A 138877-nucleotide genomic window follows, 5' to 3' on the forward strand; every position below is an offset into this window, starting at 1 on the left:
CAATATATTTTAAAGAACATATGAACAATTAACTCAGAATTTTGGATAAGTCTCATTTTCCTGCATGTAGACTCTATGTTTTCTCAAAACGTAATATCTTTTAAAATAGTAACAGTAGAAAAAGCAGTTTCCACTCGAAGAGAAAACACCCATTCAGCAAGAATGTACGGACCATGACCACTGGGGTGCTGGGGAAGTAGTAACAGATTTGTGAGTCGTTAGTGTCAATGTTTAATTCTCTCCCTCATCGTTTTAGTTCCAACTCTGGCTCAAGACTTCCAGCCTGAGATGGCTAACTCACTCTCTGCGTCACTTTGACCAAAGTGCTTTCCTTGACAGAACTGTGGATGATAAATAAATGGAAACTAATTTCATCACGAATTTGAATGCATATTTTGCCTACTGCCCCTTGGTCACCAATTTAGGAAAGAAGGAACAAGACCCGTTTTTAAAATGACAAGTGTGTTTTAAATGGCCGGGAGTCACCAAGCGTGGTGGCTGGTCTTTAGCAAAGCCTCCCCACCTGGAAACACATGTGCTAGGACTCACAGTGGAGATGACACCGTGTGATATCCTTGCCATTTTGGCCTGGGGCTTTTGGAAAACCAATTCTGGGAAAACCCAAGTGCCAAGGAGAACTGCTCTGAGACCATCAGGCTGTGAGGAGCCCGAGCTAACCACTGACACAGGCCACCTGAAGAAACACATGCCTTATTTGTTCCCAGATCCATCCCTATTCAGCCTCCATGGCCCAGGCACCAGACCTGTGAGTGAAGAAGCTCTCAGTGACTTTTGTTCCAATGACCAGACTGCCACCGCGTGGCACGGGACCAGCAAGGATGCCCCCCTGCTGAGTCCAGTCAGCTCCCAGGCCCTGGAGAAATGGGAATGAGTTGTTGTTTTAAGCCACTAGGACCTGGGGTTTGCTCTGCTACAGGAGATGACCTAGACACCAAGAAAGAAACAACCACAAACAGCTTTTATGAGTCCAATGGTCTCTCCCCAGTTTCTACTTTCATGGTTTTCCTACAAAATCTTGAGTCAGCCAGGAATCATTTTGGTGGTACACAAAGGAAGAAAGCATTATACTCATCAAAAGAAAAATATTTAGCCCTGGCTGGCATAGCTCAGTGAATTGAGCACGGGCCCCTAGCAACTGCACATTGATGTTTCTCTCTCTCTCTCTCTTTCTCCTCCACTTCCCTCTCTAAAAATAAATAAATAAAATCTTTTAAAAAAAGAAAGAAAAATATTTAAATTAACCGATATTATAAACATGAAAGCAAAGGTTGATTTTGGGTTCCCTTCCTGTGGAAACTAAATGGCTGTGAGGTGGATAAAATAACCTTCAAACAATTGAGGCCTGAGAACCTTGTTTAATTATGTCTCCCCCACCACATACCTCTACCTCTTACAGAAACTTACAACAAAATTCTTAATGGCAAGGAAGACCTGTCACTTAAGAAAGGTGAAGGATTGCAACAATCCTCTTACAGTGAAGGACAGATCTTCAAAACCACTGTAATAGGGACCACTGCTGTTGGAAAGTCACACAAGTGATGAGTGCAGAAGTAGGGGGAGCCCCCCTCTTTGTAGTCTAACCCCTGAAATGACGTCCATCTGAGGTAAAATGCCAGGGGGTTTTAAAGGGGTCAACTCCTGATTCAGCCACATCACCCTGTTCATGCAAAAGCAAGACACAGGTGAACGTATGCCTCTGGGTGCGATGGCGATCCACTCACACTGTCGGCACTGAAGTCCGGTCATTCTTCTCTAAACTGGATCAATGTGGGCACAAGTCAAAATGGCCTAGTCCCTCCAGTTACAGGAGAAGTCGAAGAAGTTAGTAGACCCAACCATACTTACTTGTAGTAAGATTTTCCTTCTTTCGTTCCCAGAATATCTGCATCATGCCACTGCCTGATAATATAAAGCAAATTTCCTAGTATTACGTGGGTGACGCACAGGATCAAAAGGAAAATCGAATGACTAGTTGGCCCGATAGTCCAGTGCTGGGAACACATGAAGGCCAAAAAGTCTTGGTCTGAATCTCTTCTTTCATTCAAGCCATCCGGGCTATCCCCACCCCCAGCCACCTGATGCTGGTAACCGGCCTGCACTTCCAGCCTAGGAATACTGACTGTAAGATTCGCCTGCAGTCCACTGCAGATGAAAGGGCTTTCTACTGAGTCCTCACGACTGCAGCACTGTTGTTCCGTTCTGTGTTCTCCCGTTACGTTTTGGAGCTGCAGTGCTGGAGATGGGGACAAAAAGAGAACAAGCAGTTCAGGCAACACTTCCACCTGTAGGGCTGCGCTGCTTGCAAGCAGCATTTCTGGAACAGAGGATTTCCATGAGCAACTCAATCAACATACAGACTCACAGCACTTTTTAAATGTCTTTTATTGGTTGTACATCTTTTAATGAGACGAACACCCCATTTCTTTGAAGGACACCTTGCTCCTGAATAATCCTGTTCCTCGTCCTAGCTCTGAAAGTCACAGAGAGCACTTTGACAGAAAGAGGCGGTTGGGTGTCTTTTGCCATTGTCACCGTCTTCTCACTCTTCAAATTGTTGTCTGAGTCCGTTCACAGACTGACGCCACACCGAACACAACACACACAGTGCAAAGTTCTATACACACACACACACACACACACACACACACACACACACACCCAGAGACCCGTTGCCGTGTCTGGGCCTGTCCCTTCCTCCTCAGCAGCCGTGGGAAACTGAAGAATATACTGAGACGGGGACCCAGGTGTCAGCTCCTCCTCCACAGAGGAGTGTGAGTCTGACTCAATCCCTCAGTTCCATTCTCCTGGCCAGGTGGTCAGAGCAGGGCCAGGGCAGCCCCCAGAGGAGCCGTGTAACAATCCCTTAGTGCAACTAACATCTCAGCCATTTCCTGTGTCAAAAGCACAGATTCAAAGAACTGTTTCGTGGCACATCCTTGATTTCTCCTATGCTCTTAGATCAGAAAAGAGGAAGGAAATGATAAAGTTATGCTTCGTACAAGATGCCTTGATTGGAAATCTCATCACAGAATAATCTACAAAAGGCAAAATTACCCCCACCTTTGGCAATCATTATAATCCCTTGGTTAGTGACTGTTAACTCCTTGTTTATGAACAGATGAATTTCTCAAGAATAAGGATGTAGGACAGGTAGCCTCTCCCAACGTTAAAAACAAACATGGTTTCTTTAAAGCCACATGATCCCTCCATTCAGTATATTTCAGGTAACTCTATAAAAATTTAACCTACATCAATACAAAAACTTGCATCTACCCCAAGTCCCGGGCATTAGCTATTTCACTGGTTTCAAAATTTTGAGATAACATTAATAATTATAATAAGCAGTAGTTCAAAAGAAAAACAACAAAAAATGTATACAACCTTGATAAGGGGAGAGCTAGGCTAACATGAAAATGCATGGAACCCCCAAAGCCAACACAGCAAGGACAATAAAGGCACGCTTGCCCACGCACATAAAAAAGGCATTTTTAAATACAACCCTGCAGCTCAACTGAAGTTATCAGTTTATAGACATAAGTTCCCTTTCCCCATACAATGTTAAGAAATGTTCTCTCCTTAAGAAAGTTGTCCCACCCATTTCCATATAGGAAAGCACATAGTTAAGTAAACCCCACCCCCACCCCGTCCACCCCCTTGCCAGTTCCCTCTTTGCCTCGGCAGCTCCCAAGCAACAAGTTCCCAGGGCCAGCACAGAAATTTACCAGTCACCGCAAAGGCATGGACACACTCTACCCACATCCTTCAGAGGTCTCTACTTGATGAACTTCTAATGAATTCCAGGCTCTACAGTTCACTCATAAAGAAACGATATTGCAATCCACGAAAAAGAGATGAATTCCTCCAGGGAAAGCGAGCAGCGAGCTCCACCTGGCAGGAGAGAGGAGGGTTGCGGGTCGATGACGGAATCCACATGGTGGCCGTTCTTTCATTTCCAAGCTCTCCAGAGACACGGTGTTGGAGCTGGGTTTCGAAGGACAGGGGTGCCCAACCCTCGCATCCCCTTCCAGAATGTCTCAGGTACCAGGAAAAGATAGCAGAGCCTCCTCACTAGCATATGGAATTACTTCCTTCTAGCGTCCAGGGCTTTAAACACCAGGCGTGTTTCCACCTGCCCAACAGCTGTCTTTACAATCAACATGACTTCAAAGCAAATTTGCAGTGCAGCATAGGAAAACAATCAGTCATATATACAAATACAAGAAATGTCTATCATGCAATTCACACAGCATAAGGGAAAAAGTGGGTTCTTTTTTTCCTTACAAAGACCCGAGTAATAAATGGAAGCAACATTTTCAGAAATAAAACTGAAACACAAGGGAATCTAGGGAAACCCGCCTAGTTCACTAAAATTCATGTAAAGTTCAATTCCATAAAGAAATCATACTGAGCATCTCATCGAGATTTTCACAAACTATACAGAAAAATGTCCATGTACTGAAATTAAAAATTTGAACTACATCCTTAACACCTCTTTCAGCTCTAATTGACCCAATGTGATTATTGCGTAGATCGGAAAATATGCTCCAATTAATTGTGGGAGTTAATTACACACAGAAAACATTTTTCCTCTGAAACTATCTGTTCTTTTTATGAAACATCATTCCAGTTCATGTAGAAAATCACACCACTCAAAAAATAAATTTGAGACTGCAGAGTACGTCAAACACCAGAGTATTATGACAGATAAATTGTCTGATTTTTCTTAATTGAACCTCCTTGGGTGACTTACATAGAGATTGGCTGGGAACTCTCCAGACTGTTGCCAAATGGGACTTTCTGACACATATAGTGTCCTGAGACGGCTGGTGTGAACCCCAGCTGTGAAGTGTGGTCTGGTGGCAAACAGGCCACTATCAGAATTCAGCGCAGACTCTAGACATTTGTGTAGAAGGCACTGGGCAGGAATCTGCTGAGGTCCAAACACTCCCTTGTGCTCAGTTCATGACAGATACACCCTTGCCGTTCTCAGCTTCCAAAGGCTGCTCCAGGTTCCCATGACCTGTAAGCTTTGCAAATCCCAGCCACAGGAATTCTGTTAGCTGGGGTCTCAGACCCTACCCTTCCGTGTGCCACAACTGTCCAAAGCATTTTACTTTTTCCTGCATATCAATGAACAAAAATGACAATTCCCGCCTCTGCAAACAAATTTAGAAATGGAGCCCAGCCACGCCATCCCTGTCACTGACATTGGTTATTCTCACTCACTTTCGAAAAATAACCAATTTAAGGTTCTATAGGCATGGCCGTCCCATACTGATTTTTGCATTTTATTTCAAACGATGTGGGCTTAAACATGAAAAGAAATGGCCCTCTCTTCTTGCCCTTCCTTCTCCCAACTCTCTCAGCATACTCCCGGCAGCAAAAGCCAAGGACTCACAGGCATGCTTGGTCACAAAATTTCCCAGATGCTTGGGCTTTTTGGGGTCCTCAAGTTGTCACTTAAAGTTCCCAAGCCTTGAAGAGCCACAGATTCCCAGTTAAAGGGAAAAATATTGGTAGCCACAAAGTCCTTAACCTTGCTTTGTGTTTCTACTTAGGATATGCTGCTTGGAGGTTGATGGGGGTTTCAGATGGGCACAGCTGACCATCACACTCTTCCCTTCCCTTCACGACAAGGTGGCCCTGGGGGGCACTGCTGAAGAGGGCCCAGAAACCACTTCCCTGTTCTTGACTCCTAATTCCCCAAGTACTGAGCATGCGCTAGGACCGACAACCTGAGATCAGAAGAAAAGAAGAAAACAATGACTTCTCCACACAACTCACTACTTCTGAAAGTCCCAGCTAGCTTTGGGTGTTGTTTAAAACTATACCTTCTAGCTCTTCTAGTGAAGACCTGCAGTGTATTTCTATGAACATTCCTAGCTCCCTGCGTTGTGGGAAAAGTAGGCGCACCAGGACACCTTGGGTATCTGCCTTTCTTACAGCCACCAGAACTAAAGACTGACTGGCTCAGTTCTCGATTTGTCTTTCTTTAGCCAGAAGGTAGCTGATGGATGGGCTGTATACTCTCAAAGTATGGTATCACCCATCTAATTCTTTATCTTTTTTCTGAGTGCTATATTTTAAAATGGTGACTCTGTAGAATCAATAACACCAGGGAAATACAGGGAAATTTTCTGATATCCTATGGCCACTCTCTGAATCTTCTTAAAGTTCCTTATTTTTAGAGGAAGTTGTAAATAAAGGTTTGGCTTTCTGATGTTTTTTTTTCTTCTTCCCCCTAAGGAGATTGTCTCTGTAGCAATACTGAAGATAAGTTAAGGAGCATATACCTGTCTTCCAACTTCTTTTATCAGTTTGCTCATTCACGGGTTTCCTAGTTCACCGCTGTTCCCCACATTTATCTTTTCTCCCAGCCCCAAAACATGACTTCACATCACGGTTCAGCTTTACACTCCAAAACTCAATGATAATCCCTAAGGCAGTGGCCCGACTTTCTTTGCTGAAATAGCTTGCAGACTCCAATACAAACACTGGTAGTGTCCAAAATGATGTTAACTACTCATTTCTGGCCACAACAGAATATGACTTAAGAGAAAAAGTACTCAACCCAGCTGCTCTTCTTTAAAGACCAAAGGGAAGTTTTATTATAAGGTCAATATTTTGAATGAGGGTTTGGCTAAAAGTTCTCTTAGATATCCTTTACATTTTCAAGACTTGGGGACAGTAGAATCCATGTAGGCACACCATGCAAAATTGTTGATTCTGAGTTTCGATAAACGAAAATAGTTGGGTCGGTTCCTTCCCACATAAGTGTTAAGTCAGCCCAGGTCATATGTGATGGGGAGAGGAATAACAAGAAAATGAAATCAGGGAAAACATAAAAGATTGTGATGGCCTGGCTGAGGCCACAGACTCTGGGGATAACTTAGGAAGTTCTGTTTCCTATATTAAGGCACAAGTAAGAGCTTAGACTTCCCCGTGCTTTCCCTGAAGTCCATTTCCAAGTCATAAGAGCAATCAGCCTCCTTACTTGAAAGAGACCCTGAATCCCAGGAATGCAAAAGCACAACCTGGGGAAAACCTGGGCATGCCAAGATTCACTGCCCACTGTCTGCAGCTGCCCATACTGACGGTAAGAGAGAAATACAATGCCAATCTCCCCAAATCTGTTATCTCCCCAGAATAAAGGGTTCAGTGTCCTAGCTCAAGTGACATTACAAGTGATACCAATTTGACAGTCCCAGGGACATAGGCGGGATATTTTTAAATTCTATTAAGTTGTGTTACAAGGAGATAATGGTTTCTTTTTAACAAAAATATCCCCACCACAAAGTCCTTGACCTTGCTTTGTGTTTCTACTTAGGCCCAACGTTGTTTAAAGAAATTTTGCTTATGAAAGGAGTTTGGATCAGATACTGAAAGACTAAACCCCCGCCTAAGTCTTGATTCCAAATGACCTTCTCAAAAAACCTTCAATGGCAGATTATATTTGCATAGCTGTAAACAGTAACTCTCTAAACCTCAGAAAAATGACATCTCTGCAGACACCAGGAACAGGTGGTGAGTGATGTGTCTGGTGGCAGCGTGCTCCCCCCAGAGAGTAACTTCCGTTTGAAGGCTCTGGAATGCAGGTTTTGTTTCCCTGGGTGAGAGAAACCTTCAGGTAAAGTGCCAGATCAAATACTTCAATGTCCTTTCTTAAAGAGTTCCTGAGTGTAGTCTGTGTTTGTCTGATGACGCAGCAGGGGAAACGTGCTTCTGAACACGAAAGAGACTCTAGCTGGAAGTGAGATGTGTTACACTGTTCTGGAAGAAAACGGATACAGCTTCGGCTGGCTGGCTGTCCTCCGCAGAGCATTCTGCACAGAAAGAAGGGGTGTGGACAGAACTGTAGACAGAAGGCAAAGCCAATCACACAGTGGCTGTGGTTCCGCCGGGAAGAGAGAGTTCTCACGAGAGGCTACAGAGCCCCGAAATTCAACCAGGGCTGGAAACCCAAGAAAATCACATCAGAAAGGAGGCATTTTGCATAGACTTCTTAAAATAGAAACTAATGAGTTAAAAAAGGATTAAGGCAAAGCAGCCTCATCTTTTCAAGTCCAGGGTAAGGCCAAGGTCTGCTGTCACAGGGAGAGATTGGAGCTCTAAGTCCACAGAGAACAAACCTTTTTTCTTCCTTTCTGAAAAGATGGCAAAATAGATGAGAAGGATGAATTGGAAGAGTTTTGAGAATTTTACCTGCCTTCTGCCTCTGACGTAAGTATGGCCTCCCAAAGTCTCAATCCTGACACAGCTCAGGGAACGGAAAACCAAATGGCCATCATCCAGGGCCATGATTCTCCTCACATGTGACCACACCGCAGAGAGAAACACAAGGCAAAGCCAAGAGATGAGGATGCAGTTGAGGTCTAAGAAAGGTGTGTCTTTCATTTCCAAGTTGAAATAAGTTATGTTGGGTACTTATAAAAAAACAAGTAAAAAGTAGGTACTCAATTTAATCTAAAGAAAACTGTCCTATTGGCTTCCACAGCAAGGAATGGATGCTTACCTGAGGAAATCAAGAGGCAATTTTCATGGGACTGAACAGTTTCCATCCTTTACAAATTTTTTCCTGTGTCCATCTTTTTAATCTGCCTCAGCAGCTGCTGAGCTACACACTAAATGGAAGAACTTGACACACATTAATTAAGAGTTTTGTATTGGACGGCCTAGGACAGACATTGGCAAACCACGGCCTGGGGGCCAAGTCTAGCCCATTGCCTGATTCTCTAAATAAAGTTTTATTGGAACACAGCCCTAACCTCATTCACTGACATACTTATGTGTGCTTTCACACCTCCTAGCTGCAACAGAGACTAGACGGGACACAAAGCTGAAAATACTTACTATCTGTCCCTTTTCAGAAAATGTTTGCCAACCCTGGTCTAGGATGTCCCGGTCCACATTCTGCAGAGCAGAGGTTCCTGATCTTATGGGGTCTTCACACAGTACTCTACTTCCTTCTGCCTCCACAAAAAATGTTTGCAAAAGTTCCATGTACAATGTGCATGTTCCTAGGGAAAAGGTCCCAGCAGTCACCAGATTCCCAAAGGAATCCAGAGCACCCTAATTAAAGCCCAAGAAAACTGAAAGGTGTCTTTAGCTATTAGCACACTGGACAGTGCTCACACACAAACATACACACACACACCCCCCTAATGAGAGGAATGCGGACCCTCAGAATAAAGTATCTTTTTTTCTCTCCTCTCAGGTTTGGTAGCTTCCTCTTTCTAGACTTACTCTGGCATTTTTCCATCTGACTATGCAAATTGTCAGTGGTCTAATTGAAAATTATACCTTCTACTTGTTAATTCAATAAAAATTGAAGATTCCTTTAAGCCGGCAAATCTCCCTTTAAGCTTTCAGTCATGGATAGACATTAAGAAGGCAACATCCCCAGCACAACAAAGCTTTCGTTCATTTTACGAGATCTGACCACCAGCTCCAACAAATTTATGACTATGCTATTCCCATCTTCAAGGCCGCCAAAAAAAAAAATTGGATCGGAAATCAGAACCGGGAACCCACTGTGCTTTCATGCAGGAGATGAAGTGTTTTGTTAGACACTTTTGAGAGAAACTGAGTAGTTTCTGAGCAGAGCTGACGAAGCCCCTTGGTCAACGAAAGCATTCTTACTGTTCAACTATGAACACGTCAGTCCCTCCTTGCCTCCTTTGTGATTCTACTCCAAACATATGAAATCAATTGCACTTGGACACACCAAGGGCCCCTTTAGTCTCAGTGCCAGTCTCCTCTCATGCTGGAGGTGACGAGTATTTCATTGTCTAGATCACGACACACGGCATGGCAGGAGTGATGAAAAGCAAAGGAGGGCAGGACCTCAATTATAAAGCTAATCAACCAGAGGCAAGCAAGACAATCGTGATGGAGAAACACCAAGAGGGAAGTGATAGAGAAGACTGAGTAGCCAGGAATTCCACTTTGTCACCAACCATGGACAGTGCAAACATCAGCAGCGCACACATCGATGGTCCCCAAACTGTGTGCTGAGACACTCTGAAGCAAGGAGCGAGCTCACGGGGGCACCACCAGAGAGGGTAAACTTTTAAAGGAAACACAGCAACACCTTTAGGACATTGTGCAAACTGCCACTTAAGTTGTTGGAACCTAGTTACCCAATAGGTGGAATTACTTAATATTTATTTTGGCGTAGGGCACCATGAGAAAAATTCCTAAGACAACCATCGGGATACCACAAAGAGAAAGTTTGGGAATCCCTGGCATATACTTTTTTTTTTTTTTGGTGAGGCTTAGAGGACAGACAAGAATAGTGAAATACAAACAATATCGGGCCCTATCCACACCTACTCATTTTCCATTTCAGGCAGCTTAATGGAGAAAGAGGCTGCTATTTAACCACTTCTTCCTGACGACAGCAGTGTGACTAAACAGTCTTTAGAACAATGGAACCATCCCTCCATATCATGGCTAAGAGATGGGTATGAAATCAGAGACAACCTAACTATATTTTATCATCAAATATATACATTAGGTGAGTTCTTTTTCCCTCAAAGTCTGGGAAGCGCTACACTTATTCCAGAAAGGCTGACATTACTTAAATGCAAATGTACACTTTGGGGGGAAATGTACTTTTGAAGTTCTCTTCAGGGCCCATGACGTGGTCTCTTAAAAAGATGCGGTAATGGCAAAACTTCAGCTGTGAGGGTGGGTTTGAGTTCTAGAAATTGCCAAACACAACTTTGTGTTAAGTGTTGATCATAAAAGTCAGCTAAAGCAAAGAAGAAAATACCTGGTAAGGATTTTTGTAAAGCAAATGAACAATTAAGGAGTCATTATAAAATGGTTATGCGTGTTACCCGTGTGGGTGAGGAAATGATTTCTGAAGCCCTTCCCGAAGGAGAGGGAAGGGGCAAAACTGTTTTAGCAGCATTCTTTACGTAAATAGACCGTCTGCACGGTGGCTGCCCCAAAGGACGATACTCAAAGGTGCAAACACATATAAGGCAATTGTCTTAAAGTCACTCACATTACTTTTTTGGCACACCTTGGCAATCAACAAAGATATATATAGAGATGATAGTTTTATAAACATAAAGCCAATTTATAATATGAACAATTATATGATACCAAATCAAATACATTTGGAAAAAAGGGCATAATCTCTTTTGTAGAGGTATTCTGACAGGTCCGCACTTCTCTCTCATTCTCTTTCTCTCTCTCTTTATATATACACACACACATGCACACACATATTTATGTACACACATATATATTTACCTATATATGTATGTATATCATATTTATAGATATGCGTGTGTGTATATATACAGCTGTACATATACATTTATATACATATATATGTATATATGTATGTACAGTAGACTCTCAACTTAGATATAGTTTATGCATCTCTATATTTATTTTAATATTAGTTGTTTATAACTTATAACACAGTTCTCAAAAAGCACATTCTAAACTTTAGACTTGTAAGGCTATCAAGTCATTCTACTCTGGTACGTGAGATACTTAATCATCATGCAGTACATCATGCCCCTGGGGAAAAGGCGTCCCAAAGTCCACATCAGTATTGCAGGAGCACACCTTTGCTAACAGTGGCAAAGACGTCCCCACTGGTAAGGACAGGGGAAGAAGTGGGGGCTCCTGTTCCTCTCTGTAGCCACTCTCTGCAAATGTTCAAGACAAATTTTAAGTCAACTCTCTTTTTACAAAGTACTACACCAGTGTTCTCAATCCTGGTGCACCTCGGAATCACATGAGTGGCTTATAAAAAATACCAACTCCCAGGCCCCACCCAGGGCCCAATGGAATCCAAATCTCGGGGACCCTGATATTGATGGTGTTCCAAGCTCCCAGCTATTCCAATGCTCCCCAGGGTTGAGAACCACTGACGAACGTCTCTACCCCACTACGATTATTCTGGAAGCTCAGGCCTTGGGCTTACCGAATGGAGATGTGCACACATGAGAAACACACTTGGTTAAGAACATTTCCAAGTAGAAACCACACTGAATAACAGTTAAGAGTAATCTGACCCAGACCAGAAAGATGTTTTGCTTTACATATTTCACAAAGCTGTAATGGAATGACCTCAGATTTGTTTCTACTACTTTCTTTTTTCATAAGATGGATAAATAAAGCAAAAAATACAGTTGTGATTTTTTTTTTTCTTTTCTGACTTGGAGGGAAACTTGCAGATGTAGGAAGATGGGTCAGAAAGTGAATCGTCATGACCATTAAGATAACACTCCTTTTCTGGCTGGAAAAAGATGAGAACAGAGGTAGTAGCTTCAGAGCAGATGAAACGGATGTTGAATCAAACAGGTATCTCTTGCAACTGAATATGAAAGACGTTCATGGAAATGCCATAGCCTCTTTGGGCAACTGCTGTGAGCTAGAGGTCAAGAACAAAGAGAAAATGCTAACAGAGAAAAATATAGTCGCACTTCAAAATCTAATAGGGGAAGAATGGGAGCACTGGGGGAGCAATCCTCTCTCCATATTTGTGAACTTGAGGCGAGGAAAGAAACAGAGTGTGTCCTCTTCTTCCTTGTTTTATCAAAATCTTCTGCCCCTGTACTGCCAAGAGTAGCCTTGATGTTCCAAAAGCAGTGTTTCCAGGTTAGAATCGGTAGTATTTTCTCTGTGGATCACTTCACCCCTTGACCTTCCAGGAACCTAAAGCCCAGATCAGAGAACCCATTGGTATATTTGTCCACGAGGAAGAGTTCTTGTTCCTTGCTTACTCAGCCTGCTTGGAATGCACAGTGGAGCTAGCCTCCTGCTGTGGAACAAGCTACTGCATGCTACTGAGGAAAGATGTGGCCTCGATTCAACTCGTGAAACTTTGGCAGTCTGTTCCTAGGAATAATTCACCCCTTCCCATTATCTCCTCATCTCATCAAGGGACAATGAACTGCCTTTAATTTTCCTCCATGGCAGCCCTTCCATTAATAGTAAGGCTTCGTCATTGAACAAGAAAACAAACAAACAAACAAACAAGGTAAAAGAGTACATTAACCACATGGCAATCCTTGGGATTTGCACATTGTAGGAGGGGCAACAGCAGAAGGAACAAATTCTCTGTGTGGTTTGATGTGACGCTCCCCCCTCGGGACTGAGAAATATCCTCCTTACTAAATATGGATGTTCACAGAAGCCACTTGGCAGAATGTGTGACTTAACACACACACACACACACACACACACACATAAGACAGAAAGAGGTGATAGGAACATCACATCACGAATCCCACTCCATTAATACTATACCACAAATGTCAAGAGAACCAAATTTGTGACTCTTTGAGCTATGATAAAAGTGAGTTTTGTTTTCCAAAGTCAGGAAAAGAGTCTGACCAGGATACCTTGCCACTTCACCTAGAATATGTGGTTATTACCCAGGACTGAGCAGAAATTTGAGAACATGCGGCAGCCGCAACAGCTGAAACAGATATTTCACAAGAAGAGCTGCTTGTTGATACTTTTATAATACTCTTAAAGATGCATATTAAATAATTTCCTCTGGACCACAGACACAGTTGAACTTAAAAAATAAAAGCCCTATAAATATTGCCAAACCAACCTTGTCTTTTGTATCTCCCTCCCTGCATAAAATGGGATCTTTTCAACCAAGCGCTTAAACATAAATATTAAAATAATAAGTTGGACAGACTACAAATCTACTTACAATTTCGTCACTACTGTAGCACCTTTTTTCCAGGGCCAATGCATTCATTTTGTAAAGAACAAGAGAAGTCTGAGAAGCTTAAGGACTCATATGACACATCATTAAATATTTAATCACCTTTTTAAGTCCTAAGCCTTTCTATTTCATCCAGCCAGAAGTTCATTCTATACTATAGATTTCAAGGCCCCTTTTGGAGGGGAAAAAAAACAAAAAGAAAATGGGGAGAAAAAAAGCCTTCTGAGAGGCAGGGTTAAATTATCTCAAAGATGAGTTTCTATTGGCGCTTTAGTGAACTTGCTTCACCCCGTAAACCCACCAATCCACAGGAGGGTCCACTGATTGAGTCCATTGCTTTTAGTCTCCAATAATCAGTTTTACAAAAGATGCCACATCTGTTGCTTTGGATTCATGTAGGGTGAAAAATGGATGTTGCTGGGGAAGAAAAGAAAAATACATGGTATTAATATTTGTGACTAACAACATAAGAGATTAACTAATTAACAGATCTGTTTGGTAAACACAGTAAGTACACCTATCAGGGTTTAACTGGACTCTTCCTACCCCGTCCCCAATCAAGTACTCATCTGGTGATACAAACATTTGAAAGACATCTCCCCTTAGTTGCCACTCTCCCATTTCGGTGTGTTCCCACTATAGCGTATCTATAGCTTAAAAATATAGATGTAATTAGGCTGCATAGATCCCATCTATGGTAAAATACAAGGGTTAGCCAAGACAGTCCCAACTCCCATTTACACATAACCCTGTTCCTAAAAAGTAATTTTACACTGATATAGTAGTACAATAATTAGAAATGTCATAGATGTATGCACAGTCATTTCTCAGGCAACGGGCAGTAGAGTGAAAAACCAATCTGGTGGAACAGTAAACAGGCAAGGCATTGCCTGCTCTTGACACAGGAGAGCGAGTCTGGACTGAAAGAGCGAACAAAGCCACTTTCTAAGCCACGTCTACAGCCATGAGTTACACGTATGTCTCTCCTGAGGAAGAGATGATGCTTCTGAAAAGTAGTGTAGACTGCCAAACTCTAGGTATGTGTGCAGCAGATCCAACTCAGAGATTAAAGATTGGAAAGCAAGAGAAATGGTCTATATTCACACAGGTCAGATTAAGTAAACTGCACAAAAACAATAAGTCCAGCACTGTGCCGGGGGAACGGGTGTGGTATGACACGAGAACCTGTGCATTCCAAAACAGTTTCAAAGGAAACAAAGCCATCTTCTGTGCACCAGAACCATCCTCCCTGAATGGCTCCATTTCATTGCAGTTGGTGCCCAGCTGTCACACTGGGACTTTCCACCTCTAACTAGAAGGAGATACATCAGCTCATGATCTACGGTTCTTGGAGGGGAAACAGAACCAACCACCCAAATCAGCAAGGATGATCCCTTCAGGTAGACCGGGTGCTAGGCATCACTCCCCACTGTCCCTGCCGCTCCCCCCGCCACCCGTGGCCACCTTCCTGACTGTCTGGTGGCATCAGTTTCAATGACTGGTAGAGCAGCTAAATATGAGCATTTCTGCATGCAGACCAGTATGTAGATGACTCACTCTGTTTCCCTGACTGGGGATTTTAGTTTATAACCTTCATGTTGCCTAGCTGTAGGTTTTCTAATTATATTTGTTTTAAACCTGACAGCGGAGGGCTGGATGAGTCAGCTCTGTGGGGAACTGAATGCCCACCCATGCAAGTTTTAGGAAACAATGCAAATGGGAAAGGAACAAAACAATAAAACCCCAAAGAAGGTAGAAGGTCACTGCTAAGTATCAGGACACAGAAAATGGAAAGAGGTTTTCTGTTTTTGCCTATCTGAAGATAAAGGTTGGGTGCTGGCTCCGAGCCTCACACCCACTATATTAACTGAAGCTCTTGATGTTGGGTCCTTGGTCGTGAGCTCTCTGGATAAATAAATACAGCATTACTTTTGATTACTAACCACTTACACAGCACACTTACCAAGTGCTTTACCATCATGCTTATTAGCTTTCCCACATCCTCTTGACATTTGGCGATCTTTTAATGTACTTAAAAGCCTTTGACTATCAAAACAGGACATGTTAAACCTCAGATTACCTCAAGGTCTGTGTGCCAGGCCCGCCAGCCCCATATTGCCTCTGGTTCTGCTGGTGGCTTTGAGCTCAGTGGATGTAGCCCAAGTCTGTGAATGAATTCAATAACCTGACCTGACATCTTAGAAAAACAATTCTCAGACGTCTCTCAGTTTATTCTCAGGCTGGGAAAATGCTGTGAGAGCCAGAGGGCAGAGAGAGGGGAAGCGGCAGGCATGTCAGAATGGAAAGTGACTCGCCTTCTTGTGTGGGTTTGGAGGCTGCAAAAGGTTAGGGGGAACCCAGGCCCTTCTATAAGCAGTGCACTAAGAATAGCAAGGACAGCAACCAGGAGATGAGCAAATTAGGTACCATGAAATCATCTCCAGGCTGGGTTTCTCAAAAAAAAAAAAAAAAAAAAAAAAGGAGCCAGGTACAGGAAGGAAGGACTTTACCAGTGGTTGTGCCTGGAGAAAACATGGAAATCCATGAACAAACTGCCAGGAGCATCGGGGCACGATACAGTCACCGGTGCTCCCCATATCCTAGGTACAGGATACCTGCTAGCTTATCCCCTCAGGACGACGGTTTTCTGTGGGGTCAGTCATCAGCTTTAACACTGTGATTCGATCAAGAACGTCCCAGGATATGTGGAGAACATAATCACCTCACCAGGCAATCACCTGCGTTGCCTGGTTATCATTTCTGGTGATTATCATCAGGGACGGGGGTCAACTCTAGCCCACTTCCTATTTTTCCAAATAAAGTTTTATTGGTACATGGCCACACCCATTTGTTTACATACTGAATATGGCTACTCTCACAGTCAAACAACACAAGGGAGCAATAATGACAGCCCACAATGCCCAAAACACTTACTATCTAACCCTTTACAGAAAAAGCTGGTCTGTAGTCTAGAAGAACAAATCCTCCAAGGGGAGTTTGGGGGAACAAGCAAATGACATGATATGAAAGCAAATACACCCACACAATCCAAGTTAGAAAGAAAAACATTTGAGATTTCTATAAGAGGTACATGTCTGGGTTGGGGCCTTAATTACAGTGTCTTTCACCTGAGAAAAGGATTTTTGTTTTCTTTTCTACCTCTTCACCAACTCCTACAATCTAAACAATGGCCTTTCAGCATGCGTTTTCCCAGTGCTGAAGTCAAAGAGTTTGGACTCAGATTTTCCACTTAAAAACCTCAATTCCAAAGAAAAGCAGGGAGCAGTTATGGCCTTAAAAGGCAAGTCAAGTTCCAGTACCACAAAGACTAATGCCCTAAAAGGAAAGGGCTGCCCACATGACCTTACCACATTAATACGTAGGCCACAAAAGACCACAGCGTTAGAATACACCGGAAAGATAGAATTCAACATTCGTTGCCGGTGTATATTAAGCTAGAATTTGGCATTTTTTTCTCAAGTGTGTTCCACTGAAACCTCTGATAAGAAGCCACTTGGAAGGAAAAATAAAGGTTTGCATTTTGCAGTCAGAATTATATAGGAAATGTTCCACAGGACCGCACAGGGATTACTCACATCTATCGTACTTTATGTGAAATTAATGTTTAAATGCTCTGGGGGTTGCATATGCATACTGAAAAGAGGACTCCAGGACTAAACAGACCCGTCTTTGGCTGGCTATGAAAAACCCAACTGGGAGAAAATATTCCACCCAAACACGTAGTGTGCTAAGATTTTCTCAAGCATTGTTCACCTTTTCTCCCTCAACTGTGGGTCTTAGTTTAATAAACGTAGTAGAACACTGAGTCGCTGGAGCTGCCTTTTGAAAGGGGACAATGGAGGCCCTCAGAGCCACCCACCTCTTTTCAAACTCTTCCCAGAGTTCCTTTTCAGTCACCCAACTGGAGAACAGTCTGGACTGAAATCAAAGCTTAACCCCCAGGACTGAAAACCCATGAGTTTGGCTGTGGCCATCACCTACTGCTGAATCGGCTCTCTAGAACTCTTCTGGGCTTGACACCTCCAAACTACACTTTTTCCCTTTGTTTCCGGCTTTACTGAGCTATACCTGACATATAACATTGTGTAAGTTTAAGGTGTACATTGTGATGATGTCATACACCTATTTTGGCAAAATAGCACGATAAGGTTAGGGAACACATCATTCACCTCACATAGTTACCATTCTTTTTTGTGTGTGTGGTGAAAACATTTAATATTTATTCTTTGTCAGCTTTCAAGTATACAGTGCAGTACTGTTAACTAGAGTCAGCACACTGCACATCATATTCCCAGAACTTCTTCATCTTATGCCTGGAAGACGGTACCCTAGGATGACCACCACCCATTTCCCCCACCCTCCACCCGGGCAACCACAATCTACCGTCTATTTCCATGAGTTCTATCTAGTGTTTTAGATTCCACATAAGTGAGATCATACAGAATTTATTTTTGTTTTTTCCTGTCTGGCTTATTTCACTTAGCATAATGCCCCCAAGCTTCATTCACACTTTGGCAAAAGGCAGAATTTCTTTCTTTTGTGGCTGAATACTATTCCCTTGTGTGTATATATATCACACTTTCTTCACCTATTTGTCCACCAAAAGACACTTAGATTATTTCCATGCCCTGGTTATTGCAAACGATGCTGCAATGAACATGGGACTGAGATAGGGATTTCATTCCCTTCAAATATATACCCGGACAGGGAATTGCTAGATCATACGGTAGTTCTAATTTTGATTTCTTTAAAGAACCTCCACACTGTTTTCCACAGTGGCTGCACCAATTCACATTCTCACCAACAGTACAGAAGGGTTCCCTCTTCTCCACATCCCTGCTCACACTTGCTATCTCTTGTCTTTTTGATAAAAGCCATTCTGACAGGTGTGAGATAATATCTCAAGGTGGTTTTCATTTGCATTTCACTCTTGATTAGTAATGGCGAGAACCTTCTCATGTACTTATTGGCAAAAAATCAACAAGTGGGACTAGATCAAACTAAAACGCTTCTGCACAGCAAAAGAAACAATCAACAAAATGAAATGGCAGTTTACAGAATGGGAGAAAATATTTGCAAACCATATATCTGATAGGAAATTAATATCTAAAATATATAAAGAACTTATACAACTAGATAGCAAAAAAAAAAGTCTGATTTAAAAATAGGCAAAGGAACTGAAGAGACTTTTTTTGCCAAAGAAGGTGTACAAATGGCCAACAAGCTATACCTTTTCCAACTCAGAGCCACCTCACCCGACCATTTGTTAAGAGATATCAGGACCCTGTACTGCTATCACCTGCCCTGAGTTGGTCTACAGCCGAGCATGGCTCGTGGGTGAGGGGAGAGGAGCCAGCATTCAATGCCTGCTGAGTAACTGTGCTCCAGTAAGAAACACTGTCACTGCTGTTCTCATCACTTCTGAAGTTGCACATGAACAGAACCCTTCCATCCTCTGCTAAAACTAAAACCTTGATAATTGTATCAGATATAGGGAGGGGTTGACACAAGCTAATAAATACTGTAAATTTTACATTTCAAAAAAAGGTGTTTCTCCCATATTCAACCATATACTGCGATAAGATTTATCAATTTAGGTCTCTGAAAAAATCATTTGGCCTTTGCCAGTATGGCTTAGGTGGTTGGAGTATTGTCCCATAAACAAAACCATTATGGGTTCGATTCCGGGTCAGGGCACATACTCAGGTTGTGGGTTCCATCCTTGGTCCAGGCATGTACAAGAGGCAACCAATTGATGTTTCTCTCTCACATTCCTCTCTCTCTCTCTCTCTCTCTCTCTCTCTCTCTCTCTCTCTCTCTCTCTCTCTCTCTCCCCCTCAAATGCAATGAAAAAAATGTCCTCGGGTGAAGATTAAAAAAAAAAAAAAGAATCCCTTATCAATAACTAGCTTACAAATGTAGGTACCACAACTTAAATGAAAGTATTTTAAAACAACAAACCTAAATTCTTATTTTCACTCTTTTCTCATAGGTTATTCAAATGGTAAACTGTGAATGCCGAAGTTATATAATTCAAATTATGAAGGCTTTGTCTTTTTTCCACTAAAGTATAAACCAGAAGGAAAAAACAGAGAGATTCTTTCCTCCCTAAACACCCACCGAAAAGAAGTTCATCCAAGTAATCCTAAATATTTTATCAAAAACTGATCCCTCACACAGCACTTAAATTTCCCTCATTATTAAAATCTGTTAAATCATGCTTTCCTTTATTATATATTAGTCATTTGTGACTGTGTATATTTCAAGTTTGAAAATACAAATTTTATAGACCTAATTTGGTCTATGACATTGTTTATCAGCATGGAAAAAGTGCTCACACCGGTAACCTGTCCCCGTTGATAGTCAAGAAGGACTCGGGATGGATGAAGGATGCAACTCTTTTTCCCCTCAGCTCACTTGCAGTTACCGCCGTCTCAGTGAGTGAGTCAGCTCTTCCAATATGGTTGCCCGATCCTAGTTCAGGTCTTAGTCACTTTATCTTTACTAGCTGCTAGTTTGGACACGTTTACACTGCCAACAATACTCACCATAAGCTCTGGATATGTTGGCCGTTCTTTGGAATTCTTCTTCAAGCTTAAAGAAAAAAAATAAATCACATTAAATCTAGAAACCATCTGTATTATCACAAGACTAGCATTTCAGAACTAGTAGGAAACTAAACATAACCAGCCTTAAAAGTGTACCGAAAACATAGATCTTCTATCCTGACTTTCTCCTGTTACGCTTATAAATTGTGGTTTAAATCACTCTGGGTGCACCTTAAGGGAAAAAATAGGTATGTGTGTCTTCATGTGTAAGCGTGCTCACTTTCCTTTGATACTTTACCAGTGCCCTATACACTAGCTTTCCCAATCTACAGCCACCATATTTCAAAAACCATACCTACTCTCCTTCAAAACAATGTTCACTCCACCCCCCTTGGTCAGTGTTTCTTACATTACATTTGTTATCACTTCACTATCTTCGGTAGGTTGTTTCCCTTGCTTCTGACACCCCTGAATGTACAATTTGCTTTTATACAGTCTTCACCAAACCTGCCTGAGATAGAAGCCATGCAGACAATGCAGTGTCTAAGGTGGCCCTACTTGCTGCGGGCCTCGTTGTGTTCTCTGGAAGGGAAAGCGCACCCAGCCTCTGACTTAGCAAGTACGCTTCTTAGAAAGACTCTGTGGTCACGCACTCTTGTCAGGTGGCTCTCATGGATTCGGCTGTCTACATACACAGACACTGTAAGAACATTTGACACTGCAGACAATGGTAATAAAATGGAAATCTGAAGAAACCCATTCCTCCACCCACCCTGTATCCATCCCCAGCCTTAAAATGGAAAAAAAAAAAAAAGAAGTGGTTTATTTGGAGTTGGAACCCCAGGTTACAGAGTGGAGACAAGGATGGTTTTCAAAACCGTGATTTGCAAGGCAACCTACAGACTGCCCTGCCCACTGGGTCACAAGTCAGACACAGATGGAAAGGCACTTTGCCTGGTGGCGATGGAGGCAAATGGGACTGATTATTAGGCTGATGGGATCTGTGTGAATGGATCGTTTGGAGCAGATGAGACCTGGTCTGTGGGACATGACCCAACAATGAGGGCGGTGGGAGCCAGGTACAGAACCACAAAAGAGTGAAGTAGTCGAGACGCTTTGAGAAACTGTGGTTTAAAATAAATCAAAATGAAGAAAAGAGGAAGCTTTTGAACCAAAACAACTGAAAGCAGCCTACCAGTTTACTGCAGGCAATTCTGTGGGTAGAAGCCAGGGGACCTGAGACAGGGCACAGGTAGATGTGAGCAGAGAAGTTTCAATCTGGAACTGAGGACAGATCTAGAACCTAGTGACCTCAGTGATCAGAAAACCTATGGGAGAAAGTTTCGTCTCAACTGAGGACAACAATAAGAGGGAGTGAGAAAGAAGAATTATCAACTGTCAAAGCGGTTGACATGGGAAGGTGCGCCTGAGTGAAATGAATGGTACCTCGTCTCTCCCCCTGATGACTCCACATGTCCCTATACCCTGGGATTCCACAGGGCCCTCCTGGTGGTCCTCGGCTATAGGGCACTTTGCCCTGGAGGGGGTATTTAGGAATGTCTGGAAGCATTTTGGTTGGCATGGCTGGTGGGGGAGGAGGGTGGTCCTGGCGTCTACGGGCAGAGGCCAGGAATGTTGCTAAACATCCTATGACACACAGGACAGTTTCTCATGACAAAGAGGGGTCCATCCCCAGATGTCGCTAGTGCCAAGGTTGTGAAACCCGGGGCCACGTGCACTGGGTGTCCGTCCTCATTGCCACCTTCTATCCCCTTCTCTGGAATGAATTTCACTTAGAACGGCAATTCCAACCTTTCTCATCTCATGCCACACATACACTAATCACTAAAGTTCTACGACACACCAAAAAATTTACTTTTTGCTGATCTGAGAAAAAAATAGGTATAATTTTGATTCATTCATACCAGCCTATTGTTGCATGGGCTGTTGTCATTTTCTTATTTGCCAATCTAAGGGAAAAGAGGTCAGCACCCCTGACTACACAGTCAGGTGTTCGATGTTTCAAAACTTTCCGTGGCACATGGGTTGAAAATTGCTGACTTAGAAGTACCTCCAGCTGGTTTGTCTGTCATTTGGGCACATTCTCACCCCTCCCTCCCCCACCCCTGAAAGCAAAAGTTCTTCCTTCTAAATCCAAGAGCCACTTCACCAAGAAAGAAACACAGAAGCAGAAATGTGACCTCAGGAGGTCGCTGACTTGCACACAGAGACCCTAGCAAAAAAACCAGACAGGCTAATATATAAAAGCCCTACATCTCCAGCTGCTGTTCAGAAGCAAATAAAAAACCAGAATGTCTTCTCCATAATCCGAACAATTTGCCTTGCTAAAATCAAGAATGAGAAACACGAATTCAACATTACATCCACACGCAATAGCCAAGTGGTTAGGCAGACGGAACACAGAGTCGGGCGACAGCCCCTCCCTCCACACCGACTCTGAAACACTCGCCTTGAGGACCACACCCCATGGGAACGAGAGTTGGGAAGAGGGGCTTGTTTCTCAATGTTCAAAACAATGGCCGCTTTCGTCCACCAGAGATCTTTGTGAAGCTGCTGAATTCTAACCTTCTATTTAGTAGATAATGAAATCATCACCTCTTTTCTCTTCAGGTAGGAGAACTTGAAACTTCCATTTTTTTAAGGAGAGGTCATTTTAAGTCATGATGTCTTTTTACTTCTGGAAGAGTTTATGAAAATTTCTCTAGTATGTTTCTTTAAATCTGTATAAAGAAAATGTGGGGAAAGTCCCCCAAGTTTATCTGGCATAATGTGATAAGAATTCCTGAAATCTCAGAGACTGTTAACCAGTAGGCTCATTCTTGATATACAGTCCCTGATTAGAAAGCTCAAGATTTAACATGGCTGTGTGGATGGAAAAAATACTTACAGAGCCAACCAAGGCTGTTTATTAAATTAACATAACAGATAGAACCCATTCCCTCTATATTTTAAACTGAGAACACTTCAAAACATGGCCTAAGAATAGCAAGACACTCAGTATAAGGTTAGGGGAAAAGGCAAACTTTCCATGTTTAATAGGAAGTGCTTGAAATTCAGTATAAAATAACAACTATGGAGTTCAAAGCAACACTGATTTCTTTTTGGAGTGGAGTCAGACTTTTGAATTTTCAAGTGGCTTGTCATTGTCAAGCGTGCAATTAGCTAACAGCCCTAATTCCTCTTCCAAACGCCACAACACACGCTCCTGACCGTGGCCGACACTAAAACACAGCTTCGTGCTGTCTTGTGAATTGCTAGCTTGGAGTTTGTGCTGACCAGAGGATTTCTGCCTGTTTGAATTCCCCACCCCCTCCCATCGTTTCCAAGAAGGCTATGTGGTATATCCACAGAATAAAAACACACTTCGCCTCTCAAGCCATACCTATGTCATACGCTAAATACATATCCAGTGCCTCTTTTTTGCTGTCTTTCCTGAACAAGCTGGGAACTATATTGGCCCATGTCTGTTTTATCCTAGTTCCTCTGAGTCAGACGGGATCAATGTCTGGATGGGCCCCCAACACACACCGCCATGCCAGCGGGCTGGTCAGCCGGGCCCTGAGCCTCTTCAGTCGGCCTCAAGGGAGAGCGAGAAGGAAATCCAGCTATTCTGGCATTCAGGAGTTGGTTTCCAGTGACTGCCTTCAGTCCCCGAGCCTGTGAACCTACAGGAAGAGGTGATGGTAAAAACTGTAGGCCTGTAAAGATACTGTCTTGAGAAACTCATTTGTGGAGCCTTCTGCAGGACTAGAAGGTATAGCTTTTCTATCAGACCTCTCTACGACAAAACCCCAGACTCAGTGTACCTGGTCAGCACGACTCATCCCAGGAGCTCATTAAAAACGCTACGATAAGAAAGCCTTGGGTGGGGAAAAAAGAGGAAGAACAAACCATTCAGTTGTCCCTATTTCAAAATCAGTACACAAAGGAAGCGTTTGGAAGCTCTCACTGCGTTTTTGCTCTTCAAGTTCATAAGGAAGAAATGCCTGAACTTTTTCTTTTCTCCACCCCTCCCCTCAAGATAATGTTTCTCTGATGTTATTACAAAAGAAATTGGTATCAGCTGGATCTCTGGGCTCTAGAGCCAACTTAGGATGTGATGGGGGTGGCCTGTGAGTGCTTGCTCCTCTACCCACAGACCACAAGCAGCGACCAGAGGAGAGCGGTGACCAAGCTGATTCCCTGGGTGGGGGTGTACAGCAGAGGTCCCCAGCCTCGGGGCCGCACACCGGTACCGGTCTGGGCCTGTTGGAAATCATCCTGAAACCACGCCCCCAACCCCAGCCCATGGGAAAATTAGCTTCCACAAAACCGGTCCCTGGTGCCAAAGAGGTTGGGGACCGCTGGTGTAGAGTATTTAGTACCATCGTCATGTCAGCGAAAGCTTAGTGGGGACGTCTCCCATCCTCCCATCAAAGACCACAAATACTCGGACGGACTCCCTAGGCTATGAGTGATGCACCCTTTCTCTTCTAGCTCTGCATGTAGCTCAGAGACAGATGTAGACGTTAAAGACGTAGGTGTATTCACCTTGAAATTTGAAATTAAATCTTTCACTTTCTAAATCGGTAGCTCCCTTTCCCCACTTATGACAAAGAGTTGGGGCTTTTTGAGATGTCTGGAAGGATCATAGCCTGACTAGATCATAAAAATACCAAAAAAAAATGCATGGAGATCACTCAAAAAAGGGGTTCTTCCATGAAGCTGTGTCTCAGAAATACAGTTTTCTACCGAGAAAAATGGAGAAACAGCCATAAAAGGGAGTTCCACTCAGAGGCTATGCCCTTCTCTTCATCATGAAATAGAAGAGGTTTTCTTAGGTTGTTATCATTTTTCCATTCTTTCCACCCAGCTCCAGATCAAACTTTAAAACTAGCATAAATAAAACAAGTGGAATAATTAGACAGCCACTGGGGAAAGTATGCATCTGTGTGCTAATATGTATGAAAAATAAAATGCTTCCACAAAGATCTAAGCCATTCATAAAATCTTTTTTAAAAAAAATCAGCACCATTTTTGGAAGCATCTGATCATGTTTCCAACTTGGCTCAAAATGGTGGTCATACTAAGGACATATCAAAGACACTCTATCGGTGAATGATAGGCAAAAAGCTGCTGACCTGGCATGTGAAATAGGAGAGCCTGTACTCTTAAAATATCTGACCGAGCATAAGTAAGAACACGTGTAAAATTCTCCCTCTAATTTGCTATTCCCATACCAGCAAATTGAGTCTGCTTTTACACAACTGATATTCTTAAACACCAGATCCTTCAGCACCAAAAGTCTGAAGAAGACTGTATTCTCTGACAACTTCAGTGCTAGTGATTTCAAGTTCTCTCTCTCTCTCCCTCTCTTCCTCTCTCTCTCTCTCTCAGTAAATCCCATAAGCAACCCAGACGAGCTGACTTGAGTGTCAGTAAAATGAAACAGAATTAACAGTGTTAGCAGGATTGATGGTTCCAGGAAAGCTGGAAAATGTCTATGGCTCATAAGTTTTAAATTTACAAGCTATAGTAGCTGGGACTAAAACTGAGAGAAAAAGAGAAATGGAGGCCTCAGAGGGGCAGTCACGAAGACCATGAGTGTTCTGGGTGGCCGGGGTGGGGGCAGGATGGAGTGGGCAGGCACAGGGTGGACACAATATAAAGAACAACAATACACATATCTTGGATTTCCACATCCGGGTTCATACATTAAAAATGGCGAGCACTTGCCCTGGCTGGCATAGCTCAGTGAATTGAGCGCGGGCTGCGAACCAAAGTGTCGCAGGTTCGGTTCCCAGTCAGGGTACATGCCTGGGTTGCAGGCCATGACCCCCAGCAACCGCACACTGATGTTTCTCTCTCTCTCTCTCTCTTTCTCCCTCCCTTCTCGCTCTAAAAATAAATAAATAAAATCTTAAAAAAATTTTTTTTAAAAATGGCGAGCACTTCTTTTTCAAGGTTTTCATTTTTAAAATATCTGTAAAAAGCTTTAGCACTCTGATTCTTTAAGGAAAATTCTAAGTTAGAAAAAGAAATACTTTGCTAAAAAAATGTAATTGGATGCTTTTTTAACAATAAATTGAAGAAGAAAAGCAGCTCCTGGACACAAGCATTGGGTCCGCAGGTCTAAATTTGGGGCTCTTGACCCAGCTGTGCAGTAGGATGACTGGAGGACACTTGGAAAACACCACTGTTCAGACCAGTGAAACCAGGATCTCCCAGGAGAGGGAGGCCAGGTGAAGTGGACCATACACAGGAAAGCTCTCTCTCGGTTTATACGTGAGCAGGCAGAGCTGAGAACCATTGAGTTAAACTGGTGATTCACCAAAGGCAGGTCAGCTTTCCAGAGCTTTTCGCACCAGCCTTGTTCTTACCAAAGTTTTCTGAAGTACCCAGAATCTTGGGGAAAGGGCACAAGCGGGACAAGGGTTACACAAAGGATAGTTTGAAAAGACTTCTCTAGTTAAGACCCTTACCGCCCCTCTTGAGAACCGTTGGTCTGAACTCTCAGAAATGACCCATCCTTTTTCCTACATGACTTCTGGATACGAAAAGGAAAAATTTTTGATTCCAGAAGGCAAAATCACGAGCCCATCTCAACCTGACAGGGGCGCCCCATAGCTGGCACACACCCAAGAAAGCAGACAGGAAGACACACTGGCAGCCCAGAGGGTGTATGCATTAAGAGGATCCACCATCGTAATGTAAGGGATCCTAAAGCCTTTAGTGCTAGAGCCCAGGGCTCCAGCCCCTCTCTGGCATTCAGCCAAAACACAAACAATGGTAGGCCTCCCTCAGAGGTCATTAGGGGGAAGCACCAGAGGTGACACAGGGCTAGAGCCAACAGAGTCCAAGGGGCCTCAGTTTCACCAGCAAGACAGTTGCTTCATCTCAGCACGCCTCCCGATAAAAGCTGTATTCAGAATGCTTCTTCCAAAGCACCTGGAGGCCCAGGAATGGCGATATGGAGGGAGCTGGACTCTCGAACAGCCTTTAGAACTCCTGTCCCTTCCTCCACGGCACGTGGCCAGCACGGCTCTTGTCCGAGAGCCCCAGCAGGGCCCGTGACTGTCTCTGATTCCCCCTCCTCCCCATTCTCGCCTGCTTCTGCAGGACACCCCAATAAACTAACTCGGTTCCATTCTGTGCTTTCCCTTGGCATCACTCTCCAGCATCACTTGCAATGGTCGTGAGCATCAAGTTACATTAGGCAACACGGTCCCGATGCAGACAGAAATCACTAGATTCTCTGGAGAAAACTATCCCCTCTCCTACTTTCCTTGACTCCACTGGCAATTTTGATACAAGCAAAGTTCATGGCATCAGTACAGCTGCTTTTATCTTTCCAGTCCAACTATCTTTAGATTCTCTTCTCAGACTCTGGTTGCTGTCCATCAAATGGCCACGGGCACATGGATCCACAGCCAGCAAGTACTCTGTCGGAGACAGCCTACTAACCACCGAAACTATCGCAGGACTTCTAGGTACATAAGGAACACTCTGAAATTAGCCGCCGCCTTCTCACCCAAGCTCATTCTTTGCATCTTACCTACTTCCCACCTCGAAAACCTCCAGTGGGTCCTACCATCCTTGTGTTTATGCTCTAACCAATATCCAATTGCTCCAAGCTCTCATAATGGAGTCTCTCACTTTGCAACAAGATGCAGGATGCTTCTTCTGCTTGGAATACCCTTCCTTCCCCTACTTGCCTTTCATTTGGAGACTATCTCACGTGGTCTCAGCTCAGGATACATCTCCTTCAGAAACTCTAGCCTAATGTCTTTTCTCTGAGTTCCCCCCCAATACCCTATGAATATCTCCATCACTGGGCCTGCCGTGTTGTACTACAATTATTGGTAGCTGAGGCTCCCCTGCTTGACTCTGAGCTCAGCGAGGGCAGGCACTGAACAGAAGCATCTCTGTTGCTCCAGCATCGAGGGTGCACTCCATAAATGCTTTTGGAATGAATGCATGCATGATGGCTTAAACCCAACGGAGGATATTCGTGAGAACTCTTCTTCCTTGAACACAGCGTCTGGGAGACCAGGCTCTCTTACCACTGTGAGGTAAAGTCCACAAACTCTTCGGAGAACTTGTCTGCTGGAAGCTGTGGCGACGGCTCCTCTACCACCTGTTTGAGCTGCTGGAAAGGAGTTCCCCATGAATCATAGGGGAACCGGAGGATGGCCAACTCAATCTGGAGGGGAGAGGAAAACAGGGAGACAGCAGCTTACACACGGGTCCTTCAGGGAGACCACTGGGTTTTCAACCAGGAGAACCAGTGGAAAGAAATGATGAAGTTCAAGGAAAACTTCAGGGGGGAGTAAACTAAGAATATGTTCTCTACAAATTTCCCCCAGTTCCTAGTGCTGGAGACTTTCAGATACTATCTTACGAAGCCTATTTAAAACTGGGTCCTCACCAAAACCCACTGTGGCACTTTAAAATTACAAGCCAGTGGTCTCGAACTTGAGGGCAGAAAGCAACCATGTTTTTTCAATTGCTGAGTCTGAAAAATGATTCTCGCCCTCAGCCTTTTTCAGAGCTGTGTACATCTGCTGCCACCTGCAGGTCTCCTGCTGGAATGAAATAAAAACAACCAAGGACCAAAGGACTGATCTTTCTCTGGACTTGACGTAAAGGCCACTTTGCTGTTACAAGATCCCATGTTTTCTGGGCAGAAACATGAAGCTGTTCATGGGATTGAATCAGCTGCCAGGCCTGGGAAAGAGTCAGGACCCCAGTGGAAAGCTCCCGGCCTTGGCGATGCACTGAACAGCGATGATGAGCAAAGTTAGTAACTAAGCACTGATCGTGTAACTTTAGGGCTGTGCTTACGGAGATGATGCTGCTGTATCATGTCTTTTAGCCACACGTGACCTCCACAGCCAAGACTTCTATCATAACCGAATTCTGAGAAGCACTGTCTGTGTCCCGGATAACACTGTCCTGTCGGGGTCCTTGTGCCTTGATTAGAATGATTTAATTTTAAGAAAACTATGAGGAACTACAGGCAGGCCCTCTCATTTTACAGAGGACAGTAAGACAGCCTATGTACACCCATCCTCAAGGGCATACAACTACTCAGAGGTGGAATAAAGGGAAAAACTGGGCTTGCCCAATCTCAGTTCAGCATTTCTCCCACACCACCCTGCAGACGGCTGTCACTCAGAATCCCTGCTACCTCACAAGGGAAGGATGCCTGGGACAAGCATTTAGGGCACTGGCCGCTCGGTCTCAAAGGCCACCCCACTCCCGCACATGCCCAGAGTGTCACGGTTCATGATGGTTATCATAACACTACCATTGTGATGCCCAGACTCCAGATGTCCGACTTCACGCTGTATCCCTTCTGGTTGAGCTCTGGGTTTATTCTTTCAGGCTGGAAAGGAGGCAGAAAAAGACAAGTGAGATGATGTTCTTAGCTCAATAAAATCTCTGGGGGTGAGGGACGGCACCAGCTACCAAGTGAGCTATCTGACGCTGTTAACATTGCCTCTGAAGGGACTGTCTAACGATGATAAATACACATGTGTCTACAGTTATTTCCCCATTCTACACTAGTCTTCTTTCTTGGAGGCAATAATAAATCAAAGTCCCCTCCCTATTCAAAACTAATTTCAGTTGTCCTCCAGAAGAAGCAGGACACAACGTTACTTTGCCAGTCTAGAATGTTCCTTGTTAAAAACACCAACAGCCCAGAACTCAGTTTTTTTTTTTAAAAATCAACAAGAGGCACTGGGCTACCCTCTGGTGTTAATAGACTGAAACACTTTTAGTGGAACAGGGACAAGAAGTTTTTTCATTCCAGCACAAGTCCATTTCAACATAAAATATAGGAGTCCTTTAAGTGAAAAAGGGTCCCAAGGTCTCTGCTAATGGCAATGAATGCTCACAGCTATGAGTTTCTCTCAGGACTGACCTAACCGGCTTATGTGGGCAATTTAAATTCTATTTACTGTTCTGTCCTCGACAAACAAGGTAGTGCTCTCCCGCAACTCAGGGTGGAACATTGTGTGGGCTGCATGCATTAGTTACATGTTGTTTTTGCCAAACAACATACTTTTTGCTTATTTTTTTAAGAATAGTATACCTCTTTAAAAACAAAATATAGATGAATCCAGCAACTAAATATACCAGACAGGACATATTTAAGAAAAAAAGGTGACACAGAATATCTATTGCATCTTCGATTCATTTCCATTTTCCCTCCACAGCCATCCGGTTCCTATCTCCTGGCAGGGTTTGCATTCTAAGGTGCCACCCCCAGCCATGTACTTACAGCCATGTATGGCTTGCACCCTGCATCAATAGTTTTAGCAACTGAGTCTACAAGGTAGCCACTGATTCCAAAATCGCACATCTTCACTTGGCCCAGGGTATTGATCAGCACATTGGAGGGCTTGACGTCTGAAAGCAAGAACAACCAGGAGCCCATCATCTCAGCCTGCTGGGAAGATTCATTCCTCCACCACCAGAGGGCCCAAAATCTCCATTTCTCCTTCAGCTTTCCCCAGGACCAACATAAAAGTAAACGCCATCCCTGTCTCAGTTATGTACTTCTTATTCTTGAAAAAATGATTACTGAGTCAAATGCCCATTTCCACGGGCATAGTCTAAATCATGCAAGATGAGTAAGTTCTAGAGATCTGCTGTACAAGGGGGGGATCCAAAAAAAAAAAGCCAAATTATCTTCTGGAAGGCGGGCCTTCTGTATTACAGGTTTCCCCCACTAGATGAATGTACTAGGAACCCATCTGTATCAGTGAACCAGCTGGCATTGTTGTGAGAGGCTGCATTCAGCTTCAGGGATTTTTTTTTGAAGATTCTTTCAATGTGTTCGCCCATTTCATGATGGGTGATTTACAAGCGTACCTGTCCACATCGCACTGAGTGTTCAGCAGTTCTTGACCAAAAAACAGCATGATCCCCATGTCCCACCCTCCCTATTCACCCAATCTCACCCCAAGCAACTCTTTTTTTATTTGTTTCCCAGGATGAAAAATGTCCTCAAAGGGAAACATTTTGCCGATGTGGAAGGGGTGAAACAAAACACAGCAGGAGCACTGAAAGGCATCGAAATTGAGAAATTCAAAAGCTGTTTTGAGCAGTGGGAAAAAAGTCTCAATAGGTTTATTGCATCAAATGGGGAATATTTGAAGATGACCAAAGTTTAAACATGCAAGAATAAATGCAATTTTTTATAAACAAATGTGACATAACCAAACACAATCAAATCAACCGATTTTGATTAAAGCCCCTCCAAAAGGTGTGTCAGAGGTCATGGAAGACAACTCATCATAAACTCGGACATTCCAGACCATGAGGCAGGTCACAGGATGTACGGGGGGATGAAGGAGAATCACTGCCTCCATCAGCCTGGAAAGATCTGACATCTACCCACCCCCAAGTAGATGAGCTGTCCTTATCTCGGGGTGATGGGAAGAGAAATTACAGTTAACTGTTTCCCTGTGGCACTTTCCACAAAGGACGTGGAATCAGAAAAAAAAACTTATTCTAAAAACTTTTAAAGTTATGCCTTAGAATTTTCACTTTCAATAGAATGGCAGATAAACACATTTCATTTCATTATTTTTTAAAATTTTGTACGCATTCTGTCACATGAATGAAATATTTCATAAGTTTGAAATAAGCCCCTAACCATCTGTCCACTTTTGTTGGTAATCTACATTCTCCTTTCTACCTGGATTCTGTTTCACTTTCTTCTCCTCCTCTTTCTCTTTCCTATTTTTTCAATTTTGAATAATAACAATAACAATAGACACACTTTTGAAGCATTTACATTATTTTCAGGCCCAGAGACTACAGAAATTACCAAGTTGCAATGCCCTATTAGCTATCAATACTTTCCAATAATCTTTCCAAAAACCTGGCGGTGCAGATCTCTTCCAAGAAGCTCCCCTGACGATTGTCCCCAGGGCCCATCATTTCCTTGCATTATATTCTACCCACGCTACTTCCACATTTGGAGCTTTCACCTTCCTATGTGTGTTCATGGGTCTGTTGTATGCTTGCTTATTTCCCCATCAAGATTCCTATGTTTAATTTTAATAACAATGTTTTCTTGTCAGATACCTCTGATGGCATCTATCACAGCTCTGTAAAAATGTAGTGCCGTATGATGCTAGGAAGGTGATTTTCAGAGATAAGTGGGTGGATACATGGACTGGTGAAAGACGGAAGGATGGGTGTATGGGTAGATAGATAGCAGACCCACAGGAAGGAAAAACAGAAGGAGGGAAAGCATGAAGGGACAAATCTACCAATTGTTTCATTTTATCCTGCCTCCTGCTATCTGAAAATATTGCATTTTGTACCAGAACTTTTCACACTTTAATGTGCACAAGGATTACCTAGCCATCTTGTTAATGTTAATAGTCAGTTGGTCTTGTGACCAATGGTTCTGCTTTCTACAAGCTCCCAGGTGATGGGCAACACTAGATGAATGTTTGCCCTGTTCTCTGAAACTGTGCATGGGGGGAGGCGGGGTGGGTAATCCCACAGCTCTGGTTGGTAACAGGTTTTTTATATTCAATTTAGGTATATATAAAGCCCATGTCTTCTGAAGTCTGTGGACAAGATCAAGAACAGCTAATATTCTGATTTGCTATCCAGTCGCAAGGGAAAATCCTTCAGTTCTCTTGCCTGACTCAATTCCATTTCCATCCATTGTGGGGTAGAAACCAAGAGGAAGCAACAAACCTGACCACAGGAACAGCCAGAGAAGGCCCGTAAATGCTTACCTCGATGGATGACAGAGAGCTTACTGTGTAAATGTTCTAATGCTTTTACAATCTGCAAGAGAAACACAAGAGAGAGTTATGTCGCCCATCACTGGCGAGAAGCTGAGTGATAAGTACATCCAGGTTTATCACCCCTGACTTAAGATCCCAGATTGAATTATTTTCTCAAATAGTGGTGGCCCTTTCCAGAAAAACATACAGGGAATCACACAAATTGGACTCCACCCACCAGAGGATGTCTCGCTCACATATCTCGGTTTTCATTTGGCCTCTAGCATTTTTTTTCTCCATCCTCCTAAAACTCAGTATCTCTTAAGGACAAACACCATCATCCATTTCGGGGGTTTTTTCTGCTTCCTTCTATGCCTATTAGTCCTAAGAAAATGTGTAAAAAAATCTACAAATGAAAATTAAACTAGTGTCAGAATTCAGACACCAGGAATGTAGTCGTAGCAGATGAATGCACTGCTGAGAGGCGCATGAACTGAGTTTACCAAACTGAGCCAGCGGCAGACCCTTCTGCAGTGCTCGCAGAGAAAAACATGCGTTTACCCATGCTGCATTCAACATGCTCTGGATGTTTCCTCACACGAGGCCTGGACGTCTCACATTTTCCTTGTAGGGTTCATGAGGTACTCACAGAAACTGCTATTTTCCCTAAGATGTCCTCTGGAATCGTTTGGCCTTTATCAATCACTTGCTTGTAGAATTTATCTAGCGACGTATCCATGAGCTCCATGCAGATCCAAACATCACCCTGGAGAGCAAGTGGTTAAGAAATCGTTAAAGGAGTTGAAAAAGGGAAGAAGAGAAAACAGTGAACACCTATCAGGAAGAACTACTTCTTGCTTGAATTTTTGGAGGAAATGTACAGTTGCTTTTCAAGATCTCAAAGGAATTCATAAACAAGCAAGGTTTCTCCAAAGAGCAACTTTTGCTAGTTTTAGCAAGCAGATAGCCAAGTAGAAGCAGCATGTGATCACATCAAAATACTAACAGAGACAAGCAATAGAACCCCAGAAATCTAAGCCTCTACTGTGGCTGCCTATCCCATGCCTGACCTCCCACATGGAGCACTGGCCAGAGTTCATCGAAAGGCTGGTTGTAAGAGTGAGGAGAAGCATCATAATCCATAGTGTAGTGAAGTGAAAAGCAGCGGTAGAGCAACGAGATAAACATAAACCAGTATGGTACAAAAGCAGGCTACATAAAGCGTAGCAAGTAGTCAAAGGGCCACAATATTTCAGATTTTAAGGATTCTGTTGCAATCAGTCTGTAGACAATTGATATAGGCAGTCCTGCCAAAGGAGACAGCAAATCAAATCAGAAAGGACAGAGAGACACAGCGTCTTGAATAGGGCTCCATACATTTGAAAACATCGTCATTTCCAGCCAACTTTGCACCAGGGCATCACGTTATCAGCGCAAAGCATACGCCTCTCTATGGGAGGCATGTCAAACAAGAAAGAGCACTACAACCAGACACAGCATTTATGTGATCAGAGGTGCTTTTTTAAAAGCTATTGTTCTTTGACTTTGAATTGAAGGATTGCTTACCTCCCGGAAGAGTGCGCCATAAAAGGTGACCGTAAAAGGACAGTCCACTGTCCTCATGGAAATATCCAGATCCATCAGTAGCCTTTTCTGCTCCTGGCTATTTACTGTGGCCCGGATCCGCTGAATGGGAATGCATGCAAAAATGAACGGTTACTGCCCTGAGGACGAAGCACTGAATAATGCAGGGACCCGTCCTGAAAACAGCACAAAAATCCACAGCACGACTTGTAGCAACAACCTTTCGAACATCCACCTTAAGTAATTAGCTATTTGTAACAAAAGGAAAATAAGAAAGACTGCTCATTCATTTGATTTCCCTAATAATCCTTGGTTACAAAAACCTAATTATACATTTCAGAAAATGTGCAGATGTTTGGGAATGTATTTCCAAGTTACAAAAACAGTCTGACTTATTGCATTACATCTGTTCAGTGCAACAAGGCCACAGTTATGAATTATTCTGCGGCTGCTTTGGAGTCCTGCAACAAAAGCCAAAAGCCCCTCTTTGGGAACAAGTAAGAATCTTTGGATTAAACAGCAACTGTGCGAGAACTGGTACAGCTGTGGGAAATAGAAGGCATCCAACAGAAATGGAGAAATCTTTCATCCTTATCCCAGTGATTCTGAGAGAGGAGAAACCTCTCACATTAGCAAATGTAGCCTTATAGAAATGCAATTATGTCATTAAATCATAGGAATGATATATACCAGGCTTTCACATTCTGCCTGCTGAGCAAAGAGTCTGCAGTAGAACTGAAAAATCTATGAGCTAAGGGCAAGATAACTCCATTCTCTGAAAACAAAGGGATCCACGTCATCTGGCCATCCACATTCCTAACAATGGCCCAAATCTATTAATTCATTTAGAGATGGAGAGTCTCCAAGGTCCTTCCAGCATCTACTCGAGAAATATGCAATGATTACACATTTCTTTTTATAGTGCAGAAACTATGCAAATTCACTCAAGATGTATTTTACCCCCCTTCTTTTCCACAAACAGAGGCAATTTTTTCCCTCAATTCTGGTTTGCTGATTTTCAGGGACAGTTCTTTAAAAGAAATAGAATATGGAATAAAAGAGACTTTTCAAACATAATAACTAACTACAAAATGTGAACATTTGTTTGGATTCTAATTTGAACAACGAATAGGAAAAACAACAACAACTTTGAGACAATCAAGGTAATTTTCATTTGGACCCAGGATTAGATGACATTAAGGAAGTACCTATATTTTGCTATGTATAATGCACACTTTTTTGCCCAAATTTTTTAAGTCAACACATTATATATGGGTAGTACTAATTCCATATCTATATACCGTAACAGGAAAGATTTTTTCCCTGAAAATTTGGGCCAAAAACATGAGTGTACATTATACACAGCAAGATATGGTATTTTCCACACATTTGGAGGGCAATCTGTTCCCTACAAATAATCTCTTGTTTCATCCCAGTGAAGATTGTTTCGCCTCCATGAAGAGACCTGATCTGTAACTGGAATGGACAAACGTAAACACTACAGACAGAAAATGTTTGGAATGTCAACTCTACCTTCACCGCCATGATCTGCCCGCTGGGCACGTGCCGCATCTTCTCCACCACCCCGTACGCCCCTCGTCCCAGCTCCACTATGGGCTCCAGGTCATCTGCTTTCACCTCGAAATTCTGCACAAGAGAAAAACAACACAACGGAAAAGAGAAAAATAAACTCGACATAGACTACGTTGTCCTCTCTCTGGTTTCTCCCAACATTCCAAGGCTTATTTCTGAGCTACTGGTCTCAACACTTCTCCAAGGAGCCACTGAAGGCAACGAGTGTCAGGAGATGTTTAGACTCCCACAAATGCCACCTGCTTGTCACAGGCAATACAGACACCCAGCTCCAACCGAGCTTCCAAAGTGCTTGGTTTAAGCTGTCTGCACTGCAGTTCGTCAGCCATGCCACCTCCAATATGTATTTTCCAGACTATAAGACGCACTCTCCCACCCCCCAATTTGGGATGAATAATGGTTGTTAATGCTGCTGTTGAGTTCTGTTTACATTTACATTAGTGAAATATTATGTTATTTATGTTATTAAATATTTCACCACATTTTTTGCTTCAAAATTTTTTTTCTTATTTTCCTCCTCTAAAACCTAGGTGCATCTTATGGTCCAAAAAATGCTGTATGTGTAACTGTGTGCTGACTGGCAGTAACTAGATCCATGTTCGGACTTTGAGAAGCACTCCCTGCCCCCAAAGACAAGCATCTACTCTCTTCAAATGCCTTCCCTCAAGACCACAACAGCCTGATTTCCATTCCACACTCAAAAATATCAAGAGAGCCACATACTACTTCTACCTAAATTCTAACATTCTGACCTACCCGCTTCACAGCATATTATAGAAAATACAGTTTTCAATGGGCAGTCAGAGAGCATACACATGAAATGGTTAAGATATGAACAGGCCAATGTGACTTTCCTCACCTGATTTCCAATAGATATGCATGCCTTGGAGTCTAAATCTCGAGGTGGCCTAAAGAAAAAAAGGGGGGAAAGAAAAAACATGAGACTTTAGTCAAAAATGTCTTTCCCAAATTATATGCAATTGGGTTTTTCCTTGCAATGAAAAGGAAGTTTATAAATAAAATAAAGCATAAAAGTATTCCTGGCTGGCGTAGCTCAGTGGATTGAGCACGGGCTGGGAACCAAAGTGTCCCAGGTTCAATTCCCAGCTAGGGCACATTCCTGGGTTGCAGGCCATAACCCCCAGCAACCACACATTGATGTCTCTCTCCCTCTCTCTCTCCCTCTCTCTCTCTCTCTCTCTCTCTCCCCCCTCCCTTCCCTCCCTAAAAAAAAAAAAAAGCATAAAAGTGTTAACAGTGAAAGATTTGTAATTAAATACATTTGGGATTAAATTAATCTCTTTGAGCTTCCCTTTCTTTTCCTTCGTCTTCTTTTTCTTTCTTTTTTTATTTGAAGGGGGGATGGTGATAAACATCTATTTGTTGTCCTATTCATTTGTGCGCTTACTGGTAGATCCTTCCTTCTATGTGCCCTGACCAGAGACTGAACCCACAATCTTGGTGCATCAGGACAATGCCCTAACCCGCTGAGCTACCCAGCCAGAGCTCTATTTCTTCTTTACCATGAGGATACTAGCATACCCACCTCACAGAGTAGGAGTATTAAATAAAACATTACAAGTAAAGTGTTTAGCAGAATGCCTGACACAGAGTAAATATCCAATAAATATAAGCCATACGCATATAGTTATATAGATATGTATAATCCAGTAAGCCTCAAACTTTTTTCATCGAAGAATACCAATGTGCCCAGTTAACCCCCAACTTTTTCCACAACTGTTTTTAAAAAAAAAATTAACACTGACAAATGATTATCTTAATGCACAAAATTCACAGACCATAAGAATATGAAATTTATCTAGTCCCCGCCTTTACAGATGGAAAAAAAAGGTGGTCCAGAAGGCGAACTGACTTGTCCAAGATCACACCTGACCCAGGACCCCTGTTTTCAGGTGAGAATACTTTGTGTTCTCCCAGGCTGTCTGATTCCATTGTGACGTTTCTTCTCCACGCTGTGCGCACACTGTCCAAAGGCCATCTCGGCAGCCAGAGGCCTGCTGATTTTGTGCCTCCGTAAGAAAGCACAGTCACCTCCTGTGTATTTATTGCTACTGCTTCAGGGCTGCCTGGGTTGATATTAAGCCACTCCAGAAAGATGTTTGGTTTTGGCTGTGCACCTAATGAGGAGCCTAGAAAAGCATTTTTCCTGAAATAAACGCACCAGAAGCATCATGACACAAGGAGTGTATGCCAAGAAACATACTGTTAATACAGCCAAATAATAAAGCAACTGGGGGACATTCCGTGCCAGAACTGCCTCTAGAAAAATACAAGGGGAAATGGAAGGGAAGGAAGATGAAAGGAAGAGAGAAACGAATCCCTTGCCAACAACAACTTTTCCCAATCCTAATGTATTATAATTCTACCCCTTCTGCTGAAACTAAATCAATAAAGAAAACAACGAGGGAAACATAGAAATATAAACACAGATATAAACATGAATCTCAATTTTTAATGGTGAGCCTTCTCTCCCCTCAAAATCCTTCTGAAATACACAGAATACATAAAATAAGTTTCTCTATACAAACTTAAAGCCCGGGCCTGGGAGGGAGGGAGAGAGCAGAAAACACAGACACAACATACACACACGCGTGGCAGTGATGCTTTTACATATCCCGTGTTTCTGAGCAGGGACTGTTTCTTCTGAAACACTTTCCGGATGAATGATATTAGTAAAAATCAGATTTCTCATTGCTAAAATCTCCAAAGCTATTTTTTCTTTACTTGTCACTATTTGTTCACACTGACTGCAGTGGAACTTTGAAATCAAGACAAATATTACTTGATACGTGTGACTAATATAAACAATAAAAAATCCTTCGCTATTGTTCAGCATTCTTCCTTTTAAAGGCAACAGAAGCAACAGAAAGGTCACTAGTATTGGGGTCTACTTCTATTTTCTTGTCATCCGATAAGGGTGCTGGGTAAGACCTCTTCCAGGTCTCAAAGTCTAGTATTCATACCAGGGCTCTGCAAAGGACAGCCTGTGGCCTGGCTAAGAATGACGTTTACAAGTTCAAAGGGTTATGAAAAACCAAACAACAAAGAATATCCGACAGAGGCAACTGTGGCCCGGGTAGCCTAAAATATTTACTCTCTGGCCTTTTGCAGAGAAGTTTGCTGACTCCAGCTTTATACTAATTTTGTATTATACCTCTACTTAATAGGAGGGTTTTGTGCCATTTTTCAGGCTGAGAAAAATGAAGCACAGAAAACACAGTTATTTGCTGAAGCCACAGTCCTCAACAGAGCTGAAAATAAAACTCACGTCACCTGACTCTCAGCCCTGACCTAAGGATAAGGATATATGCTGGAAACAGGGTTAAGTGCTTTACCTGCACCTCATGAACTATTTAAACCAACACCCCACACACACACCCTTACCTATGAGTACCATTGTTCCCACGTTCCAAATGAGTTTGGCTAACCTGCTCCCAAGTGGTAAACCCATAATTCTAATCCCAGTCTGACTCAATCCAAGGAACCTGCTCTCAAGACCGAGTCTTCCTCTGACGATCAATCTACCCAAGCTTCAGGCCACAGGGCTCACCAGGTCTGCCAAAGCATCAAGTGATGGGACTAAGACTGAAAGATCATATTGGATTAGTTGACTCTGTGTTCTCTCCAAGATGGGCACAAAAGCTTGCCTGGGGCACTGAGTCTCTGCAAGAGGTTTATACTGTGGGTACATGTTCTCTGTCACTTATTCAATACTTTAGTCCACTGGGGAAAGAACCAAACTTATTACAAAATTTCTTCCCTGGGAGGTATTCCAAAGGGCACCAAGTATTATTGTTTTATATGAACAACCAGCTTTGGTGTATTAGAATTATTTATTTTTAGTACTGCATGAGCAATCAGTTCACTGGTTACTGTTATAATTCTTCTTCCATTCAACATTATTTATTTTTTTTACACTCTTATCACTTTTTTAAAAGATTTTATTTATTTAGTTTTAGAGAGGGAAAGGAGGGAGAAAGAGAGAGAGAGAGAAACATCAATGTGTGGTTGCTGGGGGCTGTGGCCTGCAACCCAGGCATGTGCCCTGACTGGGAATCGAACCTGCAATGCTTTGGTTTGCAGCCCGCGCTCAATCCACTGAGCTACACCAGCCAGGGCTCAACAATATTTATTAAGCATCTACCTGGGCCAGAGTCTGGGCTATAGACCCTTTACCTAAAATATCATTGTTAATTTCCACATTTATTATTATTATTTCTATTTGAATGTGATGTGAAGAATTGGCATTGAAACAGACAAAATAATTTAAGGTCATCCAAAGGGAGGTGGGGGAGATTAGAACCCAGAGCTGTGCCATTACTCTTCTCAATCACAGAAGTGGAATGTCCTGCCACTCATTTCACAGCCAGGGACTGTTTGACCAAAGTCTCTACCAATCTAATACGTGGCTAGAAGGACATACTTGCCAGTCAGAGAGCCCTGAATGTGTATGCCAGTTCTTCCACTTAATAATAGTGGATTGATCATAATACCAGCGATATTTGGAGCTATCTTCATGAAGATATTACCATGGTACAGGCTCTAGGAGACTTATTATGGATTACGACATCTAATCTTCACAACAAGCACATCGTTGTTTATTCCTGTTTTTCTGAAGGGGAAAATAAGTCTTCGCAGGGTTAATAACTCAACTGTTCAACTAGTGAAATTTAAATCCCAAATACAAACCTTGTCTAGCACCAGAGCCTGAAGTCTTACCCACAAGGCTATGCTTAGCTGCTTTGAGCAAGATACATGACCCTTTCACAGGTCTGTTTTCTGACGAACAAGGTGAGAGTAACAGTAACTGCCTCCTGAGTTTCCTGTGAGGGTTAAGTGAAAGAAGACAGACTGGCACAAATTCAATTTAGAATCAGTTACTGCCAATCAAGTGAGGGGACAGCTCAGAAATCCGAGTCAAAGACACACTGGCATCAGTTACTCAGAGAAAAAGCTCAAGCAGAGGGACCACACACGTGGAACTAAAGAGAATGGAGCTCTGTCCCAAGCTGTTTATTTTTGTGTAGCACAGCAGAAGGAGGCAGGGTATAAATGCTACGAGTCACCAAGACAACCTCAAATAATTGCCAAGAAAAATTCACAATGTGGAAGCTATTTCTTTAGGAGTAAAAATTTAAGCCCAAGTATTAAGAGAACAATTAGAATAACAAGGATCTCCGTGAGCTAAAGTGGTATAGTCTGCAATAACAAAGTGATGCTCTTGGCTTTACAGAGTGAAACAGGAAAATATCTTTCGAGTTTATTCTGCACATGAGGGAAAGGCAACATAGAAAGTACTTTATCCTGGCACATGTTTTTAGTCATTTGTTTAGATGAAGGAAGTATTTATGGTGGTTTGCAAATTTTATAAAATACAGAATATTAATGTAAATTAGAAGGTGAAGATTAAAAATTGTAAAGGGAAGTGATATAAGACAGTTGAAAGGTTGATATAAAAATATATCCCAAAGGAAAACATAAAGACGAGAAATCAATAAAAATGAAAATAGGAAGATAAAGAAAACAAAGTTGGTTCTTTCTTTATCCTCACCTGCAGGACATTCTTTCATTGCTTCTAGAATGACAGGAAGAGAGAGAGAATAACACTGATGAGCCATAGAAGCATTGACTGGTGGCCTCCCACATGCACCTGAACGGGGAATCAAACCCACAACACAGGCATGTGCCCTGCCCGGGAATGGAATCTGCAACCTTTTGGTTACGGGACAATGCCCCAACCAACTAAGCCACACTGGCCAGGCTAAAGTGGGTTGTTTACAAAAAAATCAACAAAATTAATAAACCTCTAGCAAGACTGACAAAGCAAAGCAAGACAACACAAATGACCAATATCGGGGTAAAATGGGATAGCACAATATATCTTGCAGCCATTAAAAGGATATTTCAGGAAATACTATGAGTAGCTTTACTCTTATTAATTCAACAATTTAGAAGAAATGGACAAATTCCTTGAAAACCTCAAACTACCAAAACTTACCCATGATGAAAAAGATCAGGGGACTATTCCTATAACTATTAAAGAAATTAAATTTGTAGCTAAAAAACTCCAGAAAAAGAAATGTGCAAGCCTGTTTTGTTTCACTGGAGAATTTTAGAAAACATAAAAAAAAAAGAATTGCATATATTAAAATATTATGTTGTATACCTGAAACTAAAATAATGTTATCTGTCAATTTTATCTCAAAATATTTTGAAAGATATTAACACCTATTTTACATAGCATCTGCCAGAAAATAGAGGGAACTCTCACCAACTCATTTTATCAGGCCAATATTACCTTAATACCAAAACCAGAAAACAATGGCATACACCAAAAACCAAAATTCACTACAGACCACTATCTCTCATAAACTTAGACAAAATTCCCCAACAAAAGTTTAACAGATCAAATACAACAATGTATAAAAAAGTAATACACACCCTGGCTGGTGTGGCTCAGTGGATTGAGCACGGGCCTGCAAACCAAAGGGTCACTGGTTTGATCCCAATCAGGGCACATGCCTGGGTTGTGGGCCAGGACCCCAGTAGAGGGGCACAAGACACAACCACACATTGATGTTTCACTCCCTCTCTTTCTCCTTCCCTTCCCCTCTCTCTAAAAATAAATTTTTTAAAAAAAGTAATATACTACATCCAAGTGGGAATTGTTCTGGGTCTGCAAGTCTAGTTCAATATTTTAAAAATCAATCAGTTTAATCCATATGAACAGGATAAAAAGAAAAATCTATGGTTGTATCAGTGGATGCAGAAAAAAAGCATTCAATAAAATTCAACAAACATTCATGATAAATGAATGGTACACTCTCAGTGCACTTCAACCTCATAAACAGCATCTACAAAAACCAAATACCATGCTTTATGGTAAAAGATGAAATGTTTTCCCTCTACGATAAAGAACAAAGCAAGGCTACCTGCTCCCACTGATCTCATTTAACACAGTACAGGACATTCTTGCCACTAAAATAAGGTAAGGAAATTAAGGTATAAAACTACTGTTTGAAAAGGAAGAAACAGAACTATCTCTTTTTGCAGAAGCCATGGCTGTCTATATATAAAATTCTAAGAAATGTACAGAAAGCTCCTAGAATCAGTAAGTGATTCTAATAAGATCACAGGACAAGATCAACCAGAAAAATCAATTGCATTTCTTTATACTGACAGTGAACAAGTAGAAACCAAAATCAAAAATACCATTTATAATCGCTCCCCCCCAATAAAATCCTTAGGTATAAAATCTAACATAGAGAATCTTTATGATGAAAACTATAAAATAATTAAGGAATTCAAAGATAATCTAAATACTTGGAGAAGTTTACCATGTTCAGGGGCTGGAGGACTCAATGTAGTAGAAAATATCATTCTCCCTAAACTGACCTATAGGTTAAACACAATTCCTATCAAAGTCTCAGCAAGTTTATTTGAAGACATAGACAAGCTTATTCTAAAACTTACATGAAGAGAGAAAAGCCCTAAATGGCCAAAATAATTTTTTGAAAGACCGAGTGGAAGGAATCACTTTTCTCAATGTTAAGGTGACTATACAGCTGCAGTCACCAATACAGTGTGATATTCACAGACATACAGACACACAGATCAGTGGAACAGAACAGAAAACCCAGAAATAGATCCACAGCACATGCACAATTAATATCTGACAAAGGAGCAAAAGCAAGTAAATGGAGGAAGGATAGCCGTTTCAACAAATGGTGCCAGAGCAATTGAAAATCCGTTGGCAAAAAAGTAGAGCTCAACCTAAAACCTCAGGGAGAGGGTGTCCTGCTTCACCAGAACTTCAGCTCACTTGGGGATTTGGGCCAAAGCCTCAGCTAATTAAAAAGTTTTCCTTTACCTCATTTTGCCTTCATGTTTATGTGGGATAGGACCTAGGTGTCAGGATGCTGAGTCTTCACCAAATACCATTTTCCATCTCAACCTAAGTTTTACAGTGGTGCCTCTCACAAGGATTTACTTGTTTGCTCAAATCTATATGGCAAAGGTAAAAAGTCCACATCCAAGGACCTTTCTGGACTTACAGAGGATCCCATGTGCCAAATGCACTTGTGACAATCAATTTGCAGCCAACCAGTAACAGGAGACACTGAGTTCAAAGCTACCTGTTCAGTACAGACTGACTGACCAAGTGTGATTATTTCAGCTTGCAGAGCAGTAAGCACACAGCTTCCCCTTTAGAGGGCTCTTCCTTTTAACAGCTATTTCCACAGTCAAGGCATTGCTCACCAGCCCCCAGATGAACCCCCACTGCCCAGGCACCTGTGAAGTGTAAGTGTTTGGATGAAGATGATCTTGCCAACTTACGTGGAACTGGTCTGAGGTTGTTCAAATGCTTCTTTTGGAATTTTAAGGCCAGGGTTTCGCTTCTTGCCTAGAGGGAAAGATGTAAGGACAAAGTTAAGGTCTGTCTCACAGCACTCGTGGAGGGACAGAGATGGCAGCAGAAGGAAAGGGCTGACCTGGGAACAGAGCTCTCCTCTCCCCGTCGGAACGGCACCTCCTACCCACGGCACCTGTGAGAGACAAGCACCCAAGCGCCAGGCTGAGCAGAGCTTCCCAAAGGCAGGCCATGGTCACGGGTCTCATACTGACATTTTCACCAGTCACAGGTGAAAATGTCAGTATGAGAATTCCAACTCTCTTTACCTCGGAAGACCTGGCCTTTCTCCCTGATGAGGTTTTATCATTCCATCTTCCGTGTTCTCTCTTGTACACAACGATGATGGTGGTAGATGGTGCTGGTTATAGGTTTTTTTGTCTTTTTAATGTCAGTCAAATGTAGTCACCCCGATCCCAGTATCCCACAATTTTCTAAACTGATCTGTGAACAACTGACAGTGAACCATGGAGGTAAAATTAAAAATACTTTCCCACCATCTGCCCAGCCCATTCTCAACCACCTGCCAGGAGCTGAGACACCTAAGGGAGGAACGGAGCAATATTTATTTACACGTGCCCTGTTCCAAAAAGGATTAAGGTAACAGATGGGCTCATGCAAGGAGGTTATCGCTGCTCTGGGAGCCAGATGGGCACGTAACTGATGTGTTCATCCCTGGGCTGAAACCACAAGACAGCTTGGCTCAAATAGCTTTTGTTGATGAGTAAAAAAGAACAGACTGAGAAATGCCAGCTCAGGAAGCAGATCAGAGAAAAGAGTCATGTAAGGGCCCAGGGTTTTCCTCATCTAAAGAGATCCTGTGTGTCTCTTCCTGCCAAAGCCCACTGGACAGAATGGCAGGGTCGCACTTCGCTCTCCGCCTCCCCGTGTGACGCAGACAAGCGTGCAATGCTGACACAGGCCCTGGGCGAGGTCCTGGGCAGAGATTCTGAAGCTGCAGAGGAACTTAAAAAATCAAATATTGTAACCTGCTGGCTGGAAAGTGACTTCCAGAGACCTCAACGACCACTCGCCATCACAGAGCCAGCTACAACCCAGTCAGAATTGGAATTGGGGTCTTTGGATCCGAGGTCAAAGCTCTTCCCACTGTTTCACAATGGAAGGAGTTTAGAGATGACCAGAGGGGGACGGGGAGTGGAAGGAGTAAGGGATTTTTGAGTTAAAAAAAGCTTACATTGGGTTCTTCCCCTCGCCCAGTGACCTTAGAGCCACTTTGACTCTCTGTATCCTCAGTTGTAAAATGAGGAAGTCACATCAGCACCTACCTTATTGTACTAACATGAAAATCAAATGAGATAACATATGAAAAATACTGGGACACCTTAAGTAGCTATTAGTTATAGTCATTCAGAGAAAGAATCTGTACAGTCACATTAACAAGTCATCTAAGAAATCTATGAACAAAATTGGCCATATTATCAAAGCTCAATATAATGCATAATTGAGTCTTCTTTTTTCCCCACACACATTCAAAATCCAAAATCTAGTGCAGTTCTGTCAAGTTATATAAAGCCAGAAGCAAAAAAAAAAAAAGTCTTTTAGGACTACCTTCATAATAACAGGTTTCCTCAATTCCCTCCTGATTTGGGCTTATCTACACATTTTATAAAATTCAAAACTCACCATTTACTTTCTTACTCCTGGAGCTCAGGTGGCCACTTGGCACATGTTACCAAGTTAGTTGGCAATATACCACACTGTACTATGTACCAGGAAAAATACTAAGTATGAGATCTGATTGTGAGAATCCAAATACTAGATAAATGACCTAATTCCCATCTCTGGGTCTCAGTCAAATAGAGGGGGAATGCTATTCTAAATGAAATATTCTAGTAGCAATGAGTAACAAATTCAACTTCTCCAGATAGCTACATACATATGCCAATACTGGTGACAGGTAATTCAGGTAATCCCAACAGATACAAACCCATAATTCCCTTGACATTCTAAAGATAAAACTGAACCGAACTAAAGTAAAAACTAATTCACCTGTGATAAAGGCTCTCCAGTTGCCATTTCACAGAACCAAAAGCAGGAGTTACTCTTCAATTCCTACATCTCTCTCTTCATTTCTAACTCAGCTCTTACAAGCTACCCATCAAAAGGAACAGCTATTTACAGAGAAAACCTCATTTGCAAAACTTTAACATAGCAATGAATTAATATACCATAGCAATGACTTATTAGCTATTCATTAATAGCAATCGATTATTACACTATAACTCAACAAACCATCAACACATCTATACAGAGAAACAGTAAATGAGAGGAAGAGGGAGAAACCTTTTGGTACAGAGACTAATGGAACAAATTACCAAAACAACAATAATGTCTTCAAGGTGTGAGAAAAGAAGGCCCCTAGTTCTCTTCTGACGGCAACGAGAAAAGTTCCAGGAGACACAAAACTAGCTGAATTACTCAGTTAGAAAATACCCTGCCTTCATTTTTAAAAGTGGATCAAATGAAACAAAAATCACAAGGACACACACACCAACATTCCATCATTCACTTACGTGCCCACCGCTGAAAACATAGCCCAGTGAGGAGCCAGCAGGAGTGGCTCTGATGAGGTTTCCAAAGCTGCAAGGAGGGCTAGCAGGAGAAAACCCCACGGAAGGCATTCTTGCCTTCGCCCAGGGAAGCCGCTCTGAACAGACTCCGCCCCCTCCTCAAGTGAGGATCACAGCAAACCTCCGGGAGTTTATTGTTCCCGGGAAGCTGCCACTTCAGGAAGAGAGAAGGGAAGTGGGCCCATTTGGACAGCGAGGCGTGACATTAATCATTAGCCAGACTTGGCAGAGTAAATCTATAAAGTAATTCTGCACAGTACAGCATTCTCAGGCCCTTCTAATAAATGCCTCTTTCATTTCTTAAAAGAAAGAAAAACAATATGTGGTCAGTTTCCAGCTGTGTTGATTTCCAATCAATCTGTTCCCCCAGCAAGGCCGCCAACCCCTGACGCTAACATTTAATACTATGTTATAAAAAATTAATGAAGGAACAATATGAATAATAAGGTTAAGTGGCCAGTGAGGTTAAATGGCCTTTTCCCTTGACAGTCTAGAGCAAAAATGAAAAAATGTATCTGAACACAGGCTCTATATTATGTTTCCTGGTAGCCACAAGCCTTCCCAGAAAGACAACATTCTGTTGATTTCTGGAGATCTCGATAAGCTTCGCCCTGGTATTCGTGAGATCCGCCCCGGCGAAGTGTCCTGGGCCTGACGGAGCACATGCAAGGTTGTGCCCAAGTCGCACCCATGCCTGTTTTCTTTGAAAACACTGTAGTCCCAGCCCCCCCACCCCCACCCCCACCCCCAGCACATTTTTGCTAAATTCATCTTAAACCAAAGCTGGGTCACCATGATCTTGGCCTGGAGCAAAATGGCACTGGGGGAAGAAAAAAACAAAAACAAAAACAAACCTTGCCCATCGTTAGAAAACATTTACCAGGCCACAGAAATGTTCACTAGCTTTGCCTGTACCAAAAATGATGGGGTACACAAGACCTCTTGCTCAGCACCCACTCAGAGAGGCCGAGCACAAAGGGCTTCTCTCATGTGCCTTATTACATAAAACAGAAGATTGTGCTCCCAAGCCAACCCAAACAGCAAGGAAATCCCACAGGGTCAACAGAAGGTGGCATCGCGAGGATATGCTGACACCCAAGTATTTGTCAGCTTGGCCGACGGTTGGGGGGCATAGTTATGAGGGTTTATGATTATTGACACGGCCTTACAAAGGGATGGCATTGCTTCCAGTGCCAAATTTATTTTAAAAATCTGTTTCCCAATGTGAATGGGGTTGCCAGTCAAGTAACTGGCAACCTGGACGCCTTGGCTGCCCTCTCCTTAATCCTTGCATCTAGGCTTAAGTTCCAAGGGATTCTGGCATGAAAATCGGCAGAGAAGTGTCATTCTATGTTATTCAACAGCAATGATCAGATGCAAAGCAACCAAGGAAGCAGGGCAGAGGGAAGGGAGTGCAGGGAGAATGCCGGCTCTGCCACAGTGACATGAGTGTGGGCTCACGCTCCCAGGCCCCAAACTCTGGACCTCACCCACCACTGAGCCTCCAACCAACCAGCGTGCCAGATCTCTTCGGGGTTACATAACATTTAGAGAAGGAAAGCAGCAAAGCTCACTTTTAAATGTGCAGTCATTTTGATTTCAAGGAGGCAGATGAGTCTTGACTTTCCCTTGGGGTTCCCTGTGGATGGGAACTCAACCTTCCAAATTCGCCTCACTTGCTGCTCACCCCACAGAACCTTCCCAGGCCTTCCTGAACGCTCTTGGAGCATTTCTGTCCGCAAGTGCCAGCTTTCACATTCTGGCATCTAGCACACAAAATGAACTCAGTGCAGCTTTACTGAATCTCCAGCATTTTATTTCCTTTAGTTGTTCTTTTCAATCCTCACCCAAGGACATGTTCATTGATTTTTGAGAGGAAGGGGTTGAGGAGATGGGTGGAGGGGGAGAGGGAGAAACGTTGATGTGAGAGAGAAACATCGATCGGTTGCCTCCTGTTCACACTCCAATTAGGGAATGAACCACAACCTTTTGGTGTATGAGACGATGCTCCAACCAACTGAACCACCTGGCCAGGGCTGAATCTCTACCATTTTAGTGTAAAATGTCCCATGTGTCTAAAAGAGATCTTCATGACTATCTTCCATTTATATTCCTCTTACCTTATCTTCCAGTCTCAAATTACTTTATCTTTGCATTTATTTATTACTTATTTATTATCTAACTTCCCCATAAAAATTGTGGAAGCAATTTTGCCCAGAGACTGAAAGGTTGCAACTAATAATTTTTAAATTTCAGGTATAAGAGAAGTTATCTATGTTTTTCAAGTACAGGAGTATCATGTCATGTCATGTATGTTTAAAAAATAATATAACAAGATTCATCTAATATCTGCAGGGTGTTTTGAAACTGTGTACACACACACACACACAAACACACAAATCCCACACATACACACCTTAGTGTTTTAAGCTTCCAGGTCTTTGTTAATATTTCCCTGGAATGTCCTTACCACCTTTCTCCACTGGTTGACTTCAGCACTCAGCTCAAACATGTTCTCAGGAGGTCTTGCACAAAAAAACATGCGATAAACGTCCCTCATCTATGTGGTCACATTTCATATGACATACCTGTAAGTGTCCCTTCCTGCGCTGAATGAACCTATACTAAAGTCACCCGTCTCTTCCACGAGAATGCAAGCTCTTCAAAGCCATACTCCATGCTTTGCCTATGTACAGAATAAACACTAGACCCAAGAAACAAGAGACAGAGACCACAGCAACTGGCTCATCAATAAGCCACTCAAACTTTTCAGAGGCAAAATCTATAGGCTCTGGTAATTTACTGGATAAGACCTCTTATAAATATAAATATAAATATAAAATATAATAGAAGCATATATTTGTATTAAATATAAGTACTTGTATTTAATATAAATATATAAGATCAGAAGCATAGTAGTAGCAAGTAATAGTAGTTCCTGGTAGTCGTAGTAGATGTTGCAGTTAGTAGCAGTAGTTAGTATTAGTAATTCATGGTCATAGTAGGTGATGGTGTAGGAACAGTAGTTAGTAGTGGTAGTAATCTGGCTTTACCACACCTAGATAGCATTAAGTGAAAAAGGAAAAGCAGGCCAGATGGGGGGGGTGGTGGGAGAAGGCAGATAAGGAATTACAATTTGCATGTGTTAAGTATAAGATGCCGGAGGGATCTGGCAGATTCAAGCAGGTAAATGGAGACTAAGGGATGTGGGGTGGGTGGAATGTGTAGATCTGGGAGTGACAGAGAAGTAGAAAATTAATAAGAGAGGCAGGAAACAAGAAGAACACACGGGAATAGGGGCAGAACATTTGGAGACAATGAGATGCGGATGAGGAATCGGTGAGGGACAGGAAGAGTCTCTGGACTTGTCAAAGGAGAAGCAGCCAGCCAGCAGGGAGCAGCAACTCATTCCTGAAGGTCCTTTTCAAACACTGAAAGCACTCCCTGGAGGGTCTTGCTACATAGTTCCACATGATTGAAGTTCTTTTTTTAGACCAGGAAGAGCTGAAGTCTGTCTTGTCATGTTAATAATCTGATGCTCTGCGCTCCTGAAAGAACCTAAAAGCAAATCACTGCCAATGCCCTTGCGCTGTGGTCTGAGCACAGAGCGAAGGTAGGAGGCAGGCGGCGGTTAGCCGGGAAATCCCCTCGTCCGCGCGCCTCTCCTTCCTCATTTCTGTGCTGCCTCATTCATGAGTCTTTATCAAAAGGAAATGTAGTCATAAGAGCGTAAAAAAATACCACTTTAAAATACAAACATGTGAGAGTTTGCAAAAAAAAAAAAGGTAGTGATGTGTTTGATCTTTTCAAAATGCAACACTGAGTTTTGGTTGGGTTTGAAAACGGCATTCATGTTTTAGAGATTAATACTGAAACGTCTTCAAATGAAATAACATGATCCTAGAATTTGCTTCAGAACACCGTGGTGGGGCTGGGAGAGATGGAGAGATGACGAAGCAGGGTTTGCCAGGAGGTGGTAACTGGCAGCGCTAAGCCATGGCTGCCCGGCAGTTCACCACACTGTCTTTCTCCGAGCCTGCTTGAAATCTTCCAACATAAAGACTTTTTAAATAGCTACCGAATCACATGAAACTCTCTTCTAAAAGTGGAAAAAGAGGGATAGTGAGTAAACAGTTGAATTTTTTCTTGGGAAAAGGGGACCCTTTTTCTCCCTTTGGTCCCAGGTCCCAATTTTAAATGTACTGTAATCTCCTCTCTGCTAACTAAGGAAAAACTGCGGGTCATAACATAGATGCAACCAGCGGATTGAAGAGTAAAAGATTACAAGAAACTACATAGAAAAGTTGTTCATTTACATCCTTTCTTAGAGTGTTACCAGGATAGTCTACGGTGCCTCTCTCCCGGCTTCATCCAATTTATTTCATTGTGCTGCGTTCTGTAATCATACTGCTGCCCCATGTTGAAGGATACCTTAAAAGCAGGCTCTGAAACTCACGTCTGAAGGGATGCTTTTCATTGCCTTTGACAAAACCTTTCACTACCTTTTATAAAGAAAAAAAAGTATGTTATCAATAACAAGAAGAGTTGGCTCTGCCTGAACAATTTGATCAATCTCTTTCGATGGATAATGTGAATGTTCCTTTACGTTTCCTTCCTTGGGTGGTCGGCTAAAAGCTAAGGACCAAAATGGGACTCGTATTCATCCGCATTTGTGAGCCAGTATTTTTTTTGTTTCTTTTTACCTACCCTTTTAATAACATTTTATTAAATATATGAAAAAGTAAACAAAACAGTTACAATCAACTCCTACATACCCCTTCCCCAGCTTCAGCAAATATTGACTCATGGCCAATTTTGCTTCATCTATATCCCACCCACTTTCAACGACAGCAATTTTCAAACCAGTGTGCCACAAGAATTTTTTTTTAATTTATTTATTTATTAGAGAGGGAAGGGAGGGAGATAGAGAGAGAGAGAAACATCAATGTGCGGTTGCTGGGGGTTATGGCCTGCAACCCAGGAATGTACCCTGGCTGGGAATCGAACCTGGGACACTTTGGTTCCCAGCCCATGCTCAATCCACTGAGCTACTCCAGCCAGGAAGAATTTTTTAAACAAGCGATACCTGACTATTTTGTCAGGGGCACTGACCTCTTTTCCCTTAAATAGTCAGATTAAAAAAATGACAAGAGCCAATACAATAATAGCTATTTGATGTGAATGCCCTGTCTTGAACCATAAATATATAGGTCATATAGCAGAGTTGCATCTGATTCATCATGTCACATAATAAGGTTGCATCTGATTGGTTAACTCTTGGTACCAGAAATCCTTATATACAAATATAGGCACCTGATTTTTTTTAAAAAGTCACTAGGAGCAAAAAGGTAGGTAATTATATTATTATTCTTTTGTAAATCAAGTAAAAATTATACTTCTTTTTTGTCAGACCAGCAAAAAATGCATTTTTTTGGTGTGCTTCAAAGTTTTAATAGTTAGTTTATGTATGCCATGAGATAAAGAAGGTTGAAAATTGCTGTTCTAGGACATCAAGTCATTTAATTCATAAATATTATACCAAATATCTCTAAAAGAAATGGACTATTTTAAAAAACAGCCACCATACCATTATCATACATAAAAAATAATGTCTTGATTAAATTCAGTGTTCAAAATTCTAATTGTCTCAAATACCTCAAACATTTTTAACTTACAGTGTGTAAGAATCAGGATCATAATTAGGTCCATGTTTCATAATTGGTTGATAAATTTTCGTAGGTCTCTTTTAATCCACAAGCTCTCCTTCCATTTTTTTTGCCTACCCCTCCCCTCCCTGTAATTGTTTTGTGAAGAAATCAGGCCATTTGCCCCAGAAATCTTCCCCGTGGGTGCCACTGATCCTTGTTGATTCACATAGTTCTGTTAGGATTTCATCAGGTTCGAACTCAACCTTTTTGTTTGGCACGACTATGTCACAGGTGGTCTCACTGGTTTTACATTCATGTTAAATTGCTGATTTGCATGCAGCCTAGTAAGCTATCTTAAATTTTTAATGAGACAATTTTTAAAAAGAATAAATGAGTGAATAATAAGTGAATGAATAAGTGAATAAAGTTTGGTATTCAACAAATTTTTTAATCTTAGGCAATTTGATACATAAATATAGGTAACTCATTGTTTTTAATCACATTGTAAAATATTTAATAAAGCTGAGCATTTTTGTATGCCTACTGACATCTGTATTTGTTTTTCTGTAAATTGAAGCCATTTTGCTCATTTTTGCATTAGGTCATTGTTATTGTTATTTTACTCTTACAAGAAGACAGTGCCCCTTCTGTAGTTTGTGTTGCAACACACACACGTGTGCACGAGTATGTGTGCACACTTGGGGTTTTTCCCCCTTTTGATTATACAAATTTAAAACTTTTTACATTCCTTTATAGCTGCTGCATTTCTAAAAAAATCCTCATCCGAGGACATATTTATTGGTTTTAGAGAGAGAGGAATGGGGGAGAGGACATCAATCGGTTCCCTCCCATACACACACAGAACAGGGATCAGACCTGCAACCTAGGTATATGCCCTGACCAGGTGCTCCTTCCATTGGACCACCTGGTCAGGGCTTTAGTCACTGCATTTTTATAAGACAGGAATATCCTTTCCTCTTCCTCAAATGTTGTCTTCAGCCCTGGCTGGCGTAGCTCAGTGGATTGAGCTCGGGCTGCGAACCAAAATGTCACAGGTTCGATTCCCAGTACATGCCTGGGTTGCAGGCCATGGCCCCCAGCAACCACACATTGATGTTTCTCTCTCTCTCTATCTCCCTCCCTTCCCTCTCTATAAATAAATAAAAATCTTTCAAAAAATGTTCACTTTAAAAAAAATGTCTCCATATCACCTGTTAATCTGTCCATTTGTTTTGGCATTAATTTTTTTAATATTTATTTCTCCTATGTAGTGCTCCTGTATGAGTTCATTAGTTGCCATGTCCAAAAATTATTAAATATTCAAGGTCATTGCAAACATCTTCACTTGATCCTGACTTTGAGAGAACTCTTTGTAGCTTTTCACCTTAGGAAATGATACTGGTTTTGGATTCAGTTTGGTAGAAGTACATAGCTATTCCTATTTCAGTAAGTAGGCTGACAGTGGCTCTCAAAAATATGCCCATATCCTAATCCTTGGAACTGGTAAATGTTACCATGGTAAAGGTTTTGCCAATGTGCTTATAAAGGGTATAAAGGATTCTGAGATGAGGAGATTATCCCGGATTATCCAGTTGGGCCCCGAAGGCCATCACAGTGTCCTTATACCAGAGGCAGAGGGGGATTAGGCCCAACAGAAAAAATCATAGGAAGATGGAGGCAAAGACTGGAGGGACGCAGAAATGCCAAGGAATGCCGGCAGCTCCCAGAAGCTAGGAGCGGAAAGGGACAGATCCTCTCCCACAGCCTCTGGAGAGAGACTTACCTGCAACACTTTGATTTCAGACTTTTGACCTCCAAAAACGTGAGAGAATAAATTTCTGTTGTTGTAAGCCACTAAGTTGTGGTTATTTGTTATAGCAGCGACAAAAAACTAATACCCTGAGCTGTTAAAAGTAGACATTGAATTTTACCAAATTTCCTTTTAACATTTATTGAAATAATCCAAGTTCCTTCCTACCATACCCAACATGGCACACTCTCCAACAAATGTATTTCTCACTTTTCCCTTTCTCTTTGCTTTCCCTCACCACCTAACTTTCCTTCTATTTCCGTCTCACTTGCTTCTGCCGCTGGCCTTCCAGAGTATCCTGTGACCCTGCATTACCACTGGTCACTAAAACTTAAAGAGTTTGCTAATTCCTGGATTCTGGAAACATCTAGAAAGTCTTCAACTTGACCATAAAGGGGCAAAGAAAGCAGCGGTGAGAAACTAACTAGGAGGAATAAATATTGGTAGATGGGTCCATCCTGCTCCTCAGTGGATGCCCTTCACTGGAACAAGGAGAAGATGCTGGCCTCCTTCTAATTCCTTCTAACTTCATACCTTCTTGGAGGAAAAATCACATGGAAGAAATGCAGCCCTTTCCCCAGGCCTGTGGCACATTCTGATATTCCTCATGTCCTTTGCCAACAAACCGCAAGAAGAGAAACCATGGCCAATGCAATATCCAAAAGCGTTCTTCACCTTAAAACCCAGACCCTCCAGCTTGAAAAAACATAGTAACATCCTTCACACTGTGGCTGTTTCTGCAGTATCTTGTCACCTTTCTCTCCATGAAGGCTGGACATTTTTGAGAGTTGTGTTCTGCAAACCACAGCCTGGCACAAATGTAGTGGCCTTTGCCTTTTGTTCTGCCACATACCCTCCTGGCTTGGTGCACTTCCCCGGCCGACACCACTGGTCAGAGGTTCATGAAGGTTGATGAAAAATCAAAGACAAAGGAATGACTTTGAGAAAACCACAAAATTTAAGTGTGAGATTGTCCACAAAGAGAACAGTCATTCACAAAAGCAAACAATCTATGTTCAAACAGTTTTATTTATGCACATTTGCTCATATTTCAATATGATTTCAGGTCCTCACAGAACGCTTAAGGAAAAATTGAAAGGTCCTGACCAACTGAAGTCACCGTGATTAACAAACAGTGCTTCGGGAGGCGTCATAACTCAGGGCCTCAAAAGAAACGAGGTTCTCCAGTCTTAGGTAATAAGTCTAGAATTTGTTCCAGGCAGTTACCTTGAAACATGTAAATCAGTTACTGTTCAAGACTGAGCACAAATAGAAGAATATAAATTCCCTGCTGCACCAGGAGAATGCCCCACCCACCTCTCTGATCAGAATGTGATCATACGAAAGGTATGAATTTCAATAGGCTCTGTGATGTCTCACACTCAGTTACGTATGATCTCCCCAAACTGGTTTGAATGGCTAAGCAAAAATACAAAGAGTTAAAACATATACTGATCCTGGATATACTGATTTTATAAGATTTTAAGTGGTGAGTTTTTATCGGATAGATTTTCAGTAAATATCATTGATGGCAATTCTTACAAGTCTTTCTTCTTGGAACGCCACCGGAAGGGCTGAGGGAAGCACCCACTCACCTGTGGGTACAATCTGATCATTTGAAAGTGTCCATCAAGTTATATTACAGTTAAGGTGGAAAATGAAAATGAGGCCTGGTGGGAAGGGAAGCAAACCGCAGCACTCCTTAACTGTGAAACCTTGGGAGTTATTCACCTAAACCTCATCCTTACAACGGGAGCACTACTATCGACCTTAGTGGAATTAAAGGAGCTAAGCAATATATGCAGTCCACTGGATAAATGTGTGCTGGATAAGTGGAAGTTGCCAAGTCAGCTACACTGCTATTTTTGGCAATTGCTTTCTTATTAACAAGTAGCTGCTCAGGAGAATAATAAAAGTAACGAATATTTATTGAGAATTCATTAGATGCAAGGCACAGTGCTCAGCTTTTTACATTAATCCTTAATGTAATGGTCACTACCACTGCAGGGGGAAATACCTCTTTGTCCATTGAAAGGGCCTTGTCCGATGCACAGCTCGTACAGATGTGAGCAGGCAGCTTTCCCATGTAATTGTATTTACTCCTACCACGCAATTACTCTTCATTGCAAGTCTATCTCCAAAAGCTTGGAGAAGAATTAAAAGTCCTGATTGAATCCCCAGTGCAGGCTTTCTACTGTGATGTCCAGACTTCTCTGATAATAAATGCAGGTTAGAAAGATGTTTACCAGGAACCACAGTGACATGTGCTAGGTCTATCGGGACATCCGTACTCAATCGTAAAGCTATATTGTCATAAACTTTGCCCAAGACACTTCAACACTGCTGGACTTTAGCACCCCTGATGCTAATAAAATGGAAAACATTCCTTCAATAAACTAGCTAATTTTCTCATTAAATGGTGCTCTGGCGTTTGAGAGGAGCACCATACCAGCTTTATAGATAATGTCATGATGTTTTCTACTGTGAGGCGTTTATAAACAAACACCCCTGCCCTAAGGGGGTTCTGATGAAATTGATAAGCCTAAGCCCTACCTGACATAAACTGTTTTAGCAGGAGGTTCATGGCCAAGTGACTGAAAGCAGTGAGTGTGGCTCCTGTTTGCAAAATGCTGTGTCTTGGTGACACAAATGCTGTGTGTGTTGACACCCCCCTCTCAGCATCAAAGAAAGGGGCTCTCAGTCTGCTAATGGATTCCTTGGTCCCCTTGCCCTGATGGTAATCTCTACCTGATGCTTCCCCCTTCAAACCAGAGGATTAACCAGTCTGGGACTAGACTAAACACTCAAGGTCACCGAGACTCTCAAATCTGGCTAAGTACCAGAAACCTTAACATTCAAAATAAAATAAAGGCACAAAACCAAATGCATCGCAGCAACCATGGGGGTCGGAGGGGCATTTTCTGTGAAGGAAAAACCCCTGTCTTTTACTAAGGATGATATTTTCTCTCCAGGAAACTGCTCCATTTTCCAATGCCTAAAAAATAAACAAAATGAGGCTTTACACCAAATAGCACTCTCACTGCATCTGGCCGTGTAACCAGGACACGAGTCCGCTGTGGTTGCTGGGCTTCTAGCATAATGCCTGGGAAAACATTTTTCGAAACTTTGCTTGCCTCCTGTTGCAACCTCATTTCACTTTCACATCCAGAATTTTTCTAGGTATGATATGTTCAAGATTTAATTTTAGCACAGGGCTCTTAACTTCCCAACCTCGGTCTCTTCATCAAATGTACACATCAATGAAAACAGGAAAACAAACAAACTTTTCCCGAAAGGTAACTGTGAGAAAACACAAAGAACACGGCATATTGAGAAAGAAATAAAGATCTAAGGAAACTTTTGGTGTTTGGGTTTTGTTTTATTTTGTTTTGTTTTGTACATTTGTAACTGCTTTCTGAAAAATGATGGGAAATTTGAGCAACAATCTAGCCAAGAAAAGAAACAAGTAAGAGAAAGGGACAAAGAGACCGGAGAAGTGAACAGAAATGACGGGCAAGGTCCCTGTGGATGTCACAAGATTTCCAACACAGCCGAGAGAAGTCAGACTCAGAGAAATGAGAGAAGGATCTTTCTTAAAGCAAGAAGAAAAAAGGGCCTGAAGGGTGACAACCAAGAGAAAATTCAGTGTGAAGGGAAGTTAAGAGAGGCACTCATATTGACATATAACAGGGTGTTCTGCCAAGATTTCCCCTGGGCCCAAGGAAACATGAAGCCAAGACACAGTAGAAACAGCCAGAATAGGTCAGCAAAGGAGTTCCTGTAGTTTCAAATGAAATTTTACCATGTACTCTTGCAGGGTATAAGCTCCCGAGGAAGTAGCTAATGTTCTGTAAGGAATTTAAGAGAAAATTCCAATAGGTAGCTCAACTATGTCAGGCTGGAAAGTAGGTGGGATCTGAAACTTCCTTATTTCTTCTAAGAACCTCCTCCATTCCAAAGCTGATCATTGTAAAACATGGAAACAAATGAGTCACAAGTGGTTACCAGCTCAAGAATGACTTGTGTGAGTATGTGATACATTTCACTCTTGAGAAATATTAGAAAGTTTGCTACTCAAGAGTTTGAATACTTAATTTCCAAGGTAGTGAACCCCAAGGTCTACAACAGATCCATGATGTTAACTTTGTCCTCCAATTGTTATTATAATAGTTTTATTGAGATATAATTCACATAACATACAATTTACCTATTTAAATTGTGTAATTCGATGATTTTCAGCACATTTACAGAGTTGTGTGACCATCACCACAATCAATTTTATAACATTTTTATTACCCACAAAAGAAACATCATACCCATTAGGCACTCTCCATTTCCACCAATACTATCCTTCTCTCTGGTCCTAGGCAACAACTACACTACATTCTGTCTCTAAGAGGTATCTTCTACTCATAGGGGTATGGACTAAATGAAGTATAGGGCATTCAAACAATGAAATTCTAAGCAGCTATTAAAAAGTGGAAGTTTTTTCTATATCAATATAGAAATATCTCCAATACACATTGAGTGAATGAAATCAAGATGCAGAAAACTATATGCTACACTGAATTTAAAAACGACACTCAAATGGATTTGTTTGTACATGCATAAAATCTTCGTAAAAATACGTTAGAAAGTAACAACATTGGTTATCTGGGGGGAAGATAGCCAGGATAGTGAAGGACAAAATTAGGAAAATGATATTCTAGAGTAAATTTTTATATAATTTTTCAATGTCAGTATATTACCTATTCAGAAAATGAAGTCTAAAACCAGAACAATAGAATAAAATGCCATGAAAGTCAGCAAGCATTTCATAGCAAATAACACGACAGACTACGTGACGGACTGCAGAGAAGTGGCACACGGTGACCCAAGAGCCCTGACATTGTCAGAACCTGAGTTCTCTCCCTGAATCTGCTGCTAACTAGGAACGTGGAGCCACCTACTGCTTATCTTCTCTGGACTCAATTTCTTTGTCTAAAACTTCTGGAAACAGGCAGTTTATAGTCTACACAACCAATTAGAGTCAACATTTCCTGGGGCCCACTAGCTACATGCTAAGTTCTTCACATGCTTTTGAATCTCATAACCACTCTATAACAATAAACTATTTCCTCAAAAAAATTAAAAATACAATCACCATGTGATCCAGCAATTCTGCTTCTGGGTGTCTACCCGAAACCACAGAAAGCAGGGCACTACAGACTGAGTGGCATCCCCACCGAAATCATGTGCTGAAGCCCTCACTCCCTTGGACAGGTTTGGAGACAGGGTCTCTGAAGAGGGGGGTAAGTTAAAATACGGTCATTATGGTCAGTCCTAATCCAACATGACCCGTGTCCTTATAAAAAGAGAAAATTTGGACATGTTCAATTTGAACCATGTAAACATGTTACCTATTCAGAGGACATACCACATGAAGATACAAGCAGACAGCCACCTACACGACACTGAGAGAGGCTTCAGAAGAAACCGAGACCTTGATGTCAGACTTCTAGCCTCCAGAACTGCGAGGAAATAACATTCTGTCATCTAAACTACTCAGCCTAGAGTGCTTTGTTATGGCAGCCCTAACAAACTCACACGCGGGTCTCAGAGGGACATTTGCACACCCACGTTCATAGCAGCTTTATTCCCAAAAACCAAAAGGTGGAAGCAACCCAAATGTCCATTGATAGATAAATTAATACATAAAATGTGACCTATACATACAATGGGATATTATCGAGCCTTACAAAGGAAGGAAATTCTGACCCATGCTACAATATGAATGAACCCTGAAGACACTGTGCTGAGTAAAATGATCCAGTCACAAAAAAAACCCCCCACAAATATTGCATGATTCCACTTCCATGAAGTACCTAGGGGAGTTGAACTGATGGAGAGAGACAGGAGAATCACAACTAGAGGTGGGGAGAAAGGGTGAGAAGTGGGAGTTGCCGTCTAGTGCAAGATGTCCTGGAGAGGAGTGACGGTGATGTCAGCAGACAGTGTGAATGCCCTTCTTGGCACACAACGGTACACTTGAAAACGGCTAAGACGGTAAATTCTGTGTTACATAATTTTACCACAATCAAAAAACGCAGTAAAAAAAATTAAGTAAATAATGAGATATTATTCTCACTTTACAGTGCAGAAACTAACAAGTTTGCTGCATGAAACCAATATACAGAAACTAACAAGTTCCAAATAGTCAGTATTCCCATCCAGGTCTGAATCCAAACACCAAGCTCAATATACAACTTTTCTGTCCTAGCACTACACTGTTGTTTTTTTTTTTTAATTTTAAATCAAGAGGAAACACTATTTATTATTCTTGTTTTTTTCCTATTACTTCCAAACTCAGGTTATTTTCAGACAATTTTGCTTTCCCAGCCAGCATGGGAAAGCTATTCAGCTGCTTTGGAGGTATAAGTTTTCTTGGGAAAGCTCCTGGAGTTGTTCCCTTACCTAGTCTTGCCTACCGATCTCTATATTCCTGACACTTGTGCTATGGCCTCTTATGTCAAGATCCAAAACAAGAGAAAGAATGAAGTGGAATTTTTCCAAAACACCCAGGGGCTATAGTGATGGATGCCAAGATATCTTCCTTCTTCCATGCCAAGACTATGTTCTCTAAAGTAAAACATATTACTACCTCTCCCAATTGTCTCAGTGTTCTAAAGCTGTCGGGCCAGAAGCTTTGGTCTCTGTAAAGCTGAAACTATTATTGTCCCAGGGGTAAGACTGTGCAGAGTCCTGTTCACCCTGTGTGCCGAGTTGCAAACAGGTTGGGGCTGGTGGGAAGAACGGAATGTCCTATGACAAAGAGGAGGGGCCCCGAGGTAGCCACAAGCAACCAGAGGAGCTGCCACAGTGTTTCACCGTGCTGTGGATCGAAAGTGAAAGAACGTGAAGGGGCAGAGGGGAGAGATGCAACATTCCAGGAAATGATGCTAAATTCTTCAGAATACTTGGCTCTCAAGAATATAAGCCCCACGGATTGCTGAAAACTATTTTTTTAAATACTATTTAAAAAAACTATTCTTTTTCTCTTAAACTGTATACACAAATAAGAAAACATTCAACCCAGGAATATCAGGTTAACTCTCCAAATCCTTCTGTACTGGAGAAAAGCAAACAGCCAAGTAATCATGCAGCCAAAAGAGATATTACAGAAAATAAAAGCACATTTCCTAGGCTTAACTCCCCAGATATTCTCACGGTAAGTCAAAAATATGTTACATATTTAAAACTGCTTTGAATAAATAGGCCATTAACCGGGGCTAAGACCTTTTTTATAGAAAATAAATGGCTATGGCTATGGCTATGGCTATTGTAGTGTCTCTTTCTTTTGCAGAATGCAGCCTGTTCTAGATACGCTGGCAGTGACTGTAATCCCTGGCCGGCCACACCATGCTTCCTTCTGAGTATTTACGTGACCATGTTATTTTTCAGTGAACTGAATGCTTGTGCAAGCACAAGCTGCAACACAGCTTGCTCTGGCCTCGGAAGAAAAATGGAGACATACATTCAACGTGTATCTAAGCTCGAAACCCCTCCGAGAGTCTTTGTCCTCAGGGCTTAAGTGAACTCGCCTCCATGGTAGCTAGGAAGCAGCCTGACTGATCCCTCAGAGCCAGTCCTGGCAAAAGCAGGGTGAATGTCTTACGCAAGAGGGCATATAGCTAACAGTGCCACCAAGAAAGAGACTGAAGAAAGACACAGTGCTTTTGTCTTGTATCTACTATGCATCAGCACTCAGTTATGCCCTGAAAGTAAGAAATAAATTAGAACTAGCCCCTATCCCTCCTCATTTCCCACCCCATTACGTCCCCTCAGAATATTGCTCCTGGAATAATTAAGTTACACCAACTGGGATATTCCCAGAGGCTCCAGGAAGAGTGAGGGCAATGGTTATTTAAATGAGCTAGGGGTGGACAAAGCAAGGTGGCCCCTTTCACTGAATTCCCAGTCTTTGAAGAAGTTTGTCTAGGACTTCTTCCTGTCAGCCAGGTATAGTTTAAACTACATAAACTGGCATTCAAGAGCCTACCACAGTCATACGGTCTTCTACGTCCCCCTCTACGAAGTAACTAAGAGAAGGCCAAATGGAAGTCCTTTCTATTTCTTTAAATTCATCTAACCTAGGCTTTTGCTCATTCCTCTGGCCACACTGCTCCTGCCACCTGCCCTGTGCAATCACACACAGAGTCACAGCAGTATGGGCCCAAGAGCTCTTCTTCCTGCATTTTGGTCCAATGATTTTTGTTGTTGTTTGTTTGTTTTTAATGAACTCATCCCTTACCCCCTATCTCCTGCCCTTCCCCCTCCTCCACCTACAAGAGTAGAAAGTTAACTGTGCATCTAATGCTTTGCATGGCCAGGAGGTGGGTCAGTAATATTTATTCCAGGCACAACGCAAGGAACTTAACAGATGTCACCTTTGCTAACCCTCCCAATTGCATGAGTTCTTATCTGCATTATGCAGATGAGAAACTGAACTTCAGAAAAGTCAGGTAAACACAGCAAGCTATCACAGTAGATAAGAGTGGAGCCAGACAGTCTTGCTCAAATCCCCCATTTTCCCTCACTCGCCCTTTTGGAGTGTAGTGTGTGCGCAGGACAGTGCGTGTGCGCCACTCCCGATTTCTCCCCACCCACCTCCTACTGGGGACCCTGATGTGTGGCTTCCTAGTTCAGCACAGGCTCTGACCAGCTTCCAAACAGATGCAACATGACAGTGCCTCATCTTTGTCTGCACAAGATGGATGCCTTCTTCTACCTCTGGATTCCTGCTCTAAGACTCCTTTGGCCCTTGACGGAACCTGCTGGGCCTGCTGACATGCAGAATCTAAGGGGTTAAAGCATGGTGGCCACCTGTGACCCATGAACAATGAAGGAGAAGAGGCCATGATTAGTCCTCCAGACACACAGCTCTGAATACATTTTATGAGGCTCTTAGGAAACCCCATATATCAGTTGTTCCTAGCAGTGACCACTGCACTGGCTTTCCCTCCTTCCCTAGTCCACCCACCTTGTCCTTCCTACTTATTGAGATCACATTGACAAATAAGACTCTTGCTCATAACCCTCTCCTTCGTGTTCTGCATTCAGTCAGTAGGTAGCAGAAATGTGGGTCAAACAGATAGGGGCGGGGCCGGCTGTGGTACAATCTGCCCTGCCCCTCAAACCATATGAATCAGCACATCCAATGGCCTTTGAGGGGTTCTTAGAAGAATTTATGACCCACCTGTAGATGTCAGCAAGCCTCCTCTCCTCAGCTACTCCAGTGCTGGCACAATGGACCAATGAATGAAATGGCTCAGGTGGCAGGAATGGAGACTGCGTGTGTGGCCAGCAGTATGGGCTCCCTCTTACAACTCACTGCCACTGGTGAATGTCCAACCACCTGGTAGCATAAACACATGCCAATCCTCATGGCACCTTCAAGGGCATTGGCCAGCCCCTCTGTGGAAGGTTGATTATAGCAGACCACTTCCATCATGGAGGGGAGGAGGAGATTGCGATCCATTCTTACCACAATTCATGCTTACCTACTCCAAATGTAAGGTAAGAAGGCTTGCCTTCTCTGCATGCAAGCCCTCTGCAAGCACACTATCCAAGGATATAAGAATGCCTGACCTACCAGCATGGTATTCCACAGAACACTGTTGCAGACCAAGGAGGTGATTAATATCAAAAGACGTGCCACAATGAGTATATGACCAAGGAATCCAATAGTCTGATCACACACTTAATTGTTTTAAAACTGCCAGTTTAACTGAATGACAGACTGGCCTGTGAAAGGATCAGTTAGGACACTCGCCTGAGAACAACCTTTGTCTTCCAGTCTCACCTTGATTCATGTCCCAACCCTGACATTTCTGCAAGGAAACTTGTTTCCTTTCAGTGGTCAGTGGTATCAAGATTGGGTTACAAGGCAGGCTCATTGTTACTAGCATATCACTTTTTCTTGGCCCTTTCACCAATCGGAGGTAGGAAATACATGAATGTGCATATAATATACGTATACATACATATAAATATACATACACTCACAAAAAATACACATAGGTATGTATCTGCACATGAACATACATACATCCATATGCCTCTCTTAGAAGTCATTAATTCACACCAAGACAACCACTACCAATCCATTCCCATAAGGTTTTTTTTGCCTTCTCTCATGTGTTCAATCCTATAATACAAAACTGTTTGTTCCATACTACTGTATATCTCTTTTTTAAGAGGGATGAAATTTTGTCCCAAAGCTGCCCCCCACAGAATTACACTCCTATGTTATTGGCCAACGAAGTATCACATACCTATGCCAGAACTGATCTCCGGCTAGGGGCCATCACAATTAGTTTAGACCACTCATCCACCCATCACCTCCATCCCTGGGGTGGGGTCAGAGCCCCCCCTCAAATGCACAGTCACACGAGGAAGGTAAGATACAGGAAGAGAATAGGGTTTCTAATAGGGAGAAGGAGGGGAGCATGGAGTACTCACATCAGGGAGTCAACTACCTGTATCTGCTACATTCATCTAAAACCCATTGAGCAGACTGGGCAACATAAATCCTCTGAAGTTACGCGTAAAGTTTTCTTTGTGTGTGCACATGTATCACTTTCTGGGAAGAGGATCCTCAGTCATCACCATGTCTCAGAGGGCTCAGAGACTCAGGGAAAGTTTAGAACCACTTTCTTCATTTTAGATTAGCACAGCCCTTAATCTTAATTTACAGAGCCAAGGGGTTTCTAGGAACTTAAACCCCAGTTCAGAAAATGCAAGCATCTCCCCGATTTCATTTAAAGCACATTTAGTGCACATCTGCTCCCAGAGGAGGCATCAGAAACCCGCATGGCCTTCGTCAAGATACAAACGTTTGTCTCAATTTGAGTCCCTCTTGAGCTTATTCCTAGAGACCGACTTTTCAGGCTTCTAGGGCAATTAAGGGGCAGTAAATCCTGCGTGAATTAGACATGCCTCCTTTAAACTCTTAGTCTTCTAAAGAAAAAGGGGATCGAGTGGGAGTCCCAAAGGAATAAAGGAAACAGAAGTGCAAACTGTCATAAAGAAGAAGAAAATCCCTGGCTTAGGAGCCAAAGAGCAAATGTCAAGGCAGCTTGTCAGTTTCAATGTGTTCTCGGCATTTTATCCCATTGGCCCCAAATGCAGAGTTCAGAGTCCCAGAAATATTACCACCATCTGGGACAGCTGTGGTAATAGAAAGAGATCAACATGTCCAGGGTTTTAATCTGCTAGGGCTCCTTCAGCAGTGCTATTTATCTATCTGAAAAGGATAAGTAGAAAGGCGGCTACTGCAGGCATTATTTATGCCGGGTCGGCTGGGGGGTGGGGCGTTAAAAAGCATGTGCGCTTGGGCGTGGCTCTTAAATTTTTGCCAGGCAGACAACTGCTGTGCAGAGAGATAAAATCCTGGAACCTAGATTGTTCTTAGCCAGCTCGGTCACAAGGTGACTCTATAAAGTGATCATCCCAAGTGGACACACTGTTGAGAGTGAAAGAGGACACTGTTCATGATTAAACCAAGACAAGAGCTGTGACGAGGTGCAGTCTCAGCAAACCTAGATGGCTGGCTCCCTACTCAGTCAGTACTTCGTAATACTCTCCTCTGCTCTGGTCTCTGTCCTTTGGCCAGCATTTGGCATGTGCCCTACATTGTGTTAAGCATCACAGAGAATCTGAAAAAAATAGTGAAAATACAATGGTATACTATAGCACACCATACCACGGAGTCCTTGCCCATAATAAGGAGCCCTCTCTTTTTGCTCTCACCGTGGCTGCCTAGAGCAGCACCCCTTTTGGTAGCCTTGAAATAAAAATGAACTGACGTCTACTCCGAGCTAAGGCATTAGGACCTTTTGCATGCTTTGGTTTTTAAATCTTTGATTCAGAATAAATCCAAGTGACTCACTGGACTATTTTGGTCTTGGGAATTAAGCTGCATTCAGAAAGCCTTGCTGCAATCTCTTGGACCAGGGTGGACAGAAGCCTTCCTAAGAAGCCTCTGGAACATCCACCTGAGACCGCCGAGTCAAACACATCTGATCAGGCACAATTTGAGAATCTCTTGAACTCTGGTGGTTCTTTCACATTTTAAGTCATCTCCAAGTCCTCTCCTGGGTCGATAACCATTTAGAACACTAACCTTCATGCTTCTTGAGTCCTCTGGGCTAAACAAAGCATTTCAAATCTAGAACCCCTAGTTTCTTGCTCTTTTTATTACTGGCCAAAATAAAAAAAAAAGAAAATAAACGAAATTTAAAAACGATCTACCACTGATGCTCTAAAATACAAACGGCATCTACTGCAGTCACTATGCTGGTTGGGGAGGCGGAGGGGCATTAAAAAGCATGTGCCTTTGGGTGTGGCTCTTAAACTTTTGCCAATATGAATAATAATTTTTGCTAGTAATAATAAATTACTCTTGAAAACAAAATCATGGATTTTTTTCCTGAAAATCCTATAGATTTCCTGAATTCAACAGTAGAAAATATTTATTATGAAATCTAAAAAACAAAAAAAAGTATAAAAAAGAACATTGAGCCCTGGCTGGCGTAGCTCAGTGGATTAAGCACGGGCTGTGAACCAAAGCATCACAGGTTCAATTCCCAGTCAGGGCACACACCTGGGTTGCAGGCCTGATCCCCAGTGGGGGCCATGTGAGAGGCAAGCACGCGTTGATTCTCTCTCTTCTCTTTCTCCCTCCTTCCCCCTCTCTAAAAATAAAGAAATAAATCTTTAAAAAAAATTAAAAAATTAAAAAGAACATTGAAATTACCCGAATTCCCACCACTAGGCAGAACCATCTGTTAATGTTTTGGTGCACTACTTCATTCTCATTGTGCACGAGTATCTATAACTATACTTACATAGACACACAAAAATTCTCATAAAATTAAGACCATATTTTATGTAGAATTTTTTAAATGCTTTCATTCCTTAGCATTTTATTGTGAATATATTCTGCAGGCATCAATCATCCTTTTGTAAACATTTTCAGGTGCAAAATTCCCCATTCAAAGCACTACAAACACTGCTTGGAAAGATGTTGATTACAAAGTGACCACTTGCATAGCTAGCATGCTTTTTGGTAGCATGTGTGAAATCTGTCTGCCTTCTTAAAAAGAACAAGTTGAAGAACAATATGCTAAGTCACCCAGCTTTCCAGAACTTGGAATCCATCCACTTAGAACAATCCAAGACTTCTGCAATGGGTAAAGAGATAAAGCAGGGTTGTATCAGGACTTAAGGCTGATCAGAGGCACAAGGACATGCTCTGAAGGGGAAGAGTTTGCTAGATACCACAGCTTTCTAGAGAAATAATTTTAAACCTCCCATCAAATAATATAACATTCGCAGGCTTTCTACAGGCTTTGCATTGTGCTAAGTAACAGTGATACAAGATGACCAAGCTCTAATCTTTTCTCTGAAGGACTGTACAGCCTGCAGGGTGATGCAGGTTCACAGCCCACACTTGAGATGCTTGAGCCCGCTGAGTGCCAGCTGTGGACAGTGGGCAAAGTGAGTTATAACAAGTCAGCGAAAAGTATAACAGCAGCTCATGTACACTAAATAGATTTTTTTTCCTATCCTACTTTGATATTGTTTGATATATATGTTCAATCAATTTACCTGCTATATACTATAAACTCAACAAACATTTATTGAGCTTTTAGTGACGTGCAGGCACTGTGCTAGGTGCCGTGGCTACGAAGATGAGCCATGCCTCTACTCTCCACGAGGTCACATTTTAGTAGAGATTACGGATACTACACAACAAATAATTCTATCAGGACTTACAGGAGTGTAAACAGGGAGTCCTGAGAGAACTTGAGCTGCTAACCAACCTGGGGGAGGCTGTACCTCAAGGCTAGTTCCAGGAAAAGCGCACACTGGAGGGAGGTGGGTGTGGGAGGGGTGAGAGACAAAGTTAGGAGAGGCCAGGCATTCCAGTAAAGGCAACAGGCAAACACAAAGTCAAAAGCAGAGGGGTGTGCTCTCTCCAGGAGTTTCTTAGGAACCTGTGAGAGTACAGGGCAAAAGTCTTTGGGCAGGCAGTGCCAGAAAAGGAAAACAGAAGCAGGCAGGTAGAGCCACTGAAGAGTAAGAAGCAACAAACTGGTACGGCCACAGCTCTGTTTTAGACGATGACCCTGCCTCACACTTCACTGAAGAAATGGAAGGCGTGAGATAGAGTCTTACTCGTCTCCCATCACAGGTCACAAGCAGCCATCGTCCGTCGTCTTTTCTCCAAACGTAGGCATGCCCCTCCCATCGGGGTCCCGCCACTCTTGTCTTGGTAAGGACTCCAAGGCTTCTGGTATCCCCTCCCTGCTGATACTCCCCACAGCGTTGTTACTCTTGTGTGATTTATTCCTACCATTAAACTACTAAGCTCTTGTATCTGCCATTAAAAACCCTTCACTTCACTCGACATCTCCCTCCAGTCTTAATCCCAGTTCTTTAAAGAGCTGTCCATGCGCAAGGTTGTGCCTACATCCTGACTTCTTTCATTGCCCAGCCCACCAAGAGATAGCTCTCCTTTGCCCTCACACTCCTGAAAGAGCTTTTACCAGGTCACCAACTACATCTGTGAATACTTTTCTCATTTAACTCCGTGGCAGGCTGAATAACATCCACCCTCCAAGACGTCCACATCCTAACCCACAGAACCTGTGAAAATGTGACCTTATGTAGCCAAGGAACTTTGCAGATATGTTTAGGGTTAAAACCTTGAGATGAGGAGATTGCTTGGATTGTTTGGGTGGGCCCAATCCAATCCTATGAGTCCTTTAAAAGTGGAGGAGGGTAAAAATCTTCTTCCTTTCAATAGATGATCCCCCCTCCATCCAGCAGTTCAAACCTCCATCCTTAATTTCCTCCTGTTCTTGTGTTCCCATGTCCCTATCCGATAAGAGTTCCCATTGATTTTATCTCCACAAGTTATACTAAATCTGCCAACTCTCTCCATCTCTCTTGCTAACATCAAGTCTACACCAACATCACCTCTTACTTGGACTTCCACAACAACCTCTTCCCTGGCCTCCACACTTGCTCTTTCGTCCTCCTTTGACACACATTCTACAAAGCAAGAGTGATCGTGAAATGTAAATTGGATAAACCTGCTCCTGGGCTTAGACTTCCTTAATGGCTTCCCATGGAACTTGGAGTAAAATGTACTCCTTACTACATAGCCTGCACGGTCCTGAGTGATATGATCCTGCCCATTTCTTTGATCCCATCTTCCATCTCTCTCCTCCAATGGCTCTGTGCACTAATCGTTCTCTCCTGGTTTTCAGAGAGCCCGCCAAGCTTTTCCACAACTCAGAGTCTGCACGAACTGTCTTTTCTGTCTGGAACGTTTATGTCCCCACTTCTTTCCATTCTGGTTCCTTCTCATCCTTTGGATCTCAAGCTTAAATATCATCGTCAAGGAGAGCCTTGTTCATCTACAATATGCAAAGATGCCCACCCTTTTATCCTCCATCTCAAATTGTTTCCTCTTGATATAGTTTGTAAACATGTTATTTATTTGCTCATGTACCTGGCTTTGTTGGTCTTCAGCACTAGAAAATAAGTGAGAGCAGAAACAGTGATTAGTTCCCTGGGTTGCACCCCGCCCTGAAAAGAGAGTGGATTGACTCATAAATGGTCACTAAATTACTTCTTTAGTCATTCTAATGGCAGAGAGAGTGGATTAAGGTGGCAGACAAGACAGGAGGCAGGAAAACTGAGTGAGAGATTGCTGCGAAGTTCCAAACGAGAGAAGAGAGGAGCCTGGGCTTGATCAGTAATAGTAAAGATGGAGAGGAGGAACACTGAATTATAACCTACGAGAAAGGGCAGGTTCCAACTGAGGAGAAAAACACAAGAGAAGCAGACAGGGCAGATGGGAAGGGATGGATTTGGGTTGACTAGAGTGATGTTGAGGCATCATCCAGGTAACGAAATAGGGTTAGACAGTCACTCGTGATTTGAGAGATATGGTTATCTCTCCAGTCCAAATTTGTGCATATTAACATTATATAGTACAGTATTTTCAGGATGTTCCCTGGTGTCTCATCAAAAAACATCCAAGTCTGAAACCACTGTTTAAGAACCTAGCAGCAGTGCAAATGGAAGGGGACTCAGTCCAGAACCTTCCTCTAGAAGAATCAATCAATACACAATGAAAGGAAGCTCACCACAATGGCATTTCGAGCTCAATGCAACCCCGTTTCCTCCCTCCCACCTCTTCCCCCCGATCATCTTAAACCTTCCTGGCTACAGATGGACCACCTCCTAACAAACACCAGCCCATGAGCACCAAGTGCCTACGATGCTCACAGAGCAGATCAAAGAGATAGTTTTGAGTGGCAGACACAGCACCACTTCGGGATTTCTCCCTGAGAAGTGTTCAAACACAAATTCCAACCTTTTCTAGTCTCTTCTTATATATGTTTATCATACATGGTAACTCTTCCTTTACTTAATCCCATATCCTTTGCCTTATCAAGACTGCTTTATCCCTGCTGACTGTATCCCTAGCTGGTATCCAGGCAGAAAAGAAATAATTGGCTGAGTAATAGCCAGCTTCACGTAAAGCACTGACCAGAAGGATAGAAAGGGATCCAGTAAGATGACCAGTTCATGAGCCATCACTGACTCATATTATAATCCATGTAAATATTAGGATACGCTGTTCTGCTTTGTTAGTATTACTTTTAACAGATTCCGTGGATGATCAACTCCACAAACAAATGGTGTATCAAAGTCCACTTGTTAATCTTATTATTTAAAACTCTGAATATAGTTTTATAGATACGCAATATTCCAGTAGGAGTCTCCTATACCTGCCCACCAAATACCAATTTAACTCACAACACAAGCAAATCATACATCTTCGCAGCTGGAGCGAGGCGCTCAGTAAGAGGAAGTCATCTTACCCTTTGCAGATGAGGAAATGGAGACTGTTGCAGGTCCTGTTGGTCCTGTGAGTAATCCTTTAAATCCATGCACCAAGTATTACCTGTTTCTGTGAGCAAATGCAGGGCAAAACATCCGTGGCACACAGACAGAAAGAAGGCCAAGTTCATTCGGGGCGATCACAAACTTTACACAGACGAGCACTTTATCCAAGACCATAAGACTAATAATGCGTAGAACTGGACTTGAACCTAAAGTTCTTTTGACTGCTGCTCTAGAATTCACTCAAAGAAGCCACTTTGCCATAATCCTCGAGGGAGAAAAGTGGAGGGCTCCGCATCAATGCAGCGGCCCTCAATAGCACATGCTGTTCTCCGGTCGTTTTACGGAAGGGCTGCATGTTCTGGAACCCACTGAGACCAGCCAAGCATTTCTTCCTTCCTGGAATGTACTTGCTGTACCAACCGTCTGACCAGAGTCCTCACCCAGGTTAGAGAAGACTCTAACCTGCTCCTGCTATGTGAGGCCGAGGTCCTCAGGTCCTCTCTTGCTGGGGTCCCCTTGCTGTAATCAGAGCCTGCCTGGAAAGGATTCTACATCCCAGGGGTATGAGAGAAAGCAGGCAGGCCTGAGAAGGAAAATTCAGCATTATGTTTGCACATTACAATCCCAAATGTGGGTGATTCATTCCAAATGCAAACTGAAAACCTCACTAATTTCACTTTCCTTTCCAAATTGCCTCCTTTCAAGTTTTTACACATAAATTCTGACTAAAACTGACATCGTGTTTTCTGCTGCAAAAGAAAGCAATCTGACTGCCAACCATGGAGGAAAAGTTATGAAAGTGGTACACAGCTGTGTGTTGAATTTTTTTGTTTTTTTTGTAATGTGATTGATGATTAAAATGGAATCTCGCTGCCTGGGGCTCTCTCCTGACTACTATTAAGCTGGTGAAGTTGGTGACAGTTTCTCCTCCCCTCGCTATCAGTGTTAGACTTGGGCCGAGGATGCAGAGGCCTCAGATGACCTCCAATGGGCAAGGGGCGCCTCTGGGATGCTAAATGGCAGCTCTCTGGGAGGGCCTTGGAGGTCACCCCAGAGCGAAGTGGAGCCCTACAGCTTTCTCAGCAGCCTGCGTCCTCAAACCAGCTCTCCCTAGAACAAAAACAGCCTGTCAGGCACCATAAACAGTCAGAAAAACATGCCTCTACAAAGCGAGGCTATTCAGCGGCCTCCGAGCTGTCTCTTCCACCCCTCGGGTTCACTGACCCAACAACTCACACAGAGTCAGGCTATAAAATTTGGAAGAAAGAAATATCTGCGGAAGGAGGAGGAATGGAGACAATGGGAGGACGTTTCCCTTATTCTTTCCATTCCATGGCAACCACATGCTCCCGGCCAGGCCAGCAGTGCAGGTAAGGGATCGGAAACCATGTCCCACACAGACCCGGGAGACCACGGGGGCGGGAGGGGGGTGCCCCAGAGAGGAAAAGGTCAAGGGAAACCACGGCAGCTATCTTGCAATCACTTCAAGAACTGCTGCATGACAATGGAAGCAGATTTGCTCGGAGTTACTCCCAGAGATGAAGGAATAAGGGACGTGAGCTGTTTCAACAACATAAAAGGACTTTCTTACAACTAGTTGGAAAGGGTAGTAAGCATTTCAAATCTGTACCACATAGGTTTTCCTCATACTTCTCTAAGCAACTCTTTCTTCACCCTCCCCATCGAGAGTCAACACGACCTAAGATTCTGTCTTTTAGCTCTCTCTCTCCTTGTGCCTCTCACCTGTGTGTTGTCAAGGTCGCTATGACCCTGAGCAACTTCTCAATGCCAAACTCTGGTCTATCCGGTCTCAGCTAGACTTTGCACTGGTCTTCTTTGGCCTCTCCATCTTTCAGGAATGCATACTACTCCAAGCCACGGTCCTCTGGGCTGACACCAACGCATGGTCATGCTGCTCTCTACAATGAAGTCCAGACTTGTGCCCCCCTCCCTCCCTGGCCTCCTCAGTCAATACCCATCAGGACACTGCAGCTGCACCAAGTAACTCTTACCTCCCTGTCCTGGATCTGCTCAGGCCACTGCCAAAGGCCTCTGTCTCTGCCCTCCTAACACTTCAGCAGGACACATGCTCACCTTTCAAGATCAAGTCTCCACTTGCTTGATCAAGTCTCTTTCAAGATCAAGTCTCTACTTACTTCCACTCGCCCCATCATCATCACTGCCTCTCAGGCCCACTGGACCCTCACCTCCCTGTAGTTTAGCAAATTGTTTTATTCAATGACAGTACCATCCAATGCTAAACCCTTAGCATCTTAAAGGCAAGGGACCAAATTTGTTTCATTGCTCCATCCCCAGAGCCTAATGTACTGTGTGGAATGTGTTTGCTGAGTACATAAAGAAAAAAAAGAGAGAAAGAGAAAGAGAGAAAAGGAAGAAAGGGAAGAAAGGCAAGAAGAATGATAGGTGGAAGGAAGGGAGGAGGGAAGGGAGGGAGGGAGGCAGGGAGGGAGGGGGGGGGGAGGGAGGGGGGGGAGGATGGGAGGAAAGGAAGGAAAGGAAAGGAAGGGAGGTAGGTTTGGGGGGGCAAGGATGCCCTGAATTTGGTGCATTCTTATTCTGTTTCCTTTCAATTTCAGTACTTCTCCTTCCACTGAATGTTAAAGACTTAGTTTATAGGTTCTCAAAGGGAAGATAATGACTTAGCTACTCTGAATATGGTGCATTCTATAAAACAAGGGAAAAGTCTAGTCAGAATCAACTACAAAACAACACGCATCACAAGAATCATACAAGCAATTATTTATCAGAAGACATTTGTTAATGAAATGAATTCGGAATTAAAATAACTAGCTTAATTTACAAAAGAAAATCGCAGTAAACCTAAATTTGTAAAACATGTTTTTAAGTATAAAAACCTTCAGTGACTACTTTCCTACCCTGGGGGCTGGCAAGGAAAGGGAGAGCAAGGTCCAGTTTCTCCTGGCTTTGAGGCTGACAGTGGTGCTCAACTGTGCACACCAGCAAGGCAGGTTAGAACGGTAACACATGATTTTGTATAAGGTTGCCAACCTCTAAGAGGTTTGCTTTAAAATGCTCAAAAAGGTCGCTGGAAATGAAAATAAAGAAGCCCCTGGTGACTTTTGGAAGAAGAGATTTGGTGGCAAAGTGAGGAGAGAAGCCAGACGGCTGACACCGAGAGACAGTGCACACGGAGAAGATGCAGAATGCAGACCCAGCAGCAACTCTGGGGACGGAGGGGCGCATGCGGGGAATGCGGGGCTGTTACTAGAAAGGCACCCGATGTAAACAAAAAGCCCTTTTTCTTTTTCTGAATCTCAGCAACACTGTGCATTTTTCAATGCCTCATAAAAGTGTATTCCAAGGACAGGGTGAAAGCCAGGTGGAGATCTGGAGAAAGCAAGAGAATGACATACTATCAACTCAACAAAAAACTCAACAGAGTTGACAGTAATTGTGAGGGTGAGCCTCCAAAGTCCAAAGTTTTGGAGGAAATCCGAAACAACTGTAAAGATTTGTCCTGGGATATGGTTGTTAAACTTCCGGGTCATATAAATGCCCTGGGGTATTTGTTTAACAGGCTGTGGCCCTACCCTGCCCTCCCCCATTAGGGCAGGTCCTGTGCATATGCATTTTTTGAAAGAAGGAAAAAGGTAGGGAGGGAGGCAGGGAGGGAAGAAGGAAGTTAGTTGTAACTTTTTTAGAAGGAGCCCTGGTATTCCGGGGGGAAACGTGTTATCTGTAGTCATGGGGCCATAATCTGAGACCAGCCTCGAGCAGCACTTTTCAAACTTGAATTTGCATATGATTCTTCTGGGCCTTGATAATTTTCTGTAGTCTGTGGCTGTCCTACACACTGCATAATGTTTAGTAGCATATCTGACCTCTCCCCACTACATGCTGGTAGCAACCCCCACCCCTTTGTGACCAAGTATGTCCTTAGATGTCACTTGATATACTCCAGGGAGTAACAACTCTCCCAGCTGAAACTCACTGAGTTAGAGCAGAATTCAAAAAGTAAAAGAAAGTACTTTAGACATTGCAATGACCAATCCTACTGAATTTTCATATTGTAGTGACCCAAGGATGACAGACCTTTCACTCCTACCATTTATGTTCTGAAGAATATGAATAAAGCCGTGGGACAGCGGAAGTGATGGAAATACTCAATGTTCCCTTTGTTCCCCATATTTCCTAGCCCTCCTTGCAGCTGGACTAACCCACTCGATCAGTGCCGGACAGTGAAGTATGTCACTTGCAGGCTGAGGCCACGAGAAGCTCAAGAGCTGTTCTCCAATCTCCTTCTTTCCTAGGTCACGCGATCCCAAAGTCGCAACTCCATGACGGTGGAGTCTCAATTAGGCTGGGTCACTGAGTCACTCAGTGGGGTAAGGTTCCCTGCTGAGTCATCTGGGACTTGTAGCATAAGCAAGGAATACCATTTTCCTGTGCTAAGCCCCTGAGATTTGGGGGGGCAGGGTGTTACACAGTCTAACCTAACACAGTGAGAATGATAATTCCACTCCAATGAAAGGGTGACTAAAGAGTTCCTCAGAATTCATAACCCAATTTTCCTTCATCAAATTGCCCATTGCCAGATTACTTTAAAGTCTGTCTAAATGGACAAGACAGGGAATTTAGAAGCCATACTCCCCCACGATAGAGGAAAACTGAACCAACTAAGAGTCATGAAATAATGTTCTTTTGTGATCTAATCAGAATTCCAGGCATATCCAAAAGGGGAGTTTAGATGACAGAATTCCCCAGTGATGACACAGGCATACCAAGAAAGAATAAAACAACAATAATAACATAAGTAACTCCTATTTGTTGAGGGCCTTTGTTGTGCCCAGAACTAGATTATTTGCTTTACTTAGTTATCTCATTTAATAATCATCACAATTTTACAAATTACATACTGAGGCAAACACAGTTGGCTGCCCACTCAATGCGCCAACAAAATCCCTGTATTGTTCACAAAATGGGTGGCAATGGTGGACACCCCCCCCCCCACCAGCCTCAGAAAATGAAACATAATTGGTTAGCTAATGCCTGGCACACACCCTTTGATATTATAGTGGTTTTTTCATTTTCACAGGGTTAAGAAGAGAAAGGGAAGAATATGGACCAGAGAACACATGTGGCCCACAAAGCCCAAAATACTCGCAATGAGATTTTTCCAGAAGTGTGCTAACCCCTAGTTTATGCCAACTCTAGTAACCCCTTCATGGGCTTAAGGGCGAACAAGCTGCACAGCATTTGGCTCCAGGTTTGAAACCCGAGAGGAAGTCTGCTGGGAGCTCCTGGAAGCTTTCCCTTCCTGATGAAAATAATAAGACCCAGCGAAGAAATGCCCCTTGTCTTGCTGCCCTTGGATGTTGTCACATGGCCAGGGAGAAAAAGTCAAGGGAATCAGAAATCCAATCAGATACCACCCAAAGCCAGGCCATGGCTCAGTTATTGAAGTAGCCAGCCCCAGAGCACTGAGGCATCTCCAGGTATCTTCACAGAGGGGGGTAACAAACCCTTGTTGTTGCAACCACTTTTGTTGGGTCTTCAGTTACTAGCCATGGATAAAATCCCGTTGACTTTCCATCACCTCTCCATAAACAAAACAACTCTCACATCTCTAGGAGAACGGAACCTGAGAAGCTACAGTAGTCATTACACCACTTGCTCCTGGCCCGAAAACTCTTCCCCAAAAGTCCGGATTCTCCTAGCTCTTGCTTAGGAAAGAAAGCACTAAGTCTTCCAGATTCAGCCTTGAACATGACAGGCTTGAGCAATTCCAGTGTTACAAAGTTAGAATCTTTCATTTGTAAAACGACCAAAACTTTGTTTGTGAACAAAATGCTTTTGGATCCTTTAAAAATGTCCCTACCCACAAAACATTACTATCCCCCATCCACAGTTTCAAAATATTTCAACATACCTCTAGAGAAGTTCCTTGAATCTTTCCTTTTGAATTGCCCTACATCTCCCTACACTAAACAAATGAGAAAATCATCCTGAGCTTGGTCAATTAGGTTCTCTTTAAGAAATATCATCAAATATGCACACACCCATGAGGATGTTTGAAGGTTATTCCCTCTGGATGCAGTCAGAGCATCTGTCCTGATCACTTACTCTGGTGAGACTGGCTTCTGTGGATAATGACTTAATCGCTGGAACCTGGAAGCTTTCACCGTGCTCAAAGGCTGTCACCGAACTCGCTGATGGAAAAAAGCCCTTCTGGCTAGAAATACAGACATCAGCCAAGTCACAATAGCTTCCTGATAGTTCTTTTATTGCCTCTATCAAACCACAACAAAGAGTTGCAAATGTGTCACTGGGAAGTGTTGTCTGCATACAGCCCTTAAAACCTGAAGAATCTTCTTTTCATAGTTGTAAGCTGCGAGCCATAAACAGTTACCTACACAGGTTAAATTTCCCTTTTTATTTCAGGACATTTTTTTTTAATCCTTTAAATCCAAGGTAGTGGTTCTTAACCTTGACTGCACTGTGGAGTCCCCAGGGAACGCTGAAACAGAATGATGTCTGGTCCTATCCCTAGAGTTCAGATTCATTGCTCCAAATGCAGCCTGGGCCCTGGGATGTCCAAAGTTCCCCTCTCCCAGTAATTCTATCAGACACTCAAGGGTGAGGACCACTGACCCTAGGTGGTTCTCAACCTTACATATTCAATACTTGTAAAAATAACAGGAAATCACTTATTAATCAAATAAGTGTGTGCGTGTGTGCGTATGTATGTGTGTGTGTGTGTGTAAAGGAGAGAGATGACCAGGATAAATTTTATGACCAAAATGAAGGAAAGAAAATGAATGTCTTTGGCCTCCTTAGTCATAAATCTTACAGTCATACCCATGTCTCCATGAGCAATACTTCCTTAAACAGAACATCAAAATAATTTTTCAGTGCACCCAGCTTCCCAAGACCCCAGTCCAGGGGTCAGCAAACTCCTGCCCATGGGCCAGATCGGGTCTGCCACCTGTTTGGTTAAGTCACCTTCCACTGGAATGCGGCACTGGTTCACCTGTGTGGTATCTGCTTGCTTTCACACTGTACCCACAAAGGTGCAAACGAGACCGTATGGCCCACGAAAGCTAAAATTTTTACTATCTGGGCCTTTATACAAAGCTCCAGACTACTGCTCCGGTCTGTAATCCAGTATTCTAGCCCCAGGAATTAATACGCCTCCTGTACTCTCCCCCCGCCAGTTGCCCCTCCTGGCCATCCATCTGACCTTGTGCTCCTGACAAAACCCGCAGTGTCTCCAGGAATCACTCTGCTTCAGCCTGCTGGGTGTCACTCCTAGGCTCTGACCGGGACACCTCAGAGCCTGATTGCTGAGGCCATCCACTGTGCAATTAACCAGCTTTCAGCAAAAAAAATAAATAATAAAATAAAAACCAGACTCATCACCTTGCTATAATGGAATAGGCTCATGTTAAGAGCCAAAAACAAGATATTTATATACGCTTGTCCACAGCCTAAGTTCGAACTGCCCTAATCAACTTCTGGTTTGCTGAATTAAATTTAATTTTCTGCATTTAATCTTCTTTGTTTTACTACTTGGCTAAAACCTAAGCAGTGCCTTTTAAAACTATCCCTGAAGTTCATTTCTCTGTCAGACTTTTACTCCGTCAGCAAAAAAACAAACGTTATTCTAAGAGCCACCTTATTATTTTTGCTTTCACCTCTGTGGTTTTAAATACAGGATGAAGGTCTAATTTAGGTCTAATTTACTTTAATCTGTTGGAAAGGAGACAGGAGGGAAAGTCATGAGACTCTATCACTACCTAGAATTAAAACTTTCATAGGAGCCAGGTAGGGCATTAGAGACAATGGGGTACGTACATTTTTGCTCATGAGAGTTCTTCTCTTCTCTGCCTATCAGTCAAGTGCTGTCTCCACTCTAACCATCTGGTACTGAATCATGGACTCAATTCCCAGAGTCCCAGGGCAGAAACAGAGAAAGAAGGCCTTGCACATTTCCTTTACTCCTACTATCAGATCAACTTTGATGCTACTGATATTTGGGGCCTAAAATTTCTTTATTTGTGGGGCTGGGGGCATTATAAGATGTTTGGCAGCATCTCTGACATGTGTCCGTGAGATGCCAGTAGCACACACACAGGCACATGACACCCCCTCTGCCCCCCCAGTTATGATGATCAAAAATGTTTCCCGACTTTCAGGGGCAGCCCCCACCCCAAGCTAAGAGGCACTGTGTTGGAAGAGCCAGTGCCATAGCTCCTACCTTCCCACTTGCCCATCCCTACCTCCTCCAACCCCGTCCGTGGCTGCTGCTTCACCTTGGGCCTTCGTCTTCTGAATCTGGACTTCTGTAACACTCTCCTGACCATTCTCCTTGCCTCCCACCTCCCGTGGGGCTCATAGATCCCCAGACTGCCCCCAGAGTGGCATGGATGATGGGGTGCAACACCCAGAATAGCCCCTAGGCCTGAGGCACTCCCTCCCCTACTTACCCTACTTACTGAGCCTTCTCCAGAGAGTGCCCTCAGTTGAAGTGAGCCACTTCACTGTGGTTAGGTACCCCTCCATAGTGACAGCCTTCCCCCTCCCTCCCCCCAACCATCCCCCACTCCCCCCTCACCCTCCAGCACCCCCCTCCAGTGACTGCAGGTATACAGAGGTCTGACCCCTGTGCCTCTGGGTGGGAACCATTCAGCTCCAAAGCTCCCCTGTGGGACCAGTCTTACAGTAGCTTCACCATTCAACTCTTCCATCCAATCCTGTTTCGTTTGGTCCCCCTCAAATGCGAGTCTCAAAACGCTCCGCAGTATCTCCCTTTCTGGATCTCTTTCGTCAGGGCTAGGGCCAAAGACACAGAGACGTCTCTCTAAATGACAAACTTGATCATATTGCTTCCCCACCAGTCAGTCTGCACTGGCTCCGCCTGGCCTACAGGGAGAGACCCTAAAGAGTAATTATCAGAAAGGCATACAAGGGCATCACAACCTGTAGACTGCTGGTAAAGCAACTCTGGGGAGCAAAAAACAAAGCCCTGATGTGTAGTGTTTGCTGATCCGGTGGTATAAATATTCTTACCACTGTCAATTTCAAGCAATCAACAGTTTAACAACAAGCTTGCAAAACTACTGGCTATTTAATAAATGGCTCTCTCTCTCATGAGCCAGACACAAGCCAGCTCCAGCATGCCACTGATAACCCCTGACCATTGGCTATTGTGAATTCTCATTGTTCTCCTTCACGCTTACTTCATTTCAGCTGCGGCGGATTCTTGTAATTCTCATACCACCGGGATGCTTTGAGGTTCTGCGACCTTACTCATGTTGTTTTCTGTCTCGAATATGCTTCCTGTCCCGTCTGACTCATGCAAACCTACTCCACATTCTGGATTAGCTCAAATAAAATCTTTTCCATAAACATTTTCAAGATTCACCCTTGCCCATCATAAAGGTTAAATAGAATCCCCTTGCTTTTGTATCTACAAGTACCAAAAACACTTTCCTACCCTAGTGTTCCTAGTCTACTTTAATATATACGTGTGTTTACACAACTGCACTCCTAGACTGTAACTACTATGAGGACAGGGTCTTACTTAGGTTTTTCTGGCACAGATGATGATCACAAAAATGTGGTTTTTTTTGAATTAAAAAAACTAGCCTGACTTCCTAGCTCAACTTTATCATGAAATGCAGCTCTTAAAAAAGAAAAATGTCTCAAGGAAAAAATACTCTTGTTATCCCAAATGTGAAACAGGGTTTGAGCCCCTACCCCCAACTCCAGAATGTTGCAGAGGCAAAGCATGGATGAAGGTTGGATCACAGCCTGGCCTCTGAATGTTCATCCCAAACCCAAGAGTCTTGGGACAGAGCAGAAAAGCAGTAGGAACAAGCGTGCCATCTGCAGGTCCAAGGATTTGTGCAGGTGGACTGCCTGCTTACCTCCTGGCCAGGCAACCTGGAGACCAACCTTTCCAAATGCTACTACTGCTTCTGCATCAAGAGTCAATCAGGTGTGCTTAATGTACTTCAGATTTAAATCGAGCTACGCATACTCACTCAGTGCCTGCTACTTGCAAACTACTGTCTCTTTACCATAAAGATAGAAATGGCAACCAGCCACTCAGTTGAGTCTGAGTTAAAATAATCAGCCTTGCTTATAAGTCAAAAACAAAAATGTATTCCCCCCTTCAAAAAACAAAACCCTTCCACAAAAGCAAAAAATAGTAGTAGTAAACTCTTACATATTACCTGCTTGCTGTATACCAGCTCTGTCTTAAAAGCTTTACATATATTACCTATATATGTATACTTCATATACCATATCTTATGTGTGTTATTATATGATAGCATGTATGTTATGCATTATAATATATTATAAAATATGATATAAGTATAATGCAATATAATATAATATAAATACATATAGTGCTATTTCATATTTGATATTTTTATATATAAATAAAATATACACCAGAATCTTCACATCGGCCTTATGTCCTACGTACCAGTATTATCCCTCTTTTACAGATTAAGAAACAAAGATGTTAAGGAATTTACCTAATGCTTATTAAGGGAAGAGCCAGGATTTGAACTCAGGCAGCAAAATGCATGCTCTTAAACTAAGAGAAGGAGAGAAACCAGCTCCCTTATAACTTTTGCCACTGTCATCAAAGGATGGGTGAAGTCCCCTTCAAAGCCTGTAAGCTGGGAGCGCTGACCTTTGCCCTAGGCCTTGGCGTTGCGTGCACAGCTGAGGGCCTGCAACAGCTACAGGCAGCCAGCCCTGCAGCGCCTACTGGCACCTCAGTCTCGAGGAAGCCTTTCTTGTAGCAAACTCACCATGTGAAAAATCCATGAACCCCCAGGGCAGAAGAAATGAGAAGCAAAAAAAAAGGGGGGAGGGGGAATGGCGGGGGGCGGGGTGGGGGAAGAAAGCACCCTCCAACCCCCCATCCCCTGCCAACAATGAAAACAAATGCTCTGAGCAAAACTGCAAAAAGCCAAAATGGGGCCGAACACCAAGAGGACATCCAGCCTGCACACAGTCTGTTCACTGGCTGGAAAGGAGCCTCTGGTTCCGTGGGGACGGCTGAAGAAGGAAGCCACAGGGCCCAAGAGTGGAGATGTGGCTGGGGGAAAGAGCCAAAGAAAAACGCAATGGAGAATGGAAAGGGCCTTCACTGGCAGTGGCTGCCACTGCAAGTGGGCCCAGGACGGTGTTGCGACGGCTGCAAAGCTGCAGGACGGCAACAGAAGACCCCAGAGGCACCCAGGGCGGCTGGCACAAGAAGGCGCGCACCTTAGCAACCTCTCACGAGCTCTCTGTGCACTGCAGACCATCAAGATGGTCACGTTTCTTCAATAAAAAGTTTGATTGCCTTTAAGTGGCAAGAAAAAAAGAGAGTGCCTTTTCGAGTCTCGAGAAAAACAAGGTTGAATGAGGCCTCAGTGCTTAGAGGACTACATTGTGAGTTTAGAAAAAAAATGCCCTGAGAATATTTCCCTACAGAGCTACATAACTGAGCCAACTGCTTGATTTTATGGTGGGGCAGGCAGTCCTGGGCTTATCAACGAGCAACGGCAAGACAAGCCGGAGGTTTGCTGCAAGACCCTTGAGGTGAGTTCATCTCCCTGTTTTAGTCTTAGGCTGACTGACTGCCTTCCTTCATCCTCCCCCTGAGTCACAGGGTCCTGGTTCCACCGAGTTCCAGAGGCAGTCTCTCAAGTTCGGCTTGAAAGGGCCCTGTCTGCCAGCTGACCTCAATCGTCTGGCAGGTCTGCATTTCCCTGGACGCAGCCCTGTTTCTTCTTCAGCAAGTCTCCCCAGCCTGCCTCCCTGCCAGGGATCCCTGTCCCTCGCTTGCTGCTCACTGCTGTTATGCCTTTCTTAACTGCCTCCTCTCTGGTCCACCAATGCTCCCCCCACCCCACTGGCCCGAGTGAAATCATTGCTCTAACTGTTCCTCTCCAGTGCCTCCCTCTTCCAATCCCTGTTTCCCCCACTGCCTCCTGGCAATCATCAGATTCCATTTCCCAAACCCACTTTTACCTACAACTCCTTGTAGGTAGGAGCCAAAGATTACAAGAAAATATGAAGTTACAGAAATCACTCACATCTGCCAACCTACTAAAAGTATCAAATTCAACTACTTCACAGAATTGCATAACATGGTATCTTTTTCACACACAAAAAAATCATTATGAAGTCCAGTCATTGTGTTTTCAAGCACCCGTTCCCCCAATAAACTCAAAACACAGCCGTTGGACAATAAAAATGGTGGTGGAGGAGGAGACCCGACCACTGGCGTTTCAGGGTCGGTGGGGAGAAGTGAAAGTGCCCTCAGGGCAGAGGATAAGAAGAGGTAAGTAGGCTGAGTGGCTCTGGGGAGCCCCGATCTAAGTTTGTACTCCCCACCCTGCTATTAACAAGCTCCATGACCTCAAAGAAAATTACTCAACCTCCCTGAGCTTTGGTTTCCTCACCTGCAGAAGGCAGAAAAACAACACCCACCCACTTAGTAGGTGAGTAGTGAAGTAATGAGCTAACACACATACGGACACCTGGCCCACAGCAGATTAAACACTGGTGGAGAAACTGAGGTACAGAAAGTAACTCGGCTCAGCCGTCCTGCGACTACTGACTTAGCCCTTGTAACATGATTCTCAATCCAGCAATTCAATCTCTAAGCGTTTAGCGTAGTTTAGGCTTCCTGTGCGTCACCCAAAACACTTGTTGACTAACGTAAATCTAAGCTGTCTGTACCCTGGTACGCTGTTCCCGTTCCCTGGGAGAATGCGGAGTTCTGTCACTCAACAGTACACTGTCAATTACTGGCTCGATTATATAAACTTGGTATTAATGGAAACACCCCAGTTTCCATTAATCATCGGAAGAGACTAAGGCAATGAAAGCTAATCTCACACTAAAGGAGGCAGCAGCTGGTAAGACAACATGCTGTATACCCAAAATACCTTTGTTGCAGGGTAAAAAATACACATTTTTCCTCCTGCTCAAACTTTTAACTCCTTAGGTGTGTTAAGGAGTTAACACGTTTGATTTCTTGTGCAATGTGACATATGTATTGTAATGAACTGAAATACATTTGAACTGAGGTTGAGATTGATACATTTGAAACCGAGCTTGACAGTATAAATATCTCAAAATAAGGAAGAGGGACCTTCACGGGGTTTACTTGTTCCAGCCAGAGTATAGAAATGCAACATACCCCTCATCCAAATAACCAGCCATAAGTAATAAAGCTATTGTTTATGTCCTACCAACGCAATTGTTATGCACCGAATCAAGACTTCTTTTAATACCCCTGACGGTGCTCAGGCATTTACAGGCAATTCATTTGTTAACCAAAGAAAAGGGAATTCTTATGGGGAAATACCCATGGTATGAGTGAGAACAGTGAAAGAGAAATTGAAAACCCAGGTCTTAGGCTGGGGCCTGCTGCCTGGTACTTACAGAACCCCAAACAAGCTATTCCATTTTTTTCTTGTTTGCTTTATTGATTTTTAGAGAGTGAGAAAGGAGGGGAGAGCAAGAGAGACACATCAATGTACTGGTTCCACTTATGTATGCATTCATTGGTTGATTCTTGTGTGTGCCCTGATCTAGGATGGAGTCTGCAACCTTGGCGTGTGGGGACAACACTCCAGTCAGCTGAGCTACCCAGCCAGGGCCAAGGTACTTCATTTAAACGTGCAGCAATTTCCCCTTCTGTGAAAAAGAAAAGTAACTGGTCTACTACATCAAGTTCTTTACAAGGATAAAACAAACTTCTACCTATGATTTTATCCATGATTTCTGAAAACTGCTCACAAATCAAGGCAATGCATCCCCATTTAAAATTTTACTTTTGTTAAGTGAACTAGAATTAGCTCCTGACGAACCTAGCGGAGGCTGAGACAGCCCTTTTGCTTTTGAGGTCAGTACGTAATCTAAGACTCGAGAGTTTTCTCTCCACTGCTTAACTTCCCCGAGTCGAGTTTCCTTCCTCTATCTCATAGAATTGGTAAAATCCTTTCTTGATATAAATGCATTTCGGATTTCCTATGTCTCCAGCTAAAGAAAGCTGGTGGCATGCATACAATGGCCAGCTCAGAGGTGGCAGTGGACATCTGTCATGCCTTTGGCCTCTGAGTCGCTTTCCTATGTTTGGAGAGTCCTCTACCTCATGAGGCAGCGTCAGCCACCCATTATTAGAAGCTGAAAGTGCTGAATACTCACTTTGCCAGCATCCTCTGCACTGGAGTAATGGGCCCAGGGCAACCGCTGTAGCCTTGGGATCAGTCCCTAGCCATGTAAACAGGCAGGGACAGCACAAGAGCCATTTCAGCAGTTGACAATGATAGTGGCAGCTCCATACAGTTTGGGCAGCTCTACTGGCAGCACTTACACCGGTGCTGGCGGGAGCAGTAGCATCTGCACGAGCCCCCTTTCTCGGTGTGTTTGGGGTCTTTGTTCCAGCTCTGTTGTCTCTGATTCTAGTTCTCTGGCCCTCTGGCAGCTGTTCTGAGCTACCCCAAATTCTTTCAATTGGGTTCCCTCCCTGCCAAGATCAACATGAATCAATCTGACAACAAATTCTCATTGATGTAGAAATCATCCTCAAGGCTAGGAAACCAACCAGGACCAGCAGGGCACTCTGCTCCACCCAGAAACTTCCAAATGAGGAACCACTGAGCCTCATGACCCTATTCAACCTCTCCATTCACAGTGTGCATCCCACAGCAAGCACAGAGGTAGAAAAGGAAAAAAAGCTTGAAAGGAACCAAACTTAGTTCAATGGTGTAGAGAGACAAATTAGACTTAAGTAATCTAAGGTTAGACTACTTAAAAATGTTCTAGGGCCAAGTCTATCCAGACCTTTCATATGCCATAGAAGAAGGTACTAAAACAGGAGCATGACCTTTAGTCAAAAAGAAAATTTAACTTTTGGTTACTCCGTTACTTCCTCTCCTCCAATGCCCTAAGGACAGGGTACCCCAGACCACCCCAGGTGTACTGAAAGCTTACACACTGCACAGGACATGCATGTTCATGCCTCCTCTGCTTTTCCTATACTCTCCACTGACTAAAATGTATTCTCCTTGCTGGTAAACTTTTATCCATCCTGCAAAACCCGGCTCAATGTCATTTCCATTGTAAACCTTTCCTAAAACCCCGTAAATTAATTTACCACCTCTGTATTGTTAGAACCCCTATTGGAGCCATTATACCGCCCTTTTTTTGAGAGTGTCTGTCGTTCCCCCTAACCCCTACCCCCACCAGTGAGTAGGTAGGACAAGTGAAGGTCTTTACCATGGCTGGGATTAGGTTAAAGCCAAGAATGTACTTAAAGAGGTAGTCACTGTCAAGTACAAGTACATAAAACTGGTCCTTACTATCTTTGTTTCTTAATTCAGAGCCTATCATAGAATAAGCATTCAGACTCTTAACCACTGAATGGTGAATACTACAAGAAAAGTGTATATGATTCAGAGAGTATGTACGTGATACAGAGAAGGCAGCGTCGGACAAACACCTTGAATAACCTTACTGAAGACACTTAACCTGGCCAAGTGGAAGGACAACATGGAGCCTTTAGTTCAAAGGAAGGTCATAAAGGAAGAGATCGGGACAGAAGGGATAGGTCACAGGAGACACTAGCACTTGAGCTGAGGCCTGACATCTGTGCAGGACTTGAAGGGAGGAAGGAGCAGGGAATAGCCAGCCTACGGGCAGGCACCAAGTATGGGAGGGGCCAGCTATGTGAAAGGGAAAGAAAGTAAGAGGCTGACGAGAGGAGAGAGTGCATGTTAGGGGGTAAAACTAAGTTGAATATAACTGAACAGTTTGGGTGGAAAGAGGTAACACAGCACCCTAGAAAACCAAGCAGGGTAATTTTGGGGTTTGGGATTAGGCAATAGGATAGAAAATATGGTTTCATAATAATAGGAGAACAAGAGCTACAATTCTTAGTGTCTATTAGATGCCAGGCATGTTTAGGTACTGTCAAATCAAGCCTCCGCGATTGCTACAGTCATCACCCCATTTTACGGATGTGGACACTCAGATTTAGTGCAGTTAGATATTCAAGGTCACACAGCTGCAAGTGCAAGAACCAGATTTAATTCATGGCTTGTTGCCCTAAACAAGTCTAAGAGGAAAGGGATCTCATTCATCCAGGGTGGGGCCTGGGGTAGGGTTGGCTGTGGGGTCAGAAGAAGCGGCCCAAGGGAATGTTGTTCTCAGGGTGCAAGCTTAATACAACAAAGAAAAGAGGGTTAAAAGGGGGGGGGGGAGGCAGAAAGGAAGAGTGCATGCACAGAGGAATGTAGTGAGAGGTGGGGAGGGGGAGACAACTCCAGGTACTCAGAAAGCAGAGATAACATCACTCAAGAGAAGTAAAGGCCCTGGGATCAGAGAGACTGGGGTTCAAGCTCTGGCACCATGGCTTCTTCACTGGCGTGTCCTAGATTAGAAATCTGACCTCCCCAAGCTTCGCTTCTCACATCCCTAAAATAGAAATAATAAACCTGACTTTGTATAGATCATCTCTGAACCTTCTTCACAATCCCATCGAGTGCTTGAGAATCACAGGCCTCTAAGAAATGGCAGCCTTGTTCTGAGTCAAATTAGATGAATCAATAAGGGATGCACGCAGAGGGAGATGGAAGGTCAGGCCATGGATGTCTGGTGGGGCACGGGGAGATTTCTATTTTAGACAGTCTCTCTTTTCTCTCCAAGAGGCACACTCATCTGTTGAAAGGCAGAGAAAGTGGAGACGTCACAAAGCAGGAGATTAGATGACTTTCTCTACAATTCTCAGAACATTAAAGCTGAAAGGGACCTGAAGAATAATTGACAGCCACACCCTGGTTCTTGAACGTCTCCCATCTTGAAGAATTTGGTTCTCAACCAAGGTGTTCGTGGGTGAAAAGAATGTCTCAGTTGCTGAACACAACTTCAGTTCTTGACCTGACAACCTTTTCATACGGATACTTGTTTCTAATGGGAAAAACAATTCAGTTTTTGAACAAACTGCTTCTCAAACATCCTTCCAGAATGAATGAAGTTCAAGAACAGAGATTCCACTATAATTGAATTCTGGTACTGCCTCCATTTTACAGGTGTGGAAACAAGCAAATTTGTTGCACGAAAGGCCAGATGGGACATACTTTAGGGTTTGTGGCCCACAGTTTCTGACCCAATAACTCAACTCTGCCATTGTAGTATGAAAGCAGAGATAATATGTCAACAAATGTGGGATTATGTTCCAATAAAACTTTATTCACAGACACAGAAACTTGAACTCCATATAATTTTCATGTGGCATGAACTATTCTCCTATAGATTTTTTTTAACCACTTAAAAGTGCACAGACCATCTTAGCTCACAGGCTGTACAAAACCACACAATGGGCCATCGGTTTGCCAAGGCCTGCTGTGTAGTGGTTGTGGGTTCAGGCTAACGAGAGGCAGGCATGAGTTTGAGTTTCGCCCCAGCAATTTACTTGGTGTTAAACTTCAGTCATGATGTTGAGCCTTCCCAACATCTCATGTATGGACTCATCATTTATAAAATGTGGATAAAAATTAAACCTATCCCATACAATTTTGTGAGGATGAAATGAGATAATGCATATAAGAGGGGTTAGCAGAGGCTGCGGTTCAAAAACACACCAAAACAACAAACAAAACAGTAGGCACAGGAAAACACAGGTGACACAGTTAACTAAAAACTACCTTTGTGCCCACACACTCCACTCAATACCTTTTCCAGAGCCGAAGCCATTGGTAGACTCGGATTTATAAGAAGTCAGATATTCATGAGTATGTTCATTCGCCTGCACTAAAAAAGTTCCCTATCCCCTTGGAAATATTTCCCCATCCTTGAGATTTCACTATTAGAAATGTAAGAAACTATAAGGAGGAAAAAATGGGATATATCCAGACAACAGAATGCTATTCAGGCATAAAATAGGAACGAAGCACCGACACCTGCTGTGTTTAGCACGAACCTTGAAAACATTATGCTCAGTGAGAGAAGCCAGACACCAGCGGCCACACACCACATGCCTCACTCGAAGCAAGTATCTAGAACAGGCAAATCCAGAGACAGAAAGTAGACTGGCAGTTCCCAAGGGCAGGGAGGTGGGGCCACGGGGAACGGCTGCTTTCCACCTGGGGTGACAAAAATGTTCTGGAGCTGGAGCGGTGACAGTCGTACAACCTTGTGAACACACTAAAAACCACAGAATTTTATGTTTTAAAATTATTTAAATTGTGAATTTTACATGGATTTCACCCCAATAAAAAATATAGAAGACGCATGAGGATTCTGCAGGCGTGGTAGGAAGCTCTCATCTGAGAAGTGAGAGGAAAGCTTTAGGAGCCATCATAGCTACTTTACAAGTTTGCATAAGGCTAATCCCATGTACTATTAATAAATCATTTACTCAAACAGCGCTCGTTGAGAACCTACTATGTGTCACGCACTGAACCTGACTCTGAGAATAAAAGAAGTAAAATAAACAAGATAGAAAAGTATTTCTTAAAATTCTTTCCCAACCATAATTAAACACACCAAAAGCCTCCGTCTAGTCATTTTTATAAAAGTACATGCAGAATATTTACTGTAGGATCCTTATTATACAACTAAAAAAAATGGCATCATTTCTTCATCACCTCTCATTCTCAGACTGCCGGATAACTAGCGCACTCAACAGGGAGAGAAAGGAAGCACGTGCTGTGTGGATGGAGAACCCTGGAGGACTGAGGAAGGTGAAGTTCGGGTGGCCAAAGTTCCAGGGGGAAAGGGCGGAGTTTAGACAAGATCTGCTAACTAGCGAACCTGCTGTCTTTCCAAAGCTAAGTCTCTGCAGAGGACACAGACGTGTGACAGCTGCTCACTGCTTTGAGAGCCTTGTCTGCAGCCAAACAGGCCAGCGTGGCTGGCAGTGCCGTCTTTTGTTTTCTTTAAATCAATTCCACATGATTGGAAGGTAGTTTAGATTTTTTTTTTTAAGTTTTAGGACCATCAGATCTAAACTAAGCCAAAAAGCTGATTTCTGTCCTTTTCTTGTAGGCTTCATAACTCTTCTTAGTCCTATATCCTGGCATTTGCCACACGTCTACAAAGAACTAAGCTCTTCTTCAAGCTCCATTGTTTCCCTTTTATTCTTAGCAGAGTGAAAATGGATAAATACACTTTGGAAAACAAACGAGGGTCCAGTTAAGTATAAATTCAGGCTACTATGAGAGTGTGGTTTAAGTAGTTCATTTCTCCCAAACATCTACCCAAAATGCTGAAAACATGGATGACTTTCTTGAGCCCAGCTGGTGTTGAGGAAAGGTGAAAAGTTTGAGATACTGCACCTGCTAGCTTTGACCCCTCTTAATTTTATGCTTTTTCATTCACACCACATATATCTCTGTATTCCCCACGTGTTGTAGCCTTAATGTGTCTTCCCAATCAAATCAGGCATTTCTTTAAAACCATGTAGTGACCATCCAGTTACAAGAAGTGGAGACCGAGGCCCAAGGAGGTGAGATGAAGGAGATGAGACCACAAATCCAATTTAAAGTATAGATAAGAGATTAATCTTTTCTCTCTGACTGGTCACTAAATTTGCTACTAGGAACTATGCCTATATAAGGCTGTGGATATAGACTTTGAAAATTATTAGTTTTTTAAAAAAAGAAAGTTTAAAAATAATGTTAGCGACTTTATAATTTAGAAACCACCTCAGGTTTGGGTTTGCATTGCATCATCGCCTAGTCACTCTCTCCTGCATTCCTAGAAGACTCTAGACCCGTGGAAGAGTCTCCTCTTCCAGGGAACAAGGCTGACTTCCAAAGGTCCAGACGGGGAGGATCTCTGGCTCTAGAACACAGAGGCTGGGGTTTCTGTTCCGTTAAACCTCCAGAATGAATGGCAGGCACTCAAATGTGACCTCATCAAGGAAGCAAGTAAGGTGAGCGGACAAGCTCCCCACTCTTGGCAGGCAGGAATGTCAAGTGAGTTAGCTAAAACACACACGCATACAACAACAACAACAACGACAACAACAAAAAAGCAGGGTGGGAGACAGGCCCATATGAATGAAAGCCGTATAATCAGACTTCACAGCATGCCCGGTAGAACAGTGGCAAGTGCACGTTGGTGGAAAGCCAGCAAAATGTCATTATGAGTTGAGTCATCAAATGATAAGTTAAAGAAAACTGCATTCAGTACTGATCAACCTGTGCAAACTCTTCCCTGTAAAGGTTGACAGCTTTTTCCCCCCAACTGATAAAGAGAGCTAGTCGTAGACTTGCCAAAGGAAAGCTCTTCAATGCCAATTTGGCTCTCCATTTCATACTGAGCTCAGAATATTAACAAAACCTGTTGCTAAGGGACATAGATGCACGGTTGAGTCCAAAATGCAAAATTATATTAAATATAGCTGCTGGAAGTCACCCTCCCTCAGTAGTACTTCATATTGTATTTTAGAGTCAAGCAACAAATGCCTCGGGAAGGCTCAGGCCTTCCGTACCTTGGCCTGTTTTTCCTACTTTATCACTCCCTGCTCTACTAGATGACCTCTACATTCCAACCAGTTTTAGGATCTTCTGGATCCTCGTGCCATTTCACTGTGCTCCGGAGACCAGTGCTGGGTCTGCTCTGACACCCTGCCCCCAATCTCTGACTCTCCCATTCATTTTCCAAGATCCAAGCAATTAATCATTTTTCCTTTGGGCTATCATTAAATCATACATATTGATACATCCATCTGCCCCATTAGATGTGAGCTTCTTGCAAGTAGCAATTGTCTCTCTGCACACTGCCCAGTGCCTCGCTGTGAACCACACTGAGAAGAATCTGACCAATGTACAGGGAATGAAGAAATGGATGAATGGCTGCCTGCATGATAGACAGACCCATTCAATCATCAGATGATGGAAGGAGTAAAAAGAGGTCCTGATTTCCACTGTGCCTGGTGCCCTGGTGTATTTTGTATCTTTAAGCCTCAGGAGTTAGTTTCTGTCATGATAGGAAGAATATAAGGGCTCCCCAGAAAGTCAAAGGTTGACTTGGCATCAAGATGCCCCTGGGATGCTAACAACTGCCCAGATGTGAGTGTCAGGAGATCTGCCTTCCAGATCTAGCTCAGCATCACCTTGGTTGTGTTACTTAATTTCTCTGGATCACAGTTGCTTCATCTATAAAGTGAGGTGTTCAGCCAAGATGATCTCCAAGGTCCCTGCTAGCTGGAACATTTCATGGTTCTAAACTCTTTACATCTTGCCAGGTATCTACTGCCCAGACTCTTTGTACCACATTCACTTGGGCAAATGTCACGGCATCAAAAAACTAATTTTGCATTCATCAACCATTAAAGACCACCCATGTGCCTTTTCTGTGTTCTTCTCTTGTTGCTTTTTCTACTGCTCAAGTGGCCTCCTTCCTTACAAAGGTAATAAGCAACAGAACAAATGATACGATATTCAGTCTGGACCTCCCCCATTCATCGAGAAAATGAGAGAAGCTGAGGAGATGCATTGCCTTCTTTAATAACAAAGTTCTTTATTATTAACAGTATGCAAATTTAAATATACGAAACACCACCAGTCACAATAGTATCAAAGGTTCATTCAAGATTAAGCAGCCATATTTGTTTTCACTTTCTTAATGTATTTCCTTCCTACTTGCTTTACTATGTCAACCTATTTATCTGTTGCAATTGTGCCCCCTACTTGGATAACCTGTTTCTACATCACCTCTAACTGGACGGTGGGCCACGGGCTTGCTCACCCCTCGTGCACACAGGAATGAACACCTGACACAGGTCTAGCCAATCCAGCAGCCACTCATAATCAGAGACAGAGAATTTGATCTCAGACCAGAAATGTAACCAGTCAAAGAATGGTGGGCACTAAAACTACAAAGTCATACAGATGCAGGGCTTAGAGCTCTTTTAAGCCATGTGCATATTGATGAGTTAGCAAAAGCCTGCAGGGGAAAGCAGAAAAGACTCAGAAAAGCAGAAAGAGGGCTCTCGTGAAGGGAAAGGGGGAAAAAGAGGGAGTGAGAAAATGCAGGCTCAGCTGCAATTGGATTCAATGCAATTCTCCCTAATAAAGACTCCAAACTGAGGTAAAACAAAATACACACAAAGATGTACACACAAACTTTTATATAGGTATATATTTCTCCATTCTTCCTGGGCTATAAGCATCGCTCCATCAATGTTATCACCCTCTCTCCATAACCTATTGCATCAGTAGGTATCTGTCACTTAAGCAATTCCCTTATTATTATGCAATAGGGTGTTTTTATTGTTCGCTATTTTGACACGGTGGTTACATAGTGAAAAACATGAACTTTGGAATTTAAATGAACTAGATTCAAATCCCAGCTCTGCAACCACTCACTACCTGTATGACCTGGGGCAAGTTACTGATCTGAGTTCTAGTTTCCTCCTTTTAAAACGGTGGTAATTTTACCTACCTTGTAGGCTTTTATGAGAGTTAGAGCTAGTAAGTAAAGTCTTTATCACAAAGCCTTGCACCCAGTAGGCCCTCAGAAAAATCACTACCTATGACAGGATAGATTCTCCTAAATAAAAATGTTGGATCAAGCGGAATGAAAACTGTCCAGAGTCTTCCCAGCTGCTTTGGCAAAGACGGAGTCTACATCCCCTGATGCACTTCAAAAACACTTCTTCTTCCCAGCTTTGACTTGGAATTGGGAAGTCTAGGAGCCAGAGCTGCTTCTTTACCTCCTAACCTGAGAGAACAAAACCAGGAGCTGGTTTCTGTCTTCAACCAAGCAATCACCACTTCCTGCTTTCCTCTGACTGCACTGGTCCCACTCGGAGAGCTGTGCACAGGTTCTCCGTGTGAAGATAGGCCTGGGCTTGTTATAAACAAGCCCCAAACTAGTTTCTGTTGCTTCTTTTCTGCGTATTCTTCTACACCCAACCTCCCCAGGGCTTCCTATGATGCATCATGACACAATAGCCGGAGGAACAAAGATTGCTTCTGAAGCTGAAAGAAACAGGTGAGGCGGACACTCATTTCTTACACACAGGGCTCCTGGGGAATAAAAAGCATATATTCACACCTGTATTCCTCACACTGGTATGTCGAACCCCTTCACTCTCTGATCCCTGTTTCCCATGGACCTCCCTGATTATAATTTCTTTCTTTCCCTGCCATGGTGGCTCATCTAATACTTGCCTTTCTGCCTCACGTCTGCTGGATGACCACTCCCAGGAGTATCTACCACTGAGCTCAGAAGGATTCCTGACCTTCCTGTGGCTTTTTCTGGGCTGCCCACCTGGCCCCTGCACTTGAAGCAGGCCACCGTCAGCACCCTGGCAGGACAATCTGACTGGTGATGGACGTCTGCTCTAAGCTGGGAAAGTTGTTTCCCTCTGACCACCGCCTCACCCCCAACTACCTCACACAGTATGTCCTAACACTGTCATCCTTTACTATCCCCTCTTACTGAAGCTGATCCTGGTGTTTTTATACTTAATTTAATGTCAAACATACTCAGACCACATTAAGAAAATAAAGCCACATATTAACTGTGTTGAGTAGGCATACAGTTAAAAAGACCTTTGTTAATAATCAATATTGTAAGAGCTTGGTAACACTTGTGTAGTGTTTTGTTTTGTTTTTGTTTGTGTGCATGTGTGTGTGTGTGTGTTTAGGCTTACAAGCGTTTTCTAAAAATAAGCTTTCCCTGGCTACAGGTCCTTGGTTCTTGCTCTCATTCCCTCTTAAGCTTTGTTCCATTAGGGCTGGAACCATCTGTTATGAAGGAGAGGATGTGCCCTTTCCCCAGTCCAAGTGCTACCTCTGTATACGTGAAAGCTGCTTGTGACAACTGAAGGAGTTGCATGTCGCATTACCACCAAACACTAAGAAGTTTCAGGAATCAATTCAGCATCGGCACATGTGTGTATGTGCAAGTACTTTCTAATTAACACTCCCCATTTAAAAGCATCCAGCCTGTCATTACGATAGAAAATCAGAAGAAAGAGCAGGTAGGTAATCTGGCAAGTTTCTCATTTTACTCAAGTTCCATGATACCAAGTTAACATCCTCCATCTACTGACAAGCTTTCCTGATCTTTCTTCTCAAGCTGTCACCCACCTCATCTTCCTTAGTATCCCACCTGCATCTTGTACCAAAACTTACATGCACACAGCACAGAATAGCGTAAGTTTGTTGACATGCTCATCTTCCCATGGTATGGGCTGAATTGTGTACCCACCCCAAATTCCCATGTTAAAGTCTTTTTCATAATTTAAATTTTATTTTTAAATACAGTTTATATTCAGCATTACTTTGCATTAGTTTTAAATGTGTATCATAGTGGTTAGACAATCCTATGCTTTACAAAGTGCTCCCTGCAATCCTATGTTAAATAATAACTCTTAGTACCTTAGAATATGACCTTACTGGGAAATAGGGTTGTTGCCTATATTATTAGGTAAAATGCGATCATACAGGATGAGGGTCAGCCATTAATGCTGGCTGATGTCCTCATAAAAAGAGGAAATTTGACACAGGACACACACAGAGGGAACTCCATGTGAAACGTGAAGGCAGAGATCTCAACGATGTATCTACATGGTAAGCAATGCCAAAGATTGTCAGCAAACCATCAAAATCATGGGACAGATTTTTCCTTCGCAGCTCTCAGAAGCAAGCAGCCCTGCTGCCATATGGCTCTCAGACTTCTAGTCTCCAGAACTGTGAGACCATACACTTCTGCTGTGTGAGCCACCCACTTCGTGCTGGCGGCCCTAGCAGAGGAATACGTCCTACCCGACTGGGAGCCTCTTGAGGGCAGAGATAGAATTCTATTCATCTTTGTATTCACCTAATAAATAATCTGTGTTAGGTGCAGATTATTTATTTACTTTTGTTAATAATGTTTGTTAAAGTCAACTAAAAAATATGAATACCTGGCCCTCTGCACCCCCCAACCCGCCCATCCACTCCACCCCCTACCTGGCTAACATTCACTCTCTTGTACTTAGATAGGTCACATCAGAAAAAATAAATCAAATTTGGAAAGTCTTTCTAACCATAATGTATCGAAATCTCTCAATCTCATTTTTAAGTCAATTCCAGTATTAAGTCTGCATCTCCCCCCCCCCCCCCCCAACACACACACACTTTATCTATAAAACAGAAGCTCATTCAGGAACAAAGTCCCTAGCGAGAAGACTTTGCAAGCCTCTTGAATGAGATGGTACAGTTGGCAGGTCCTATCTACCTGGCTGGGCCGTATGGTCTCTTTAACTGTATGGCATAGGTGAGGCAAAAACTGCCCTGTGACTCACTGGACTCTGACCGGGTGACTCAGCCCGCCCACCGCATCCACGCTGCTGACCCTGCACTGAGTCAAGTCACTGAGGAGAAACAAGGTGTTTCTCAGCCACAGCCTCCTGTAAGCTCCAGAGCTCAGGTCGCTGTCTTTGAAATGAAGATAATGTAAGAAAAATTAATTCAACCTATCCAACTGTATTAAATATATTTATCTTTTCAACAAAATTTTTTTTGAAATTAAAAATACACACACAAAAATTTATAAACTCCCTTGTTCGTATCCAATATCCTGCTTGAGAAAATAGGTTTGGTAAAACAAAGAGCCATCTGGAGCTCCTCTGGTAAAACGAGAATTCAAAAGTACATTAAACAGTTCTCCTCCTCCTTAACTGACTTCAGATGATTCTAGAAAAGGGAAAAGCACTAAGAAATGGAAAAGGCGAGTTGGTAGGTTATGAAAAATGAAAATTACAGCTATGGTCATGCTCTAGAAAAATATTCCCTGACCTAGCCAGACATTGATTATTGAACCAACAGCTTGCTTTTATAATTACAGTGTGCCTATAAACCCAGCTGATATGATGATATACTTGTTTAACTATTAACTGCTAGATTTCCTGGAGTTTCCACAATCTAAAAACACCTAAAAGAACACAATATGATAGACTTCATTTATTGCCCTATCTTGATTATAAACAATAATGACTTCCACAGTAAAGGGAGTTCTTAGGAAACACGAGGAAGGTCTTTTAAGCTCCAGGTATTTGCTAGGGCATCTTCTCTTTTTTATTTTCTAAAGAATTGCTCTGCCTGTATTAACATTTTATTGGTGCCCTTAGATACTTGAGGTCAAGATTCCTTCTCCATACCTACTTGGGACCTAGGACACAATTTCTTTATAAACTCTGAACGTAACATTAATACTTACGCACTCATCGTAAGAACTTTCCTGATCCACAGGACCTCCCAACTCATAGTGCCTCTTCTAGGTGTATCTAGGATTCTAGCTTATAGTCTGCCCATTCCTGTGCTTTTCTTACCTCCTACTAGACTTATAAGCTTCTCAAACGGTAGAGAAACAAAAGGACGAAGCAAATCTACGTTCATGGCAAATTTAAGACAGCACAATGCCTCAAACCCAAAAGTGTACTCAATAAATAGTTATTGAATACATGAATGAATGCCAAGCACCGGCTGAAGCACATGACATGCACGACACTGCTTAAGTTTCATAACAATCCAGTCAATGAGGGTCACTCTCTCCATTGAGCAGGTGAGGAAGCTGAAGCTGAGGTTAAGTAGATTTTTTAAGGCTCACAGCTAGTTAAGGGGAAGAGTAGAGTAGACTGCATTTCTGTATCATTCTACCCAGCACATCTTAAGTGTTTTAACAATAGACCAGAAATTTATTTGTTAAATAGATCTGAACAAATAAACCCTTTATCCAAGTTCTCACTTTAGGTATATTTGGAGTCTCTGGGATTATTTTTTTCAATGACAAAGGAGTTTGGCATACAGGAAGGAGTAAATAAAGTGGGGAGAATATGCTTCTAAAGTTTTCAAAATCGCAGGAAGGCTGTCTCTGAACATTCACTGCAAAGGGATTCCTATACTCATTGCCACTTAATCCCCACTAGTTCTTCAGTTGCAGCCTTACCCTTTTCTCTAATTCATCCTTCCCATGTGCTACTGGAGAAGGGAGAGGTAAGGGAGGGAGTAAATAATTTGTCACTCAACATCCAGACCATGTATTTCCATGGCTTCAGCATGGATCTCGGAAAACAACTCAAGCATAGGCATGGCTGTTTTGCACTGGCTGGAAAGAAAGCTAAGAGGGAACCCATTAGTTTAAAAGAAAATTCATTCCCAAACCCCCCCAACCACACAAAGAGGTAATTCTAGTTCCTTGTATGAGAAGAAAAAAGTGGAGACGTAGGTTCATTCACAATTTCAAGGAAACTGCCCTTGTTGCATTTACCTAGAAATAACCAGGAAGAAAAAAAAATCTCTATGCCAAAAAGGGGCCACAGAACCCCTCTAGTTAGGTATGGTATCAAACTGGCTGTGTTCTCATTATGGCATTAAAATAATTTAACTTAGATGCGCAGGAAAACACAAAGTTTGGATCTCTTTAGTTACAGCCCGTAAGACAGCTAATGGAATCAATATTCATTGCTGATATTTAACACAAACTTCCAATCTGTATAGACCAGTATCTATTGGTAAACCAATTATGACCAGCTTCCTTCATCCAGTGGGCAATGTACACTTGGAATTCAACCTTAACAGTCAAGTAGTCAGGCTCAGTATGCTATGATCAACAGAGACTTAAAGGAATATGTCAAAGGGAACACAGACACAGGTCAGACCCTCTTACTCACCATCCCTGTCCCTGCTTTGCCCAAATTCCCGTGGAATCCATTCATGTGATCTAGCTCCAACCATGTCTTTTGGGTAATAGGTTGATCAATTTATTATGGAGTGACAAAATAAGTGGAGTAGCCGGGAGCTCAGGTTCTGGGGTCAGACAGACATTGATTCAAGTCTCTGCTCGACCACTATCAGCCTTGACATCAAAGGCAGGTTCCTTGACCTTCTGGCCTCAGGTTGCTCAAGTACAAAATGCAGCATCACCTTGTCAGGCCCTAGTGAGGGGAGAATGAGATCCTCCCTGCGCATCCGTAAGCACAGTAACGGGAATACAGAAAGAGTCCGTAGTGGTGTTGCCATCTGAGATGGCACAAATTAGGACTTCCTTGTATGTGACTTAAACTCACCTCACTCTGGACACAGCGAACCAATCTAGGCTTATCCACCAAAGCTACTCTGTCTTTATGGAGCTTCCACCTGGCCCCTCCCTCCTTCCCTTTTTTTAAAGAACTTGTACCACGACCTTCTCTCCTAAATATACACAATTCCCACAAATTAAGAGACTCTGGAAGTAAAAAGATAATCATACTCCCTCAAAAGTAGTGCCCGCCCAGGGCTGGGAGGTGGGGGATTGTGAACGTGAGCAAATGGCTATAACTTGTAGAGGAGACGATAGCTGGAAACAGCTCTGGGTAGGCTGGAGGCTGTCCTGCCAGGGAAGGCGGTTTCCATCTTTACGCCGCACAAAAGAGAGGATGGGACCTCTGACCTGGGTCACGATAGTAATCAACAAAGCCAGGCAACAGTGGTAGCATGAGAGTTGCTTGTATTGATTTGCTATTTAAACAAAGTGTGGGATCAAGAGGAGAATGAAGGGACAAAGGAAAGAACTAATGAGCAGCTTCTCGATGGGAAGAGGGGGAAAAGAAATATAAAGCGAACAGGAAGCATGCAGCTGAGGGGAAAGGACCGCAGGATGGGCTAAAGGAGACCAGTAGCTCTGTTCAGCAGAAATGAGCAATAGCCTACAAATCTCGTAACCAGGAGAAACACCTCTCAGACTTTTCCTGTGGGTGGCCCCGGGGGTCACTGGCTGAGCAGTGAGTGAGTAGTTATCCAGGTTAACTACTTCCGATTAAAGCCAAAGAGGAATGTAATATGGGGGCCCCATCATGAAAAGACTCCAGGCAGTGACAAAGTCAAGTCATGGAGGACAAGCTCATCAAACTTTGTTTGAAAAGGGCTGGACAATAAATATTTTGGCTTTGTGGGATGCTTTCGATCATGACTATTCAGCTCTACCATTGTGGGGCAAAAAGCAGCCATGAACAACACAGAAATGAATGAGAGAAGAGCTGTGTTCCAATAAACCTTTATTTGTACACACCGACTTTGAATTTCATGTAATTGTCAGGTGTCATAAAATATTATTCTTCTGATTTCTTCCCCCAGTCTTACTTAGCCCAAAAGCTCAAATTAAAAATAGGTGGGGCTGGATTTGGCCCACAGGCTATCGTTTGCTGACTCTGGCTCAGAGCATGGACCCTGGGGTCACACAGGCCTGGCTCTGCACCTCGCCTCTGCTGCTTCTGGCTGCCCAGCCATACGCAGGTTAGTTCACTCACTGGAGCCTCAGCTTCCTCATCTGTAAACTAATGACAGCAGTATCTGTCCCCATAGGATTGATGTGAAGTTCAAAAGCATAATATGGAAATTGACTCACATGAAATAAGTTTTGATGATGATGATGATAGCATTGGGTGTGGGTTATGATCAGCATCTAGATCTGCAGATAATATAGTCTTTTTTAAAAGGCTGATCCTAACCCAAATTAAGGGTTAGGGAGGGATGCATAGAACAGAAAAGAACACAGATCGAGAGAGTTCCAGTAAGTGCCTACTGAATGCTTCAACTCAGAAGTGAGTTGACTACATCATGATGATTTGTAACAGATTTCCTGTGGGCAGGTAAGTCTATCACAAACCCTCTTGAACATCCTGAACACCCTCTCATTGTAGAAAGAGGGGGATTCAAGGACTGCATAGCAAACGGTATGGAGCAGCTCGGGAAAAGAAGACCCTCTAAGGAGACACAGTGGGGAAACAAAACCCAGGGTAGCAGGGGGCAGCAGTGACAGTGGCAGTGGTCAAGGAGGAAGCGGGGAATCCTTTCACTTGGGGTTATCTGTGCAAAGTTCCCTCTTTTGCTGTAAGGCAGCCAGCTGCAAAAACTTTCAGATTATTTGTGATAACCCTTCAAAGGCTCAAGTTCAGAGGTAATCTGCAAACCAGCTCCAGAGACCAGCAGAGGATGGACGGATTCCCTTCTACCTTATCCCTTCAGATTCTTTGGACAACTCATCTTAGTTCTGCAAATTTTTAAAAAGGAAAGTTAGTTAGCCAAGGATCCTGCAACCTTTAAATCTGGTTAGAGGAGAAACAACACATTTTGGCCATCGAAAGTTCTTTTTTATGCAATTCCCAAACAATCAAGCAAAGATCTAATGGGAATACTGATGCCAAAACAGACACACAGGAAGAAAACTACATAATAATTTAGTTAACCCAAATTTTTTATGAAAGGTGGAGGAAAATGATAGAGATTCCTATCAATGAAAAATACTGTCATTGTTGGACATTTATTGAGCATCTGTTATTTCTAAGCACAGTGCTACAAGAGGTGGAGAGACAAAGATGTGTAAGAATAAAGGTCAGCTACCCAGCAAGGGCTTTCAGAGATTGTCCCCAAAAGGCAAACAACAATCACAGTGGTGAAAACTTGCGGCGGTATAATGTAGGTAGTGGGAATTACAATGAGAGCATTTGCAAAATATCCTCTGGCAGAGAGAACTGGTAAGAAACTCCACCACCATGATTCATATATCACCATTTCTTGGGCAAAGAAAAAGAACCCCCACTGATTGTACCATCAACCCCCTTGCCAATCTGCTCCCCACAAAAGCAAACAGAAGAAAAAAATGTGAAACATACTAAAGATTATGAAGAAAAAAAAAACATTTTGCAAATGTGGATTACCAGTGTTTGCATGTGGTTTAGTGAGATGAATTTCAGGACAGAGAATCAAGAGACCTAAGTTCTACCTCTGGCAAAGCACTCACTGCCAAGGCCACAGTCTGCTCATTTGTTAGAAGATATGGTTAGATGATAACACTCCTTTCACAGCTCTAAATTCTATCACTTATATCAGGATGCTTAAGTAGGCACATTTACTAAGGAAGGCTATGTGAAGAATTTGTTAGTGTGACTGACTTATTTAACTTGTGAGGCAGTCAAAGCTGAGAGAGCCTTAATTCTTCTAACGAATCTGGTTAAGTCAAGTAAAGCACCCTTTGTAATTAGACAGTGCACATGAAGCTAAAAAAAAAAAGAAAAAGAATTATTCTTCAACAATGCATGCAACACAACCACGTGCTATGTGACAATTATTTACAAAACTAAGGAAATCTACTTTTGCCTATAGAGATATCTGAAAAATGCACAAATGTCCAGAAGTAAGTTATTTCCCAGACTGGAATCTTAATCACATCATTACATTTTTCTCATTATTTTCATACAGGTCTTGATAGCTATGGAGAGTATAATAAAATGAGTTTATAAAATGTGATATCTATATAAGACATTTTGGTTAAAATTAAAATTAGAATTCACCACGGACTTAAATTGTTTAATGCATAGAACCCATCTTTCAACCCATGATTACTTAAGCTTTGCAATTTTGGAATGTTCTGGCCTAACTCTGAAAATCATTTGATCCCCTAATTAAAATTTTAGAGATACATTTTATAAGAAAAAACCCTCAAATATATGAAACACAAATGTCAAGAAGGGGTAAATTCAACTTCTTTGTTACTAAGAAATCAAATGAGAGTAAGGTGTTAATAACTGTTACTGAATTGGTAGTTGTTGTTTTTTTAACCTCACTGGAAGACATGTTTATTGATTTTGGAGAAAGGGGATGGGAGGGAAAGAGAAAGGGAGAGAAACATTGATCCGCTTCCTCTCATATACAATGCCCCCCAACCGGGGACCTCATGCAAGCCCTAGCTGGGGGACCAAACCAGCAATAGCAACGTAGGCATGATGTGCCCTGACCAGGAATTGAACCAGCAAACTTTCAGTTTACAGGACGACACTCCAACCAATCAATGCCACACTGGCCAGAGTGGTAGAGATGTTGTTTTAAGCTATTCTACCCAGGATGAAGAAAAGCAGACATAACATATGTGGAGAAGCCCTGGCTGGCGTAGCTCAGTGGATTGAGCGCGGGCTGGGAACCAAAGTGTCCCAGGTTCGATTCCCAGCCAGGGTACATGCCTGGGTTGCAGGCCATAACCCCCAGCAACCGCACAGTGAAGTTTCTCTGTCTCTCTCTCTATCTATCTCCCTCCCTTCCCTCTCTAAAAGTAAAATAAATAAAATCTTTTAAAAAAATAATATTATTAAAAAAAACATATCTGGAGAGCAATTTATTTGTCAATATTTACTAAAATCTTTAAAAGGATAAAATGGGCACTTCCAAATATTACTGGGGAGAATAAGAATTAGTATTATTAGCTCCCTGGAGGGCTGTGCATGCCCTTGGACCTAGCACTTCCACTTCCATTTCTTTAACATCCTACAGAGAGGACAAGGCAACTGTGCAAAGAAGTATGTTCAAGGTATTCTTTGCAACTTTGTTTACGGCTGTAAAAAAATGAAACTATGTTAAGGTACAATTGGAGATTGATTAAATGGCTACATTTTTACAAATTAAAATAAGCAACTGTTTTTTAAAAATTAGGTAACTATATGTGGACAAATCTGGAAAGATGTCCCAGATATGTGGTAGAGTATAACGCAATTTGCAAAGTGTCGTATGTAGTATGGAAAGTAGCACACATACATATATATGTGTGTGTGCGTGCAAATGCAAAGAGACAGTCACCAAAATGTTAACAGTAGTTAGCTCTGGGTGGGCTGACTGAGTGGTTCTTATTTTCCTGTTACGAATTTCTTTTTGGTTTGAATTTATTGTCAACAAGTATATTTCATTTTACAATAACTTGAAAAGCTATTTTTGAAAGGTGAAGAAGAAAATGGAGACTTGGGGAAGAATTGGATGACCATGGCAATTTAATCTAAAACCACAGTACTTGCAGTAACATATAAATTACGATGAACATCACGGTGACTCTTGTAATACTGAAAGTTAACAGCACCTCCGTGTTCACTGCAGCGTTATTTACAAAAGCCAAGACATGGAAGCAACCAAAGTGTTCTTCGACAAATGAATGGATAAAAAATGTAATATATATATTATATATATAATATGTAATATATATAAAAATGTAGTATATATCCATATATGCAATGAAATATTAGTCAGCCATTAAAAATGAATGAAATGTTGCCATTTGCAACAACAATGGATAGAACTTGAGGGTAGTATGTTTAGTGAAAGAAGTCAGACAGAGAAAAACAAAATACATATGATCTCATATGTGAAATCTAAAAAAACAAAAAGCAAAAAAAAAAACAAGCTCATAGATTCACAGAACAGATTGGGGGTTGCTGTAGGCAGGGGTAAAATGAGTGAAAGTGGACAAAAGTTACAAACTTCCAGTTATGACATAAATAAGTCCTGGGGACGTAATGCACAGTGTGGCGATTACAGTTAATGCTACTGTATTGCACATCAGAAAGTGTCTAAAAGAGTAGGCCTTAGAAGTTCTCATCACACACACAAAGTCTGCACCTAACATATGGTGCCGGATGTCAGCTAGACGGACGACCACTTCACAACATACACAACTATCGAACCATGCCACGCACCCCGAATCTAACAGAGTTGTGTATGTTCATTATACCTTAAGTTTTAAAAAGTTAATAAACACTAAGGTTCTATTTAAATAAATACAACAGGAATGGATAGTATGTCAAAAGACATTAACTTGGAAATATTTCACAGTATATTGGTAAGTAAAAGTAAAGCTAACTAAATACACTTTAGTTTTATACATATTTTGGTTACATGTATGGGTTTATATATGAATATATGGATAAATATATGTATGGAAAAAAGTCCAGAAAGGTATATGCCAAAATGTACATTGCAGTAACTGGTGATTCTTATTTTCCTTTCCTATATTTTTTAATATTTCTACAATGAACAAGTATTATTTATGTATTTTTTAAGTTTTAAAAATATTCCTTATAGATCTTTCAGATTTTAAAACACTGAAAATGCTTACAAGGATAATCTGAGAAAAACAAAGGGGTGAGAGTCTTAACCATTTCCTCCAGCATTATTAATTTCCCAGCAGAGACCCCCCCCGCCAGCCTCTGCAGCGAGGCCAGCCTGCTGTGCAGGGCTGAGTGCCACACCAGCACAAAACGGGCTCGGGAAACTCAAGGTGCCTATTCTGATTTTGTGTCCTGAGATGGACGAGGTTATAAAACATACTGGCTCAGATTACAGGCTAAGCATGACAAGTCAGTCTGGTACAACCTCACAAAGGAATTTACACAGAATGAGAAATTAACACATCTCACTTCCCAGGGAGGAATCAATTACAAAAGCAAAGACCCATGCAGGGTTAAGTCCCTGCCTATCACTGTCCCACATGCTTCTGAATTACGCTTCACATGCACTGCTCACGTCAGGATTGACCTATTACCATATTTTTTAAAGGTGAATTTTTTTTATTTTAAAATCATTTTAAAAGGTGAATATCTACTATGTACTATCTTAAACTAAGATAAACTATTATTTTTAAAAAGTGAACGGAGAAGGAAGTGAGGAAGAGTACCTTTTAACAGTCAAACTTTTTGTATATTTTCAGGTGAACTGGGAGAGTCCAGACCACCCCACCTCTCTCCCCTCCCCTCTCCCTCCCTCCTCTGATCATTATGGCTGATAACAATAGTTTTTCTCTCCCTGGTAATGTAGATGACACATTTTTCCTGTAGCCTGTCTTCCTGTAAAGTGCAGGAATTCCTGCACTTTCTGGGTGCCCTTCCTGTTAACTTACATTTCAGATTTCCTCAAAAGGCATTCTGCCGCTTTAATATTTGAAAAATGTCAGCTCAACCCCAGACAGCTAATATAAACAAGCTGAAAAGCATACCACCTAAAGTTACAACAGTGGAAAACAAAATTTCTTTTTAAGAAATTCTTTCTCGGAATCTTACTGTTGGTAAGGCTGGAAAGAAGTAACCCAGTCCTTCCAGCTCCCAGGGAGTCTGTAATTCTTTTGCCTGTGCTGTGCCTTAAATTAGAGGTCTGTAAAACCGAATTATAGTGATCTAGAAAGTTCGTAAAGGTCCTTGAATTGAACATGTTGTTAAATTCTTCAGTGCTAAGAGGTTGTATCCACCTTTCACTTTTCCTCCCATTTCATTTGGTTCTAGCATTACAAAGTTTTGGTACTGCAAAAAATGTCTTGGCCATTTGAGAATACGTAGCTGAATTAGGCCAATTCCACATTTAAAGTCCAGGCCAAGGCTCCTTTGCCATTTCTGAAATGATCACCTACTTCTTTCTATCAATAATATTCCTTTTGGCCAGGAACCCCATGTTCACACCAGATGCACCTTCCAAATGGGACCCAATTAAGAAAACTTAGTGATTTATTATGGGAATGCCCATAATGGAAGCATATCATGCTAATATCTTTGTTCAAACTTCCCAACTCAAAAACTTGCTCTACTAGAGGGAGCTACCTTAGGAGTATATCCAAAAAAATGCAAATAGGAACCTGATTTAATTTAGACCCTAAGGTCCAAAGATAAGATCTCTATAACACCACCTTCCTCGTGAAACTTTCCTGACTATCTACCAGAAAGAAAATCACTTCTATCTTTAAACTCCAACTTTGCCATTTCTCTTCACTATCTATGCAATTATCTAGTATTACCATGACTTGCTTTCTTTCACCAACCACATGGTAAGTTCCCTGATGCAAATGACTACATTTTAAATATTTTTGTATGCACCCAAATCTTGTGCATGGGGATATATGCGTGTGTGTGTGTATATATATGCACACACATATACATACACATACACATCCATATATGTCATAACATATATACGCAATATATTAAGCTGAACTGAATGAGTGAATATATACCAAATACAAACTAATTAGATGCCATCTCTTTAACACATCAAAGCATAGAATGCCCCTTTTAAGCTGTTACTTCCCTGCTCAATTAGACTGTAGATTTCCCCTATATTAAGGAACCTCTGCACCTCGTAATGTCAATTCCTGGGTTCTTCAGCACTGAGGTTTTTAGATTTTCATGCTCCCTTAACACTCAAAGAAAAGCTGAGCCCCACCTCCAACTATAGGTATCACTTTCTTTAGAATATATATCACTTTCTTTGGGGACTGAGATGTATTATTTCCAGCTAGTAGAATTAAAAAGTGGTGCAACGACTCTCAAAAAAGTGGCAGAAAGCTTATGAGACACTGAAATTTCACCAGGTCTTCACCTACATCCTTACAATGGATATACTTACTTATGTAGTGCCCCAGGTGAGCCTAACTCACCTCTTCAATGCATACAGGCTCCTTTGGCAAACGCCTTCTCTATGGTGAAGGATTTGTTCTGAAACAAGTGAGTGACTTAGGGTCCTACAGGACCTGACAGCAAGCACTACCTCAGCTCTCTGATGCCATGTCAAGAATTTTATTTTTTTCAGCCCCCCCTCCCCAGCACGGTATTAGGCTTCCAAAATACAACTGTGTAAAAAAAAAATTAGAAACAGAAAAAACGTAAAGAAAACCATAATCTTGAACTTCCGACCTATTATAGCTAACTAAATACATGCAATTGCACGTAAAAGATTTCATTATGGTTGCTAATGAAACAGGACAGTCCCTGGATGCTGGTGTAATGTTTCAAAGAACAGTTTTTCTCCCAATATTCCTGCGCCCCCGCCCCAGATGCAACGCATCTCCCAAATGGGAAAACATAAAACACCAATGTCCTCACTGCTGCTTCTAAATACTGTGAGCCAATAAGCAATTGGTGTAAAGTGGAAAATCTCGGAAGAGAAAGACTTCTTGTCTGCTTTTTTTGTAATATGCTATTATGCATACTTCACCTTTACTTCCTTTAAAAATCAAAAGTTGCTTAATGTTCAAAGCGTATCAATGGAAATTTAGCTAAAGACTGGCACAGCAACGGCTCATTCCCAAAGGAATATAAGATTACATTAATTTCCTACTAGTTTAACTCAAGTTTTACCTTTCATCTTCACCCACAGACTTTTTGAAAGTTTGTATTTCTGTTGCACAGAAAATTACTTACAATATGCGTGCATGCTAAAGAATTTTACAATTATATAAAGCATTGCACATTTAGACGCTACCAACCTGCTCTATCTCTCCTGACTGTGCAAAAGGCAAAAAGAGCTCAGTAATCCTAGCAGAAGAATGCAAATAACGTCAATGCACAGCTGAACTGCAAGCCCTGCCTTACAGGAACTCTCTGTGTCTAAAAAAAAAAAAAAAAAAAAAGACACACACTAAACAGGAAATGCAACTGAGCTGTGGAAAACCTCAAACTTAAACATGCAATCGCTAGACGAAAATTGCATCCATGCATTCATAAATGCATGCACAAACCTTTGCATTTTTGCAATTAATGCAAATAGGTTCTTACCTTTCGACTGAGACATTTTCCCCTTTCCTTTGATGGGGGAGGGGAGCACAAAAGACTTTGCCTTGCTTCTCTTCTGTAGCTAGTTTTGCAACAAAGATGCAAGCTGCAGGCGTGCAATCTTCATGCAAGTGGAGTTTCTCTTGACCGATGCAGCAGATGGACTTTCAGGGAATCCAGATGGAAATGCACACCTTGCAAAACAGACTGGAAAGTGATTTTTCCCCCAGTTGCAACGTTAGGGAAGGCTGTGCTGCAGCTACATGATGGGCCAGGGCTGGCAGCTAAAAGCTCCAAACTTGGAACTGAGTATCTTGTGCGCAGACGTCCTTCCTGCGAAGGGCGCGGGGGCCGCTGGGTAATGTAGTTCACAAGCAGAGTCCACGGGGCTCTGATTTAAGGAAACGTGGTTGCGCCGCTCGCTGAGCGAGGTGACTGAGCGCGACAAAGATTGCGCCCAGATAAGTCTGACGTGCACTCGGTAGTAAGTGGTGGACGAGAAACGTCAAGGCCAAGGGGAGGGGGCATTTTTGTTATCGAAAAGCCCCTGAAACAACAGCTGAAGAACTTTCTGTAGGCTAAACCTTTTTGGCTCGCTCAGAAGGTCCGTTTGGGTGTTTAGTATTTGCAGGGAGCACCTGTTGTTCTCTTCCTGCCTGTAGGTGTTTTATGCTCACATCTCCATTTTAAAAAACATTTTTCTCGCGTGGAGAATTTGTTGATGACTTGGCTGGATAGAGGTAAGGTTTCTTTTGCAACTGCAGAGAAGATGCAACGTTTTATTTAGTAAGAAATGACCCGGATCCGTTATTTTAAAGTAAACTGAAATTCAGCAGTGGGGGCATTGAGGGGTGGGTTGGAGAGTTCTCATTTCTTGAAGGACTAAAGAGGAAGTTCTGCTTTTTATATATCGCGGCTAACTTGATCAAAGTTAAAATATTTAGATGCTTTTTCTTACCTGGGGGGAGGAAAGTCCCTGGCCTAAGGGAAAAAGTGGATGGTAATCTTAAATTAACAATGTCAAATGCTTGGTTAAATTTCTTCAACAATATTAACAGACATTTGTTGAGCTACTAAGATGCACCAGGCACCTTTCTAGGGCCTGGGGTCATACATCCATTTGTCACTATTGGTCATGGGTGGGGTATAGGTAGCCACATGGTGGAGGACAAAGGTGAATAGAGTTGGAATGGACAGGAGTGAGGAGGAGGCCCAGGCTGAAATGAGCTCAGACTACTACTTCACTGAGTAGGACCAGACTCAGAAATGTGCTTTTAAGGTAGAGAGGGAAGAATTGAGGATTTCAGGCTTCTGCGGTCTGAGCCAAGCACAGTGGAGCAATGAGGACAGCCTATTCAGGGAACACTGAGGATAGCATATTGCCTGGTACACAGAAGTGGTGGGGGTGGGTGGAATTCACAGGTGCAGACTCTACCAGGCCTGAAAGGCAAGCGAGAGGTTTGGACTTTATTCTGCAAGTATCTGAGAGGTGGTGAGAGGGTTTTTTAAAAGAGGCATAGCTTAATCAAAGCATTGTTTTAAGAAGGTAAATTTGCCCTCTGCAATCAAGGTGGGCTGAAACCCAGAGAGGCAAGAGATAGGTCAGGGCAGTAGTGAAATGCAAAATGAGGCCCTTTTAAAGAAGGTTCAACTAGATTTGATGATGGCTAACGAAAACCATTGGAATTTTATGAAGAATTTTAGGAAGCTAGGGCCTTCTGAGTGATGCAATAATCAGAGGAAGAAGGCCACCACATTTCAGCTTCAAATCTGCTCTTAAAACAAATATGTGACAGGGCATGGAACTAACATTAAGTTGACCCCCTCTATTGACATAGTTATGAATTAATGCATATGATTGTGAATTAATCAAGGGCACCGCATGTTCCTAGTTACCCATTCTGCTCCTAAGAGGGAGGGGTTTCTGTCCCATGAGCACAGATGCAGGGACTTACTAGCTTACTTCTTTGCCCTGGACAAATACATGCTGCCTGTCTCTTCCTTGGTTTCTTGCAAGCCCTATCTCAGCTCCTCTGTGAACCAGCAATATTTTCAGTCTCATTTATTACCAGGAGGCGTGTGTGTATGGAGATCCACTGCAGTGCATCTACTTCACTTTTCCAAACATCGATGGAGCCCCTGCTCTGTGGCAGGCCCTAGGAGAGCAAGTAGAATTGCTTAGCCCAGGCAGGGCCTGAACAGCTGCCTAGAGCTCACTTCAATTTGCATTTTTACGTGGTCAGCAGCATTGCTCTTAAAATGCCCAGATTCCCTTCTTTATGGAAGAGTTGTAATCACAACGTGTCTGGTGGGTTTTACTACTGTCATTCATGCTTGTACATTCTCTGCATAGGCATGCACAGTTCGTAACTGGCAAATGGATTGTGTTCTGAAAGTCTATCAGGAATTTGCATTCCCATAGAAACAATGATGTGTTCAACAGCCAATGCACAAATACACCCATGCATGCAAAACATCTTTGACCCCTACATTATCTGAACCATGTATTTAAAAATAGCAGGATTTATCATTTTTCTTTCTGGGAAACATACAGGGGTAGGCCAAAGTTGGTTTACAGTTGTTCCTATGGAAAATAATACAATAATGAAGGCATAATACTACAAGAATAAACTCTTTCACATACAACTGTAAAGCTACCTTGCAACACCCCTGTATTTTGAATTTCCATCTGGAAATCAGCCTCTCTGTGAAGTCTTAGATTCCAGAAGAAAAGGTTCTTCTTGCCTTGGTGGTAAAAGGTTTCCCCTGTGTACATTCCTGGCTGGAGGAGAGGGCTTTCCCACTGTGCAGTTGTGGGTCTTTCCTCTCTTTGCCAGTTTGTGGCACTGCTCCTAGGACAAGAATCCCTCCCACACTGGGATTCACAGGAGTGAAATCTGGCGTGATTATTCTTTTGCTGGACAGTACATCGGATGTTTATCTTGAGGTAGCCTGTGCTCCTACTTCAAATCCTCTGTATTTGTAATTTTCTGTATCTCAGGTCTTTCTAAAATGCACGTTGTGTGCACTCTGCCCTGACTTCTAGTTACCTTCAAGATCAGTTCCAAACTCCCTGGTATGGTGTAATTGGCTCCTCAAGACCCTGCCCCTGCTTACTCTCCAGCTTCACTCCTCACCCTGTGTTGACACGCTGCTCCCTCTGCCTGGCAACCCTTTTTCTTTCTCTACCTATCTCATCCCAATGCGTCCTTGAAGACATGGCTCAGCTGGCACTTTCTTTTGGCCACCTTCTGTGATACATTACCTTATGACCACCTTGAGTGTGAATGAAATATATTCCCTAATTGTGTAGTACTCTGCACACACCTTTCCCCTAACACTCATCATAAGGCTAATAGGTGTTCATTTACATATTTGTCTCCCGCAGAAGACTGGGCTAATAAAGACCAGAGACTTGTGTGCCCAGTGCCCAGCATCTAGCATATAATAGGTACTCAAATGCATGCTGCAGTGAATAGGGTACATGAGGGCAGGACCTATGACCACGGCTAACCCAGAAAAACTAGATTCCAATGGCGGAGTAAACTAGATTCCAACTGCAGGAGAAACTTGAACACCTGGGGAAGGCCCTCTGCTGTCAGATTAGAGGTATTCGATTCTTGGAATGAGGCCCTTAGGTTAGGTCAGACTGGCGATGAAGGAATTATTCTAGAGGTAGATGTGGAGCGGGGAAGGTGTTGGGGGTAGGGTGTCACCACCGGGGATGATTTTGTACCCCGCTCCCCTGGGGTTCATTTAGCAATGCCTGGAGACTTTTTGGTTGGCACAACCAAGGGGGTGGGGTGGCGATGCTGACATCTAGTGGGTAGAGATCAGCGATGCCGGCAATCATGCTACAATGCACGTGAAGCCCCCACAACAAAGAACTACCTGGTCCGAAGTCAATGGTGCTGACCTTGAGAAACCCTGCTGCTAGTGATACCAGGAGAGATTACTGGTGTTCTATTTTTACATTAATTTAAAGCTAATGAGGTTTGGTAAGATTTGGTAACTTTTGATGTGAGAAAAACACTGGAATCTAGGAGATGTGTGTTCTAGTCCTGGCTGTAGAAAAAGTTAGCTGCGTCTCCCTGGGCAAGTCACTTCACCTTTCCAGACCTGTTTTTGATCCACTAAAATAAGGAGGGTCGGACAAAGGCCTGTTCCGGTTCTATCATTCCGAAGTTCTAAGCACAGATCCGTCTGTTTAAAACCACCAATGATTTAAAGAGGTAAAAAGAGTTGTGATCACACATTCTATTTTTTGCACTGCCTAAATACCCTTCTGTTTAGAAATTAGAAGGGTTCCTGACCCCAGGTTCTGGTAAAACAACCAGTGATCATCATGCCAGTATCACCTAAGAAATGAAACAAGAAATACTGATATTACAGTTTGCAGTATTGCCTCCCAGGTAGCAGTACTCACTGCACGTGACACTGATGTTTTAAACCGTGTCTACTAGGTGTCGGGAACATGGGAAAAGAAGGCACCAAAGTTAAAGCTAAGAAATGCAAGTCTAAATATCTACTTTTTTTGATTCTAGAAAGTTATGGTATGAATAGGCATGTTATAATAGTGAAGTATGTCAGGAGAGGCATGTGGGAGACTGGTTTAAGGGACTGATGGGTGAGCTGGCGTTGTCCAATATCTTTAAGTACAGATTTTCTTTTGACTGCATTAAAATACATCACAATGAATCACGATTGTTGGCAGCAATTTTTTAAATCCCAAAATATTAGATTCAGCTCAGCTTCCAGGACCCTCCCCAATATGGTACAACCGTACCTCTTCACTTCACTTCACTTCCAACCTTATGTCTCACTCACCTACTCTGAGTTTCCTTTGTTTAAGCAATCTGCTCAAAACAGGATTATTTATCTGACCTGAGAAATGAATTTGGAAGTCACCACTCTGAGTGTTAACTGATGCTATTCTGTGTCTTCACCTTTTCGGGCCCTCACCTAGGTCTTTGTTTTTCTAATCTCTTCCATGAAGTTGTCCTTGATCATATCCCTCTCTTTTATAAAAGAGCCTCCTTCACTTTAAATTCTGATGGCATTTGTTAGTTATTGTGGCCCACATATCTAATATTACCTTGCGGTAATACTATTTGAGTACAAATGTAACGTCTTGTTTCTTTCCTATTCCTAACCTGCTGCCTTGGGCAGACCCACTTGCTTGTCTGGATTTGTCCCTTGAGTCTAAACGTGGGCAGAGACAGTTTCATCTTTATCATGTAGCCTGGGCCTAGCATATGTCATACAAATATGTGCTCAATCAATACTTCCTGATCTGATGGATGGACTTTTTACACACTGAATAAATTCATCTCAAATAGGTTGATTGGCATATCTTAGTGTTCTTTGTTAAAAGTTAAAGAAATGACAGCATATAAATTTGCTAGGAAGAATAATTAATTATGACATCTGATTATCTAAAAAATATTTGGCTACTATTTTGTTAAGATTCTAGATTTTCAAATTATATTCAGATTAACCTTTCAAATGAACAGTGTCCGATGTATCTTATGGAAATGCCAACCACCCATTCAGAGTCCTCACCAGGTTTCATTTTCATTGAATTAAAAAAAAAAAGTGCAATATGAATGTTCAGTGTTTCTTAGTAATCAAGGGGCCACATAGAGCTCCAGTGTGAGGCTGTTTCAACCTTGCCCTCAAACCATATTGAATCTCGGCCACATATATTAGGATGAGCTGACTGACAAAAGATGTGGATTCTAGGAAAGGAAGAATAAAAATCATTCCAGCCTCGCATTAACCCTGCAAGGGTGATAGTGCACCATCTGTGTTGTGTGTTAAGGCACTGGCAAGTAGTGAACTACTCTGAATCAGTATGTATCTGCTCTTCCTCCTCCAGCAAACCAATCCATCTCTTTTTCACATATATACATACACATGTACATACACATATATGCATGTGTATGTTGTGCAGATATTTCTTTCTCTCATACAACACTCACTCATTTTCTTCTCTGGTCCTGCCCTGTTTGGCTTTGGAAAGTCTGAAGAAATCAGAGCTCTACAGAAAGCCAAATAAAAGGCTGTGTTCTATGTGAAGGTCAAGTTACACTTAAGTTTGGAACTCCTTTGTAATATTCCTAAGTCCACATTTAATTAATTTCCGATTTCTGCTTTACAGGGTGATTCAAGAAGAATTGCGCCTTGGCACCCAGATTCCCAGACACCTCACTTTGCAGCTTCTTCCAGAGAGAACACCTCCAGAACCTCATGCATCTTCATTTTCAGCCTTGCAGTGCACAAGCTCCTTCCACATAGGCCATGTCATTATATCCTTACAATGACACGGTGAAACGGGCTGTCCCAATGTTCCCATTTATCATCACTACCTCCTGTTGTTGCTTTACTTGGACAAGATGGAAAAACATGAAATTGAGACCTGTCTTGACTGCAGATGTAGAAATTTGTCTTCTGATTCCTAGTTTCTAACTTTAAGCTATCCAATCTAGTCTTCAGCTAGGTGACGTTTAATAAATGCCCTAGAATTGTGCCTTTTTCAGGCAAAAAGTAGCCTGGTAACATTTTTGCTTCATTTCATATTGGTTATTGATGGGACAGTCTCAATTCAAGACTTATAAAGACCAAATAAATCTGTGTATCTCCTTTACGCTCTGTACTTCAGCCCATACACTGTGACACATTTGATAAGTGCTGTACTATTTGAGGATGAGTTAGAAACACTGATATAAGACAAAGCGTTGTGCCCTTCAAGGCTCCTTGATCTGTTTACATTGATATTAATAGATGGCTCTGGGCTTCAGTCACAGACCTGAATAATTCAGGTCACACTGACCGGCTACATTTTTTCAAAAAACTGTAAGATATTCTGGGAAGTATTTCAGATAGGTGATATATGCGTATGCAGGTTATATAAAACATTCAAAAGTACACAGAAAATTAAGAAACTGAACTACAGTACTATAGAAATAATTATAGATAACATAATAAACTAACATTTTCCTTAATTGTTCCATTAGGATTTGTTGCCAAAGGGAATTTTTATTATTAACAGCATATGACAGATAAGTAGAAAATACTACTGATTTTCCATATTTACTCTGTTTTGAGATGGGTAGACTAATAATTTTATTTGTGGGCCAAACTCATAAAAACATTGGGATTCTGTGTATGTTTTAAATGAATGTATTGCCTATCCAAATAATATTATGTAATTATTTGGTGTTAGAAAGTAGCCATTTGAGAAGGCAATGAACATCTGATGGTATCTTATCAACTGGGCTTCCTACCAGGTAGAGGTCAAGGTTAAGGTTAGCCTCTTTATGGTGCAGTAAGTATGACCTACATGCTCCACTCCTGTTCATGATTCTGTTCGCTATATTGTAAGGAGTATAACAGAGATGTGTGAGATTGTACTCTACAGCCTCTGGATTTCTTTGGAGTCTATTTTAGAGACCATTTCGGGCAGCCTTACCTTACTGACATGTAGATGGGAAATGAAGATAATCTCAAAACTTGCAAGTTTGCCGAAGACAACTAGAGATAGCCATTGTATAGGGCCCCATTTATCCTTTTGTTTCTTACTTTTTAAATCCAAATTAATATCAAACTGCATTTATTAAATGGTCTTGGGGCATATTGCCAAATTGGGTACTACACATATACAGAAACAGGAGTATGGTAACACCATCCGGCACTGTGAATAAATTTCGGGATTCTTGTGGAAATTTCAAAGAAAAATATAGGAAATGTTGTATAATTTTCTTACACTTATTTCCATGAGATCTGTGATTTAGGAAGCTTTTTCTACAGGTTTTCAATAGATATTGAATTTTTTTTAATACCCAGATAGTGCTTTATGTAAAAATATAATTCTTGGCTCTGAATTTTTAGTGACTCGTTGATTTTGGTAAAATAGAGCTCCTAGTCAAAGTTATTTAAAATATGCTATGTAAAAAATCTTTATGAACTTCATGATATTAGTCCTTACTGCATCTTAATGGGGCAGCAAGCCAAAGTTCGTCCTGGTTTACAGTTGGGGAAACCAGTACATCCACAATATACGTCTGCGACTTTGTGGATAGAATCAAGAAAGGAGGCAGAGTATGATGGTGACATCCAACCATCTACCAAGATAGGATAAAAAAAAAAAACTCTTGTAACACAGGATGTGAGTAAAAAGTCACCTTAAATGTGAAACAAGGTGTTCTATTTATTCTTGTATCTAAAATACCTGTCTCCCTGTTCATCAACATTGGAGGAGTCAAGTTGATTCAGATTTTTTGATTCCTGCCTTGGATTTCCGCCTCTTGTAATTACTAGTTCTGTGACTTGGGCTAAACGGCTCACTGCTCTATGCCTCAGTTTCTTTACTGTATAAAGGTGATGGAAATAGTACTGACCTCACAGGGTAGTTGAGGCAATGAAGTGAATTATACACTCAAAGCTCTAAGAAGAGTGCCTGGTCTCTGATGTATGCTCAGTGGCCATTAGCTATTGAGGCTTTTGGTTATTATTATTTCTATTAAGTTTCCAGGCATTGAAGTAGAAGAACACTGGGATGTAAAAGCATTGTGTCCTACCAAGTGATAAGAAAAAAACCTTTTAAGATGGGAGATAAGAAAGCTTTGAAATTAGAAGAATGTTACCACCACATAAGGAAATATAAATAGAAATGCTTAGTTTAATGGAAGGGAAAGGGAGAAGAAATATTTTAATATTATTGTAGGAAGTCGGAACACTGTTGGATGCTTGTTAAGAGGAAATAGAGGCCATCTGGAGAAAACAATTCCATTCCACATTGCGGAATGGATTGAAAGGACAGCTGAATAGCTAAGGCATGAATTATGTAGGCCTTTGGCCATACAATGTCATAGATTAACGCAGCAAACAGCAGGGAGCATAGTGGTAGTTAATGAGAGGTGGAAAGAGTTGTCAGTCTTCAAAGGTCAGTTTTTATATGGCTTTCCTTACTAAAGAAATAACACTGATAACATTATTTTGGTTCTTTCTAATCATTTGAATGCATTAGAACCTTAGTGATATAAATCCTTCCACTTTTTTCTATATATTATATCTATAGCCTTTGTATTAACTTTTGTCTTATAACCATTACTAGTGGTTGCTGCCTTTTAGCTCAATTTAAAAATTTATATTAGGCATATTTTTAGAATCACCAAAATATGTTTTCCCAGTAGCCTAGTTAACCTAATAACTAAACAGTAAGGGGGTTTAAGTGTGTTAACCTACTAACCAGTAAAGGGGGTTAATAATAAAATAATTTTTATTATTATTTAAAAATAAATTCTTATCAAGATTTATTGCCTGGTCTATGTTTAAAAAATTGTTTAATGTCTATGAAAAATGATCCACTAGAACCAGAAAAAAAATTAGATCATTTTTTATCTAAATTATTTTACTTTCCATCATGAGCTTAAAAACTTACATAAAAATAAGTAGTCCTCCTTTATCCATGTTAAGAGAAGTCCAACCCTGGCTGGTGTAGCAGAGTGGATTGACTGCTGGCCTGCAAACCAAAGGGTCGCCAGTTCGATTCCCAGTCAGGCCACATGCCTGGGTTGCAGGCCAGGCCCCCACTTGGAGGTGCGTGAGAGGCAACCACAGATTGATGTTCCTCTCCCTCTCTTTCTCCTCCCTTCTCCTCTCTCTAAAAATAAATAAATAAAATATTTTAAAGATCTGAAACAAAAGAGAAGTCCAGACTTGAAAATCATCCTGTAAGAATCTTCATCATTTTAAAAGGATAGGGTTATATTGAAATTTTAATAAGTAAAAGGCAGCCCATAGGTAACATGTTCTGTTGCTTTCCTTCCACAATGTTTCTCCAGTTATTATGGATTCTAAAGCTAAGTTTTAACTCAACTAAAAATGTATACAGGGTGGCAAAAGTAGGTTTACTGTTGTGAGCACACAAAACAATTTATTCTTGTAGTGTCATTTATTAATTACTGTATTATTTTCCATACAAACAACTGTAAACCTACTTTTGCCCCACCCTGTACATTAAACTTTTAACTATAACTCATCCGAATGAATTACTTTAGGAATTTATGATTAGTGCTCACTTTGAGCAGATCATATGTGAGACAAATAAATTACCTTTAAGACTGCATGTTCACAGTGACTGAGAATCCTTCAGAGAAAAAAGTTTCCGCAGCAAGAGCTGAGCAAATATCTATCAGTGTACCTTCAGGGGGGGAAATGAATTGAGCCTAGTGTCTTAAAAACAACCTTTTAAAAATGTCATGAGAGAGATGAAGAGCTCAGCTGTGGTGGATGATATTCCAGTTATCTCTTCAATCAATTTTGTATAATGCTTTGGAAGCAGAGCAACAAGTAATATGAAATCATTTTTCAAGATGCTATATGTACACACTCTTTGTTCTATTTCTGTATTCATCGGAACAGACAGTTTAAGCGATGTGCTTGTAATATTCCAAGAACAAAGACCAATTTCCCTGAAGGTTATGAGCACTCCTGAATTTTACAAATGCAGAAAAATTATTTTCATGTTGTCACATTTAGATAATGAAGTGAGCTTGATTTACAGTCTCCACGATGAATCTCAGGAAGTCTGCACTTACATTCAGAACGTGGATGTAGACAGTTCTTAACAAGCATTGGCAAGTAGTAATTAACAGTGAGTCTTGTAGAAGATGGAGGGCTGAAAGGATCTGGGCATTGGCTTCTGAGCAGGAGGTCTTTAACTCCTGGGAAAACAGGTATCCAATTGACCTGTTAATGATCCTTAATCTAGGTTTCAGGATTGAGACATGAATCTCTTTGTGACTGAAACGAACTACCTGTTGTCTTCAAACAAAAGTGAGGAAAAGGTCGAGTATGGACACTCTATTCCTCCTTTTGGCACCCCCTAGCCCCTTTGCCTGTTTCGTTTTACCCTGGGGAGAGGTGTGGGGCTGAGAGTAGACGCCTCACACTTGGACCTCCCGCTGTGACTCCGCGCATGGCCAGGGCATGCATTTGAGCACACAGTAGCGACACAGAAGATCCCAGAGTTCACAAGTAGCCCCGTATTTTTGCTCACTTGTTCTTTCTCGAATGTTTACATGGTTTTGTTTGATCTTTAATTGTACCTATGGTGCCCTGGGGGAAAACTGTTTCCCTTACAACATACATAGAAATTGTGTTCGTATTTCAGGGTTCATAGGTACCTGACAAATAATCTAATGTGGAAATCCGTGAATTTCAAGAAGCACGGGTACTTGACAGCTTTCCTCCCTTTTCACGAAATCTAACCTGAGTGAACAGACTTTCTCCACACACTCTAAGTTCCCCATCTTTGGGGGCACAGTCCTGCCTAAACTTGTTTCCGTCACATTCCACAGAGGGCAGAGTTCTGAATGTGTACACACTCTACCCTTGCCTGGTTTCTTGTTATGTAATAGCTGTAAATGCCCTTGTGTGCCTGCATATAAACTACAAGGAGGAGGGGCATAGTGCAACACTAAGTCTTGATGTAATTTCTACCAAAAAAGAGAAAGAAAGAAAAGCCCTTTGTAGGTACCTCTCAGTAGTTAAGCACAAACAGGGAGGCACTTGAGCGCAATCTGCTAAAGCTTGGGACTCCATTAGAAGACCACGGAGGAAGAAAATCAAGACAAGAAAGGGTCTGAGTTTATAAACCCTTGTCTGTTAAACCTCAATGCAGAGAACGAGAGCTGGTTTGAAAGTTTTCATGTGCTTTATTAGCTTAATGGTTGGAAAGTTACTCTCAGATTCCAGCTGCTCAGAAACCAATAGGCTCATTCAGATATATCCAACTATTGGAGTCGCCTCATTTAGTGACTAAATTTGGGGGCGGGAAGGAGGGAAGAACAAAACTGCAAGAATCTACACTGGGACTGGAAGAATGCTCTTATGCCGGCTGGTATGAGATTTTAGTTCTAACTGCAGAGGTGGTCCACACAGATCAAGAGGAATTATGGATGGCTGTAGAGCTCAGGCAGTCTGCCTCTTGAGTTCTGCCATGCGTTTTAATGCTGTTTTCACTTATCTGTTCATTTTATTCTGCTTAGGAGAGAAGATGGAGTAGAGATAAAAATGAGTTCAGGCATCTCACTTGATACACTTGTTCTTCCTGAAAGGTTGACCTATCTATTGTGAATAGGAAGGGGCTTTGCTTGTAAGACCAATTTCAGCTAACTATATTTAGGTGGGTTGTGGTCATGGCGATCATTTTCCTTAAAGTTGCATTTGAACTTCCTTTTCTTATCTATATACTTTGAAAATACAAGAGGCCCCAGCACCATGGTGTTGTAGCTGAATTGGGCCTTGGGTAAAGGAAAGGATAGCTGGTGAGGGTCCCAGCAAAACCCTGGTCATAACATTAAGGCTAACTAATTCTTTCAGTTGTATAATCTCTTGATGCTTTGCTGGCCTTGTATGTTTTTTAGAAGTAGGCTGGATAGAATGATAAACAAAGGAAGAAATGAGCATCCTCATAATCTATCTCTTCAATCACATTGATCTTCATCTCAGTTCATCTCACTAATCCTGGCCACCTCATTCTCTTCCCTATCTCTAGGGCAGGGTTCTCAACCTTGGCACTGTTGACATTTTGCACCCGATAATTCTTTGACGTGGGGTGGTGTCCTTTGCATCTGTGACCTCTCCCCATTGGGTGCTAGTGGCAGCCACATAGACATGACAACCAAAAATGTCTGGGGGCAAAATCGCCCAATAACCACTGCCCCAGGATGAGCAGACTTTCCAAGACAGTCCCAAGGTACACATGATTTCTCAAGTGCATAGCATTCCCTTTCTCTCTCAGAAGTGTCATAATTTGGACAGAGAATTAAATGGCCACCCAACATATCTCAGTAAATAGCAACTCCACATTCCCAATTACTCATGCTGAAACTTTGGAGATGTTCCTAATTCCTCTCATTCCCTCCATACTCCTGGTCGACCATTAGCAAATCCAGTTGAATAAATACTACTTCAAATGAAGTGTAGTGTCCAGCACTTCTTTGCATCCACATCTACAGATACCACACTGGTCCAAGGCACCTCTTCTGTCCCCCGGAAGAGCATGTGCCCTTCTTCATGCTGTTCTCAGCACAGCCGCCAAAGTTACTATGTTTAGTTAACAAGTCGCATCACGCTATGCCTCTGCTCACAATCTCTCAATAGCTTCCCATTCCAATCTGAGTAAAAGCCAAGGTAATTACACTGGCCTGTAAGTAGCCTTTCAGGATCTACCTAACCACCACCCTCCTTCTCACTCCAATTAGCCTCTCTGACCTATCCCAGCCATACTGGTTTCTGCTAATCCTTGAACACCCAGCACATCCTGTTTTAGGGCTTTCCTCTGTCAGTTCCTTCTGCCTACAGCCTTCTCCTCTCCCTACTCTAGATATCCATAGAACTTGCTCCTTCATTTTTAAAATCTATGTTCTCATATCAGCCTCATAATGATGCCTTCTTTGACTGCCCTATTTAAAATCACAGCCTCAATTCATTTCCATGATTTGTTTTTTGCCATAGCCCTTATCACTTCTGACACTAAAATTCTACTCATTTATTTACTTACTTCCTCATTTACTGTGTGACTCTTAGTATATAGACTCCAAGAGAGCAAGGATTTTTCTCTTTGTTCACTGTCCCACACTCAGTGCCTTTAGCAGTTTTCCAAGGTAATACATAGTAGGCACTCAATAAATGTTGAATGAGTGCAATAGTGAATTTATTGAATACTTACTTGCTTTTAGGCTATAGGCTGTGTTCACAAGTGAGTCAATACACTTAGGATCAAGTAGAGGACACACGCATGTAAATAAAAAAGCACTGATGAGTGAGAGACATCTGCAATAAAGAGAAGAATGCATGGATGTAGTGCAGGAAATAGGGGTTGGTGGAGCACAAGCCAATGCAGTGTGTTGCAGAGAAAGTACAGGTAGTGAAGGAATAATACTTAAGATACCCTTTTTTTTGAGAATGTAGTATAAACAGCAGTGTAAAGCGATGGTGTGTACCAGTGGGTCCTCATGCATACAGTTACACCTGCAGTGTGGAATTCTAAGTCTCTAGCATGGGATGTAAAGCTCACCATAATCTGGGCCCTGTCCACACTTATCTATTGCTACTTTCCTGCCAACCAGAGTAGTGGGCACAAGATGTGTTTTCAACATTTTCAGGCTCTTCCTTGTTCTGGAATGCCCTCCCCCACTACATGGTCTTCCTGACATGTGTCAGGACTCAGCCGAAATAGATTAGCCTCTGCGAAGCCTTCCTTGATGTCACCTTTCACGTAGGTGAATTATCACACAAAAAGCAGGAGGCATCTGCATCAGACAGCTTGGAAGAGTTATGGGTTTATTTCTAAAGAGAGCCTATGATGAAGGTTTGAAACAGCGCAAGAAACAGATAAATACCATCAGTCAACACTTGCATGAACTTTGAGTAATTGCAGTCTAAAATCCATATTCCCAGACCAAGAATAAGTGATAAATTTGTCATAGGTCAATGTAAACAAGGAGACAGAACAACACCAGAGCCTGGACAATAAGAGAAAGATTAGTACCATATGGAAACAGTTGCCTCATCTGCCTGAGATTAAAACTGAGGGCTGGAATTAAGTTCTGGATCACACTATGCTTATGACTATATATTGGGTTGGCTAAAAAGTCCATTTAGTTTTTTTCCATAAAATAAAAGACACATTTTTCATTTTCATCAATGACTTTATTGATTTGGATATTTTGAGTATGTCAGTTATCCCCTGCTATTGGCTTCTAGTGGGTAGAGGCAAACATCTTCCAATGCATAAGATAGCCCCACAGCAAAGAATTATTTGGCCAAAATGTCAACAGTACCAAGAAACTTTGCAAACTACTTTTGAAATGTTTGATCAGTCATAGCATCTTCTCTATATACTGCACAAATCTTTTTGCATTTCAGTTGCATTTTAAAGCATATTAGGTAAAAAATGTTGCATATATTCTCCCATTTACAACATTAAAATTGCACAAAATTCAATTTTGATGTTTCTTTTTTAAATGCATGCTGGTATGTCAGCTGTCACAATACAAATTTAACAGAATTGTTTCAAAGGTAACTAAGCACTACTAGAGCCATTGTATGGAAAAAAACTAAGCTAACTTTTTGACCAACCCACTATTAATTATAGTTACTGTGTGTACACACACACACACACACATATGGCCTACCCAAAAGGTATCCAGCCATGTAATAGGAAAAATAGGGACATTTATGGAAGAAGATAAAAGAAACATTGTACATAGGACAATGACACCTCAGTCCCCTTCAAAGTAGGCACCTTGAGACCTCACACAGTTCTCCCAATCACCATCAGCTGCCCCATCATATTTTCCTCATTGATGGTCTGAAATCTCTTCCCTTTCAAAGGTTATTTTAATTTGGGGAAAAGCCAGAAGTTGCAGGGCAGCAAATCTGAGTTGTAGGAGGGCTGAGTCACCTGTGTGATTTGATGTTTCACAAAAAAAACTGCATGAAATGTGATGCATGAGCAGTCCATTGTTGTGATGAAGCTGCCAATCACCAGTTGCCCAAAGATGTGGCCTTCTGAATCATCCAAACAGTTTCCATGGTGGAATGTTCAAGCTTAATGCAAAATATGATTCAGATTCATTGCTCTACTCACTCAGTCATTTTGAATGTGACAGCCACACAGTACACATGCTCACTCAATGGCATCTACTGCCTCCACTGACTAGTACAGTGAAGTCATCATTGTTCACCCATGCACATTGCAGTCCACTCTCCATGGCTTCCAGGTTACATGCATGTTGCACAAACCATCATCATATTAACAATGGCTGGGCTTTTTCTGGTCAGATCTCATATTTATCTCTCTACACAAACACATATACACATGAGTTAAATGTCTAGTAAAGTTTATTTCATGTTTTGAGTTTGATGATTTATAACTACTAATTCCTATTATCATGGTAAAGTTGTGGTTTGAAAGTGAACATTTGAGTATTCTTAAAGGTAAATACAACTATCAGGTAGACCAGAGCAGTGGTTACAATCATGACTCCAGTGACCAGAGTTGGACCAGTTTGGCCAACAGCATATATTACAGAGTAGTATCTCTGTATCATCTGCTAGTTTTTTAATATTTCTTCAACAATTGAATTCAACATTCAATTCAACATTCAGTGGAATAATTCAATAACTGAAGGTCTAAATGTCAGGCATTCTTTTGATGATATAACATTCTCAGAAACCTATGGTTTGAGTTGTATTTTGACCACTGAAGCACCTTGACCTGCCAGCAAGAAGAGTCCAGATCCAAACCCAGCTCATTGCAAGTCAAAGCTCATTCTTAACTGCTAGGCATATCTGCCTCTGTGCAACATCTCTCTGGTTGATTTTCATTTTGGACATTTGTGTCTTAATTACAGGTAATCTTTTGCATCAAATTTATATAGAGTTTGATAGTAATCTGCATATCATGAATGATGATTAGTCACAGAAGTTATTTATTCAATTTATAATTGTTACACCTTAGACTCATCGAGATCAGTGAAACGGCTAATAATAATGTTTGAGGCCTGTTAGCTCGGGCAGTTGTACTGCAGGCTTGGTACTGAATCACATAATGTGCCTTTGTGAAACAGAACAGTTATAAGAACAGTATCAGCAATTCCTGAAGGAAGATTCCAAGAAGCAGCTGACAAGACCTAGAAAACTCCCCTGGGTATTATGGATTTCATTTAACATGAAAATAACAAAGCAATTAATTTTTGTAACTGAATTCCTTAATTATACATGATTTCTATTATTTACTTTTATTTAAAAGTTTACACCCTTGATTTTTGCAACTATATGAAAGTATTGGTGCAAATGGAAAAAGAGGCAGGTAATATGCAAAAAATTAATAGTTTTTATCCTAGGATAGCCAGACAGCTAGGATGATTTTTTTCCTGTTTAAGAAATTTTCAGGTTCTGGCCAAGATGGAGGTGTAGATAGAAATGCTTTGCTTCCTCACACAACCAAAAGAAGGATAACAACCAATTGAAAAACAACAAACAACCAGAGTACCAGAAAATAAAACTGCATGGAACTCCAACAACCAAGGAGTTAAAGAAACATTCATCCAGACCAGTAGGAGGGGCAGAGATGGGAGACAGGCAGCTGAGCAGAGAGGACTTGGCAAGGGGGTGGACCTCAAGGATGAGGTGGGACAGGCTGAATGGGAAACTAAAGACTCAAAACCTCAAGCTATAAAATACCGTGGAGGTTGCAACAGCGGGAGAAACTCCAAGTCTCACAGGAGAGTTCATTGGAAAGTGGGGCTAGAGTGGAGCAAATGAGAGGCATTTCCCTGTCTCTAACCCCTCCCCCACAGACAGTGCCATGACACAGCAAAGAGGGTTGCCCCACCCTGTTGACTACCTAAGGCTCTGCCCCCTTACTACATAATAGATGTGCTGAGACAAAGAAATATGGCACAGATCAAAACTCCAGATAAAGAACTAAGCAACAAGGAGCTAGACAACCTATCTGATAAAGAGTTCAAAACACCAGTAATCAGGATGCTCACAGAATTAATTGAGCTGAGTTGCAAAATGAAGGAAGAAATGAAGGCTACTCAAAGTGAAGTAAAGCAAAATATACAGGGGGCCAATGGTGAAGAGAAGGAAACTGAGACTCAAATCAACAATTTAGAACAAAAGGAAAAAATAAACATTGTTCCAACTGGAACAGAATGAAGAAACAAGAATTCAAAAAAATGAGGAGAGACTTAGGAACCTATAGGGCAACTTTAAAGGCTCCAACATCTGAATCACAGGGGTGCTACAAGTAGAAAAGGAAGACCAAGAAATTGAAAACTTATTTGAAAAATAGTGAAAGAAAATTTCCCCAATCTGGCAAAAGAAATAGACTTCTAGGAAGTTCAGGAAGCCCAGAGAATCCCAAAGAAATTGAACCCAAGGAAGCACACACCAAGGCAGATCATAATTAAGTTACCCAAGATTAAAGATAAAGAGAGAACCTTTAAAGCAGCAAGAGAAAAGGAGACAGTTACCTACAAAGAAATTCCCATAATACTATCAGCTTATTTCTCAAAAGAAACCTTGCAGGCAAGAAAGGGCTGGAAAGAAATATTTGAAGTTATGAAAAGCAATGACCTACATCCAAGATTATTCTACCCAGCAAAGCTGTCATTTACAATGGAAGGGCAGATAAAGTGCTTCCTAGGTAACATCAAGTTAAAGGAGTTCATCATCATCAAGCCCTTATCATATGAAATGTTAAAGAAACTTATCTAAGAAATAGAAGAAGCTCAAAAACTATGAACAGTAAAATGACAACAAACTCATAACTATCAACAAAGTGAACCTAAACATCAAAAACAAAAACTAAGCAAACAACTTGAACAGGAACAGAGTCAGAGATATGGAGATCACATGAAGGGTTATCAGGGGGGAGAAGAAGGGGAAGAATGGGAGATGGAAGGTACAGGGAATAAGACACATAATTGGTAGGCATAAAATAGATGGGGGGAGGTTAAGAATAGTACAGGAAACAGAGAAGCCAAAGAACTTATATGTACAACCCATGGACATGAACTAAGGGAGGGGGAAATGCTGGAAGGGGCGGAGTGCAGGGCAGACTGGGGATAAAGGGGAGAAAAAAATTGGGAAAACTGTAACAGCATAATCAATAAAACATACTTAAAGATAAAGACATTTTCAGTATTATGTTTTAATAGTTTTCATTTTTAAAAGAAACTAATGTAAACTAAAACTTATTTACTATTCAATGCATAGAAGAACATAATGGGTTGGAGTCTATATTACTAGTTATATGGTGTTATACAAGTCAATTCTGTACATTTGGAATATTTTACTATGCATTAAATATAATTAGAACTTTGGATCCTAAAATATATATTCTAAATGTTTTTGCCTCAGTCTTTCATTAATCTTAAAATAGGATTTTCCAATCTATTTTAAGTAGGCCTGTAATTTGTGTCTTGAATGATACTTATACTAAAGGCAAATTTTCTTTTATTCCCTCCATCTGTTCTTTATTCTTTGCCTCTTGCAACAATAGGCCTTCTCCCATGATTAAACCTATGCAACTCACTATGTTACTTTGGTGTCTATTGTGTTCACCTTTCAGGATTCTCCCCAAGTTTCCTGAACCCACCCTGCCAAAAACCCTGGTAAGGTAGACCAAAGATCCATGGATGGCCTCTTTAAAAAAAATATTACAAGTTATTACCATCTCTTCTACTTCTAATATTATCTGTTGAGGGTAAACCATCTGTTACAGGTTGCTCTGAAAAAGAAGTGTTCAAGTCCTCACCTCTGTGAATTTGAGCTTTTGTGGAAATAAGGTTTTTGCAGACAACAATCAAGCTAAGACTAGGTCATTTGGATTAATGTGGACCTTAACCCAATGTTATCCTTAAAAAGTAGGGCAATCTGGATGCACAGAAGACATACACGGAGAAGAATGCCACTTGAGAACAAAGGCAGAGACTGGAGTGATGCATATACAAGCCAAGGAATGCCAAGGATTGCTAGCAGTCCAGAAGCTAGGAAGAAGCAAATGTAGGGAGGGAGGGATCTTTCCAAGGCACTTTACTCCATATGTGCTTTGCTCCTTGGCCTCTGCCACTTGCCACCTAAGGCAATGGAACTGAACCCATATGTAAGGGGTCAGCACATGTCTTCTCTAGGTCAAAAATATCTTTGGTGTTCTGATGTAAAGTTTGGCTAAATTTTTTTGAAATGAAAAAAAGACATAAAAATCCAAAGAAAAAATGTTATTTCTATCACTTACAACTATTATTTATATCCTCTTATATTTATTTTGCTATATTTTAAAAAAATTATTCATGCCCTTTTGAAGTAATTTAGGCAAAAAAGAAATCTAGAAATACAAGCAATTCAGAACTTGTGTTGTTAATATTAAACATTCTAGACACCACTGATGCCTACGCAACTTTTTTATATATGAGCAGATAAAATATAGCTGAAGGATGGGTACCTAGAAAGAAAGATGAAAAATTTTTTGTAAAAATGGTAACTATAAATGCTATTGTAATTAAAATATTAAACTTTCTTTAATTTAATGTAATTAAAAGAGAAGGAAGTGAAATTGAGGGAGTTGTCAAACTTTGCATGTGTCTTTATCACAGGAAAACTCATTTCCTAAAATTCATCTCTAAGGTTGATAAAAACAAAACACAGGTGTCAACATTAAAAACATTAAGATATTGGAGTCATGACATGCTTCAAATTTAGAAAGTATTTATCTGCTATCTGCGTGAAGGATAGGGATATTCTTCCTCCCTGCTTCCCTCTGATGAATTATATCATTTTTATATCATCCAGGTTACTGCGAGCACATTCAGTTCTTTACAATTCTCATGGTCGTTTTGCTCTCTGTTCAAATAGATTCAAAGTAAACACCATGATTTCACTTCTTGATTCTCTGTTCCTGAATTCTTTAAACATCTGAATTTTGTTATCAAGGCTTCAGAAGGGCTCATGGGTGTTATTTCCCTAAGTAATGTCATGATTGAAAATATGACCTTTTAAATAAAATGACATGCTAACTGAAACAGAATATTCTTGACAATACTTTCTTTCAGTGAGAAAGATTTATAGATTACTAATCCTCAAAATTCAACATGCACAGAAATCTCCTGGGGATTTGTTAAAAAATGCAGATTCAGTAGGCTTGGCATTGGGCCTGAGATTCTGCATTTCTAACAAGTACCCAGGTATTGCCCATGCTACTCACTTGTGCCACATTGAGTAGCACATTCGTGGACTTGGCTTTATTGTATTGGGATCCCGGATGCTGTTATAGAGTAGTTTAACACCAGCTTTATTTCTCCCTTGGAGATGACTTGCTTTTTCTGCCTGAATGCATGAAGAATTCTTCTATCCTTGAGATTCAGTCATCGTACTGGATTTGAGCATTCTCTATCAGACTAACAGGAAAAAAAAAGTGTTCTTTTAAATTTGGAGATGTGTTCTTAATTTATAGTATATTCTTCTTGAAATATATATTTAAATACATCTTCTATATTATCTGATGGGGTCCCTATTTCATGGAGAGAAGTTATTCTTATAGGATTATTTTTATTGGTCTGTGCTGTGCATCTTTTAGCATCATTTCTATTGCTTTATTCTTGTATTTTTATATGCATGCAATCACTCTGATTATCCAAGGTCCTCTATGTCACTAATCTAATTTTCAGTAATGTCTACTCTATCAATTGTTATTTTTAATGTTTTTACTTAGTTTCATAATTACTGTATTTTGCCATGTATAATGCACACCCATGTTTTGTGTGCCTTATACACAGGATTATTATACCCATGGTATATAATCATTATACCTATGTATAATGCACATCCTTATTTTTCCCCTCACAAAAATTGGGCAAAAAAGTATGTATTCTACATGGTAAAATATGGTTTATTGTATTGGACCTTGTTATGGTTTTTCTTAGATCAATATTACCCCCTTTTATTCTGTTCTTGACTTATATTTTCCTCTAAGGTGTTCTGTGCCTTTTGATGCTGTGTTCCCTCTTCCCTCATATATTTGCACAGTTACCAAGGTATTGCTTTTGCTAAGGCTCGAGTGCCTCTGTTTCACCTGAAATAATGCAGTGAGTCCTTGACAATATTTGTTCACAGTGCATGACACCTGCTTATTTGATCTTTGGACCATTTTCCTCAAATCAGAGTGTAGTCCTGGAGTCTCATTAGAGAGAATGAGACTCATTGTTCATTTATCAATCTCAGATTCTCATCCTCAACAGCAGCACAATGTTGTGATTAATGGAAAAATATATAGACTTGGTTATTCAGATAACCAAATATATTTTTCATATACATATGTGGGCTCCATCACAGTTCCTGGCTCACAGCTCCCCCAATCCCTGTAATTTCCTAAGCAGTAAGAGCAATGGAAGCATCTTGTTATAATTTTGTTTTCCTGTCCTTAGCTTCTATAAATTCTTTGGATTCATATAAACAAAATGGCTGTCCTGATTTCTGGGGAGAGGTGAGGGCCTGGAGGAACCAATTACCAATGGCCCATAATTTATTCAACCATGCCTATGTAATGAAGCCTTCATAAGAGAGAGAGAGAGAGAGAAGAGAAAGGAGAGAGAGATCAGAGCACTTCCAGGTTGGGGAACCAGAATGCTTCTATCTGCCACCATCACCATGCTGGGCCCAGAACTCCATAACAACAGAAGTCTCTTTGTTTGGTACCTTGCCTTCTGCATCTCTTTATCTAGCTATTGACTAGTATCCTTTAATATCCTTTGTAATAAACTGGTAATCTAGTGAGTAAGTAGATTTCCTGAGTTTTGTGATCTACTCTATTAGATTATTCAAACCTAAGGAGGGGGTCATGGGAACCTTTGATGCATAGCCAGTTGGTTACAGATACAGGTAACAACCTGGACTTGTGAATGGAGGTGGAAGTCCCAGACAGGGTTCCTAGGAACCTCCAATCCATAGCCAACTGGTCAGCACAGGTAACTAACATGCTGGACTTGGAGTTGGTGTCTGAAGTGGAGCGCGGTCTTGTGTGACTGGGCCCTTTACCTGTAGAATCTGCTACTATCTCTGGGTAGAAGTGAGATGAATTCTAAAACAACCAGCTGGTGTCCTGAGTATTGCTTGGTGATGTGGGGGAAAACATCACACACACACACACACACACACACACACACACTGGGATTGGGTGCAAAACCCAAAATTAACTGTTTTACTAATCCTCAGTTCAAAGAGAAAAAATAAAGTGAATGATCCAGCTTAATTTGGCAGTCTCCAGATTTGGGGAGAGAGTTTTTCGCTAAGGCTTTTCAGAGGTAGGGCGATGGGTAGGGCAGTCATAGGAGCAGTTTAGAGTCGAGTCTTTGGTATTCCTCTGTAGACTCCTCTATTTCTTGTTGACCTTTTCGTTGTTGGTTGAAGTTGATGATTTTTTTTCTTCCTGGTGATCCTTTTAAAATTTAAGTGAGGTCCTATCACTTCATTATTTAGAATTCTCCAGTGGCTCCTGATCTCTCAGAGAATGAAAGCAGAAGACCTTACTCTGGCTCAATGGATCCATAAAGATCTGTCTCTGCCCTCACTTGCATTAGCTCCTTGACCTTGTCCATTCTCATTTTGCTTATTCTGCCGAGGCCAGCAGGACTTGTTATTCCTCAAGCACACCAAGTGTTTCTGCCTCAGAGCTTTCTACCTGGAACATTCTCCCCTCCCGAACCCCACCCCATATCCTGAGGGCTTGCTCCTTCTCTTTCTTTAAATCTTTGTTCAAATATCCCTTCAAAGTGACCTCTCTGTACAAGCTACTTTGAACTACAGTCCTCAGTTCTTTCCCTTCTTGCTGTTTTCATTTTTCTCCATAGCACCTATTACTTTATAATATGCCCTATCATTTATTTCTTCAATTTAATCACCACTGTCCCTCCTACTGTGCTCCCTGCTCTCTCCCAAAGTAAGCTTCATGAAGGCAGAGATTTTTCTGGCTAAAACAGTACTTGGCACATGAGGTATTTAATGAATGTTGGTTGAATCTTTGTACTTGCTTTTGTTGTTGTTTATTTGCTTATCATGACAGCAAGGGAGAGAAAGCCTTTTTTCCTGCCCCTTCAACTCTTCTCACTTAATCTGTAGAAACTACTACTTAATATATCTTGATAAAGGTCAGTCTTGTTCCTAGGAAACCTGTTCCAGTGTGTAATAAGCTCATAATCAGAATTCCTTCCTATTTATTCAAACTATATCTTTAACCAGAGCCAGCTCAGGTTTCTTTGTTCAGTGGAGTAACATAGAAATACACACCTAAATAAAATATCCTTCACTTCTCTGCCTTGCACGGTGGTAAGATAGGCTAGGAGGGAAAAAATAGAGGGCAGACGGAAGTTATTTTGACTCCCTTATTTTCATTCTTTTATTTGCCACTCCTTCATATATTTTCCCCCATGGGGGAAATATAAAAGCCATTTTGTTCACTAATCAGCAAGTGGGTGACTTCTGTAAATAGCAGGACCATGAGCAGTGTGAGCAGTGAGAAGCTGGTCCCCTTCAAACACTACTGCTTGTTTTTGCAAGTGGTTTTCTTGAGCCTCTGCATCTCTAGACACTTCAGGTGGTAACTAAATCTCTGCTAACCCCCTCCAGATTTTTAAAGTATTTAATATGAAATCAAAACATGATTTTAAGTGACATGAATATTTGAACATTTATACCAGAATATATGTAGGTAGATGAATCCTAAGTCCTCCTCTCAAGTATACTGTAGTCTTAATTGTCATCAAATCATTTTGGCCAACTTTTATGTTATTTTGGATTCTTACCAGTTAGCTATGAAGAAGACACTTGTGAACTAGAATCAAAGCTCACTTGGTCAGTAGAATAAATATGAATCACTATCATCATTATGTCTCAGGCACTTTGCCAAGTGCTTAACATGTATCACCTTTTATTCAGTCCTCACAGTAATCTACTGACTTAAGTAAATTAAAGGATAATTTTAAAGGTTAAATTCATGACTCTGGTACAAATATAAACTGAATACCTGCCCAAGATTGTATTTAACTTGTTAATTAATGAGGAAACCAATAAGATTTTATAACTGATTCAAAGGAAAATTCAAAGGACTACATATACTGAGGCAATTAGGATACTGAAATGTATTTATGAATGAATGTAAAACAGGTTGCTATCCAAAGGCAATGATCAATTGCATTTCAATGGATGCAATTTGCCTATCTAGGGGCAAGGATCGTTGTAATTATAATCAGTATTTTACATCTTCTGGAGTTATAAAATAGCTCAGAGACAAAGGTAGAGATAACCCAAAAGGATCTTCCAAACAGGACACCCAGTTCTGTGTCCATTTCAAAGTCTTTCATTGTTGTTATTTCAGTATTTTTCTGACAGTGTTATTCCAACTTCATAGACTTTAGAACTCAATACATAAAAATAAAAAATTAGTGTAATATATATATGTATATATGATATTTTATATCTGGAAAACAAAAAATGATCTTTAAATAAAGCAAATAATCACAGAATATTAGATCTGGATCAAATATTGCAGATCAAATTTCATACATTATAGACAAAAATCCAAGGTTAAATAATTTGCCAAACTCCTAAAGCTGGTTGTTGGCAGACCAAGGGAAAAAAACAGAGAAACTAGGACTTTGTCCTAGAGTATTATTAAAATAAACAGAAACAAAAATTTTAAAACCTTGTATTAAAATTACCTTTAAATATAGGTGTGGGCAAAAGTAGGTTTACATTTGTGAGTATGAGAGTTTATTCCTGTATTATTTATTATTATATTAACCTCCTTTTGCCCATTAAGTGTACATTATACTTAATGAATTATCCCTCCAAGATACAAATGAACCAAAGCAAACATCAGTTAGGAAAATTCCTTAAGATCATAGTTCAGGATAAGATCAGAGACTATACTGGTATCAGAAAACCTATCTTCTCCCAGCAGGGCAAATGTGAGCAAGTCCCACTGCTTAAATATATAAATGGTATTCATTTTAAAATTGTGAATGTGTTCTCTATCTATAACTTTTCACTGAATGGATTATTGTTTAATTCAGGATATTTGCAAGGAGACATGCTCTGAAAAGACATACTTATCAAAGCCATTCTCCTTTTAATTAAAACAAAGTATTCCCTTGTCTTAAGGATACATTATCAAAGAGATTACTTCAATTACAGATTTGAACCCTGATGTAGTATATTAAGGATATGCCTGACATTTAATCCAACAGACAGCTAACCTAAGTGCTACAATATTCAAATTAAAAATCAAGTCATGATTTGATTGACATATATAAAAAATGAGTTGTTTTTCGTAGCTACTTAAGCTACTGAAATGCATTATAGGTAATCAACATAGCTTCATTTAACATAGTTTAGCAAGTGGGAAATTCCTGGAAACCCACTGATTCAGCTTATTCAGACTGGCATTTCCAAAAGAGCAGTAAGTGAATAGATATTATGCCTTACTGTTGAGGGAAATAAGCCAAGGCTCCTGTGATGGACTGAGTCACATAACTCTGTTCTTTGGATTCATCCAATCTATGAACTGTGTTCTATTATTCCAAAACCATTCCCTTTGACTCTGAGAAAGTATTTTTTTTCTTTGGTCCAAGTAGCAACTGATCAGTCAACAGTAGCCCTGAAGAAAGCCTGTTTCACTATTATATGATCTAAAGGCTTGCACACATTTGGTGAAGGAAAAGGGCTGTTGCAACCTCTCTTTGGAACAGAGATTGCCTGTCCTGTGCTAATACATACCTGGCTCTCAGTGATTCTTAGAAAATCACTTGTGCTGGCAAGGACACCAGCTTTTCAAACAATGAGATTTTCTTTCCAGGTATATCTTGCATTTGGAAAAACTGCTGTGAAATCTGTACAGTGGGTCTTCATTCAACATTCAACATAACGGTTTCATTCAACATTGTTTCACTGTAATGTTGACGAGATGCTGTAGAAACTTAACTCTTGTTTATATCAATTAGCCTGCAGTAAAATTGTGTTAAATTTCATTTCATTAAATGTCATTTCACTGCAGTTCCAAGAACCTATTGACAACATTAAATGAGGACTAACTGTATTTGTAATTTTGATTGGTCTTCCGTCCAGTAGCACGCTGAATTTTACATACTGTAATTTGAATTTTATATTGAAAACATTGGGTCTGTAGGGAAACTGTCATTAAAATTACAAACTGGGATTTGAGAATATAGAATATAGAGGTATAATGAAACTGAGATTTAATCATGAGAAGAAAAGATGACTTTTAAGTTCTGAGTTACTGATTGAGTAAACACAGAGGCCTGCTGAGTTCTGGTCCCCGTGTACAGCTGGCGAAGGTCATAGGACTTCCCACTGTCCCAAAGCTTTTCTACATTGTTGTTACAGCAGCTGAAAAGGAGGTGCCTCCTTGCAGATTTAAATTTGCCTTTTAGTAGCTGTGAGAACTTGGGGGAGTTACTAAAATGCTCTGTTCCTTAGTTTCCTCTTTTGTAAATTGGAGATAATAAGTCTCACTGCCTACTGGAAGGGCTATGAAGATTAAGTTAATGTTTGTTATATGCTTAGGACAGTCAAGAACATAGTGAGCATCATGAAATACATAACCTAGACAAATAAACCCATAATCTGGAGGTAATGTTGGAAGCCATCTACTGCTAATACACAGAAGGGAAGTTGGGACTAAGGAAGAAGACAAGTAAGAGCTTTGTGACAGAAGTTAAAAGTCACCCCCATGTGACCTGAATCTTGCCCTATGGACTCCTATGCTCTACTCCTCATGAATTCACAAGCTGGAAATCCATCTTTCTGAAGAATCAGGCCTTCTAGGTTTTAGTATTGAAATCCTTGGATCTTTACTTCTTTTTTAAAATATAATTTCCCTAACTTCATTATAAAAAAGACAAAAGATAACAAGTGTTAGTGAGGATGTGGAGAAAAGGAACCCCTATGCACTATTGATGGGCATGTTAACTGGCACTTCCACTATGGAAAACAGTATGGAGGCTCCTCAAGAAGTTAAAAATGGAACCCCATACGATCCAACAATTCCTCCTCTGAGGATATATTATTAGAAAATGAAATCATTATCTCAAAGAGATGATACACACCCCCATATCCACTGCAGCATTTATTTACATTAGCCAAGATAGAGGAAAAACCTGAGCCCACGAATGGATGCATGGATGAAGAAAATGGTCTATTACCTATATCTTTATAATGTATATATGCAATGGTGTACTATGCAGCCATAAAAAGAAAGGAAATCCCTCCATTTGTGATAACACAGATGAATCTTTACTTTTTCCTATTTACATTCTTTCCTCAGGTGATCTCACCCAGTGTTGTGGCTGTAATTTGATAAGATCTAAATTTATATCTCCTACCTGGATTTGTGCCCTGAGTTCTAGATTCCTAGTTAACACCTACAATGTAAATATTTATTAATAAGTACTACTAATATGACTAACATTATTAATGGTTAGTTAAAATTTATTGTTATTTTAGCCACTTAATTTTATCCATAACTTTTGGGTTTTAATTTTAATTATTTGTTTTTAGAGAGAGGGGAAGACATTGAGGAATATGGAGAGAGGGAAACATTAATGTGAGAGAGAAACATCATCAGTTGCCTCTTACACGCCCCCAACCGGGGACCTGGCCTGAAACCCAGGCATGTGCCCTGACAGGCAATTGAGCCCATGACTTTCCAGTTTGTGGGATGATGCCCAACCCACTGAGCCACACCAGTCGGGGAATAACATTTATGTTTTTTTAAATATTTTTATTTCATAAAACTCATTATTATACTCAATATAAATGTATTATATTTTTATATTATATATTTTATTACATTTGTATTAATGTCATTGCCTTTTATTTATTAATAATTTAATATTCAATATTAAAGTCTTTGTAGTCCCTCCTAAACCAACTGCTCCTGTGGTATTGCCCATCTCATTAACGGCATCTCGGTTCCAGCACTTGCTTAAGCCAACAACCTTAAAGATGGCTTTGACTATTCTCTTTTGCTCGCTAACCCGTGTCTAATTCATGAATAAATCCATAGGCTCTACCTTCAACATTTGCCCAGAACTGACTTTTGTCATTACCTCCACAGCAGCTTGGTTCAAGCCATCATCATACGAACTTATTACTGTAACCAGTAACATTAGAACAGAATGAATTTCTCTGTCACAGAACATTAAATAATTATTTCATAAGTTTTGATGAGTGCAAAACATTATGGTTAATGATGACATTAACAGATCCCCAGGGACTTCCTGTAAAGCATTTGATTTCTAAAACATTCATGTCAATAACATTTTATTTATACATATTTAACCTGGGCCAGTCTGTGTGCACATTGTAATTTGACAAATTCCTGTGCAACTCTTACTGTCATAATACATCAAACAAACTTAACCTAATTACTTTTAGCATCTCTTTTTATAAAACAGTAAAATAATAAACCTCTGGCCTTTTCCATGATTTCCCTCTAGGAAATCTCAAAGATCGTTTTTGTATAAAACGTGTCCTGAAATTTAATTTTTTTCTATATTTCATATCGAGTTGTAGAGAGGCAATTTAAAATATTCTCAAAACAAGTTTAGGGACTTGATTAAGGTGAGATAATGGGCACCTGAGAAACCATCTCCAGAACTGTAAGAAATGAATTTCTATTGTTTATTTTAAAAATAAATATATAAACAACCACAGAATAAGCACAGAATAGTGCTTAGTAATACTATTACTAAGTATTACTGCAAAGAACTTTAGGTCTTTAATAAGTGAGAACCTTCATTTTTCTTTTCTTAAATAATCAATAATATAATAAAGTCAATATAAAGCCAAAAAGTTATTCTGGTAAGACACAGAGTCTTTGCTATGGAAGCAAATTACACATAAGGTAAACAAACTTCGATATTATAGGTAAAGGTACTAATCAGTAAACCAAGGAAGCAAGCCCATCAGAATTGAGAAAATTTTGTTATAATTATTAACATTTCATAGCTTTTATTAAGCCTCAGTTAAGTTTTCTGCTTCATTATGCTCTTTCCTATTCTGGAACCAACTGATATTTTATGATAGTGGTTCTCTCTTGGGGTAACTGTGATGTCCAAATAATACTACTATAATAATAATACTAGGATGATATTAATGTCAGTGTGCAATGTGCTCATCATTGATATCTTCAAGTACATGGATTGATAAATAACTTTTCAATTAGCAGACTAGCATCATTTATGAATACACATAACACAGCTTT

At 41.6% G+C, this 138877-nt stretch overlaps 1 protein-coding gene and 1 long non-coding RNA gene across 4 annotated transcripts; one reads left to right on the forward strand and one right to left on the reverse strand.

Moving 5' to 3' along the window:
- Positions 1–8453: 8453 nt before the first annotated feature.
- Positions 8454–109320, reverse strand: MAP2K6 (mitogen-activated protein kinase kinase 6). Of its 3 annotated transcripts, none has more exons than XM_028520448.2 (12): positions 109021–109320; positions 44595–44661; positions 37096–37144; positions 36177–36290; positions 34626–34745; positions 33709–33825; positions 33069–33120; positions 30587–30714; positions 29609–29686; positions 28362–28501; positions 20299–20344; positions 8454–14146 (listed from the first exon to the last, which is right to left on the reverse strand). In XM_028520448.2, exons 1-12 carry the CDS (start codon positions 109034–109036, stop codon positions 14069–14071), a joined length of 1005 nt encoding a protein of 334 aa, XP_028376249.1. In that variant the 5' UTR covers positions 109037–109320; the 3' UTR covers positions 8454–14068. The 3 variants fall into 3 exon arrangements, with proteins under 3 accessions (XP_028376249.1, XP_028376250.1, XP_035889335.1); XM_028520449.2 differs by lacking the exon at positions 109021–109320 and adding an exon at positions 47202–47419 and having other exon boundaries at positions 13499–14146; XM_036033442.1 differs by lacking the exon at positions 109021–109320 and adding an exon at positions 44750–44876 and having other exon boundaries at positions 13499–14146.
- Positions 109321–109405: 85 nt separating this feature from the next.
- LOC118502155 lies at positions 109406–115842 on the forward strand. The gene is made up of 2 exons (XR_004904844.1): positions 109406–109757; positions 115178–115842. It is a non-coding gene; the product is annotated as an uncharacterized LOC118502155 (long non-coding RNA).
- The last annotated feature ends 23035 nt before the right edge of the window (positions 115843–138877 follow it).

The sequence above is a fragment of the Phyllostomus discolor genome, chromosome 8 (assembly GCF_004126475.2).
Source record: "Phyllostomus discolor isolate MPI-MPIP mPhyDis1 chromosome 8, mPhyDis1.pri.v3, whole genome shotgun sequence".
NCBI classification, from domain to species: Eukaryota; Metazoa; Chordata; class Mammalia; order Chiroptera; family Phyllostomidae; genus Phyllostomus; species Phyllostomus discolor.

Bases quoted from the DNA above. Each gene is read 5' to 3' on its own strand.
- MAP2K6 (XM_036033442.1), bottom strand. From the start codon at position 44,876: ATGAGACCCGTGACCATGGCCTGCCTTTGGGAAGCTCTGCTCAGCCTG. The intron at 37,145-44,594 runs GTAAGTTGGCAA...TTTTTTCTTTAG, and splicing joins CAACCTCAGACCAGTTCCAC to GCCACCTCGAGATTTAGACT. The intron at 20,345-28,361 runs GTAAGAGAGCCT...TTTTTCTTTAAG, and splicing joins GTGGACTTTACCTCACAGTG to CTTGAAGAAGAATTCCAAAG.